This window comes from Macaca mulatta, chromosome 8, assembly GCF_049350105.2.
Source record: "Macaca mulatta isolate MMU2019108-1 chromosome 8, T2T-MMU8v2.0, whole genome shotgun sequence".
In the NCBI taxonomy this organism is placed as follows: Eukaryota; Metazoa; Chordata; class Mammalia; order Primates; family Cercopithecidae; genus Macaca; species Macaca mulatta.
Genome location: NC_133413.1, coordinates 67,548,119 through 67,692,297, shown reverse-complemented (window position 1 = coordinate 67,692,297; position 144,179 = coordinate 67,548,119). Strand labels below are relative to the sequence as shown.

The 144,179-nt window shown below is 39.2% G+C and overlaps 1 protein-coding gene and 1 long non-coding RNA gene across 2 annotated transcripts; one reads left to right on the top strand and one right to left on the bottom strand.

Moving 5' to 3' along the window:
• Positions 1 to 1,694: 1,694 nt before the first annotated feature.
• LOC106999774 (uncharacterized) lies at positions 1,695 to 30,158 on the bottom strand. Its single transcript, XR_013396899.1, has 4 exons — positions 29,836 to 30,158; positions 26,947 to 27,071; positions 26,634 to 26,715; positions 1,695 to 2,855 (listed from the first exon to the last, which is right to left on the bottom strand). It is a non-coding gene; the product is annotated as an uncharacterized LOC106999774 (long non-coding RNA).
• A 30,501-nt stretch (positions 30,159 to 60,659) lies between these two features.
• On the top strand, positions 60,660 to 93,157 carry BPNT2 (3'(2'), 5'-bisphosphate nucleotidase 2). Its single transcript, NM_001257950.1, is given in 5 exon segments — positions 60,660 to 61,094; positions 74,722 to 74,884; positions 76,780 to 76,875; positions 88,291 to 88,452; positions 90,889 to 93,157. Coding segments are annotated over 5 exon segments (1,080 nt in total). The 5' UTR covers positions 60,660 to 60,707; the 3' UTR covers positions 91,161 to 93,157.
• Positions 93,158 to 144,179: the final 51,022 nt, after the last annotated feature.

The following is a 144,179-nucleotide window of genomic DNA, read 5'->3' as shown; positions in this document are numbered from 1 at the left end:
ATGTGTGCCACCACACCTGGCTAATTTTTGGATTTTTAGTGGAGATAGGGTTTCACCATGGTGGCCAGGCTGGTCTCGAACTTCTGGCTTCAAGTGATCTGCCCACCTTGGCCTCCCAAAGTGCTGGGATTACAGGTGTGAGCCACTGCACCCGCCCTGAACCCCACTCTTCACTGCACACCTGGCTGATGTTGCAGTGTGGCCTTGTCCCCCTGCTCACGTGGAGTGGTCATCCTGAGCCCTTAGCTTTCATCCAAATGTTCAGTGCAGCTTTGCCCCAAGTTCATCCGCCACAGTGCTCTACCCTCCCAACTTGACTCAGCCCCTTTCCAGGGGAAACTCTCAGACAGCCTTTGTTAAAATTTAATTTGAGCCACAAAACCTAGTGTCAGAGCAGAACAAATAAATACTGCACAGGAAAACATGACCTTATCACCCATTGCATTCTATCAGATTTCCTTTTACTGTTTGAAAGTGAGCCTGTTGCTCTAGGCCTATGGAGATACAGCCTCCAGAGACTGTCAAATCTAATCGCAAAACCCATCTGAGGGAATTGTAGGTGAAAATACCCAGATCTGAATACCAGCCCCACCCTTCAAGCTTACCCTGCTCACCAGGCTTCTCAATTCGTTGCTTGAAATCAAGAATGTTGAGCTTTCCAAACCCAGGTTTCTGAAACTGAAATTTTCCATGGAAAGCCGGAAGGGTGCTCCTGGGAATATTAAGTACTGTGATGGATTAGGTAACAATGGGATTATCCATACACTTCAGACAGCCTTAGAGAATCATAATGATGAAAGACATTCAGGCAGCATGTTCTCTTTTTATTACATAAGAAGGCGTGGGAACATGTGAGAGACATATTTTGGTTCCTCTCCAGAGCTCTTTCCAGAGCTTGCCAGGTCCCACCAACCGACTTACATTTGTTAAAATATTTCAGATCTTGATAATAAAACAAAACTACAAAGTAGTTATTTCTACTGTAGGAACATTCTGCCAGTGATCTGTTCTGAAAGGATGAAAGTTGAAGCTATTGCAAAGAAAAAAAGGACAGAGAATGACTGTGGAATTGTTGTAAAAGAGGCAGTTTATGAAGTGCCATTGATTTCAGCTTATTTAAATAGACTTGGGCTTTAAACTTTGAAATGAAAATAACGTAACATGCTTGAGCCTACAATTAGGCAATTAAAAGTTATACAATATTGTTTGCTTATGAAGCTTAAATCCAATTGCTCTGATCTGGGGAATTTTTAGAAGTTATTGAGTATAAGCTCTTATTTCTAGATTTAGACAGGATTAGACCTATGGGTGTTGGTGATAAGTATCTACTCACAACAAATGAGGAACAGACCCTGGTCGCCTTTGCCATTTTCTTTACAATTCTAAAGGATTCTGACAATCCATCTCCTTCTGGTATCAATGGAAAGTCAAAGGAAAATCACCATTCACTTTGCAATTTATATTTTTAAAGGTGATTTTCATTTCATGATGCAATACTTTTTTTCAGAGAATGAATTTAAATGGTTACCTTAAGGAGGGATTTGTCCATTATTTAGACAGTATTTTGAGATATAAAAATTTAGATGAAAAGATCTGGTCTTTAAAGTCTAAACTCTAATTATAATTTGAGAGACAAAAAAAATTTACCTGAAATTAGTAATAGCAGTCATTAGAGCAAACATCTACTGAGCACTCCATAAGAACCATTATAAGGTAGGTACAATACTCATTGCTATTTTACAGATAAAACCAAACGTCTTATTCCAGGTCAAAGGACCAGTAAGTGGAGAAGCAGGATTTGAACTTGGGTCTCCTGTGTTCCTCCTGCTGATGGGGACTGTAACAACTTTGCCCGTGTGCACTCACGTGGGAAGTAAGCCATGAGTGACTTAGAGGCATTTAGAGCCATGGTTTTCAGGTTTTATATTTTACAGACTAACATGATTTTTTTAAAAAAAGTAGAGAGGAAACCAATATAGAGTTGCCAGGTATTTATTGTGCCAAGTAAAGATATTTATAAAAACTATGATCCATTCTTGCCATCTTCCCACTAAAAATAAGGACATTTTAACATCAAAATGTGTGAGGACATAATTTTAGTAAAAACCAAAAGGTTTATACAATCTGAAGAGAAACCAGAATGAAGAAGGACATAATTTTAGAATAAAAACCCTTCAAATTGGGGAAGTTTAATTTTATGAAAACCTCACTTGAGAAATATGAATTTTTACTTTTCTATTCTTTTTTTTTTTTTTTTTTTTTTTTTTTTTTTTTTTGAGATGGAGTTTCGCTCCTGTTGCCCAGGCTAGAGTACAATGGTGCAATCTTGGTTCATCGCAACCTCCGACTCCAGGGTTCAAGCAATTCTTCTGCCTCATCCTCCGAGTAGCTGGGATCACGGGCATGTGCCACCACGCCTGGCTAATTTTGTATTTTTAGTAGAGACGGGGTTTATCCATGTTGGTCAGGCTGGTCTTGAACTTTCAACCTCAAGTGATCTGCCCATCTTGGCCTCCCAAAGTGCTGGAATTATAGGCATGGGCCACTACGTCCAGCCTATTTTTCTATTCTTTGATATGACTACAGATCAGTGAAAATGTTGTCACAGATCAGCACTGCTCTATTGACGGGCAGTGATAGAGCTAATGTTATTGACGGAAAACATTAGCTCAAGGACAGTGGAGAAATTTCCTGATGAAAGATGTAAAACATCTGGACAAGATAAGGACAGGAACAATTCAGCAACCACATCCAGTTCAGTGTTTGCCCAATTCTTATGTTTGGAGTCTCTCTAGCCCTGCAGAACCTCTTCGGATGATTCCTTGAAGCATTCATCTTTAGCCATTGGAAATGCTCTGGGAGGCAGAAAAACAAGAAATAAACCACCTTACTCGTATTCAGAGCTTTAACTGCACTAGATGCTCTAAGTCTTTCAAACCCAATTCATTTTACTCTCTATTTTTTAGTTTCTCACTTTTGCTCATTCTCTTGTCTGATGTTGTGCTTTAGAGTTCAAGGGCCACATCTCTCCATCTAGAATTTGGCATCCTTCCACCACTATTCAAATTTTCCTACAGTCTCAAATAATATAGATTGCTTTGGGCAATCCACCCCTCCCAGCTCAAACATTCCAGGAATCCTTATCTCAGGGCCGCATCCTCAGCAGGCAGCTCTCCACCTGTTTTACTTCTATTTCACTGGAGTGAACCAGATAATAACAAAAGCTTTTCTATATCCTGTACAAACACTGCAGAGACTGTGTAATCTATAGCTTATGATAAAACGATGTGTAGAGAACATCTGCTGTTTTTACCTGTAAAGCATTCCTTACTCCTCGTTTTGAAAGCAACACTCCAATTTTACTGAGACGGATAACCCATACCATGTGAATATATTCTTGAAGAAACTGTCAATCAAGGTGGTGCAGACCTGCAAGCCACCCCTGCCACCTTTGCCGCCATGCCAAAGGGTTGGCATAAAATTACCCATACTAGGCAGATAAAACTCTCTTCCATGAATTTGTAACTTGAACATCTAACCCAGCAGCACAGGGCAGAACAATCATCCGAGGTGAATCATTCTGATCATAGCATTTTGAGTAAATTTTTAAATTTATGAAATGTAGTTTCCCAGAGCATCCTTGCTACTTACTTTTCCTGATTCAGTCTTCCTTTCTGTTCTCTGCTGCTTTACAGCATTTATAACTAACCTTCCTTCCCCCCTTGTTTGCTTAAGTTAATCGGACTCTATTTCTGATGCTTATAATAAAATACGCTAGCTGACACATTTTGTTTATTACTATTATTCATAATAAAAATTGCTAAAAATTGCTAAGGTATACTGCGATCTTACCATGTGAGTGCTGTGCTGTGTGTTTTGCATGCTTCTTGATCTCCACAGTGACCTCAGGGGATAGTTAGATTTATTGCCAATTTACCCTTGAGCACAGTGAGACTTAGTGAGACTAAGTAGTTTGCCGGAGATTATGCTATCAGGTAGAGGAGGCAGGGTTTGAACCTCAGGTCTGTTTGATCTCTCAAACTGCCTCTAGTCATGACAAGTACAGTATATATTGTTTTGATCCTGTGGGTTAAGCACAGATCTTCTCAAGGAAATATATAAAGCCTGCAATTGAAAACAACTCTTTTCTGATCTTTGTATAGATAGCATTCTGAATATCTGAATTCTCCAAGTTTTGAGACCCACACTGAGAAAATATGTATGCAGAATTCCTTTTAAGCATTTTCATTTTTCTTTTTGTTAGATATGCCATATGTTAAATAAGGAGCGTATCTAGACATCTAATGCAGTGCTGCAATACTGGCATGTCAGCTAGAGGAAAGAATGGGAGGGAAGAGGTGCATGGTGAGCCCTGACTGTTCAGTCAACAAGTGCTAATTGAGCACCTGTTCTTTGCTATGTGCTATGCTAGGCACTAGAAGTACGGAGCAGAAAAGACACAGCTCTTGCCGCCTGCTAAATGAGAACATTCTCCAAACACTTGTTAAAGATGGTAAGGGAGACTGTATTCAAGAGAGCTATGGTGATAGGGTTACCACCACAGGGTCTTGCAGTGGAGAGATTGGACAACTCCGACTCCAACAAGGATAAGTGGGAATTTATAACCAAGGGTGGGGTCAGTGGATGGAAAATTACTAGGGTAAACATCAAGGATAAGGAGTTCCTGCTTAAACTGACTTGATAGGACTGCTGGAGGCAGGCCATGACAATAAGATATTAAAGTGGTCAGATATCAAGGGTGGTAGATTTTTTCACTAATCTGATTTAGCAGGATTGTTGCTCAAGCTAGATTCTATGAGGACACAGGATTTCATTCCTAGTTCTCTATTTTTCTGTTCAGTAGGCTTTTATAACTGCATATTTTTAAAAGGTGATTCTAACCTTGCCCCATGTATTTTACTCTAGAGTAGCTCTAGTTCTGTCCAATAGAAATATAATGCAAGTTGCCGGGCGTGGTGGCTCACACCTGTAATCCCAGCACTTTGGGAGGCCGAGGCAGGTGGATCACAAGGTCAGGAGTTCAAGACCAGCCTGACCAACATGGTGAAACCCCATGTCTACTAAAAATACAAAAATTAGCTGGGAAAGGTGGCACGTGACTGTAATCCCAGCTACTCAGGAGGCTGAGGCAGGAGAATTGCTTGAACCCGGGAGACGGAGGTTGCAGTGAGCAGAGATCACGCCACTGCACTCTAGTCTAGGCGACAGACTGATACTCCGTCTAAAAAAAAAAAAAAGAAAGGAAGAAATATAATGCAAGCAGCATGTATAATTCTAAATGTTCTAGTAGCCACATAGTAAAAAGTGAAAACTGAAAGGTAAAATTAATTTTAATAACATATAGTATTTAACTCATTATAAAGTATTTTTATTTATCATGTAATCAAAATGAAAATTATTAATGACTATATTTTATGTTTTTTAAACAAAATCTTCTAAACCTAGTGTGTATTTTATACTTACAATATGTCTCAATTCAGATGCTAAATTTTCACCAAAATATTTTATTGGTACTTGGTTTTCATAAACTTTGGATTTGAAAAAGTAGATGTACATACCCAAATTGTTTGAAACGTAAGCTTTCCAATAACTGAAAGAGCATCAAAAATCATTATCCTTCACATTTGCATCCATATTCACAAAACTGGTTCATCATTTTTCAAAGAATGAATTTGATTTCGAAGCAAAAGCAGGCCAAGTTCAGGACTCAGAGGAGCCTGAGATTTTGGTCAAAGGAGAGAGTCTTTGTCAAGCCCAAAGAGGCTAAAAGATAAACAATCTAGAAAAATGTTTTAATTATGAGATAATTAAAATAATAAGTATTTCAAATTAATTACTAATTTTGATTTACATAGGTACCACTGTAACTTGTACTCCACATATAAAATATTCTAATAAATATATTACAATGTTACATCAGTGCATAAAAAATAAGCATTCAAACTGAATCAACCCTTCGACAATAACAAGAGATGATGCAGATGCTCGACACGCACTGTCTAGTGAAACAGGGTTTTCTTCTTGGTCACTTTGCAAGCTAGGGACCTCTGGCCAGTGCCACGCTGCCTGGGCACACTGCCCACTGCATGAGATGGCTCACCCACTCAGCTGCCAGGGCCAAGTCTGTCTTGCACACCAGTCCCCAAGTTCTTGTCCTGCATCCAGAAGAAGGAGAATGTGTTGACAATCTAAGAGTGAGCAAGGCAGGTTTTTAAATTTAATTTAACTTAATTTTAAGTTCCAGATATATGTGCAGGATGTGTAGCTTTGTTACATAGGTAAACATGTACCATGCTGGTTTGTTGCACCTATCAACCCATTGCCTAGGTATTAAGCCCAAGGCAGGGGTTTTTATTGAGTGATGAAACAACTTTTGGCAAAGAGGGGACACGGGATTGGTCCCCCTACCTAAAGGCAGGAAAGTGCCCCCAAGTGTGACTGAGTCCTGGGCTTTTATGGGCTCAGAATGGGGGAGGGGCAGGTCATAGGTAGTATTTGAAAAGGCAATATTTGATTGGTTAAAAGGCATTATTCAGAAAAATTTAATCAGGAAAGGGTGGGCAGACAGGAACAGAAGTTCTCACTCTGGGTTGCGGGTTTCATCCAGGACCAGCAGTCTGGTCTTTCAGCCTTCAGGCTGTTTTTGTCTTGAAGGTGGGGTTTAACCGAGACCCACCCCTATCTGCTTAGGCATTTGGCTGCCTCCTGTTGCTATGAACAGAATAAAGGTGGTGTCTTACATGTTGCAGTGCTTGTAAAACTTTGCTTACTGAAACAACAAAGAAAAAATATTTTACATAGCCTTGGTTTTAAATTTTAACTGTAAAATAATTAAAATAAAATAAAATTAAAAATTTACCTCCTCAGATGCACTAACCACATTTCAAGTACCCAGTAACCATGAAAGGAATGCTTGCTACAGTGTCAATAATCAGTACTAAGAGGGAAGTTTATAAGTGCTTACATCAAAAAAGAAGAAAAACTTCAAAGAAATAACCTAATGATGCATCTTAAAGGACTAGAAAAGCAAGAGCGAACAAAACTCAAAATTAGTAGAAGAAAATAAATAACAAACATCAGAGAAGAAATAAAATTGAAATGAAAACAATACAAAAGATTGATGAAATAAACTGTTGATTTTTGGAAAACTTAAACAAAATGGAGAAACCTTTAGCCAGACTAAGAAAAAAAGGGGGAAGATCCAAAATAAATAAAATCAGAGATGAAAAAGGAGATATTACAACTGAGCAAAATTTTAAGTGCCAAGGAAAAGAAAAGCTTCTTTATGACTTAGCTAAGACAGGTAGGATCATTTATGTTGAAATTGAAATCTTCTACAATACAAACCAAAAAAAAACTTTACATGCTTTTACAATATGAATCAATATGTACAAGCTTTTAATTGTAATTGACAGAATTGTGTATATTGGCTATAAGAACCACATGAAAAATTTAAGGAATGCTTTGTTTATAATAGTACATGTAGAGCTGCTTTTCAATGTCTGCAATATACCTTTGAATTTCATGTTAATAACACCAAGTTGGCATAAGAATTAGAAATTTTACTAAGCTTTGGCCGGGCGCAGTGGCTCACTCCTGTAATCCCAGCACTTTGGGAGGGCGAGGCAGGTGGATCACCTGAGATCAGGAGTTTGAGACCAGCCTGGTCAACATGGTGAAACTTCCTCTCTACTAAAAGTATAAAAATTAGCTGGGTATAATCCCAGCTACTCATGAGGCTGAGGCAGGAGAATCACTTGAACCTGGGAGGCAGAGGCTGCAGTGAGCCGAGATTGTGCCATTGCACTCCAGCTTGGGGGACAAGTGTGAGACTTTGTCTCAAAAAAAAAAAAAAAAAAAAAAGAGAAGAAAATTTACTAAGCTTGGACAGCTATGCTTTTGCTTCAAAGTCAAATCCATTCTTTGAAAAATGATGAACCAGTTTTGTCAAAATGGATGCAAATACAAAAACATAATGATTTTTGGTGTGCATTCAATTATTGGAAAGGTTACATTTCAAACAATTTGGGTCCGTACATCCACTTTTTCAAGTCCAAAGTTTATGAATCCAAGCACCAATAAAATATTTTGATGAAAATTTAGCATCTGAATTGAGACACATTGTAAGTATAAAATACACACTGGATTTTGAAGATTTTGTTTAAAAAACATAAAATATAGTTTTTTTTGTTTGTTTGTTTGTTTTTGACACGGAGTCTCGCTCTGTCGCCCAGGCTGGAGTGCAGTGGCCGGATCTCAGCTCACTGCAAGCTCCGCCTCCCGGGTTTACGCCATTCTCCTGCCTCAGCCTCCCGAGTAGCTGGGACTACAGGCGCTGCCACCTCGCCCGGCTAAGTTTTTGTATTTTTTAGTAGAGACGGGGTTTCACCGTGTCAGCCAGGATGGTCTCGATCTCCTGACCTCGTGATCCGCCCGTCTCGGCCTCCCAAAGTGCTGGGATTACAGGCTTGAGCCACCGCGCCCGGCCAAAATATAGTTATTAATAATTTTCATTTTGATTACATGATGAATAAAAATACTTTAGCTATATTGGTTAGACAGTATATGTTACAAAGTTAACTTTACTTTTCAATTTTCACTTTTCACAATGTGGCTACTAGAACATTTAAAATTATATATGCTGCTTGCATGATATTTCTGTTGAACAGAGCTGGAGCTGCTCTAGAGTAAAATACATGGGGCAAGGTTAGAATCAACCTTTAAAAAATATGCAAAGCAATAAAAGCCTTCCAAATAGAAAAATAGAGAACTGAGATTGAAATCAAGACAGAAAGGTGTCAGAGGAGGAAAACATTTCAGAGAAAGAATTATCAAAATGTCAAATGCCACGGAGAGGTTGTAAGATGTAGTAGAGGAAAAAATATGTGTAAAACCCCAATTGCCTTAGAAGGAAGACTTGAATTTGCCAAACAGAAATCTTTGTGGTTCTGCCAGGCTAGGCTTGCTAGGCTTAATTAAGTGGGCTTAGTTTAGTGTTTAGGAGTAAAACTTGGAGAGAACTGAATGACTTTGCCTAATAGAATGAGAACTTGGGATCCTATGTGTGGAGAGGGGACAAGGAGAAACTTAGGAATGAGGTAAAAGGGAGGAATCAGAGGAGAAGGAAGAAAGAGGAGCCAGTGATATGTCTTGAAGCTAAACAGCAGGTGGGATGAAGGAGTGAGGGGGAGGCTGAAGAGCTGCTGAAAAGTGGGATGACTAATGCCATGTTTGAAGTTGTTGAGTTTGCCTCAGCATAATTCATCTCCTCTCTATCTACCAAGCTATAGTAAATTCTGCTGCCCACACAGCAGAGTGTAGTTTGCATAAATAATGGAAAAGGATTAAACGGCAAATATGGATTGTTGTGGAGTAGGAAAATATGCACAGGCTGTAAAATAATCCACTGCAGAACCGGCAGAGTGGAGCTGCGGACCCAAGTTTGGGGTAACCATGGAAAGATTGGAGAGTGTATTATGCTCCCATATGTCCTGGGTGGTGGCATGTAGTTTAGATCTGATCTAAATCTGCAGGGTAAAAGTAATTCAAGTTAACATTTCAGTTACAAAGATAAAGTCTGAAGAACATTCTTTGGGTTCAGCAAAAAAAAGGGAATTGGGGACCTTGGAGAGTGGTGGATGGTCCTGATTCGGGAGGTGAGGACACAGACACAGTAAACTTGGAGTCCTCTCTTTGGAGTTTTGCTGTTAGTAGAAGGAAGGAGATTAAAGTGGCTAGAAGGGTTTTATTTTATTTAAGGATGGGAGGTTGGAGCACCTCTGCATGCTAAATAGAGCAGTAGAAAGTCTATTGTTTCTATAAAGTGGCTTCATATTGACAGTACATTTATAAGGCCTTCTAATAACAAAGCAGAGGTGGCAGTGATACAAATTAGAGCAACAGAAAGTGAATTTCAAAATCCCAGTGTGGTGCTGGTGCAAACAATGTTAATCAAGAAACTAAGAAGGGTTAGCTGTGGACTAGAATGTCATATAGCCTGGTTTGTACCAGGAACTGAAGGTCAGTGACACAGAGATGATTTTGAGTTGTAAGCCAGCACTGAGTCAACTGCTAGATCCAAGACAGTAATATTCCCCTTCCAATCAATGCTTAGCAGATCCTTATTAGCACCTCTTAGCCTTTGCACAGTGCCTTCCGAATACAGGTGATCCTTGAACTGTATGGATCTACTTATATGTGATTTTTTTCTATAGAAGTTATACCAAGTGTGCCTGCCTCCTCTGCCTTGCCTTCTACCTCTTCCATCTGTTCCACCTCTGCTACTCTGAGACAGCAAGACCAACCCTTCCTCTTCCTCCTCCTCAGTCTACTCAATGTGAAGACAATGAGGATGAAGACCTTTATGATGATTCATTTCCACTTAATGAATAGTAAATATATTTTCTCTTCCTTATGATTTTCTTAACAACATTTTCTCTTCTCCAGCTTATCTTATTGTAAGACTACAGTGTATAACACATGTACAAAATTTGTGATAATGGACTGTTTCTTACCCCTAAGGCTTCTGGTCAACAATAGGCTATTTGTGGTTAAGTTTTGAGGGAGTCAAGAGTTATATATGGAATTTTTTTTTTTTTTTTTTTTTTTCCTGTGCAGGGGTCAGTACACCAACCCCTGAGTCAACTGTGTTATTTTTACTATCTCATTTAGTAAAATACAAACTGGATAGATGGATAGATGGATGGTGTGATGGTTAATTTTAGGGGCAGCTTGACTGAATAGAGGGATGCCTAGTTGGCTGGTAAAACATTGTTTCTGGGTGCGTCTGTGAGAGTGTTTCCAGAGAAGACTGATGTGTGAGTCAAGGGACTAGGAGAAGACCAGTCCTCAGTGCAGGCAGGCACCTTCCTATTTGTTGGAGGCTAGCACAAATGGGTAGAAGACGGAGGATTGTGCTCTCTCTGCTCTCTCTCTTCCTTCTGCAGAGGTGTGCTTCTTCTTTTCCTGCCTTTGGACATAAGACTCCAGGTTTTTCAGCTTTTGGACTCTGAGACTTGTACACACAGCCTCCTGGAGGCTCTTGGAGGTCTGGTCTCAGACTGGAGGCTGCACTATCAGATTTCTTGGTTCTGAGGCTTCAGACTCGAACTGAGCCATGCTAATGGCTTTTCTGTTTCTCCAGCTTACAGACCAGCCTATCATAGAACTTCTCTGCCTCTCTGATTGTGTGAGCCAATTTTTCCCTAATAAATCTTTTTTCATGTATCCTACTGGTTCTGTCTCTCTGGAGAAACCTGACTAATACAGATGGGTAATGGGGTAATGGATGGATGAAAACAGAAATAGTGGGGAAAAATAACAGTGACCTTCAGGTTTGTAGGAGCTCTGTCTTAGTCCATTTGTGTTGCTATAAAGGAAGACCTAAGGCTGAGTAGTTTATAAAGAAAAGAGGCTTATTTAGCTCACAGTTCTGCAGGTTATACAGAAAGCATGGCACTAGCATCTGCTTCTGGTGAGGGCTCAGGCTATTCTCAGTGGAACACTAATGGCAGAGGGTGAAGGGGAGCTGGCATGCAGAAATCACATGGCAAGAGAAGGCGCAAGAGAGAGGGGAGGGAGGTGCCAGGCTTTACCAACCAGTTCTTGTGGGAATTAGTAGAGCAAAAACTCACTCCTGTGATAATGGTACCAAGCCATTCATGAGAGATCCATCCCTGTGACCCAAACACCTCCCACTAGGTCCCATCTCCAACACTGGGGATCAAATTTTAACATGAAATTTGTAGGGAACAAATATCCAAACCATAGCTAGCTCCTACATGAATTATAACACAGGCTTCTATGTTTCCCAAAGGCAGAGTTAAGGAGGCTTTGTTAACCCACAGCATAGTTATGGATTAAAGAGGACACAAATCTTTATATATTAAAAATTATATACTACAGCAAATCATATAGCAAGATTTGTTTTGTTTTTATATGGAAGTCTTAAAAATGTGATAGAAATGGATATTTCTAAGATGTTTAAATTGTGGACCTAAAGAAACATATAGATTAGTCATCAGGGACTGGCAACTATTAGGTTCACACACTAGTACTTCCCCCCTCCACTCTCTTTTCACAAATACACATGTGAAACATTACTTACATGTCAGAGCATGTTAGTAATTGTCCTTTGTGCATGACCAGAGAATCCCTAATGTAGTACCCCAGGGAGTCTCCACCAAACAACTAGTATAAGCATAAGAGTTGAAATCATACTGAGATTAGATGATTTTTCAAGTCATTTCCAGTACTACATTTTATAATAATTCTAGTTAATGAAAAGAATTGGCTCCACTCACCCTCACATCACCTGCATAATCCCCTGATTAGCTACATCACCAAAGAACTTTCACAAGTATCCTGTAATCTGATATAGCTATATGGATTCCAGGCATCAGTCATACCTATTTTAGATTACAATGTGCCTTCATCGTGAACTCTTATGCAATTTGATTTATTTAAATAGATGTTAATGATCACTTCCTGTGTGCTACATGATAGAGAAATAAAGATACGTAGAAGGTAGGCAGACCCATTGAACAGTAACTCAGGGCAAGTGTTCTAGTGGTTGTTAAAAAGTTACATAATTTCAGATAAACGGTATTCTTTCTTGGGAAGTTGTGAGCAGGCTTCACTGAGGAAGTACGGGCCAAAAGAACCTTGAAAATAAATAGAACTTTGTGAAACTAAAGAAGGGGCTTTATGGATAGTGGGAATACTAGGAACAAAGACCAGAGAAAAGGAACGTGAATGGCACGTTGGGGGAATGGTATTTAAGGCTGGAGCATGGGGCACGTTGTTGAGCTGGAGGCATTGATGACAGATAGAATTTTTAAGGACTTAGAATGAAGTTAAGTTTGAATATTATCTTACTTCTAATGGGAATCCACTTAGGGTTTCTGAGCATTGATTTGACAAGTTAACTTACAGTAGCAGTATTGAGGGTGAACTGCAGAAGGAAAAGAATAAGGGTCAAGAGATAAGACTATCACAAATGTCCAGGCAAGAGATAAGCAGGCACGGATTAGAAGATTGCAAGTTGAACTGAGAGTAAGTAACAGATTTTGGGTGGAAAGGAATCATAAATTAATTGCATGCTGAGATTGAGGGTAAGAAGGAAGAGTCAAGAAAGATTCCAGTCTATTCACTACCATAAAAGAAAACAAATCCTGCCTTTCTTCACTTTTTTCTTTATCTATTTTTAGAAATTATTTTTCCTTCTTTTCAGAACCAAATCAAGCAACCCCAGTGCAACTTGATTTTTCCAGTTTCAGCCCATCAGCTGACACCTGGACCCTTGCACATCCCAACCCTGATCTCTAGCAGCCTCCCACTTCTGATAAAGAGATGAGGAGGTAGACAAGTAAATGAATAATTCTGAGTCCCAACACTGAAGGTACAGAGTGCAGTTAGGATCACCAACTCCTAATTTTTGCCTTTGAATATTAGAATTATATTACCTTGCTATCAAGTTACCCAAACATTCACTGACAGACCAGTAAAAACCTGAATTCTTATTAAGAAGTAGGTGGGAAATCATATTAGGCCTATCAAAACTACTGGACCTACTCTTTGCAGGGTTCTGCAAAACTCAGTCTGTCAATTCAGAGATTTATAGGTGAGACCCCAAAAGCCAACCCACTCCTGATTATCAATTACTTGCCATTGTCATAGACAAATGGGTTGAATTTAAGGACCTTCTGAAGGGTGTGGTCTATATGAGGGTCAGAAGGACACCACAGGTCATTCCTTTGGTTATCCGTTAGCCTGATGTGACTTCTTTATTAAAAAAAAAAAAAAAGTAGAGGTGATATCTTCCAAGCCTAGACTCAAGAGGAAGTCTAATAGACTACCAAGCTATTACTGGGGATGAGGCTTGGGTGGGCCTTCCTGCCATTTAAAAGCATAGATTGCTATAGAACTAAGACAGATAGTCTTCGTGGACCACAGTTTCCCCAGAACATTTCCTAGGATGGAATAAGTTTGATTTCTTGTTAAGGATTATGGGCTGTTGAAGATATTGTCAGTTTCTATTATAGGCAGAATTTTGGATAAAGATTTAGAATAAGTCTCTGATATTAATTATTTGTGTATCAATGAGCAAATAACAACTTTACTAAGCTGTAGTTTTCGTTTTGATAAACTGATAACTTTGGGTTATGTAAGATACAATGAATTTCTCCGAGTTTCTCTCCAAAAATGTATCCGGCTAACTTCCTTGTCTTTTGTTCTCAAACTCAACTTTCCTGTTCCTCCTTGCCCCCTAGTTACCGTAAAAGAGCCTACCCCTTTCCCATCAGCTCTAATCAATGACTCACATCTGTTCCCTTGGTTACCTGCACCCATTGTTCCCCTGAAACTGCACGTCTCACATGCTCCACCTCTGTACCTCAAGTCCCCCTCCCCTTCTATATTTAGAAAAATATGTACAAGTAGCCAATCAGGTCAGCTCAGATTGTACGGTCTGACCCCAGCCCATGAGGGAAGGACACAGAGGTAGGGATTGCGTTAAGGATTTAAAAACCCCTAATCTCCTTTGTTCCCTGTGCTCTTGTGGTCTTGATTGACACAAGTGGCACCCTTCTGCAGAAGTAAATTGCCTTGCTGAGAGAATTAAACTTTTGCCTGGGTACTGGTTTTACTTCATGGCACTGAGCATTTATTCCTGAAGTATTTTATATCCAACAGGCTATATGATTTATCTCAGTTCACTTCTGATCACTTTTATAATTGTTCTCACCCCAGTTTGTGTTCATTGTGTTGCCTCTTGTGGCCTCTCCAAGGCCTTTGCTGGGCTTCTCTTGCTACTCTTTCTCATTCCCTTAGTAAAGTGAATGAATGTGATCATCTTGAGGACTAAGTTCTGTTTTTTTTTTTTTGTTTTTTTTTTTTTGTTTTTTTTTTTTTCTATCTTGCCCAAATTCCCATCTAAGGGGTCTGGGGAGTCTTGCCCTACAAACCATAAATTCTCATCAAGGAGGTTTTATTTAACCCTATATGTCATGACTTATTCTCCAATCTGACCGTGGTATAACATTATGTGACAAAGAAGAAAGTCAAAATATTTTACCCCAAAACGTGTTTCTTTGCCATGTTTTGAAATGGCCCTGCACAGCTGTCCTTTGTGGGGGAAAATTTGCAGCTGTAAAGAATCCCTATTAACATAGCTAGACCTTTTTCTTCTAGGCCCACTCAGTCCTCAAGAGATTAACTAAGAGTCTACCATCTTTTAAAGATCTGAATAGGAAACAATTATTGTCAACTATTGTCTCTAAGGGCAGTCACTGTTAAGACTTCAAAAGAACCCTGGTCTCCATAATCTTTCATCTTAACCTGAACATTTCCTTTCTGTGGATCCCAGGTCTTTAGACAAACTCAACCAGTTGTCAACCAGAAAATGTTAAATTTACCTATAGCCTGGAAATCCACTCCACCCCACCCCCACTTTGAATTGTCCTGCCTTTCTGGACCAAACCAATGTATTTCTTTCTTTCTTTGTTTTTTTATTTTTGAGACAGGGTCTCACTCAGTCACCCAGGCTGGAATGCAGTGGCATGATCTTGGCTCACTGCAACCTCCACGTCCTGTGTTCAAGCAGTTCTGCCTCAGCCTCCTGAGTAGCTGGAATTATAGGCATGCACCACCACATCTGGCTAATTTTTGTAGTTTTAGTAGAGATGGGGTTTCACCAATTTGGCCACGCTTGTCTCAAACTCCTGACCTCAAGTGATCCACCTGCCTTGGCCTCCCAAAGTGCTGGAATTACAGACATAAGCCACTGCGCCTGACTCCAATGTATTTCTTAAATGTATTTGGTTGATGTCTCATGCCTCCCTAAAATGGATAAAACCAAGCTTTACCCCCTACCACCTTGGGCACATGTGCTTAGGACCTCCTGAAGGCTGTGTTTAGGGTCATGGTCACTCATAGTTGACTTAGAATAGATCTCTTCAAATATTTTACAGAGTTTGACTTTTTTCGTCAACAGTCCACTGGCAAATTATGTCAGGGCTGCCTCCTTGCAGGTCTGTCTTGGAAAAACAAAAGTCAAAATTGCAGCAAAGTACAGACTAAACTTCTTCAACCATGGCAGAATAAATGGTATTGGGCTTGCCTGTCTTCATAAACAATTTGAAAATTTGACAAAATACATGAAACAACAGTGTTCAGACATTGGACAACATGCAACACAGGACTGTCATGCGCGTCCGTGTGAAGAGACCACCAAACAGGCTTTGTGTGAGCAATAAAGCTTTTTAATCACCTGGGCGCAGGCGGGCTGAGTCTGAAAAGAGAGTCAGCAAAGGGAGATAAGGGTGAGGTCGTTTTATAGGATTTGGGTAGGCAAAGGAAAATTACAGTCAAAGGAGGGTTGTTCTCTGGCAGGCAGGAGTGGGGGTTACAAGGTGCTCAGTGTGGGGGAGCTTTTTGAGCCAGGATGAGGCAGGAAAAGGAATTTCACAAGGTAATGTCATCGCTTAAGGCAAGGACCGGCCATTTTCACTTCTTTTGTGGTGGAATGTCATCAGTTAAGGCGGGGCAGGGTATTTGCACTTCTTTTGTGATTCTTCAGTTACTTCAGGCACATATACAGGGTGTATATGTGTAAGTCACAGGGGATGCGATGGCTTGACTTGGGCTCAGAGGCCTGACAAGGACTATGATGCCTGAGGGAATGAAATGAAGTGAGTCATTGGCTTTCTGCCTAGGGACACTTTCTAGAAAGTAGTGTAGGAAGGGAGAATTCGGGGAGGGCGTGGAGTTTTAAGTGTGTTGAGAAGATAGAGATTAGAGTCCCAGGCTTCTGAGGACATTAAAATTTGCAGGACAGATGGAAAGAAACAAAGAAATCTTCATGGCATCTCTTGATTCTGTTGTTGAATTCTAGGCTGTGCATACATAGACAAAGTCCACAAAGTTAGACAAAAACAGCTCACTAAGGACTGGTAGACCTTAAAACTACAGCCATCTAGAATGAAGAGACTTAAATATCCAAGGCATTCAACAGAGAGTCTGAAAGGGTTAGGTTTTGTGGTAGAGCTTAAATAGCTCTAGATTAAAGACTCTACCAGACTACCCCTGAAAATCTTCAAAACAAGCTTCCAAAGGATTAAGTTGATGCAAAAGTTACCTGCCAGGTCAAACAAAGTCAATACTGTTAAAATAACAAATACCTGAATTCAAACTCAATAATGTAATACTAACAACACCTAGCACCCAATGAAAAGTACTAGGCATGTGAAGAAGGAAAATGTGACCAGGAGAGAAATGAATCAAGAGAAAGAGACCTCAAAATGACAGAAATAATGGAATGATCAGACAAGAACTTTAAATAGTTATTAAGAATATGCTTAAGAATTTAAATAAATCAACACAATGAAGAGAAACGGAAGATAAACAAATAAATGGAATGCTTAGATATAAAAACGTCAATGTTCAACATAAAATTCACAGAAGAAGACACTGCAGAAGAAAATCAATTAACTTGACTATAGACAATAGAAACTGCCCAAAAATAGAAAAAAGAAAAGACTGAGAAAAACAAAAAAAAGAATAGAGCCTTATTGAACTGTAGGATAAGAGCAAATGCTCTAATATGTGTGCAGTTAGAGCCTCGAAAGAAGGGAGAGTAACAGAAAAAAAAAAAAAAGAAGACAAAACAGTCACAAAATTTTTCAAGTTTGTTGGAAACCAGAAATCCACACATCCAAGAAGCTCGACCATGAAAAACACAAAGAAAATGAATCCATGGTGCATCATAATCATCAAATTGCTGAAAAAGAAAAATAAATAATAAATGTTAAAAGCAGACAGATAATATCGACATTATATACAGAGGAACAAATATAAGAATAAACTCAGAACTTCATATCAGAAACATTGTAGCCAGGAAACTATGAAACCAGCTTTAAATAACTGAAAGTAAAATAACTGCAGCTTAGAATTCTATATTCAGTGAAAATATCCTATAAAATGATAGTGAAATAAAAACACTTTTTGGATAAACAAAAGATGAGAGACTGTTTTTTGTTTTTTGTTTTTGTTTGTTTGTTTTACCAGAAGACCTGCCTGTAAGAGATGTCCAGAACTTTTTAGACTCAAGAAAGCTATACCAAATGAAAACTTGAATCTACACAAAGGAATGAAGAGTGTTTAAAATAGCTGAAAGATGGGTAGACACACAAGAATATTTTCCTTTAAATTAAAAAAAATGATCTTATTGACTTCAAGAAAAAATTAACAACAGTGTAATGAAGGGTTTCTGACATATGTTGAAGCAACATGTATAGCAACAATGGCACAAAGAGTGAGAAGAGGGAAAGGAACCACTATTTTTGTAAGTTGCTTACAGTATACAGAAACTGATATAATATCATTTGAAGGTAGATGATAATAATTTGAAGAGGTATATTGTAAACTCTAGAGTAAACAATGGAAAATATAACAAGTCATAGCTAATAAGCCAATAGTAGAGATCAAATACTAAAAATTAAAAAGTACCGAATCCAAGAAGTCAGGTAGGACGGAACAAAACACATGGGATCAATAGGAAACAAATGGCAAGACGGTCTTGGACCCGTCATTGAATAATTGATAATTGATAATTCCATTGAATAAAAGTGGTCTAAACACTCTAATTAGCAGACAGAGATTTATAGATGGAATAAAAAAGCAAAACCTAACTACAGATGAACAATGTGGGGGTCAGGGCCACCAACCCTTACACTGCAAAAAATCCAAATATAACTTTTCACTCCCCAAAGACTTAACTACTACTATCTTACTGTTGACCAAAGCCTTATAGATAACGTAGTCAATTAACACATATTTTGTATGTTATGTGTGTTATATACTGTTTTCTTAAAATAAAGTCAGCTGGAGAAAAGAAAAAGAAAGTCATAAGGAAGAGTACTATCCTGTATTTAGATACCGTAAGCTCTATGGTCTGTTTACAAGATGAATCATCTGTCTGAACTGGTGGCAACCACCGGTGGCAACCGCAGCTGCAGACCTCAATCTACAGTATCTATCAAGCAATCAACTTCTTCTTGTAATGTCATGACTTTTCTTAGGAGCACTGCCAGCATCACTGGTGGAACTTTGTGTGGGTCCCATGATGTTACTAAAGGTTTAAGATATTGCACAAAACATGATTTAAAAAATGCACAAGGACTGTGAAAGACCACTTTTTATTGTTATATGCTCTTTACTAGAGAGATAAGTTGCTCAGGTAGAGTTGATTACATCACATGGCATTTTAAGCAGAGATGTGCAACACTTGAGCTCTCCACAACAGCAATAGCAGGTGGCTAGGAAATTATTACAGTATGAACTACAGTTAATTTTATACGGTTATGATTTAATACTGAATCTTTAAATTGTTTACATTTCTTTTGACTGCAAATGGCGCCACGTATGGTCTGTGTTTGTGTACGTTTTGATAAATTTAAATTTTTATTATAGATATGTGTATACTTTGTGGTAGTAAATGATACAATAGGCTAATATTTACATATATTTTAGTGACTCATGATGTACCTAACTTTTTCTTAAGTTTTAAAATATTTCTAGGCTATGTATTTCACCAGTGAGTTTTTTCAAATTGTCACAAATCTTCAAAAAAAATTTCCAATATATTTATTGAAGAAACTCCATGTATTAGTGCACCTATGTAGTTTAAACCAACATTGTTCAAGTCTCAACTGTATATGCTATCTGCAAGAAATGCACCTTAAAAAACAGTTCAATTTAAAATAACGATAGAAGAATGTTGGGATTCAATCAGAATGGTGGCAGTAATATTAAAGGGAAATATTAGGGAAAGTTATAGGGAATAGTCACAAACCTTTTGGAAGGCTGAAAGGTTACATAGCTTGTAATAATTGAACAAGCTGAAGGCAACTGGTTCTTACCTTAGAGCATTAGGTCACAGGGTAAATACTAGGGACAATAGAGGCTTCCCCAGTTAAGTCTGTTTACCCGACCTTCATTAACTAACCTTTGAGCCAGATGACCCTCTCGGGAGGAGGTCGGCTAAGCACATTGCCCCCTAATGGTATTTACTTCAGACCACAGTACCTGAGCTTTAATCATTCGTAGAACTACTCTCTTAACCATGTTAATTATCCACAAGTGTGTTGACTCAGAGATTCTGTTGTTAATTGTATACGAAATTAATGCCTAGAGTGTGAGCTGCTCAGGGCCAGCCGCAGTGATAAGCCTCTCTTGGTATGCAGGCAGTCGGACATTCAGCTGGACTGGCAAAACAGAATATCTGTGTGTCAGTGTCCGTTTTATTCATCCATCGTTTGAGTCAAGGTCTGTGGGCAGACCCCGCAGCTAATGCCCTCAAGTGTGAGGAGCCTTACCTCAGAAGAATATATATACCATGTAAATATTTATTACAAGAAAACTGGAGGGATTATATTCCTAGTATACAAAGTGGAACTCAGGACAAGAAATATTATCCACAGTAAAGAAGGACCATTTTATAATGGTAAAAAGTTAATTCCTTAAGAAGACCTACCAATCCTAAATCTGTATGCACCTAATTAAAGACAATTAATATGCATGGAATAAAAACTGAAAGAACTTTAAAAAAGACAAATTTATGAGATGAAGATTTCAACACCCCCTCTCTGTCACTGTTAGAATAAGTAGACAAAAAAAATGAGGAAATACATAAAATATTTGGACAATAATATTAATGAGCTAGACTTAGTTGACATTTATAGAATGCTCCATACAATAAGGCAAATAACATCATATTTTTCAGTGCACTTAGACTGTTAACCAAGATAGACCATTTGCTAGGCCATAAAATAACTAAAATAACTAAAAAATTCTATGGATTTCAAAAGTGTGGAATCATGCAGAACATGTACTCAGACCACAACAAAATTAAACTAGAAATAAATTTTTAAAAATCTGGAAAATCGGCCGGGCGCGGTGGCTCAAGCCTGTAATCCCAGCACTTTGGGAGGCCGAGGCGGGTGGATCACGAGGTCAGGAGATCAAGACCATCCTGGCTAACATGGTGAAACCCCGTCTCTACTAAAAATACAAAAAACTAGCCGGGCGTGGTGGCGGGCGCCTGTAGTCCCAGCTACTCGGAGGCTGAGGCAGGAGAATGGCGTGAACCTGGGAGGCGGAGCTTGCAGTGAGCCGAGATCACGCCACTGCACTCCAGCCTGGGTGACACAGCGCGAGACTCCGTCTCAAAAAAAAAAAAAAAAAAAAAATCTGGAAAATCTCCAAGTATTTGGGAATTAAATGGTACTTCTCTCTTTAACACATGGGTTAAAAAGTAAAGAGAAGGGAAATTGGAAAATATTTCCAACTAAATAAAAAGAAAAAATACACAGAGAAATTTATGTGATAGTATTGAGACAGAAAATTAAAAGTTTTAAATGGTTACATTATAAAACACAAAAGATCTAAACTCGATGACCCAAGAAAGTTAGCAAATGAAGAGCAATATAAATCCAAAAAAAAGAAAGCAAGAAATAGGAATACAAAATAAAGAACACTAATGAAACAAGAAGTTGGTTCTTTTAAAAGATCAATAAAATTGATAAATTATAGACTAGTAGTGCAAAAAAGAGGAGACATAAATTAGTAATATCAGAAATCTAAAAGGAGATATCACTACAGACCTTGCAAATATCACAAAGTTAATAGAGGTATTATGAGCAATTTTATGCTGTTTTATACATTCAATCACTTGGATGAAATGAAATTATCTAAAGACATATATTGCCTAAATTCAGAAAAGAAGAAATAAAACATCTGAATAACCTTATAGCTACTACAAAGAACAACACAGGCCCAGATGGCTTCACCTGTCAATGTTACTAATCCTACACAAACTGCTTTAAGCAAAAGAAAAACCTATCCCTACTCATTTAATAAGGACAGATTTATCATGTAGACAAAGACACTACAGCCTAAACATATGAAAATCTTTAACAAAATGTGAAAATCTTTAATATAATGAATCCAGCAACATATTAAAAGATTAAAAAATCATTAAGAAACAGAACATATCTCACAAATATAAAGTTGGTTTAACATTTGAAAATTAACCAGTGTAATTCGCCATATTAGCAGAATAAAGGGAAAATATGAGTATCTTAATGGATGCAAATTAAAACCACACTGAAATACCAGAACACACCCATTAGGATTGCTAGAATTGAAAAGGCAATATCAAGTGTTGGCAAGAATCTAAGGCAACTAGAACTCTCACATTATTGGAGAGAATGTCTGCATTACAAGCACACTGGAAAATGTTTTGGTCTTTTCTTATAAAATTAAATATATCATACAGCTGAACAAGTGGTCTCTGAGATATTTATATTTATGCAAAAAGGAATAAACACACACCCACACAAAATTTGTTTTTAAATATTCATACAGATGTTATTTATAATAGCTACAAACTGAAAACAACTCACAAATCCATCCAGTGGGAATTTATCACAGAAACTATTGAGTATCTTCACAATGGAAGACTATGCAGCAATAAAATGCAATGAACTGTCAATATACGCAAAAGTATAGATAAATTTCAAAAAATTAATTAAACAAAAGAAGTCGGACTTAAAAAAAGGTATGTACGTTTTACATACTTAAAAAAAGTATGAGTATGTACTTAAAAAAAGTATGAGTCTTTTTACATATTAGGACAGGCAAAACGAATCTATAAGTACTGAAAGCTGATCAGAAAATGATTGGTGGCCATTAGAGAAAGAGGTTGAATGGAAAGGGTCATAGGAGGATTTTTGGAGGTGATGTGTCTTAAATCTCGATTCTGGCTGTAGTTACACAGGTGTACATTATACAGTTGTTAAACTAATTACACTGTACATTTAAAATGAGTGCAATTCATCAATAAAGTTGACTCTAAAGATCAAAACAAAGCAGAGAGAAGGCAGTAGTGGACAAATATAAATATGAAGATCTTGTCCAAGAGCTTTCTGAGGAAATAAAAGTTCAATTTACATTTTTAAAAAGCCCACCTCTGCCAACACAAATATCAAGGCAGAAACTTCCAGGGGATGCCTCAGCAGCAGATTTGCTCTGCATTGTTCTTCTACTTCATCTTTCCTTTGTTGACCTCTTTTATATTTCAGGTTGGTAGTTAAACTCAGGTTGGTAGTTAAAAATTAGTGACATATATTGTTCTAAATGATGGCAGAAAAAGGAACTATGTGAAATACACAGATGGCAAACCTGCATTGTAGCTTGGTATTTATAAAAGATATGCATACTCATTGTGAAAAATTTTAGAAAAACATAAAAAATAAGAAAATAATCTTATGTATCTCATTAATCATAAATCTCAGTAATCTCATTATGAGGAGAGGGAAATATACACTATATATAAACAAATATTTACTCATTGATTACGATGTGCCAGGCATTGTACTGGACATAATGAACAAAATGAAGTTTTTTCCCAGGTGGGAGAGACAGCCATTACTCCAACAATACACAAGTGCACATAGTATTTTACATAGTGTTTTGTCACATGCTTGCACACGTATTGCAAATATATTTCCATGTCATTTAAGCTTTTGTTCAATAGTTTTTTTTTTTTTTTTTCTTGAACAGAGTGTCACCCTATTACCCAGGCTGCAGTGCTGTGGCTCAGTTTCCGCTCACTGCAACCTCCACCTCCCAGGTTCAAGCGATTCTCCTGCCTCAGCCTCCTAAGTAGCTGGGATTACAGGTACCTGCCACCACACCCGGCTAATTTTTGTATTTTTATTAGAGACGGGTCTTCACCATGTTGGCTGGGCTGGTCTTGAGCTCCTGACCTCAAGTGATCCACCTGCCTCGGCCTCCTAAAGTGCTGGGATTAAGGCATGAGCCACCGTACCCAACCTGTTCAATAAGTTTTAAAGCATACATAGTATTCCAATGTACAGTTTTACTACTTTCTTCTTTAGCCAAATTTTCTTTTATTAACAATTTACATAATTCTCCCCACTTTCTATTTTTGGTTATTAATAACAATACTAATGTAGCAAAATATTTGGACCTAGTTCCTGAGGATTATAAATTCTAAGAAATGAAATTTGTTTTAAAATATAGATGCTGTATAATTTGCAATGTGTTGATAGATCTGTAAAAAGTTAGACATTTTCTTCACCTGGATGTTTATGTGTTTGGGTTGCCAGTGGTCTTATTGAGATGCAGTAAGAAAAATTTTAATTGTTTACTGCGATTCTGCCTCCTCTAAATTTTATTCTTATAAAATATTGAAGTCTCAGGGAATAAAATACAGAATCACAGGTTGTCCTAGTTCTGAATTTTCTCAATTTAACCTTTAAAACTTTACATTGTTGCAAACTAGCCCAAGTAAACAAATGTATATCCCAGAGAGTATTATGAAAACACAATTCTGACATGCATTCTTCTTTCAATGATTCACATTCTCCATAATTTAATCTAGGGGACTACAAATGCAAAAAAATAAGAGGCTGAACTGGCTGTGACTTTTAATTCCAATACTGATTTCCCAGAGCATGCTGTGGATTATTCTTGGCAAGTATTTCCATGCTAAATCTGTTCCTTAGAAAACTCGTGGAGGTGATCTCATTCTGTCTATGCAATTCTTTTTGGCATTAATGGGACACTACATAAAGATCAAATACATAAAACATCAGCTAAAACACTTGTAGCAATAGAAACAGCAGTTTATACAAATAGAATTTATATGAGTTATTTCTGCCATGTTTCCAACAAATAAAGCTATAAAGCTTTCAATAGCTGAGGCATTCTAACTCATTGAAGAAAAGCAGTTTACCATAAAGGGGATTGTTTTCTTCTCTACCTCTGCAGGTAATTTATTTTGAGATTGATAGGGGTTCTATAACACTTTAAAGAAAGGAAGTGCTCCTTTTTCAAAAGGTGTTTATCCTTAAATGTAGTTAACAAATCTTCTTTTACAAGACTGTAAAGGGCATTCTGAAGATTGCAATATGTACATAATTATAATGCTCTATCCAACATCAGAAACTCAGAAGAGCTAGGTGGTAGTAGCCAAGAGTGCTAGGAAACCACAGTAGTCCAGGGTTTTTTGTTGTTATTGTTGTTATAAGTTTCTTTATCCCCACTTCCACAATCCCCACAAGTATTTAATCTAAAATTAAAGGCATATAGGCTTAGAGAAGTACTGATCTTCTGTGAAATCCACAGAGATCCTTATATTTTGATAACGATAATTTATTCACAGCAGAGAAACAGGAAAGGATTGTGGAAAAATGCAATTGTTCTTTAATAGCAGCTCAATATTATAGGCTATGGTCCTCTAACTTTAGATCTTAAGCTTAGTGATCTCTGGCAATTATAACTTCAATAATAATTTCTTTCTTAAAACAATTATAAGTAAAAGTATTTCACACATATATCTCTCCTCTATTCAAGTTATTACTTTCAGCTATAGAATGCATGCATGTATGAATTAAGTGAATTTAGGGTATGTTAATATTAGACCTTGTGTGATACACTATGAAATTTAAAGGTGGAATACTAACAATTCAATATAGTAAATTAGATTTTCTATTTATATAATGTAGAAGAATTCAAAGTATTTAAACCATTTGCCTTACTCTGTCTCAACATTTAAAAGAACAATATAATTGTGATGTTGGTCTATTATATGTTCTGAATATCACTGGTTGTGGCCTGATTTCCTAATTTATTTACCTACAGCCACATTTTGTATCTGCTTGGATGGTTTGGTTTCAAGTAAAAGAACACTGAGTTAAAAGTGGTTAAAGGTCAATAAAACTAAAGTAACACAATTCCAGGGCAGAGGTGTCAGCAGGTTCACAGTGCAGATCTCTGGATCCACTGAGTCTGCACAGTCTCTGCTTCCACTCACCCTTGTGAGGTGGCTGTCACAGCCACACCCCACACCCCATGTCACAGAATTCAAAGGCCACAAGACAGGAGCAGGCACTTCTCCTAGAGCATCTCCCTCTCATCAATGAAGAAAATAATTCCAAGAAGAGTCCCACCCCCGAGAATGGATTTCTTTTCCGGTCTCCTTGGCCAAAAAAGATAATAAGCAAAGACTTAGTTGAAAGAAAGACTAGTAGGAAAGCAAGTTTCTGGAATTTCAGCACCGGTAGTGGGAGGCAAGCTTAGGTCTAAAAAGGTAGAAAGGCTGGGCCAGAGAAAGGCTGTTGGCCAGGCAGCCACAACACTTTATGTATAAAGCAAGAAAACTCAATCATCTCACTTGTGAGTCTTATTGTCCTGGGGCTTTGATAGCGGTTGCAGTGATAGAAAACAAAGCATTTCCTTTGCCAATTTGCTTTCCCACTTTCTAAGACAACTATTTCACAATGTTCTCTTTTCCTCAGACTTCTAAAAGCTTCCTTCTCTTCGTCACTCTCAGTTTATGGCCTGGCCCCTTACCTCAGTTAAAATCTAGAAGCATTCCTGAGAAAATTTCCAGGTTTCTTGCCATTAACGCTACTATCCTACTGGTACCCTAAGCCCTAGACCGCATTCCTCACGCAGCTGATGGACTGCCAATCTCATGCCGTATACAGGGACCCTTGCCTACTCAAGGTCTCGAGTCCCCAAATTACCTTAGTCTCTCTCCTATACCATCATTCTTCTCTCTGTTGGAGTGATTCCATCCACCTGCCCATATGCCGCAATCTCTCCCTACTGTCAAAGATAAACAAGGTCAGACATTAGTCAAAACAGTGAAAACAGATCTTCTTCAGTAATTGCTGACAATAGGGGAAAGGGCTGAGCTCGATTCCAGCTTGTGCAGAGGTGACTGGGTGTTGTGAAGGGAGTAGGAAGGGGTGAGAAGACGTTCAGTAGAGTCAGGGAAGTAAAAAATTACAAGAGGTTGATCAGTGAAAGTGCGATTGGGCCAGCTGTATACTCTACCTGGCAACTATCGAAGTTAGGATTCCGTCCTCCATAAATACTGGGAGACAGAGGCTCCATTCTTCCTGAGGGGCGCTGTTGTCTTTGAGAAAGACACTCCTGAGTTATGGGAGACATATATACACCTTACAGAGAAAAAGAAGGATTCTCAGTTGTAACCCCTTTTAAGAAAATAAGAAAAGCAGGCATTTTAATGGGGAGGGGGAGGGAGCATCCAGGAGACAGGGCCTTATGCTGCTAGGAGCCATGCTAGAGTTGGGTTGTCTCTTAGTGCAAACGTTTGGATGGAGTCATTTCATGCTGAGAGTTCTGCAGTCCTCACTTCTTAATAAAGCAAAACAAAAGAAAACCATCCTTTTTGGAGTCCATTGATCTAGCCAAACATCTTGGAACAGCCAGTTCTGCTAGCTGCTCCTTCTTCACCTCTTATTTTATCCTCAGCGCATTCCTGTCAGGGTTTCCAACCCACCACTTCACTTCACCATTCTCATTATCACTGTTTACCATGACAAATTTAGCAACAACGTCATTTTTTTCCATTTACCCAAAATGTAGTTTTTGATACAGCCGAACAATCTCTTTATCTTGAAACAATTCCTTCCCTCGGCTTCCAGGGCACTGTGCCCAATTTGGCTCCTACACACTCGCAGCTCCTGATCCTCTCAATGTAGAAGCATCCTGGGGCTCTGGCTGGTTGCGTTCTTTTTTCTCTACCAGAGGTCTGTGTTTCTCTTCAAATTTTCATAGATTTAAATACTCTGACCTCCTCACCAGTTTTCAGACTTGTATGTCTACCTGCCCACCTGACATATCTTCTGACAGGCAACTTACAATCCTAAGTACAGCTATTGATTGTCCCTGTGTCTTAGTTCATTTTCTGCCGCTTACAACAGAACTGAAACTGGGTAATTTATAAAGAAATGACTGGATTTTTTTTTTTTTTTTTTTTTTTTACAGTTATGGAGACTGAGAAGTCTAAGGTCGAGAGGCCACATCTAGTGAGGGACTTGTTGTTTGTGGGAACTCTCTGCAGTGTCCTGAGGCGGTGCAGGGATCACATGGTGAGGGGACTGCATGGGTTCACATGCTAGCTCAGGTCTCTCTTACTCTTTCTATAAAACAAGCAGGCCCATTCTCACGATAACCATTGAGCCATTCATTCATTCATCCATAAATGAGCCCTTATGACTGAATCACCTCCTAAAGGCCCCCCACTCTCAATATTGCCACATTGGGGATTAAATTTCAACATGAGTTTTGAAGGGGACATGTAACCCTAGCAACCTTCACAATCAGCTCCTTCCCCAGTCTTTTCTGTCTCAGTAAAGGTCATCTCTATTCATCCAGTTGTACAGGTCAGAAACTTAGTATTCATTCTTTCCTTTCCCTCACTCTCTGCAGCTAATCTATTAGCAAGTTCTGTCATCTCTGTTTTCAAAATGTATCCCAACCTGTTTACTTTTTCTCACTTCCATTGCTGCCTACCACCATCCCCTTTAGCTTTGATTATGCACTGGCCTCCTAGCTGGTTTTGCTTCCACTCTTGCCTACCTATAGTATAGCATCCACATGACTTCCTGTTTCACTCATAATAAAATTCCAAACCATGCCTGCCCTGTGTAAGACCTGCATGATGTGGCCCCTGCCTAACTCTGAATGTATCTCCTATGTGCTTCCTTTTAAGCATTTGGTTCCAGGCACCAAGTCTCTTGACTGTTCTTGACATACCTGTATTCTCAACATTTACTCAGTTGCTGTTCATTTTACCAAGAAAAATGTACTTCCAGCAGACCCTCACATAACTTACTCCCACTTAATTCACATTTATATTCAGATACTGTGTACGGGAGTCTTCAAGGATCATCCTATTTAAAAGAGCACCTCTCGCCAGGCATGGTGGCTCACGCCTGTAATCCCAGCACTTTGGGAGGCCGAGGTGGGAGGATCGCAAGGTCAGGAGATCAAGACCATCCTGGCCAACATGGTGAAACCCGTCTCTACTAAAAATGCAAAAATTAGCTGGGCGAGGTGGCACGCTCCTGTAGTCCCAGCTACTGAGGAGGCTGAGGCACGAGAATCACTTGAACCCGGGAGGCAGAGGCTGCAGTAAGCCGAGATCATGCCACTGCACGCCAGTCTGGGTGCCAGAGCGTCTCTCACTGCCACTCCCACATCAATTTCTATTTCCCTATTCTGTTGTATTTTTTTCGTGCCATTAAATATTCATGTGTCTACCTGACATATTTAAATGACATTGTATTAAATCTAATATATTGAATTATATTAATATTAAATGACATTATATTAAATGCTGTATTTTTCATGTCACTTATCTCACCTTGACAATATAATAAATCACTACCTAATATTAATTTGTTGTGCATATATGATATGTACCTACTTACTACAGTGTAAGCTCTCTTGCCATATCCCCATCACGAAAACAGTGTTGACACATAGCAACAAGTACTATATCTTTGTTGAATGAATGAAAATAGTGTAATCCCTTTAACACTGTGGAAGAGAAAAGGGTGGTTTTGAGGGTATAAAATCCCTGCATTATATAAACTTTTTTATTTTAAATAATAATTACATTGGGTGATGTAATACGGCCAGAGCTGTGGTGCTGTCAGGAGACTGTTGTATTTGGCAAATCTAGATAATTGACAATATGTATGTAGAGTCTGATTATAAACTTCTAGGAGAATAGGAATCATGTCTATTTTACTCAATTTTCCTAGCTTTTGCAGAGCTAGGTTTGAGAGCCTCCTAACGGTGGTAAGGAGGACATCATTGTTATATGGCTGAACAGCAAATATTTCTTTAATACTTTAGTAAGTGGTTTTCCCTGAAAATACATACTGAAACTGAATCAGGAAATATACATACCTGGGTAAAGAAGACATCTAGATGTTTATCCAGTTGAAACTGAATGAAGTTTCTATTGGAAAGCTATTTTACCAGATGAAAAAGTAAAAAAAAAAAAAAAAAGAAAGCTATTTTAAATATATTTTATGTTGATATCATACAAGCACAGACAAGTAATTTTTGTCTTTACATACTAACAGGCCAGCAATTTTTGTTCTATATGAAGCACAATACATACTTATAGCATCTCCTGCACTAACTCAAACTGAACACTGTCTTCATCACATTTTCCAAAATTATGTATAGTGAATAGCAAGGTACAGCATTATGATTTTCTTTCTAAGTTCTGACTCAAATGTAAATATTTACATGGTACTCATGGTGCTTATACATCACATCTGTTCATTTTAGCAATTAGTAGAAACATTGCATAAGAAACAGAACCAAAACTCTTGCTTAGATCTTTGTGAATTTACTAGGAGCATTTTCGCTGAAAAAACAACCTCACAGCCATTAAAACACCATTAGAATTCTTTCAAGTTCAGGCATTGACCTCAGAAATAGTAATGGGAGAGAGCGATAAATTAACTGAGTTGTAGATCATTGGACTTCAAATCCTCCTCTGCGGAACTTTACAAGATGTCCCTGGGTTGCTGAAGTGGAGTCTCACCCTTTCATTCCATTTCAGCTGGGACAACTCCGCTTTCTTCCATTTCAAACTTTGGCATGTCGCGTATGATTTGGTGCTGAATTTTTTAAAAATTAAAAATCTCTGTGTTCGCTGTTAAATGCCTAATGACAAGGTTAAGTGAAAGCCACAAATAGAATGAAATGGAGGAGATAAAGAGTGTTTTCTGATATGCTCTTTTCCTTATGGATTTCAGAATAAAGATATTTATTCCAGCATTCATTCCTTGATTCATAAATATTTGTTGAGCAAAAATTATAAACTTGGCACTCTGAGCATCCTTAGTATTAGCAAAAATAGAAAAGAAAATCTGAATGTTCATCAACATGGAGATGGTTGAATATGTTATGGTAAAACCAATCTCTGGAAAACTATGCAACTGTAAAAAATTGTAAGTTGAATCTGTTGGTATTAACTTAAACACATGTTCAAAATATGTTCAATGAAAAGCAAGTTATAGAGACTATGTATATGATATATTCATATGCTCATATGTATATATTATACATGTATATGATATAGAGAATATGACTTCATTTCTATAAACAAAAGGAAAAAATAGAAAAGAAAATCTGAATGTTCATCAACATGGAGATGACTGAATATGTTGTGGTACAACCAGTCTCTGGAAAACTATGCAACTTTAAAAAATTGTAAGTTGAATCTGTTAATACTAACTTAAACTTTTAATTTTAAATAATAATTACATTGCATGTGCTCACATGCTAGCTCAGGTCTCTCTTCCTTTCTTAATATAAATGGGTGTTTGTATGTGTTGACATGACAGGGAGAGGGTATGGCAGAATACAAAGAAAATTGCTTCTGTTGTTTTTCTAAAAGTTTGGGAATGGAGAGGGAGGGTTGGATACACATACAGGAGAGTTAGGGACTATTTATATATGTATACATTTCTGTATTGTTTGGCTTGTCATGATGAGCACACATTATTGTATTAAATCCACAATGCAGATGCCAACTTTTAAACTAGTTTATTGTTTAGTGTTCTCATGTGAAGCTTTAAAAATTAACCATGTGACCTTAAATAATGCTTAAGAATTACTAAATAAACTTACAGTCTTTATGCTGAGGACATCAATGCATCGAATATAAAGAAAATGTGTGACCATGTTCTCTCCACTTACTGGGCTCTAATCAGATTTGTTTGCTTGTCTTGATTAAATATTCTTAAACATGGAAAACAGCATCTATTTTTGTTTTAAATAAAATATGAGATATAGTTTACATACAATAAAATGTGATTATTTTAGGTTTACAGTTCAATGATTTTTTAAAATAAAATATATATACTCATAGAGTCTTAATCAACACGTAGTACATTTCTACAACTCCAAAAGTTCCTTTTATGCCCCTTTGCAGACAATAACCCTCTACTCTCAGATCTAAGCAATCACTGATCTGATTTCTACCATCACGGATTACTATTGCCTGTTCTATAAGGCCATATAAATGAAATTATACACTATACAATCTATTGTTTCTGGCTTTTTGCTCAGTATAATGTTTTTGAGACTCATTCATATTGTGATGTCGTTTCTTTTTATTTCTGAGTGGTGGTACATTGTGTAAATGTACCATAATTTTTACCATTCACAAGTTAATGGATATTTGTATTATTTTCAGTTACTAGTTATTATGAATAAAATGGCTATAAATGTTTGTGCCCATGTCTTTTGATGTCACCATAAGTTTTTACTTATTTGGGGCAAATATCTAGGAGTGAAATTACTGGTGGGTATATATTTAACTTTGTAAGAATCTGCCAAACTCTTGTCCAAGGTGGTTATAACGTTTTACTCTTCTACCAGCAGTGCATGAGTCCTAGTTGCTCCACATCTTTTCCAACACTTAGTATTATCATTTTCTATTTCTTTTTTTTTTTTTTTTTTTTTGAGACGGAGTCTCGCTCTGTCACCCAGGCTGGAGTGCAGTGGCCGGATCTCAGCTCACTGCAAGCTCCGCCTCCCGGGTTCACGCCATTCTCCTGCCTCAGCCTCCCGAGTAGCTGGGACTACAGGCGCCTGCCACCTCGCCCGGCTAAGTTTTTGTATTTTTAGTAGAGACGGGGTTTCACCGTATTAGCCAGGATGGTCTCGATCTCCTGACCTCGTGATCCGCCCGTCTCGGCCTCCCAAAGTGCTGGGATTACAGGCTTGAGCCACCGCGCCCGGCCCTCTATTTCTTTTTAATATTGCCCAGTCTAGAGAGCCTGTAGCGAGTCTAGAGAGTGTCTCAAGGTAGTTTGAATTTGCATTTCTCTAATGACTAATGCTGTTAAACATCTTTTCATGAGCTTATTGGGCATTCTCTTCTCTTGTGAAATTGCTACTCAAATATTTTATATGTTTTTTTAAAAATTGGTTTGTAATCTGAATTGAATTATTAGAGTTTTTTATATATTCTGAATATAAGACCTTTGTCAGATATATATATTTCAAATATTAATAGTTGCTTCTCTAGGTGTGTGGCTTGCTTTTCTGTTTTTTTAACATTCTGTTTTGCAGAGCAGGTTTTAGTTTTGATAAAATTTATCAATTTATTCGTTTTATGGTTTGTGTTTATTGTGTCATAAGAAATCATTGCATATCATAAGATTGTGCAAATTTATTCCAGGAATTTTCTAGTTTTAGTTTTTGTGTGTAAGACTATGATTTATATCAAATTTATTTCTTTGTATGGCATTCCATACAATTCAGCTGTTTTAGCACCATTTGTTGAAAGACTATTTTGCCCCATTAAATTATTTTGGCAATTTTGTAAAAATTTGATTGACAAACTAGTGTAGATCAACTTAAAAATTATTTATTCTGATTCATTGGTCTATATGTTTACTATAATGCCCATATCACAGTGACTTGATTATTGTAGCCATATAAGAAGTCTTGAAGTCAGGCAGTCACAGTCCTCAAAGTTTGTTATTAAGTGCTTTCTGCTTTTTTCAAAATTCTTTTAGCTTTGTTAGTTTCTTTGCATTTTCTACATAAATTTTAAAACCAGCTTGTCAATTTCTACGAAAATATTCCATTGAGATTTTAAGATTGCACTGAATCTGTAGATCAATTTAGAAAACATTGACATTAGAACAATGTCAAGACTTCCAATCAATGAGCATGGTATACCTCTCCATTTATTTAGATCTTTCATAATTTTTTTGGAATATTTTGGCTGGGCGCAGTGGCTCATGCCTGTAATCCCAGCATTTTTGGAGGCCGAGGTGGGCAGATCACCTGAGGCCAGGAGTTCAAGACCAGCTTGGCCAACATGGTGAAATCCTGCCTCTACTACAAATACAAAAATTAGCCAGGCATGGTGGCACGTGCCTGTAGTCTCAGCTACTCAGGAGGCTGAGGCAGGAGAATCACTTGAACCGGAGAGATGGAGGTTGCAGTGAGCTGAGATGCACCACTGCACTTTAGCCTGGGGGACAAGAGTGAGACTGTCTCAAAAAAAAAAAAAAAAAAAAAGAAAATATTTTGTAGATTTTAGCATACATATCTTGGCCATATTTTGTTAAGTTTATGCAAAATTATGTTGATTTTTTGAAGTTATTGAGAATATGTTATTTCTTAAATTTTTTCCCAATCATTTCTAGTATATAGGCATACAATTAATTTTTCTGTATATTGATGTTTCTGTAAAGTTGCTAAATTCATTAATTAGATATAGTTGTTGTTTTGTAGATTCTTTAGAATTTTCTAATATATAATCACATCATCTGCCAATACCTTTTTTTCTTTCTTTTTAATCTATAAGTCTTTTATTGATTCTCTTTGCCATATTTAACTGGCCAAGAACCCTAGGACAATATTTATTAGAAGTGTTTAGTACACATTCTTGTTTTGTCCCCAATTTTAGAGGAAAAAATATTATATTTTACCAAGAAGTTTTTTTTTTTTTTAAATTTTCTTAATTCAGAGATGGGGTTTTGCTATTTTGGCTAGGCTGGTCTCAAATTCCTGGCCTCAAGTGATCTGCCTGCCTCAGCCTACCAAGAAGTATTATATCAGCTGTAGATTTTTCATATATGGTCTTCGTCAATTTGAAGTTGCTTGGGTTTTTGACAGTTTGTGACATAAGTAGGAAATTAATTTCACCAAATGCATTTTCTTCCTATATTGAAACAATCATATTATTTTCTCTATATTTCATTAATACATAAATTATATTGCTTGATTTTCCAATGTTATAACAACCTCTCACTTCTTTCACAAATTCCACTTAGTTATAGTATATAATCATCTATACATATTACGGGATTCTCCATGACCACTTTGTTAAGGACTATTTTGTCCATGTTCATCAGTGGTACTGTTCATAATTTTCTTTTCTTGCAATGCCTTTGTCTGATTTTGCTATCAGAGTCATGATGGATTCATAAAATGAGTTTGAAAGTGTCAAATTATATTTTCTGAAGGAGTTTATAGAATTACATTATTTCAATTTTAAAATTGTATTGATTTTAGCTTCTCATTTATTAGTTCCTTCTTTTACTTATTTTAAAATTCAAATTGGTATTCTTTTTTTCTAGTTTATGAAGTCAGAAGCTTAGATTATTAATGTTAGTCTTTTTTCTAACAGTAATTTAAAGCTATAAATTTTGCTTTATGCTCTGCTCTACCTATGTCTCACATGATTTGACATATTGTGCTTTCTTATCATTCAGTTTGAAATTTTTTTTTTTTTTTTTTTTTTTTGAGACAGAGTCTCGCTCTGTCCCCCAGGCTGGACTGCAGTGGCCGGATCTCAGCTCACTGCAAGCTCCACCTCCCGGGTTTACGCCATTCTCCTGCCTCAGCCTCCCGAGTAGCTGGGACTACAGGCGCCCGCCACCTCGCCCGGCTAGTTTTTTTGTGTGTATTTTTTAGTAGAGACGGGGTTTCACCGTGTTAGCCAGGATGGTCTCGATCTGCTGAGCTCGTGATCCGCCCGTCTCGGCCTCCCAAAGTGCTGGGATTACAGGCTTGAGCCACCGCGCCCGGCCTAGTTTGAAATATTTTTTAATGTTTCTTGTGATTATTTGACCCATGTGTTATTAAGAAGCATGTGTGTCAGGGGCCTATCATGGGGAGGGGGGAGAGGGGAGGGATTGCATTGGGAGTTATACCTGATGTAAATGACGAGTTGATGGGTGCAGCACACCAGCATGGCACAAGTATACATATGTAACAAACCTGCACGTTATGCACATGTACCCTACAACTTAAAGTATAATAATAATAAATAAATTAAAAAAAAAAAAAAAAGAAGCATGTGTGTGTGTGTGTGTGGGTGTGTGTGTGCGTGTAACATTCTAGTGTTTGGATATATTTTATGTATCTTTTGGTTATTGATTTTAATTTGAATCTGGTATAGTCAGAAAACATTGCCTGTTTAATTTCAATCTTCTTAAATTTAGTCAAAATTTTATTCCTTTCTTAATTATTTTAATGTTTCCTTTAGATTGCTAATTCTGTCATCTATGTCATTCTTGGTCTGACTCTATTAACTGAGTTTTCTCCTCTGTATGTGACATTTTGCTGCTTCTTCATCTCTCTACTAATTTTAATTGGGTGCTTATTATTGTTAATATAATGTTGTTTGTCTAGTTTTGTTAACTTCCTTTAAAAATTGTCACATTTTCTTCTGGTAGGCAATTAATTTAGTTGCAGAACAACTTGACCCTTTTGAAACTTGTTTTTAAGGTTTGTTAGGATGAGTTTGGATTAGCCTTTACTCTGAAACTACTTTGGTTCTCCTCTTAAGTAATGACAGTTCTTGGGTCTCTCCTGAATGTTCTGGTTGTTCAGCATGGTTGCTTTAGCTGGTGGCTAGAACTCAGTATCCACAACCAGCCCTATGTTATCTACAGTAATGTTCTGCCCTGTATAATGTTTCCTTTCTCATTCACTCGGGGTCACTCTATACCTGCAGAACTTAGCAGTCAGTCAGAAAGTCAAGGGGACTCAATGTGGATATCTGGGGACTGTTTTTCTGCATCATCCCTTTTACTACGGACTCTTTCTTTTGAATTCCTGCCACCTAACCTTCCCCAGCTCAGGGAGGACTCCATATTCTTCTTCCTCTGGGCTAACTCTGTGCCTGCATGGCCCTGGCAGCAAGCATCTCTCTAAATTTTGCGGCTTCTGGATCTCACTGGACTTTCCCTCATATGGCCCTGTTCCTGCTTCACTCCTTCCTATGCCAAAATTCACTAAATGCCTGCAGCAGAAAACAGAGATGACTGCAAGCCTTACCTTGCTTCCTTCCCTTCTTTTGGGAGTCAGGGTCATGAGTTCCTGCTGTTGAATGTCTGAAAAGTATTGTTTTTATATCTTTTGTCCAGCTTTTTTGTTGTTTAGGCAGGAGTGTGAATTAGTCCCTGTTATTCAATCTTGGCCAGAATAAATGCCTCCTAAACCCTATCTTAAAAATCTAAATCAATGATCCAAAGATTTTTCAAATGATGTTAATACAGTCTACAAAAGCAAAATACAAAAGCATCAATAGAAACTCAAGCAATTATGAAACAAGATAAATTCTCCAAACTTATCCCCAGTCAGTAATACATAAATTTTTGTTTTAAATCCTTAATGTATTTCAACATATATTTAATAGCAAAATTATGCAGACATAGTTTTATCTATTTTATAACATTATTTTATGTAGATGTTATGATACTCATATAGTCTAATTTCAGTGCACTTTAACATATGTTACTTCTTGTGATCCTAATATAAAACCCATGAGATAGGTAGAGTATCGCTAAACCTGGAAAATAGGTATCTTCATTCCAAATCATTATCAGACTAAACAAATACAATATATTTAAATGGCTCTAAAGTCTTTCTGGTTCATATAAATTACCGTACTTTGCAGAAACTGCAAATAATAGGGAAGATCAGTAAAACTGAAAGAGGCAGCTGAGGGTTTACATTGAAATAATACTTGGGTATCTACCAGGCTAGGGGGTTTGCCACTTTTCAAATATAAATATAAATGCAGGACATGGGAGTAGATGTGGCTTTACAGGGAAAAACGAAAAGAGGAGTTGTGTAACACCTTAATTCATCTTTTGCAAAATTCCTAAGTCAGAAAACAAAATAAACATAATAAAAATAATGACAGCTTTTAATTAGGTACCTGCTGTATGATCAGCTCTGTATTAAGTGCTTATTATAGAATTTAAGTCTCACATCAATGCATGTAGTAGCTATTATTATTAGCCACTTTTACAAATGCACAAACTAAAGCTTAGAGGGATTAAGAACCCAACTGAAGTTTATGTAGTTTAAAACTGAGTGAGCCTTCACGTGCTCCAACTTGAATTTCTGACTTTAAAGCCCATATTCTTAACCATAATTATATCACTACCTCATTAGAAACAAAACAAAACCCTGCTTTATGGCTTCATGTTGAGACAGAGGTTCTTAATTTTTTCTTTGCCACATTCCTGTTTATTTTAATGATCATAGGGTTTATCATGAAGCTCATATGACGCAAGCAATATTAAGTTGATTTTAAAAACTATCTCATGGAAAACTTGGCAAAGGGTGAAAGAAAAGTAGCCAATTCAAATGTATAAGGATATGTGTTTCACAGATTTGAAAAGATCAAAGTGATTTCCGGTTTCAATAATTTCTGGGTATGCCAATTCCCAAACCCTTATATTGTAAAGCCCCCCCGGTGTTGAATAAAATGTAACAATGATCTTTAATGCATATCTGAGAGATAGTAGGAGTTAAAGGAAATACCCAGAAAGGAAGATCAATATGCCAGATTATATATCTCTATCAAGATATTAAAATCAGTATGAACTGTTGGTTCTCTATTTGAAAATCAAACCTAAAGAAACAATAGAAAGGAAAAAGAAGAGGATTTGAGAAAAAAAAAAAAAAAAGGCTGAGATCAGTCTGGACTTGTGAGTGGATGGGCAGCTACATCTTCAGTGAAGGATGGCCTCAGTCTCACAGTCTGTACCTTGGTGACAGCAGTGAGAGGAAAGCTTAGAGAAAGGCTTTAAGCTATAGTCTGGTCTCTTCCTGAGCTGTCTAGGGGCAAGCATCACTTCCTGCACTCAGAACAGAAATTAAAGACAAAAGCCCCAGATTACTGGTGTTCATAGAGTAATACCAGGGCAGTGCAAAGCCTGAGATCAGAGGTGAGCCACATCAGGCATTCTCTCCTCTAAGCTCTCTTTTCAAATCCCCAGGGAGGGTGAATCAAAACCCAGGAGATTGTCTTCTCTCCATCCGTCTTCCTTATGTGTTGTCAGTGGGGTGATTGCAAATCAGAAATGCAAAGAGTGGTTCTGCGGTGTGTGGGGCTCTTTGCCCTGGCTCTGATCCCCTCCTCTCTCCTTAATCTCAGTGGAAGGGATCCAGACTGGGGTTTGGTCTCCTGTCCTTCCTCAAGAAACTTTGCCAGACATAGTAGCTGATACATCATATTCTGATGTATCAGAATATGAGTTTGTGAGTTACTAAATACCAGAGGGACACAAATACTATAAAAGAAAGACAACATACTGAACTACATATAATACACAAAGCAGAATTCTGATCAATCCTAATAAATAATTATCAACATGCTTAAGGCAATAAAGAAAGAAGTTAGTACTATGAAGAAAGAATATGAGCAGTGAGTACAGAAGCTAATTATGCAGAGACGGGTGGAGGATTATTAGACTAGAAAATGGCTGGGCATTGATATTTACATGCACAGAAGCGCCCTCTCATTGAGGGCTGCACTTTGATGGCTGAGAACAACAGTTCACTAAATTCAGGGAAATGTTTTCTTTCTGAGTTAGGGTAGAAAAAAGTTACCTTGAAAAAATTCCAGAAATGAGTATCCATACCCTCTGCATGATGTGAGAAATTCCAAGCTAAGAAAGCAACCAAAAAAATATTCCTTTATTAATGATACTGATGGCAGCAGCAGCCATCTGGAGCGGCCACTGCCACCATGCCAGCTGCAGCAAGGAGGCACAGCTGGGGCTGCACACTCCGTGGAGCTGGCAACAAGTGGGAGCCCCACCCCTTCCAAGTTGGTGGAGCAGAAGCTCCCAGGGTGCAGCCACAGCCACCCCAAACACAGCTGTTGAGCCAGGCCTCCCACTCCAAAGAGCTGGCAGGACTGCTGCAGCTGCCCAAACCTCAGCTGCAGACCCAGGCCTCCTGCTCCACAGAGCAGGCAGGATCCCCATTGCCCCAGGCATAGCTGCAGCTGCCCAAATTGTGGCTGCAGACCCAGGCATCCCTGCACTCCTGGGAGCTCGGGAAGGACCCCCTGCCCTTGCAGGCTCAGAAATGCCTGTTCCCACTACCTGGCTTCTCCCCGCTGTCAGCACCTGTTCTGATGTCAGAGCAAAGTCAGGGCTGAGCTTGGGCACTGTGACAGCCCCATGGGGTGTGCACATGCTCAGGGCAGAGCTGACATGCCAGTCCCTGCCGCCTTGGCCCCTTCCAGATTTGGGGCACTGATGAGCATAGGAGGGAAGCCGCGGAGGGGCTGAGGGCAGCCCACACTGGCCTGCAGGCACCCCTTGGCACCTATGGCCTCGGCACCATGACCAGCAGCAGGAGATAGACAGGTTCCTGGGTAGAAGGGGGCAGGTCCCCAGTGAGGCTCCACCTTCAGGGCCCCTGAAAGCTGGGGGCTGGGCTGCCAGTGACATAGACCGGAGTGGGGATATGTGGTGCCTTTTCCAGGCCTGCCCGTGACGGCCCATGGGCCAATCAGTGTGCACTTCCTTCCCTCTGAGGCCCAGAGAAGACCCAGCTCAGCCAGAGTTGGGCAGACAACAGGATGACCAGCTGCAGAGAGGAGCTACCAACTCCAGGGCCTCCTCTGTGCTGAGAGCTGCAGAGATGACTGGATGACCTGCCTGCAGAGAGGATCTTCCCACTCCAAGGTCTCCTCTCTGCTAGGAGCTGAACACTCGTCAGGACACCCTGTCTGCAGAAAGGAGCTGCCCCCCTGTGGGAGGCTGAGCTGCTCCATTGCTCAATAAAGCTCCTCTTCATCTTGCTCACCCTCCACTTGGCTGCATACCTCATTCTTCCTAGGTGCAAAACAAGAACTTGGGGCCTGTCAAATGGCAGGACTAAAAGAGCTGTAACACAAACAGGGCTGAAATATGCTCCTTGCTCACCATGTTGCAGGTGAAGAGAAGGAGAGAAGAGCTGTGGTCCTTCAGGGACCCCAGACCTGGGGGGTGCCCAAGTGAGGGCTGTGACTCCATCTTTGGGGCCCTATGGTTCTTAGCATCTCCAAGCTTCTGGGTGCCACCATGTTCCTGGGGCCAGTCGTGGAAGCTGCTTCCAGTGTGCCTGGTCTGGCTGCATCCCTGAAGAGAGCCCGAGCCCATGCTAGCACCTGGAGCTCCCTGTGGCGCTGCAGCAGCTGGCATGTCTAACTGTACAGTGGCCAGAGCCCATGCTTGCTCACACACCCATCACCACTCCATGCCTGACTCACCCTTGGCAGGTGTGGGACCCAGGCCAGTAGTGTAAGCCAAGTGTAGCCTGACAGGCCGAGTGGGCAAAACAAGCCCAGGGGGCTTGAGCAAAACTTGGGCAAAGGCACCACTGGTCACAAAGGTTTCTAGCCAGTAAAATGACACCTCGAAGATCCTGTAACAACACCCCTGAAGAATCTTGGCAGAAGTGAATGCAAAACTCCCCCTATAGTCCAGAGTACTTGAGAATCTAATAGACAAATCTCTACTGAAGATACACTTAAGATAAAATACTATTAAACACTTCAGGCAACAGTCACCATGAGCAAGAGTCAGCAGACTTACCACACCAAGGGTGTGTAATTATAGAAACAAACTAAAAAGATGATTTAAAAAACCTATGTTGAAAATAATTTAAAATAACAGAAATATTCAAGACCTAAGCAATATTTCATTCTTATGAGATAGTTTTTAAAGTCAACTTAACAAAGTATAAAAAAGGGAAAAAAGAATAGAATGCTAGTAATAAAACATATAGCTAGTAAAATTAAAAAATAAATGGATTTATTAATAGCAGATTGGGCTATAAATTGATGGAATTATCCAAAATAACCCAAGATTTATTAGAATGAAACTATTACAGAAAGGTAGAGACAGGGTAGAGATAAAATCTGTCATGTGTATGTATAACTAGAGTCCCAGAAGAAGAGGCTGTAAATCATTGAGAAAACAGACGTATTTCAAGATAGAATGTCAAATAAATAATTTTCAAACGTTACTGGAAGATAATCCTTAGATTTAAGAAACACAGTTTTAAACAAGGTGCAAATAATCCACATTTGGTGGTACTTACACACCACGGAATACTAGGCAGTCATAAAAAGAATGAGATCATGTCTTTTGTGGGAACATAGATAGAGCTGGAGGCCATTATCTTTAGCAAACTAACGCAGAAACAGAAAACCAAGTATCACATGTTCTGTCTTGTCAGCGGAAGCTACATAATGAGAAACGCATGGGCACAAAGGAGAGAACAACAGACACTGGGCCCGTCTTAAGGGTGGAGGGTGGGAGGAGGGAGAGGAGCAGAAAAAAAAACTATTGGGTACTAGGCTTAGTACCTGGATGATAAAATAATCTGTAAAACAAACTCCTGTGACATGAGTTTACCTATATAACAACCCTGCACATGTAGCTCCAAACCTAAAATAAAAATAAAATAAAAAAGAAAGTAAGATTAAAGAAAAAAAGAAAGAAAAAAATCCACATTTAGAATATGATGAAACTACAGGACAACAAAGAAGAAAAATATTGAAGAAATCAGAGCGAAAAGATAGCTTACTTATAAAGGACAAAATATTATACTTTTACATAGGGCTGACTTCACAGCTTTGAGAGGGTCTTCAAACTACTGAGGAAAAATGTCTTCCACATAGAATTATATACATATATTCATTTGCTTAGAGCTGCCATTAAAAAATACCAGTCTGGTGAATTAACCTCTCTATCAGCATCTCTCTAAGCTTGCCTGTACTAAAGAGAGTTTAAAAAATGGATTATTAGCAAATTCAGCTATTAACAAATATTTGATTGCTTGTTACAGACCAGATACTACTAGTTATAAGTATTACAAAGGTAAATAAGAAACGTTCCCATTCCAAAGAGATTACTGGTTTAAAAGGAGAAGAATATTGTCAGAAAAGGGCTTCTTTTTCCCTTCGTACCTTTCACTCGCTGGTAGTAGACCAAGTATCCTAAGCTAGTGCCTCTCAAACTCTAGCAGGGATAAGAATCACCTAAAGTACAAATTCTAATTTAGAAGGTCTGCATTTCTTACCGGCTCCCAAGTGATGCTGATGCTGTTGGGTCTGTGGACCACGCTTGAATAAAAAGTTCTAGGCCGGGCACAGTGGTTCACGCCTGGAATCCCAGCACTTTGGGAGGCCGAGGTGGGTGGATCACGAGGTCAGGAGATCGAGATCATCCTGGTTAACACGGTGAAACGCTGTCTCTACTAAAAATACAAAAAAATATTAGCCGGGTGTGGTGGCAGGTACCTGTAGTTCCAGCTACTCAGGAGGCTGAGGCAGGTGACTGGCGTGAACCCGGGAGGTGGAGCTTGCAGTGAACCGAGATCACGCCACTGCACTCCAGCCTGGGCGACAGAGCGAGACTCCATCTCAAAAAAAAAAAAAAAAAAAAAAAAATCTAGCAGGTACTCTTTCAAGTTGTGGAGAATTTCTTTGGTATTGTGGTATTCTGATTAAAACATTTTAAAGTGCTCCACTTTACAAATCTAGTTACATATGTTATATTTTCTAAATTGACAGTTCTGTTTGTTTTATAAAAGTATGTCTGTTAACTTTAACAGTTCACCTATCTAATAGAATCGACAAAATCCACAATTGGATTAACACAATGTGGATTGTATCAATTTGACTGGATAGGTTAAGACATTTTCTGGAAACTGTACTGTTGGCTAACAAATAGCAAGTGATCCTCTCGGCCTCAGAGTATAGTGTGTTTTCCTAATTATAATGCAGGCCCGAGCTACAGCAAGTGTTTCAATAGCAACATTCAATAGGAAGGATGTCAGCCATATGCCTAACACATAGAAATGAAAAAAACTGTTTTGTAAAAATTACTCTATCCATCTTCCTCTCAACTTTTCTGTCTTTCCTTTTTTTTTCCTTTTTTGGTAAACCCTTAGAGCCAGAGTGTCTTTTTTTAATGGCCTCTGTTTTAGACTCTTATTCATCCTCCTCCATTTAGTTTACTGGGAAGGAAATGTAGACACTTTAAATCTTATTTGAATTGTTATTCACTTATTTTTAAAAACCTTGTTATAAAACAAAAGCCACATTCAATGTTATTCACTTATGATCATATTATTGTATCAAACCAGAATGTTTATTTTCTGCTTGCCTCTATGCTCAGAATATCCTGGAATTACTTTTTTCCTACACATTTCCTATTGTTTTCCTCTAGGTTAAACCAGCTATTTAGCAGTGAATTTTAGTGACAAATTTGGCTTATGACTCATATTTTTTGGTTAAAATGTAATCTGTATATTCTATTGCATGGAAGGTTAAATTATATGTTAATATGCTTTCAAATGTAAGCTAAGCTATAACAATCACATTGTCTAGTAGGAACTTTCCCAAAGGATGAGTACATCTTCAACAAAAGAGTACTAAATTTGTTTCTATCTAGATTTCTGTAATTTGACTCTGTCCTATATCCTTGCAGCATCTATATAAGCATAGTAATAACAAATACATTGAATAAAAGACAGTGTTGCTCCACAAATAGAGCAGGACTGAGTGGGGTCTGGCTTACCTAGGGAAGAGCTCAGATTGATGCAGATTAGAGGAGATGCAGGTCAGAGGATACAAAGAAACAGATATAGAGGATGAACAAGTCTAGAGATCTAATGTATGACTTAAAGGCTTTAGGTAATAAAACTACACAGTTTTAGGTTTCATACTAAATGAGTAGATTTTAACTGTTCTTGCCACACAAACAAAGGGTGACTATGTGAGATGATAATCTGCTCCACTATAATAATGGTTTTACCATCTACATGTAGTCCACAGCATCATGTTGTATACCTTAAATATATACAATCAAATGTATTATAAAAAATTAATACAAATTAACGGAAGCCACCTGAGTAATGTATAGTGACTCTAGTTAGTAACAACTCATAAATAATTAAGACTTTAGGCTGGATGTGGTAGCTCACACCTGTAATGCCAGCACTTTGGGAGGCCGAGGTAGGAAGATTGCATCCAGGAGTTCAAGACCAGCCTGGGCAACATGGCAAGACCCCTATCTGTACAAAAAATTTAAAAATTAGCCAGGTATGATGGCTTGTGCTTATGGTCCCAGCTACTTGGGAGGCTGAGATGGGAGGATAACTTGAACCCAGGAGGTTGAGGCTATAGTGAGCTATGATCATGCCACTCTACTCCAGCCTGAATGACAAAGTGAGACTGTCTCAAAAAAAATAAATAAAATGGAAAGAATTTTAAGAGAAAATAATTTTCAACCCAATCAAGCTGTTATGTATAAGAGTTCAAAGCTGAAAAAAGCAAGATTAAATACTTCAGTAATTCAGAAATGTTAGAAGTCACCCTTTTATTAAAAGCTACAAAGATTTTATTAAATGAGATAATTTTTCTCAAATTCTTATTCAAGGTCTAGATATGAAGTAAATGCTCAAAAAATGATAGCATTATTTATAACTAGCTAAATGGCTTTCTTCCCTTTTCTATTTAGTATTTGTTGTTTTAAGATAATGTATTTTTCATCATATACTTGTTTTTATTATATATGAAATTATAAATATTTAATAAGCATCAATGGAATTAGACCACATAATTCCCATGAGTCTTAGATTTCTATACATAAGCCTCTTATCTGGCTTTCTTTTTTTAAGAAAAGTAACTCATTAATAACTTAAGAGCCTGGTAACAAGAAGTAAAAGTAAAGATATAGTCTATAGCAAGAACTAATCTCATGAAGCTATAACCCAAATCTTTGAGCCATGGCTGTCATTGTGCACAAGTAATTAAAAAGCGATGAGTGGTAGTGGCTTGAGTGATTTTTTACATTTTGAAGAAACAGCTTCAAAATGGACTATATATCTGTATATCTATCTATCTATCTGTCAATCAATCAAGATATATTCTAGATCCATAACCCATGAGCTTATCCCTTCTGTGTACACACACACAGAGGCACACACACACATATATATATATAATATATATATACACACACACACATACATATACAGATAAATGTAGATATATGTATCCCAATTCCATCTGAGATTTCATTAGAATGGCCTTTACTGACCATATTTCTATCTGCATTCTGGTGTGACCACTTAACCAATCTCTAAGGAATTCCAAACTTTCCCTAGTCCTCTTGCCTTCTAAGGATCTCTCCAGAACCATCTTTAATGTTCCATTTACAGAAATATAGGCTTTTTCTAGCCTGCTTTCCCAAATTCTTCCAGCCTCACCCTATTATCTGGTTCCAAAGCTGCTTCCATGTTTTGAAGTATTCATTATCATCAACACCACATTTCTCAGTACCAATTTTCTATCTTAGTTTTCTATCGCTTATAACAGAACATTGAAACAGAATAATTAATAAGGGACAAAATTTATTTATTACAGTTCTGCCAGCCCGAAAATCCAAGGTTGAGGGGCTGCATCTGGTAACAGCCTTCTTGCTGGTGGGGACACTGCAGAGTCTTGAGGGGGAGCAGAGCATCACATGGTAAGGAGGATGAGCATGCTAATATGCTAGCTCAGGTCTCTCTTCCTCTTCTTACAAAGCCACCAGCCCCACTCTCATGATAGCCCATTAATCTATTAATTAATTAATTCATAAGTGGATTAATTCATTCTCCCCTTAAAGGCTTCACCACTCAAAACTACCACTATGGGGATTAAACTTCAACAGAAGTTTTTGTTTTTTGTTCTTTTGTTTTTTTGTTTTTGAGACGGAGTCTCGCTCTGTTGCCCAGGCTGGAGTTGGAGGCCGGATCTCAGCTCACTGCAAGCTCCGCCTCCCGGGTTTACGCCATTCTCCTGCCTCAGCCTCCCGAGTAGCTGGGACTACAGGCGCCCACCACCTCGCCCGGCTAGTTTTTTGTATTTTTTTTAGTAGAGACGGGGTTTCACCGTGTTAGCCAGGATGGTCTCGATCTCCTGACCTCGTGATCTGCCCATCTCGGCCTCCCAAAGTGCTGGGATTACAGGCTTGAGCCACCGCGCCCGGCCTCAACATGAGTTTTGAAGAAGACAAATGGGTGAACCATTGCATTCTGTTTCTTGACTTGATTCCCTTTTTTCCCTCCCTCTTTCTTTTTTATTTTTATTTTTTTACTTTTTCTTTCTTCTAAAAAATCAGGTTTCTCAAGGTTTCAATTATATACAAAAGTGCACCGATTTTAAGTGGTCAACCCGACAATTTTTGATACGTGTATAGAGTCAGATAGCTACCCCACAATCATGATGTAGAACACTCCTGCCACTCTAGATGTCCCTTCAGAGGCCCTTACAGTCAATCTTCTTCTCCTGGCCTTGTCCCTGGGAAACTTGTTTCCTATCTTAAATATGAAGAGGAATGTTGACAGTCTAAAAAACAGCTTGGTAATGTAAATGTTCCCTATGGCATCTTGTTCTTAATCTACAGTGATTGCACGTTGTTGGTCATTTCCTAATTGGCATCTGAAAGAACTGGAAATCATTAAAATCTGCCTACCTTCTGCCCACTTCCAGAGCCACCAGCTGGACTCATTATCTTTGCTGATTTGCTCCATGTATATCAAAGATATACTGGCTCCATGTTTCCAAAGATATGTCATGCTAATTGGCATCTCCTCAGAGGCTGAAAACACAGTCTGTGCTTAAAGAGAAAGAGATGCACAGATGCAATTAAATGTAGTAAACTCCACCTCCTACTTATTTTTCTATTACCCTTTGGCTAGATTTTGATGAAGTTTTGTTTCTGAAAGATTATTATGTTATTAACCTGTAGAAATAGGAAAAGATAAGGAATAATGAGTGAATGAGGCTCAAGCAATGAATCTAGAGGATGGACAATGGTAGCATAAATATGGTGAGATGAATAAAAATGCATTAAAAACCATTTGTTGAGCATGTGTCAAGCACAGTTCTGAGATACTAAACCAGAATATGCTGTGAATCTCACCCACAGGCTTACATCCAAGTAGGGGAGACAGCCAGGTAATCAGGCAAAGATGATAAGTGATGCATGCAATGAGAGCAGCAACACTATTTACTATGGGAGCATACACACAAAACAGGCTGAGATATTGTGAGAGAATGCACTAAAAGTGGATGGAAAGGTGATAGAGACACTGGGGCTGAAGGAGAAGGAAGCTCGGAACCCTGCACAGGGTTGCCCAAGCACTAGGACTCATTCCTGGCCCTAAACACCTTCTTTTTTTCTTTTTCCTTTTCCTTTTCCTTTTTCTTTTCAGATGGAGTTTTGCTCTTGTCGCACAGGCTGGAGTGCAATGGTGTGATCTTGGCTCACTGCAACCTCCGCCTCCCAGGTTCAAGCGATTCTCCTGTCTCAGCCTCCCAAGTAGCTGGGATTACAGGTGTGTACCACCATGCTTGGCTAATTTTGTATTTTTAGTAGAGACAGGGTTTCACCATGTTGGTCAGGCCAGTCTAGAACTCCTGATCTCAAGTGATACACCCACCCCAGCCTCCCAAAGTGCTGGGATTAGAGGTGTGAGCCACTGCACCTGGCCCCCTAAACAGCTTCTAAGGAAAGGGTAAGTGAAGTAACTGCAGTGTGGCTTACTCTCACCATGGACCTTTGGGATCCCAGCTGCAGGAAATCTCACAATACCCATGGACATTTGAGTTGACAGGGGGACCTGCCCAGACAGTCAACAGAGACAGAGCTTGAGTCTGCACACAACCTAGGAAGTTTGGTGCAGAGACAGCTGCAAAGGAACACAGCCATAGACACCCATTCCCCAAGGCTCTCCATACTCCTCTAGGTGGCTCAGGCCTTTTGTAACTGCCAGACCTAGAAAGATCAGGGCTGTCTTCCCCCTGGAACTAGGGCAAATTGGAGCTACATACCCCCTGTCTACTGGCCCCTCCTAGGGTCCCTGCCTGGCTGCTTGCAATAGAATGAGCACATAGACAGCCTCCACTGCTCTGCTGGTGTTCTGCCAAAGACCACTACCGTAGTGCTTTTACTGATGGCCCCCACCACTCTACTGGAGCACTTTTGCCAACAGCCTCCTGACAGAGTGCCCTCGCTAGCAGTCCTTACCACCCCAGGGAGTGCACCACCAGCAGCCTCTGCTGTCTCCAAAGGAGTGCTTTAGCTGGTGGCCCCCCAATGGAGTGCTTTTACTAGCAGCCAGAGAGCACCTCGGCACCCCTAGCACAGTTGGTGCTTGACTTTGAGGGGCCAGAGAATAAAACCACAGGACTGGTGCCAGCCCCCAGGGTTAGAGAGTGCAGCCTAGGAGTGTCAAGCTGAGCCAGAAACAAAGTCAGTAAACTATACCCAATTTACACCAGTCAAACCCGCGAAGAGAAATAAAGAACAGTTTTGTTAAAATTGTTTCAAAAATCAGGGAGGAGGGACTCCTCTCTAATGCATTTTATGAAACCAGCATCATTCTGATACTAAAGTTGTACAGAGACACAATGAAAAGAGAAAATCTCCAGTCAATATCCCCGATGAACACAGACACAAAATTCCTTAACAAAATACTAGCAAACTGAATCCAGCAGCACATCAAAAAGCTAATTCAACATGATCAAGCAGGGTTTATTCCTAAAATGGAAAGTTGGTTCAAAATAACAAGTCAATAAATGTGATCACCACATAAACAGAATTAAAACAAAAACCACATGACCATTTCAGTAGAAGAAGAAAAGGCTTTTGATAAAATTCAACATCATTTCATCTTACAAATTTTCAACAAATTAGGCATCAAAGGAATACACCTCAAAATAATAAGATCCAAACCCACCACCAAGATTATAACTGATGAGCAAAAACTGGAAGTATTATCCCTGAGAACTGGGACAAGACAAGGATGTCCACTCTCACCACTCTTACTCAGCATAGTACTGAAAGTCCTAGCCAGAGTGATCTGGTAAGAGAAAGAAATAAAAGGTATCTAAATAGAAACAGAGGAAGTCAAATCATCTTTCTTCACAGACAATATGAGTCTATACTTAGAAATCCCTAAGCACTCCACCAAAAAGCTCCTTGAACTGACAGATAACTTCAGTAAAGATTTAGGATACAATATCAACACACACAAATCAGTGGCATTTCTATACACCAGTAATGAGAGAGCTGACAGCCAAATTAAGAACACCACTTACAATAGACACAAAAAGAACAAATTATCTAGGAATACAGCTAACCAAAGAGGTGAAAGAACTCTACAATGAGAATTACAAGGCACTGCTGAAAGAAATCAGAGATGACAAAAACAAATAGAAAAACATCCCACCATTCCATGCTCATGGATAGAAGAATAAATATTGTTAAAATGGCCATACTGTCCAAAGCAATCTATAGATTCAATGCACTTCCTATTAAATCATAAACATAATTTATCACAGAATTAGAAAAAACTACTCTAAAATTCACATGGAACCAGAAAAGAGTCTGAACAGACAGAGGGATCCTAAGCAAAAAGAACAAACCTGGAGACATCATGCTGCCTGACTTCAAACTATACTGCAAGGCTACAGTAACCAAAACAGTTTGGTACTGGTACAAAAACAGATACATAGACAAATGGAACAGGATATAGAACCCAGAAATAAAGCTACATATCTACAACTACCTGATCTTCAACAAAGCTGACAATGACAAGCAATGGGGGAAAGGAATCCCTATTCAATAAATGATGCTGAGGCCAGCTCCGTCAGGGAGACCCTAACCCAGTGGCACTAGAAGAATTAGACACACACACAGAAATATAGCATGTGGAGTGGGAAATCAGGGGACTCACAACCTTCAGAGCTGAGAGCCCAAACAGAGATTTACCCACATATTTACTGACAGACTATAGATTAACTAAAAGTATTCCTTACAGGAAACAAAGGGATGGGCGGAAACAAAGGGATGCCTTCTGGCTAGTTATCTGCAGCAGGAATGTGTCCTTAAGGCAAAGATTGCTCATTCTATTGTTTGTGGCTTAGGAACGACTTTAAGGGGTTTTCTGCCCTGGGTGGGCCAGGGGTTCTCTGCCCTCATTCCAGTAAACCCACAACCTTCAGCGTGGGCATCATGGCCATCATGAACATGTCACAGTGCTGCAGAGATTTTGTTTATGGCCAGTTTGGGGCCAGTTTATGGCCAGATTTGGGGGCCTATTCCCAACAATGGTGTTGAGATAACTGGCTAGCAGATTGAATCTGAACCCCTACCTTTTACTATATATAAAACTCAACTCGGCAGGGCGCGATGGCTCATGCCTATAATCCAAGCACTTTGGGAGGCTTAGGCAGGTGGATCACCTGCGGTCAGCAGTTCGAGACCAGCCTGGCCAACAGGGTAAAACCCTATCTCTACTAAAAAATACAAAAGTTAGCCAGGCATGGTGGCGGATGCCTATAATCCCAGCTACTTGGGAGGCTGAGGCAGGAGAATTGCTTGAAACTGGGAGGAAGTTGCAGTAAGCCAAGATCGCACCATTGCACTCCAACCTGGGCAACAAGAGCGAGATTCTGTCTCAAAAAAAACAAAAAAACAAAAAAACAAAAAAAACAAAAAAAAAACCCAAAAACTCAACTCAAGATGGATTAAAAACTTAAATGAATTCCTTACACTATAAAAATCCTAGAGAATACCTAGGAAATATGATTCTGGACATTGGCCTTGGCAAAGAATTCATGAGCAGTTACCAAAAGCAGTTGCAACAAAAACGAAAATTGACAAGAGGAATGTATAAACTAAAGAGCTTGTGCACAGCAAAAGAAACTATCAACAGAGTATACAGACAACCTACAGAATGGAAGAAAATATTATCAAACTATGCAGCCAACAAAGATCTAATATCTAGAATCTATAAGGAATTTAAGCAATTCAACAAGCAAAAAACAAGCAGCCCCATTAAAAAATGAGCAAAGGACATGAATAGACACTTTTCAAAAGAAGACATACATGTGGCCAACAAAGGTATGAAAAAGTGCTCAACATCACTAATCATTAGAGAAATGCAAATCAAAATGAGATACCAGTCAGAATGGCTATTATTAAAAAGTCAAAAAATACACACTGGCCAGGTTGCAGAGAAAATGGAATGCTGACACACTGTTGGCAGGAAAGTAAATTAGTCACTTTAATTTAGAGATTTCTCAAAGAACTTAAAACAGAACTACTATTTGACCCTGCAACCCCATTACTGGGTATGTACCCAAAAGAAAATTGTACCACCAAAAGTACACATACACTCCTTTGTTCATTGTAGCACTATTCACAATTACAAAAACACAAATCAACCTAGATGCCCATCAGTGGTGGAATGGATAAAGAAAATGTGGTACATATGCACAGTGGAATACTACACAGCCGTAAAAAGAATGAGCCATAAAAAAGAATGAGATAACACTCATTTGTAGCAACATGAGTGGAGCTGGAGGCCATTACCCTAAATGGGTTAATGCAGGAACAGAATACCAAACACTGCATGTTCTCACTTGCAAGTTTTGAGCTAACCATTGAATATACATGGATACAAAGATGGGAACAACAGACAGTGGGGACAATTAAAGGAGCTGGGGGGTGCGGGTTGAAAAACTACCTATCAGGTACTATGCTCACTACCTAGGTGACAGTATCATTCATACACCAAATCTCAGCAATACACAATATTCCCATGTAACAAACCTGTACATGTACCCGTAAAACTAAAAAGTTAAAAGAAACAGAATATGTACCATATTTTAATTAGAAATATATATTTTGTTTATTTAAATACCAAAAATGTTACACTGATTGGAGTTTTAAGACCTTTAGAATGCATGAATGTTTTTATTATATTTTATACAGAATAAAATTTGTATTTACCACACACAAAAGCAAAAGCAAACCACAAAATGGTCTTGTGGTCAAGCAGGCTTCTCAAAGATTGTGATATCTAAAACCAGCCTTGAAAAATATGAGGCGTATAAAACTTAAGAATTTGTCAGGGTTCGTCATAGTAATAAGTGACTCATAAAGGAGAAATAGGAGAATATTTAAAATTAAGTTGTATCAATCAAAAGCACTCAAGAAGTGAAAAAAAGTAAAAATACAATCTGAATCAAATCATATGGAAGTCAAAAGTGGTTCAAAGAAATTTTAAAAAATGAAAAAAGAAAGAATGAGAAAGAACACCCTGCACCCACTATGGAGCAGGCACCATAGCAGGTGCTGAAAACTCGGGCTCTGCATTTGAGGGGCTAACACACTTACTGTGTTCCCAAGGATATTTGTATCATCCATATCTGGGCATTTGGTGGAAATCATGCTAAATGGGAACTGGGAGACCACGTTTCTCAATTTGGCCTAGCCTTCAGGGAACTCAGTTTACTCACCTATACAATCAAGAGATTGAGCTAAATTATTGCTCTAGCATTCTAACCTCTAAAATTTTCTGATTTGATGTGCACTCAGCAGGTGTTTGTAACTTTGTCATGAGGTATAATAACGTTATTTCTTGAGGAACTTCGTTAGAAGGGTAACAGTGGCCATAGCTGCTACAGTCCTCTGCAAAGGAAAGTACCATCAGGCCATTACACTTCTTCAGGTTGCTATGGCTTTTCCCATGTGTGTGGATGTCAAATAAAAATAACCTTGCTACTCTGGCTGAAATGATTTGGCCAGATGCAAGACACCTATGTGAATGTATATGAGAACTACAGAGTGATAAGGAGCTTGGGGTGAAACATGACCAGTATGAATGACCCAATGGGAGCTCTTCATGCCGGTGTGAACACTGATACATGGAAGAAAAAGGCTGAGCGTGGTGGCTCACACCTGTAATCCCAGTACTTTGGGAGGCTGAGGCGGGTGGATCACTTGAGGTCAGGAGTTCAAGGCCAGCCTGACCAATATGGTGAAAGCCCATCTCTATGAAAAATAGAAAAATTAGCTGGGCTGGTGGTGCATGCCTGTAGTTCCAGCTACTCGGGAGCCTGAAGCATGAGAATTGCTTGAATCTGGGAGGCAGAGGTTGTAGTGAGCTGAGATGGTGCCACTGCACTCCAGCCTGGGTGACAGAGGGAGATTCCATCTCAAAAAAGAAAAAAAAGAAAGAAAGAAAAAGTGGGTCACTAGAATTGCTTTTGTATTCTACATGACTATGAGTCATTCTTAAAGAGCTTCAGGATCTGCTGAACATGACAGTTTTAGAAGCACTGAGAGACAGAATGACTCTATAGTTGCTTGCCTTCCTGGGCTCCTCTTTACTACAGATATTTGTTCACAAACTCCCATCACCCAGAGAAATATGGGTGTGTCTCATCTCAGAACCTTGTAACTTTTAAGCAAAGTTTCACAACTGTGAAAACCTCAGGGGCAGGCAGGAGGTGTCTCCACCTGAATGGGGCTTATACATGAAGACAGATGAGTAAGCAGCTAGTTCTATGCAAAGAATGGGTTATTCAGGAAGACCTTACAGCATAATACAACTTTTAGCAAGTTGATGTGGCAAAACTATATATTTTCTAGTTGGTTTACGACTAAGATAAAGAAATAAATTGGGAAAGTTGGTTTTACCACTTAATTAATTTGGGTTGTTTTATTTATTGAATTATGATTAGGATTTTCTTCAAATTCATAAAAGCAAAAAAGATTTTTTTTTTGCTATTAGAAAGACTGGCTTTATTATTAATCCTTTTTAGGTCAATTTCTGGGCATGCTAACATTAAGTATATGAAATAACATGACAAGGAAAAATTTATAGTTCAACTTTGCTTAAAAGTTACAAGAAGTTATAAAGACTCTTTAAGTCATCTCTGAAAAAGTCTGAATTTTTAAAAAATGTCCCTTTTCATATGATAATCCTTTAATTTTCAAGTTTTCTTTTTAACTTGAGGGTGTAGTGAAATCTCAATGTGGACAAAATTATAATTCTGTATATAAACTACAGGAGTTTTTTCCAAAATGTGGGGATTGTGACTATCAAGAGTGTGAAGGTTCTGAGATTTTACTCTGCTTGCAGCTAACAAGTGAGTCTGCTAGCCACATGGATGCTGACAGAAGTCACTAGACTTTAGGCTCAAGACAAAGCAATTGTGGCATTTAGAGTGTCAGCATTTGCACTTGTTCCTCAAGCCCCAATTTCCACAGGGTAACAATAAGAGGGTCTCAACTTGTGAACACACAATTGGATGCATTCCAGGAAAGGAACTCTGAGTTGAGGAACCCTAAATCTTTTATGATTAGCAATAAACCTGCCCTAACTTTGCCCCAGAGCGAGCCATCATTTACATTATAATGTAAATAAAACCAACTTGTCCTTTGCTCTAGAGGGAAACACCATCTGTGTCTTCCAAGGCTGTTTCTGTATAAACACCCTTGAAAAGATAACATTCTTGAAAAGGAAGTCAGTCCCTCTGCAGGAAAGACATTGAGACACACAAGAAATCACAGAGATTTGTCTCTCAACAGTGACCCATTAATGGAACTGAGAGAAGAGAGACAGACCCTCCAATATCGTCTTATACTGTTTTATACTCAGAAAAGGAAAGAGAAGCAAAACTAAAGGCAGGTAGCCTGGCGCCTGGGAACCAGACCCAAAACTAAGGAACTAGACCCAAAACCAGGCCTGGGCCTGCCTGACCTAAGCCTGGAAGTTAAAATTCGACCCCTGACCTAACAACTGATGACATTGTGAAACTTCCCGGTCTGTTTCACTCTGACAACCGGTTCATGCAGCCCCAGTCACGTACCCCCTGCTTGCTCAATCGATCATGACCCTCTCACGTGCACCCCCTTATAGTTGTGAGTCCTTAAAAGGGACAGGAATTGCTCACTCAGGGAGTTGGCTCTTGAGACAGGAGTCTTGCCGATGCTCCCGGCTGAATAAACCTCTTCCTTCTTTAACTCAGTGTCTGAGGAGTTTTGTCTGTGACTTGTCCTGCTACAGAGCCATCAAATCAGTTTGAAGGGTATAAAAATATACAATAATATGTCATACATCAGGGTAAGTATTGTTTAGTGAAGCCTTTGTTTGCTGTGTCTAGATGTAAAACTTATTTTAATTCTCAAAAAGTTTGAGAAACACTTGCTAGGATATCATGGCTATATTGAGTTCTTACATTCTAGATGACACAGTTTGTCTTGTTTTATGTCTAAATCTATGTAATAGCAATATGCATTATGTTGAGAATTTTATGTAATATAAATTATGAACAAAATTCCATAAAGTACATATTCTAATCATGATTGATGAATAGCACTCAAATGCTACTTTCTGCAGATGAGAAAATTTTAGATATTTATATATATATATTTTTAGAGACAGGGTCTTGCTCTGTCACTCAGACTGGAGTGCAGTGGTGGGATCTGGGCTCACTGCAGCCTCAACCTCTTGGAGTCAAGCAATCCTCCTGCTCAGCCTCCCAAGTAGCTGGGACTATAGACATGCACCACCAAGCCGGCTAACTTTTGTATTTTTTGTAGAGATGGGGTTTTGCCATGTTGGCCAACCTGGTCTCAAACTCCTGAGCTCAGGCAATCTACCTGCCTTGGCCTCCCAAAGTGTTGATATTACAGGTGTGAGCCATTGTGCCAGGACTACATATTTTTTTAATAAATGAAATTTTAAGATGATAATTTTACCTCAGGTTTTAGATTGGTAGTGAGCAAAATGTATATGTCCAGATCACCTAGAGAATAAAATATAATGTGGGAAAATTTACATTACTCACTAAATTGATGCTTTGTAAGCAGTAAGATTTAATGAAGGGTACAAACAAAAAAGTTAAGAAATATTTGATATCTTAAGGATGCCCAAGGAAATATATATATATATATATATATATTTAGGCTGATTTGTATGCTGGTGAAACAAATGTTTCGAATAAGCAAAATGAATGTTGGGTCTTTAATGTTTGTTAAATTCATTTTTTTTTGAGAAACACTTTACAAAATATACAACATTTCACTAAAAAGTAGCTTTTAAAAGTCCAGTTTCATAAATACTGAGTTCTTGCTATATGCATAGGATCTGAGTTAGGTCAGAAGATATAAAGATATGCAAATTACTTACCTGGCTTTATGTCGTGCATATGGATCAGAGTGATTATAATTTCAAAGGGTTGCAACTATTTCCACTTTTCTATTGTATATATAGTGGTCCCTCTCTATCTGTAGGTTCCACATCCATGCATTCAACCAACAAGATCAAAAATATTTGGAAAAAAATACCAGTAAAAATAACAATGCCATGGTAAAGATAATACAAATAAGCAATACAGTGTAACAACTATTTACCATTTATATTGTATTAGGTATTATAACTAATCTAGAGTTGATTTAAAGTAAATGAGAGGATGTGTGTAGGCTATATGAAAACACTATATCATTTTTTATAAGGAACTTGAGCATCTCAAATGTTGGTATCTGTGTGGGTCTTGGAACCAAACCCTGCAGATACCAAAGTATGCTTATACCTACAGAACTGTCTCCAACAAGAATTCAATATTACTATTGCTAGGATTGAGGCCATAGTAAAATGCTATAATGCTAACAAAATTATTTTACATTAATTTTAAAAGTTACACATTTAATTGTTTATTTCTAAATCTGGGGGAAGCAATTTTAAGAATAGATGTAGATCCTGTTTTAGAAAAAGACTATCCACAATCTTGATATATGAAAGCCACTTTTCTGAACTTCAATTATCTGCCAAAGACGGAACTTTAATGGCAGAAGCAAACATTGTATCACTGGATCTATTAAAAAACCAGAATTATTGTTTCTATAGGATAGAGTCACTTAAGGAAAGAATATGCAAATAATAATCTTCTTGGAAGTTTTATATTTTAAACATGTAAAATGCCATCAGTTCATTGTTTTCTTTCTCAGAAAGGTAGTAAAAACACTTTTAATGAGGGTTCAACTAAGCTGAACCTTTCTTTAATTACATTGTACCCCTCCAATGCATATTTAAAGGAAATTTTTTTTTTTTTAGACAGAGTCTCGGTCTATTGCCTAGACTGGAGTGTAATGGGGCAATCTCGGCTCACTGCAACCTCCACCTCCTGTATTCAAACAATTCTCCTGCCTCAGCCTCGCAAGTACCTGGGATTACAGGTGTGTGCCACCGTGCCCGGCTAATTTTTGTATATTTAGTAGACACGGCGTTTCACTGTGTTGGCTAGGCTGGTCTTGAACTCCTGACCTTGTGATCCACTTGCCTTGGCCTCCCAAAGGCGTATGGGTGAGCCACTGCACCCGGCCAAGATTAATTTTTATAAAAAAGTTTTTCCAGGGTAAATTTGAAGTCAGGAGTCATTGAAAGGAACCAAAATGTCCTTAACATCTCAGATGCTAATAATGTTTCATAAATTGATATTATTTATTCTGTACACATGGAGACTATAAAGAAAACTGCTATTTGTAGGAAAGGTAGCATTATGCAGACATTTAGAAGAGGTCCTTTGCCTGATGTAATCAGAACTAGTGTGAGCCAGTTAACTGAGAAAACTGAATTAAAGTGGGGAATTACAGAAAAAAACTAGTCATCTTAACAATTGAACCTAAAACAAGTAAAAATATATCCATTTGTCTGTCTTTTATTTTAAGGCAGGGTTTTTCATTGGGTATAGTTTCTAGTTGCAGATTCAAGTTGTCTTACTTGCATCAGCCTACATAATTATTTTGCTTTAATTTAAAAAGTTAACACATTTAATTGTTTATTTCTAAATCTTGGGGAAAACAATTTTAAGAATAGATGTAGATTATGTTTTAGAAACAGACTGTCCACAATCTTAATATATGAAAGCCATATAATTTTCATTTGTATGTATGCATTGTTTGAAGCTTCTGACAACTTGACACTAAAAAAACAAGTTTCTTTCAATCAAATTCCTATAAAGGTTTTATGATATCACTGTACCACATGTAATTAATCAAATGTTTTCTTATTGTCATAACTTCTCTTGTTGATTACATGTTATCTGTTAATACTGATTCTCTATGATCAATTACCACTTGAGTGCTAGAACGCCTCTTGGAGCTACAATCTTTAAAGTGACTCCTTCTTTTCACATACCTTCGCATTTTCTCCCTCAAGTCTTAATTCCCTTTTTTGCAGTAGAAATGCTCCAGAGCTTTTAGTATTTGCCTCAGTGGTATACTGTGTATACTGCCACACTGAATGTGACCCTATATTATTCACCAATATCCTTGGAAAATATTAATCTGTTTATTTTGAGAAACCTCAGTTAGACTTCCCAATGATTCTTTTTAATATTGACATGACTACTATCCAACTCATCTTTTTGTTGTTCTCATAGTTTAGGTTGGGGTGGTTCCATTTAACTTACACCTTTATATTTCAACCCTGATCTTTATCTTTATCTCTGGGATGGGTTTTGAGAATTACTCTGTGACATTCACTTTCAGATATTTGAAAGCAGCTTTGCTTCATTGCAAAGTTGCTCTCAAAAGCTGACAAGAAAGGTAATGCTAGTTCTTTAAGTTCTGGTGCTGTCAATACTCTAGGGATTGTTCTTTCATTGATTTGTATTTGTACTTGATTTTGTGCTGTGATTATTTTTAAGCTACTTAGATTGCTAGCAGGGAAACCAAACAATCAATAGTCAGTGCTTTTGTTGTATCTGTATTATCATATGCAAATTCTACAGATGCCCTGAGCTCTAAGTAAGCGGTAAAGGTCAGGCTCTACATGACTTGCTTAGCAATGGATGTTTAGAAGTTTGGTATACTTGTAGTTTTTCAGGTGGTTAATTCTAAAGTCCACTTAAAACCAATGCTGTTTTGCTATGAAGAGTAAAACAGGCTACATTTTAAGTTGATTTTATATAGATATTTTAATATTTAAGAACGATACTTAATGTTACAATCTTAATATTCACTTTTAAGATTAAAGATAAACTTATGAATACTTATGAAGTATTCACTATCATTCTAGCTAAGATCGGTGTTATAGTAGAAGGTAGTTATTTCTGTCAGATTCTTAGAGGGCCTACACTGACTCAAAGATTACATGCTCTAGATTGACCATCTCCGGATATACATATTTTAAGTGGACTCTGTCAAGCAATTCCTTTGCTCCTCAAGCTCTGGTAAGACAGCCAGGCTCGAATACCCTTGGAAATGAGAGAAGCCCCTGGTTTGTTTTCTCTCATTATGAAAAACCGGGATCAAGGCATGTTTTTCAGCTGCTTCGAAGATGGTTTATTCTGGCAGGTGGAGGAGGGAAACTCTATACACAAAAAAGCATTTAGGGCACGACGAAGATGTCAAACAGAATAAAGAGCCAAGTACAATTCTTCCCCTCACCGCCCAGTCCCCCGTCCTGCCGGGAAGAGCGCGGAGAAGCGACTTAAAGGTACAGGCTGTCTACACCCCCGCTGGCTAAAAAAGCTTGCAAATCAATCTTTTAAAATGGTTTATTGTGTCTTCCTCCATTCCTCAATAATCTGAGTGATGAGAAGACTAGACTGTTACTGTGACTTTATTACAGCCATCCATAGTCGTATTTTTAATTTAAACATCCACAAGGCACTCAGCACAGCACACTTTTCTGCGTGGATTGCTGCTCGCCGCTTCCAGGAATACCTTCCCACCCAGACCAAGGAAGGCAGCTCAGTCCAGCGCCTCCCGTCCCGCCCCGCCCCAAAGGGAGGTGCCCAGCTCTCCCCGCCCCTCGCCCTCGCCCCGCCCCGTCGCGTAACCCGGATACACACCCACGCTCCCCTTTCACCTCGCGGCCGTAGGCTAACGTGGAAGTCGGACCGGCCGGCCGGCGGAAGAGCCTAGACCGTGCTGCCTGGCGAGTCAGGCGCGCGGGGCGGTGTCCGTGCTCTCGGCGGCGCGGCTTGGCCTTTCCTGGGAGGGAGTGATGGGGCGCACCGGGGCGGGGGAGCGGACGCCGGTGTAGCCCGCGCGGCGCCTGGCCCGGAGCGCGGCAGCGGCGGCGGGCGCGGGGAGGCCTGTGAGAGCCGCAGCCCGGAGCGCCCGGCCTCCCGCGCCATGGCACCCATGGGCATCCGCCTTTCCCCACTGGGGGTGGCCGTGTTTTGCCTGCTGGGGCTCGGCGTGCTCTACCACCTCTACTCGGGCTTCCTGGCTGGCCGCTTCAGCCTCTTCGGCCTGAGCAGCGAGCCTGGCGGCGGCGCGGCGGGACCCGCGGCCGCGGCCGACGGGGGCACCGTGGACTTGCGCGAGATGCTGGCTGTGTCAGTGCTGGCCGCAGTCCGCGGCGGCGACGAGGTGAGGCGAGTCCGCGAGAGCAATGTCCTCCACGAGAAGTCCAAGGGGAAGACGCGCGAGGGAGCCGAGGACAAGATGACCAGCGGCGACGTGCTGTCCAACCGCAAGATGTTCTACCTGCTCAAGACCGCCTTCCCCAGCGTCCAGGTGGGAGCCCACGGGCGGAGCGCCCACCCGAGCCGGGGAGCGCGTCTCGGCCCGTCGACTCTGAACAGTATGGGGTGTGGAGCTTCTGGTTCCCATTTTGTAGATGTGGAAATTGAGACGCAGAAGTTAACGTGCACAAGGTCAGACAAACAGCAGAGGAGCTGGGTGAGGTTGCATGTAGTCTGACTCAGGGCCCGTGCCTTTTTGGCTCCTCCTGGGTCGGGTGTGCGCCGTGTGTACTTAGGATCAGGAGGCCTCAAAACGAAAAGGCTGAGAAAGTTAATTGCACCCGCGGCTTCAGGCTCTTCCGTAGAATGAAGGGGTTGGCTAAAATCCCCCAAGACCTTCTATCCTTCCTTGATTTCATCCCTAGAAGGGTCGAAACTGGAGTACACATTTTCTGGCTGGCTGGCCAGTAGCCAGCTGAAAGACCGAGTCTTGTTGCAGAGCTATTAGCGCGCGGTGGTGGGGGTGGGGGTGGGGAGGGTGGGGGTGAGTATGCTCATTTCGCTGTCGTTTTGTCATGACGCTCTTAAGTTTATAGTTTGCGGGCCGTTTAAGGAGGTACTTAGAAATATACCAGCTGTTGATGCTACCTGGCCCTTGATTAAAGATCCATGTTTACTCCAGAGAATAAGAATTAAATAACATTTGCCTTTTCTTTGGGTAGGTTTCTAGGAAGGGAGTTGACATTTTCTTAGGGAAATCCAGACATTTTGGATTTGTTATTAATACTTTTTGAATTCATAATTTCAGTGGAGCTGCTGTTGAGTTGAATAAAGCATTTTTAAAATTTACAGTTCCAGGAACTGCAAATTTTGTTGAGGAAGAGCTGAACATAGTGTAGCAGCACCTTATTAATGTATATCTTAACTCACCTAACTGTAGTTTTGGCTACTGGGAAGAAAAATTGTCTTCACTGAAATTTTAGATAAACAGTGATGTGCAAACCCAGGCTTCTTTGGAAGGTGACTGACCTTTTACTGCTGATCTTGAAAGAGGAGAATATTGTCATTGTTTAATGTATTTTGTGTAAGGCTTCTTCCAGTCTGTCATAATATTGCTTTGGTTTTGCTTTTTATTCTCCTCTCTTCCTCCCCTTTCTTTCGTCTTTTTCTTTTTTTCCGGTGGAAAGGAACGTTGGATTTCCTATCATGAGCTACTGGATACCAGATGTAATTAACGTTAGAATTTTTTTTTTTTCAAATTTCTACTTAAAACACAGAATATTTCCACTTTTTCTTTTTCCTCTACTCTGTTTTTATCATCACAAATAACACTTATCTTTTTTTGCATCTAGATGTAAGATATGTTTATGAACTATTTTACCGCCTTTCCAAAACATATGTGTTTCCTTCCCCAAGAATGTATAGAGGAAACAGGAGATTCAGAGAAGTTGTTATTTAATAGTTTTAACAGTACTAATAATAACCATTTATTGAATATATTCTACGTGCCCAAATACTGACTACACAGGACTTCATTTGATCGTTACAGCAACTTTAAGAAGTAAATTTTATTTCTGCCTACTTTACAAATGGGAAATCTGAGGCTCATGACACTCCAGCTTATATGAACTATCCAACATTTTAGCTATATCTTTAGAAGCCTGCTTAAAACTTATAATTTTAGAAGCTTAAAAGCAATAATAGTGAAATGTAGCAAGCAGACTTGATTTTTTTTTAAGTAAAAACAAAAGTTTCTTAAATGTTGAAAACCCATCTGTATGTGTGTGCATTCTCATTTATTAGCAAACAATAAGGGAATGGCTGCCAAGGGTAGTGAGCTGCATTTTATTAAACACAAAAGCCAAGCTTTTGGAATTGCAGATGTTGAAGTCTCTGGCTTCATATAAAACAACTTTTTGTTTTCTTGTGACTATTTGAATGTTTGCATGTGCTTCTGCAGTATTCCTGTTGGGTCATGGCTGAAGGAATAGAGGAGGTTTGTGTTCATTTATACAGTGTCAAAGTGGAGATGGTATCATGTTGAGCGATCTCCTTATACCCCTGTGTTATAGGCTAGAGGCCAAATATTCTAGCCGTCTAAGTGGAGAATCAACCTAAAAGAATCTTTCTCCTTTTGTGCCTTCCCCTCTCCTAATGCCCAGAAGTACAGTCTTAAATGCCTGGTTGATTTTGAAGCCTCACCCCAAATTTCTTCGTAAGAAACTTAAATTATATTCCACTTACTTTACTTCCTAGTGGAAAAAGACCTTTGAGAAGCATCAGATACTTCTTTCTTTTATCCTAGTGCCCTGTGTAAATATAGAAAGATCTGTTTTCTCCCGTTGCTTTCCTATGTAGAGTCTAAAGTCTGAGCTTTCATATCTAATGTTCACTCCTCAGTAAAAGGATATACCAGGGATTTTTCTGGAGCACTCAGCTGGAGACAGTTTGGTCCCCTAACTGACATTTGACAACATCAGAAGACATTTTTGGTTGTCACAACCAGGGGTGGGATGCTATTGGCATCTAGCAGGTAGAGGGTAAACATCCTATAATGCACAGGACAGCCCCCTACAATGAAGAATTATCTGCTCCATTAGTCAATTGGTGCCCAAGTTGAGGAATCATACTCTAGAGAAGTGAGTGCTGTCTAAACAAAACTCAAGTTTCACCTAGGCTCCCTGGGTTTCCTTTTGTCTTCAGTTTTCTTCAGGTTAGAGATCCCAGAGAGTCCTCCAGGCAGCTAGTCTCCTCTTCCTAAACACTTTGGCAGTGCTTATTTCATTGTGTCAAAGTAATAATAACTCCAGCCATTTGTATGGCACTGTCTCTTTATCCTTGCAGGTAACAGTGAAAATGAAGATACTTTTGTGGAGTGACTTTGCAGCCACAGAACAGACAAACTTAGATTTATAGTTTTGATTTAATGTACAGGGGACTGTCTGTTTGAGGGGCTCCTGTCCTCAACTTGATTTGTTCAAAGTTCTGATAGTGACTTATTTGAAGGTAAAGCATGGTACTCCAAGCTGGTAGCAGCAACTTGGGTCTGTGTCTTCCTTGGCCTATAAGATGGAAGTTATGCTTCTGTCTTTCAACAGAAGTATATCCCAGAAAAGTTTGAGAAGCACTAATATAGTGCACAGAACACTTGCATTGACATCTTGTGCAGTCATCAGCCTAAGTGATACTAGCCAGTCATTTAACTTTTTTGAACCATAGTGTCCTCTTCTGTAAAATTAGAATAACTAGTAATTGGTGTAGACATAAGCACTGAAAACAGAAGCAAAGAAACTAGTTCAAAGGAACAGGCCCAAGAGAGATAGTAGGACAGCTAATTCATGTAATCTAATGAGTTTGAGTAAAATGCACTTGGGAGAATTATTGTGGAAGAGATTGGGAAGGTAGGTAGGGGCTAGGTCATATTCCAAGCTCAAAGGAATTTGGACCCAATCCATAGTTTACTACTAGAATACTAAAAGAAGGCCAGATTTAGCTGACTTTTCTTGAGGCCTCAATAAGCCATACTTTGGGCTTTGGGCATTTGGAGATAGATAGGGACTAGTTAGAGACTGTTAGAACAGGCCATGTGAGAGATGAGGACCAGGACTCAAGCGGTAGGGAAGTTTTGCTGAGCTTGTTTTACTAGCTAACATTTGCATAGCCCTTTTCAAGCCACAAAAATTTAATTAAACTTCTTAATGACATTATTAATTTTATCTTCACAACAATAAAGGAGGTTAAGTACTACAGCCTCTATTTTTCAGATAAAGGCTTGGAGAGGCTAAATAATTTGCCAAAGATTGCCCAGCTAGAAAAAAAACTTTTTTTTTTTTTTTTTTTTGAGATGGAGTCTCACTCTGTTGCCCAGGATGGAGTGCAGCGGTGCGATCTCGGCTCACTGCAAGCTCTGCCTCCCAGGTTCACGCCATTCTTCTGCCTCAGCCTGCCGAGTAGCTGGGACTACAGGCACCGCCACCACACCCGGCTAAGTTTTTGTATTTTTAGTAGAGACGAGGTTTCACCATGAGAAGAATCTTAGACTCGCTGAGATTCATTTAATGGTCAGAGAATCATCTCAGGTCTGTTTAATTCTCTATATAAGGCAGTATAACAGATGTAACAGAAGTATACTCTTAACTATAATGTTATAAATGAATGGAAGGACTCAGAGTAGTTGCTTGGAGGATGGTTTGGAGGGGAGGAAAGTAAATACTGGGAGACCAGTTAGGAGGCTTTTTCAGGTGAGAGCTAATATCTTTTGAATTAGGGCTATGGTTGTAGAGAAGATAGATGTAGAAGGAAATGAAATAATTTTTAGGGATATGTTAGAAATAACTCCTCTATTTATAGCTTTCACAACTGGGGTTTTGTTGCTAGTGAAGGGGAGTGGTGGTTAAGTTGGGGGGCAGATTATGAATGCCATTTTAGACTTGCTATGTTAGAGATGCCTTTGATATGTGCAAGGGGAGCTGTCAAAGAGGCAGTTGAATATCTGAGTCTGAAGCTCTGAAGAAACATCTGAACTGAAAATACAAATCTGCCAGTCATCCGTGTTGTGATGTTAATTAAAACTGATTGTGGACAGAATTGGTTAGGGAGAGAATATAACATGAAAGGGGAATATCAGGGCCTAGAACCAAGGATAATGAAGACTGAAAACAATCATTTAACAAAAATAGTAGCAGCCAGCCTTTATTAAATGTTTACTCTGTGTTAAGCATTGTACTAAGTTTGTTTTACCTTTTCTGTTTCATTCTTCTTAAGAACCTTACAGGGAGATAGATCATTGTCCCTTTTTACCAATGAGGTGATTGTAGCTCAGAAAGGTTAAGTGACTAGCCTAAATTATTCACATACCCAGTAAATTGAAGAGTTGGCATTTGAACTCAGGCAACCTATGATTAGGAGGTGAGGAAATGGAGACAGTGAGTAAAGACAAGTCTTTTGAGAAATTGGGCTTTTGGCCGGGTGTGGTGGCTCACGCCTGTAATCCCAGCACTTTGGGAGGCTGAGGTGGGTGGATCACCTGAGGTCAGGAGATTGAGGCGATCCTGGCTAACACAGTGAAATCCCGTCTCTACTAAAAATACAAAAAAAAAAATTAGCCGGGTGTGGTGGCGGGCACCTGTAGTCCCAGCTACTCAGGAGGCTGAGACAGGAGTCCCAGCTCCCGGGAGGCGGAGCTTGCAGTGAACTGAGATCTCGCCACTGCACTCCAGCCTGGGTGACAGAGCAAGACTCTGTCTCAAAAAAAAAAAAAAAAAAAAAAAAAAAAAAAAAAAGAGGAATTGGGCTTTTAAGAAAGTTGGCTCGGGTGTTAGGTGTATTATGTTTCCTAAGAGAAGGTTCTGTGCTTTCTTTTTGGTATATTTGTGTTTAAGCTACGAGACACTACAGCATGTTTAATTGTTTATAGAGATATATTTGAGAGAGAGTAGTTGATAGTAAAAGGTTTCTGTAAAGGTGGGAAGAGAATAGGACAGGTAGAGGGATGTTTATTTATATGTTTAGAAAATAGTTATTGAAGGCAGGTGTGGTGGCTCACGCCTGTAATCTCAGCACTTTGGGAGGCCAAGGTGCGCGGATCATGAGGTCAGGAGATCGAGACCATTCTGGCTAACACAGTGAAACCCCATCTTTACTGAAAATACAAAAAATTAGCTGGGCATGGTGGCGGGCGCCTGTAGTCCCAGCTACTGGGAAGGCTGAGGCAGGAGAATGTCATGAACCTGGGAGGTGAAGCCTGCAGTGAGCCGAGATTGCACCACTGCACTCCAGCCTGGGTGACAGAGCAAGACTCTGTCTCAAAAAAAAAAAAAAAAAAAGAAAGAAAATAGTTATTGAATGCCTACTGTATTGGTCAGGGTTCTGCAGAGAAAGAGAACCAATAGAGATTTATTATAAGGAACTGGCTCGTGATTATGGAGGCTGAGAAGTCCCTTGATCTGTCAGCTGGAAACCTGCAAACTGGAAACCCAGGAAAGCAAGTGATGTGATTCAGTCCAAGTCCAAAGGCCTGAGAACCAGAGAGCTGGTGGTGTTAGTCTCAGTTGGAGGGCGGGAGAAGACTGATGTTTCAGCTCAGCGGTAAGGCAGAAGAAGGGGCAGAGTCTTCTCCCTCCTTTTGTTCTATTCACACTCTCAAAACATTGAATGCTGTGCACCCACGTTAGAGAGGGCAGTCTGTTTTATTGAGTTCACTGATTCAAATGCTAATCTTATCCGGAAACACCCTCACAGATACAACCAGAAATAATGTTTAGCCAAATCTCTGGGCATCCCATAATTCAGTCAAGTTGCCATATAAAATTAACTATCACACCTATAGTATGATAGGCACTGTGTGAGGTTAGGATATAATGATTTATGGAGAAATGAAGTAAATGATCGATTCCTTCTTAAGGCATTAACCAGAAGTCCCTTCAAACCCCAAAGTAACTGAACTAGCATAGTAATGGCATTGATTGTATTTGGGAGCCTTGAACTTTGACAATACTGATGGAGAATAGTTTCCTTCCCCTTTCTGGAATTTAAAAGACAAGCCTAAATACATATATGTGTGTATATGTATGATATGTATATGTATATGTGTGTGTATATGTCCATATAATTAAATAAAATCTTTAAATAGATCAACTTGTCTTAAGAACCTTTGTACAGATGGTCCCCAACTTAAGATGGTTCAACTTGGGATTTCTTTACAATGGTACAAAAATGATATGCACCATTCATTGTAAAGAAACCATACTTGTAGTACCCATACAACCATTCTGTTGTCCAGTTTTAATAGTCAGCAAATTACGTGAGATATTTAATATTTTATTATTAATTAGGCTTTGTGTTAGATGATTGTGCCCAACTGTAGGTTAATGTTAGTGTTCTGATTACATTTAATTAAGGTTGGCTCGGCTAAGCTGTGATGTTTGATAGGTTAGATGTGTCAAGTGCATTTTTGACTTCAGATATTTTCAACTTATGCAATACAAATGCTTCTCAATTCACAATGGGTTTATGAGGACGTAACCCCATCGTAAGTTGAGGAGCATTTGTATTACGTAAGCATTTGATTCCTGATCCCTGACTTGGTTGTACTAATTTTAAGGTATTGTTTAGCGTATAGATTAAACATTTTCTATCCTCACAATTATGGAACACTCCTACTATTCTGTACCTATTCTATCTAATGCTGCCTCCTCCTTTAAGCTGTGCTTTCCCTTCAGATCTGCACCTAGGTATTACTATTTTATCCCCCAAATTATTTTTCCTATTTCCCCTACCTCCCATCCAGTAACAACAACGTTTTTTTTTTGTTGTTTTGTTTTGTTTTCTCAGAGTTCCTGATGCAAGGTTGAGGTTTAAAGGAAGAGACTCAAATTGATTCACATGTGTGAATTTCTTCTGGCGCTTAAACTACTTAGGAGTATTTACTTTTATAAAAGGAAAAATACATTAGTCAGGGAAGACTGAGTAGGCAATGCTGTAGTAATGACATCCTCCAATTCTCAGAAGCCTGACACTCTCCAAAGCAGTTGTCCTCCATGAAGTGACTGTGACCTAGTTGATGTTGATGTGTGACTCTGCCATGTCAACATAGCAGGGAAAGAGAAAAGATAGGAGAATTGGGCAGGAGCTTTCTTTTTATTGCCTAAGCCAGAAAGTGATGTGCATTCACATTTTTGTCCATATTTTGTGCATTTACATTTTTGTCCATATTCTACTGGCCACAATCACTCTCATGTGCCTCTGACTACGAGGCAGATGGGAAGTATAGTCTCCCAGAAGTTCAGGAAGGAAAAGAAAAGTGGACGTTGTGAGTACTAGAAATGCCTACACAGGAGGCAAGTTAACCTAAAGAAATGCATACTTGCTATACATAGAGGCTAACAAAAGGATCTGAGAGTGTTTTGATAGTTGCCAGGTATAGGTGGAGACTGCAAGATGAGCTATTATGTATCAGCATAGACCAAGATCAGTTTAGTGTTTTCTGATTTCTAGAACCTTTTTTTGCTTACCTTTCTAAAATTATAGGTTCTCTAAAAGCTGCATTGTTCATTCCCACCATAATGGGCTTCTTTGGGAGTGATTGGCTGGGTATCAGGAGGGGGCAGGGATTGGTCAGGGCTGTTCGTAGGTTTGAGTTTTTGGAGCTTGGGTTGGTTTCTTATGCTTCAATTCCCCGTTGATGTCTTTGACAGGCAGTAAGGATGAGGAAGGAAGAGTAGGTTGAGTGGAAGAGGATTATGGGGAAGAAATTAAAAAACTACAGTGGCTAAGAATAATATTGTCAGTTAAGGTATATTTATTGAGTACCTACTTTGGTTTAGACAATGGGGATGGAGCTACAGTAATAAAGAAAATTTGTGTCCTTGCACTCACAGAACTTACATTCTAGCTGATCAAGATGGTAAATGTAAACAAGCAACATGGTTTCTGATAAGGGCTTTGAAGAAGAAAAACAGGGTCATGCAGGGAGTGTGTCTAGTGGTCCCGCTTTATCAGTGGTAGTCAGGAAAGGCCACTTTGAGGCAGTCTTGTTGGAGCCAAGACCTGAATAAGAATCATGATGTCATGCAGAGATCTGGGAAAGTGTGTACAAGCAGAAGAATGTAGTATGGACAAAGGCCCTGAGGCTGAGTGATCATAAGAAGACTAGTAAGTCTGGAGTACAGTAAATAAGAGTGCAAATAGAGAGAAATTACTGGATAGCATTTACTGCTGTCATTACCCAGATCATCTAGGACCTAATGTTGTAGATTATGATAAGGAGTCTGGATTTTATCTCTGCATAATGAGAAACCATTGGAAGATTTTAAACTAGAGTGCCATGGTCTGATTTAGGAAGATGGCAGGTTGCTGGGTTGAGAAGGGAAGCTCTGTAAAAGCAGTGATTTTGTCTGTTTTGTTCATTACTGTATCCCGATGCCCAAAACAGTTTAGAGTGTATAGCCATTAGATGTTGAATGAATGGCTGAATGAATACACTGTAGGAGGCAAGAACAATTGAGGATTATTGTGGGAATCCAGGTGAGAGATGGTGGCCTAAACTAATATTTTCTTGGTAGACATGGTGATATATTTACATATTTAGAATTGGGAGGTAGAATTTCCAGGACTTACTGACTTGATTGGATGTGGCATGTGAAAAAGGATTGAGGAAGACTTTCTGGTGTTGACCATAGCAACTATTGATAAGGTTGTTGATATTGGTGGGTAGTAGATTTTTCAAATTTGTAGGTGTGTAGTGGTTGTGGCAGTTTATAAATAGCAGTTACACAAAAGCAGATTAGGTACTTGTGCTAACGTTCTTGTTCTCCTGCTCTGTTTCTCCCTAACCCGATTCTCAGTGAAGATTTTTTCAAATACTGTTCTATAATGTGTTCTCTCATACTCAGTTGCAAGTATATGGAGCTGACTTGAGTTCTACAAAAAATCAGTGAAGCTCCATAGTTGCCGGACTTGGCACTGCCATTTTTGTAAGCTACAGTGGTTAAGGCCCATAAACTACTTTGTCTTTTCTAGGAGTCACGTTTCTTTTTTTTTTTAAAGTTTATTCCTTTTTGCTTGGTGTTACTATTAACCATCATTGATCTGAAGTAGTCTGGCATTGTTGTTAAGAGTGGTTTCTGAAGCCAAAATGCCTCACCAGTGTTACACTGTCTTAATTATTTTGGCATTAAAATAGGTCTTGATATCTGATAAGGTAAGTCACCACACCATGATGGTATTTTTTACCCCTTCTTCCCAAAATGTGTTGCTTCTGGACTTTTTGTTCTACCAGGTAATTTTCAGAAATGGCTTGTCCAGTTTCCAAGGAGAAGGTTAAAAAACCACCACCACCACCAATAAAAAAACACCTGTGGGGATTTTGATTGGAGTTGCATTTATCTGCAAGTTCTTTTAGATTTTCTCAGTGTTCAATAATCAACTTCATATTATGGGTTTGTTTGTTTGTTTCTTTCTAAGCTTTGTACCTCCCCACTTGCTCCTCTCTCCCTCTCTTTAGCTTACTGCAATGACTAGGACCCTCTGCACATTGTTGATAACTGTTATGATGGAGGGCAACGGGCTCTGTGTTACAGCCTGCAAGGTCCTTCACCATCTGGCTTCCATTACTCTCTGACCTCAACTCCTTAGCCTTTCTCCTTGGCTCAGTCTGCTATTGCCTTGCTGGCCTCCTTGCTGCCCTCTGAACACACCAGGCATATTCCCACCTTAGAATCTTTTCATTTGTTATTTATTGGGCTAGAATGCACTTCTAGCTGCCCACTAGGCTTATTTTTCTTTAGATCTCTTCACTCAAATACCACCTTTTCAGTGAGGGGCTTCTCTAGCTACCTTACTTTTTTTTTTTTTTTAAACAACTTCATTGCAGCGTAGTTTATATATCATACAATTTGCCTATTTCAAGTATACAATTCAGTAATGTTTAGTAGAACTGCCAAATTGTACAACTATCATCATTAATCAGTTTTAGAACATTTTCACCATCCTAATAATACCCCTGTCCCCATTAACTATTTATTCTTGTTTTTATGCCTTATCCTGGGCAACCACTAATCTGTCTTTCTCTGTAGATTTGCCTTTCTGGACATTTTACATTAATGGAATCAAATAGTATATGGTCTCTTTTGTGTTGATGCTTTCACAAAGCAAGGAGGTTCATCCATGATTTAGTATCTTCAATACTTTATTCCCATATATGGCTGAGTAACTTTCCATTGTGTGGATATACCAAATATATTTATCCATTCATCAGGATAATGGATAAACTACTAATTGATGGACTTAGTAGTTCTCTGGTTTTAGCTAGTATGAGTAATTGCCTAGCCACCCTTTCTTAATCCTATCTACCCTTTTTCTTAAAGAATAACCCTTCCTCTACTCTCTAACAATCCTTTCTCTACTCTCTAGCACTCTTTCTGTCCTTTTGTTTTTTTTTTTTCCTCCTCCTTACCACTCTCCAACATGCTACATGTTTTTTTCATGTGTCTCGTTTATCTATACTGGAATCTGAGTTCCACAGGGCAGAAATTTTTGTCTCACATTGATCACTGTGGTATCTTTAGGACCTGTAACTGTATCTGTCATATAATAGGCAGTCAATAAACGTTTGCTGAATTAATAAAGACATAAGTGAATAAATTGAACGTTTACTTTGCTCTGTACTAAGAAATATTTAAGGATTTGCTAGGCGCGGTGGCTCATGCTTGTAATCCCAGCACTTTGGGAGGCCAAGGCGGGCTGATCATGAAGTCAGGAGATCGAGACCATCCTGTCCAACACGGTGAAATCTCATCTCTACTAAAAATACAAAAATTAGCCGGGTGTGGTGGCGGGCGCCCGTAGTCCCAGCTACCCAGAGGCTGAGGCAGGAGAATCGCTTGAACCTGGGAAGCGGAGGTTGCAGTGAGCCGAGATCGCACTGCTGCACTCCAACCTGGAGACAGAGCGGGACTCCATCTCAAAAAAAAAAAAAGAAAAAAGAAAAAAATAATGATTTAAGTGGTTTGATGTTTCTAGACTATTACTATTTTTAACCTCTCCTGTGATAATTTGGGGTGTTTCAGGGTACCTTCTGGAGATTGCTGATAGTTGTGGTATTTTTTAAAATCATGTCTGTGACTTTCTGAAGACTATTCTAGGAATCCAGGTGAGAGATGGTGTATTGACAGTACTCATGTATTGTCAGTGCTGTGATCACTCTGGCACTGTAGCATGGGGTCTAGGCATGGCATCACATGTAGCATAAACATGACCTATTCTGGAAAGGGAACTTGTCAGAAAGCACAGGACCCAACAGCCTGTCCTGCTGAGGGTGTAAGTCCCTAACTAAAATCCACATTTTGGGGATGTTTTTTCTTGTGTGCGTGTGTATTACTATGTGATAGAAGTCTCATCGTGAGGCGGTATTCAAATAAGATTGATGATTTGTTTTTAACTTAACATTCAATTCTTAGATTTAGTCCATTGGTATATGCAAGTTTATAAAAGTAAATGCAGTTCTAAAACATTATTTTTTATTATTATTACTATATATATATATTTTTTGAGATGAAGTCTTGCTCTGTCACCAGGCTGGCAAGTACGGTGGTGTGATCTCAGCTCACTGCAACCTCCACCTCCAGGGTTCAAGTGATTCTCCTGCCTCAGCCTCCTGAGTGGTTGGGACTACAGTCACCCACCACCATGCCTGGCTAATTTTTGTATTTTTAGTAGAGACGGGGTTTTACCATGTTGACTAGAATGGCCTCTATCTCTTGACCTTGTGATCCACCCGCCTTGGCCTCCCAAAGTGCTGGGATTACAGGCATGAGCCACCACACTTGGCCAAAACATTAGGCTATATTTTAGCATGCATTAAGAAGTATACTGTTAAAAACTGTTTTTTTCATAGGATGGGACAGGGGCATACTTAACAATGTCTGGAGACATTTTTGTTTGTCGCACTTGAAGGTGTTGCTACTGGCATCTAGTACGTTCTAGTGGCATTTAGCCAGAGATGCTGTTAAACATCCTACAATGCACAGGACAGCCCCACGACAAAGAAATATACAGTCCAAATTGTCATTCGTGCCAAAGTTGAGCAATCTCAATTTAAAGGAATCTGTAATGTATTTGTAAATGAATAGAATACTTATATAAAGTATTATACAAACACATGTATATATATGTTATATATAAGAAATAATATGTAACATATATAGAGAGAATATATATATGTAAGGGAGTGTGTGTGTGTATGTAAGCGTGTGGGGTAAGGAGAGAATATATTCCTCTCTTCTCGTAACAACCCTTCCTCTACTTATATTTCTCTCCTTACCCCACATCCTTACGTATTTGTATGGTAAGTTAAATTTATTTTATGTTTTAATTTTGTTCCTTAGTTTAAAAAAAAAAAAGGTAGAAAATTGACTGTACCTCTCTATTCTGTGATATGTCTTTCTTCTAACTCTAGTTGCTTGTGTTGTGTTCCAGAATATTGTCTATTTTAACACTTTAGAGCTATTTTTTTCTTTTTTTTTTTTTTTTTGAGACGGAGTCTAGTTCTGTCACCTAGGCTGGAGTGCAGTGGCGCGATCTCGGCTCACTGCAAGCTCCGCCTTCCGGGTTCACGCCATTCTCCCGCCTCAGCCTCCGAGTAGCTGGGACTACAGGCGCCCGCCACCACGCCCGGCTAGTTTTTTGTATTTTTAGTAGAGACGGGGTTTTACCATGTTAGCCAGGATGGTCTCGATCTCCTGACCTTGTGATCCACCCGCCTCGGCCTCCCAAAGTGCTGGGATTACAGGCTTGAGCCACTGCGCCCGGCCTGTTCTTTTTCATAAAGCGTTGTTATTCATATGAAAAAGAGCTATTCTTTTTCATAAAGCGTTGTTAAGGTTTAAGTAGCTTGTTTCTTTGATGCTCAGTTTCTCTATATTTCTCTATGTCTGAATTATCTGTCTTGATTAGTCAACAAACCAAGTTTGAATATTAGATTGGGAAGCATTTAAAGACCTGATGTCATGGATTTTTTTTTTTTTTCTTTTTCATTTTGCAATATGGAGCATCGAAAGAAATAAAAATGGGGATTTACTTATTTATAATTTGTGTGATTTTTGTCTGTAATACTTTTGTAGTTTATCAAATAGTGATTGTTTTTCTTACTTTTTTTTAACTGTCACCTGTTTTTAATGCAGATAAATACTGAGGAACACGTGGATGCAGCTGATCAGGAGGTTATCTTGTGGGATCATAAGATTCCTGAGGATATCCTAAAGGAAGTAACTACTCCTAAAGAGGTGCCAGCAGAAAGTGTTACTGTCTGGATTGACCCACTTGATGCTACACAGGAATATACAGGTAATTTTTAAACTGAACTCAAAACATTTGATTGACATTTAGTAGTAGAGAACTAGAACCAAGGCATACTTCCTATAGGTGATAGTGGCTCACTGTTTGTTCAGTAAAGAAGCATTTTTAACAGTAGTAGCAAAATGTTTTATATTGGACACCTATAACTGAAGAAACTTCTTTAGCCAGAATTTAATATTTACTCAGGATATTAGGAATTTAAGTTTTAATGCATGTACATCTGACTTTGGAATTCAAAATAGTAAATTTCTAGGTACTCAGAAAGCAAGTAAGTAATAAAACAGAACTACTGCCCCTCCAGTCCCCTTTTTTACCTAGTCCTAGTCAAATTTTATTTTTGTAGATCCTGTCTCAGGCCTTATTTCTTACCCAGAGGTAGCTAATTTCTGCCTTTCGCTCTTCCTTTGGTTTATATGTTAAAGTTAATCTGTTTATCCTGCTAGATGGTAAGTTCCCTAGGTATGGAGGCTTCTACCTTTTTACCTTTGTATTTCAGTGCTTTTGCGCTGAACTTGAACCATAACAATCAATACATAACTTTGGAGAACAGGGAGAAGACACTAGATGTATATATCTAATAGTAACTGAAATTACAACATAGAACTTTTCAGGAATAGATAATAGAAATATGGAATATCAAGGAATTTGTTCATAAAAAGTTCTTCCTAAACTGAGATTGGCCTGTTCTTATAATAACAACATTTAGTGAGCACATCCCTTGTGCAGGGATTATTTTAAGTGTCTAATTTGATTTTTTAAATGAAAAGTTATTTTAATTTATACCTAAAGATGAGTGCTTAGTTGTTGTTTATATTATACGGATAAGGAAGCTGAATTTAAGTAATTTACTCAAAGACATTCGGTTAACAAAATGGTGGGCTAGGAGAATAACCCAGGTAGTCTGCCTTTAGAACCAGAACTCTTTTGTTTGTGTGATTTTTATAATATAAAAGAGTTATGATTCTAAATGCAATTTTTTTTAACTTTTAAGTTCAGGAGTGTAAGTGCAGGTTTGTTACATAGGGTAAACTTGTGTTGTGAGGGTTTGTTGTACACATTTATTTCAACACCCAAGTATTAAGCCTAGTATCCATCGGTTATGGTTCCTGATTCTCTTCCTCCTCTGACTCTGTATCCTCTGAAAGGCCCCAGTGTGTGTTGTTCTCCTCTATGTGTCCATGTGTTCTCATCATTTAGCTCCCCACATAGAGAACACGTGGTATTTGGTTTTCTGTTCCTGTGTTAGTTTGCTAAGGATAATGGCCTCCAGCTCCATCCATGCCCCTACAAAGGACCTGATCTTGTTCTTTTTTATGGCTGCATAGTATTGCATGGTGTATATGTACCACATTTTTTTTTTTTTAACCTGGTCTATCATTGATGGGTATTTAAGATGATTCCATGTCTTTGCTATTGTGGATAGTACTGCAATGAGCATACACATGCACGCGTCTTTGTAATAGAATGATTTATATTCTTTTAGACCAGTAATGGAAATGCTGGGTCAAATAGTATTTCTTTTTTTAGGCCTTTGAGGAATTGCCACACTGTCTTCCACAGTGGCTTAACTAATTTACACTCCCACCAACAGTGTATAAGCATTCCTTTTTCTCCACAACCTCACTCACATCGGTTATTTTTTGACTTTTTAATAATAGCCATTCTGACTGGTGTGAGATGGTATCTTATTGTGAACCAGAACTGTTAGCCACTCCTTTAAACTGGCTCTTGCCCTTGGACTCTGTTTGCTTGAAGGGATTGTTGTTTTGGAAAGATATTTCATGTATATAAATTTTTTAATGAACTAAAGTGTAGTATCGTATCCTGAATTTATGCACATTACTTTGACATTTGTGTGTGTTGTTTTGTTTTTTTTCTTGTAGAGGATCTTCGAAAGTACGTCACTACTATGGTGTGTGTAGCTGTAAATGGTAAACCTGTGTTAGGAGTTATACATAAGCCATTTTCCGAATATACAGGTATGAAATTTGCTAGAGCTTTCAAGAATTATTGTTACGGAACCATTTGTCTCTAGTATTTACTGTCATATACCCAAATTTGTGTCCACTCCTATATTAGTTTCCTAGGGCTACTGTAACAAAAAAACACAAATCATGTGTCTTAAACAACAGAAGTGTAGTGTCTGACAGTTCTAGAGCCTAGAAATCTAAAATCGTGGTGCTGGCAGAGCCATGTTCTCCCTGAAACTTGTAAGAGACAATCTTTTTGTTTTTCTCTTAGCTTCTGGCATTTTGCCAGCATTCTGTGGCGTTCATTGGCTTATAAGTGTTTATTCCAATCTCTGCCTCCATCATCATATGGCATCCTGTGTGTCTGTGTCTCTTCTCCTCTTACAAGCCACACCAGTCATTTTGGATTAAGCACCCACCTTACTCTAGTGTGACTTTATCTTAACCTAGTACATCTACCATGACCATATTTCCAAATAAAGTCAGATTTCGAGGTGCTGGGAGTGAGGATGTCAGCTTATCTTTTTGGGGGACACAGTTTAACCATAACAACACAATGTTAAGGTAAGCATTGAGATGAGATTATACTGGATTAGAGAAGGTTCTTAAGCAAATTAGAGTGTTTTTATAAGAAACAGAAAGGACACAGACATATGTGGGATATGATGATGTGAAGGTGGAGGCAGAGATTGGAGTCATGTCTTTAATAGGCTAAGGACTGCAGTCACCAGAAGCTAGGAGAGAGCCATGGAAGTTATTTTCCCTCAGAGCCTCCAGAAGAAACTAACCCTGCTGACCCCTTGATTTTAGACTTCTGGCCTTTAGAACTATAAGAAAATATATATATTTTTATAAGCCACCAAATTTGTGGTACAGATTAAGTATCCATTATCTGAAATGTTTGGGGACCAGAAGTGTTTCACATTGCAGATTTAATGTATTTGCATATATATAATGAGATATCTTGGAGATGGGACCCAAGTATAAACATGAAATTTATTTATATTTCATATATAGCTTGTTTACATAGCTTGAAGGTAATGTTATACAACAGTTTAAATAATTTTGTGGTTGAAGCAAAGTTCTATCTGTGAACTATCATGAGGTCCAGTAGGTAATTTTCCACTTGTGACATCATGTCAGTGCTTGTCCTGGATTTTAGAGCATTTCAGATTTTGGAATTTTGGATTAGGAATTCTCAACCTGTAGTTTTTTATGGCAGCTTTAGGATATGGACACAATGGGGGGCATCCTATACTACCATCATTTACTGCAGTCATCCCCATTGTGTCTTAGGGGGCGTGACTGATAATTAACATAAAAAGGCTGTCTGTGAAGTGGGGAGAAGCAGAAAGACAAAGTTAATTTTTGTTTACTCTAAAATTATGTATTTGCTTTGCTGTGTAACTGTGAATCCCAAATCCTGGCTGCTCTGAGATTGGCTAAACATCTATTTGAGTGTTGGCTTTGTGTTTCAAAATCAAGTCCACTTTATGCTATCTGACCTTTTTTCTTCTTTTCATAATTCAAATAATTTTTAAAGTTGATGGTTTGATAAGCTACAAAAGATTTATGCCATTACTATGACAATGTACTGTAAGATTAATTATATAGTTGCTTTATGGCTTATGGATTACCTTCACATATTTTCCTTAATCCTTACTGAATTAGTTGGAATACACACTAGGCTGTTAATTTAGACTACTGTAATGTACACCAAAATATATGAGGTTGAATACAACCTCTTTAACAGATAGTATATAAGCAGCCCATGACTGCCAGGGTGGTTCCCTGGTGCCAGGCATTCAGTTCTCTCTCTATTATTGTTGCTTTGCTGTTGTCTTCCTCTGTATGACTGAGGATGGCTCACCACTTCGGCCATATTTCACCCATGGAAAGGGTAAAAAGGGAGACATAGAGGACATTTCCCATTAAGGGTTTGACTTGTGAAGTCAAACATGCATCTCTTCACCTCACATCCTATTGATCAAAACCTGTCTAGAACCCAGTCGCAAAGAAGGCAAAAAAATGTAGTCCTTATTTTCAATGGCCATCCAAACTAAAATTTAGGGATTCTGTCTTTCAAGGAAAACAGGGAAAGTAGATGTTGGAGTACAGCGTAGTACTGCTACACAGAGAGAGGGGCACAGTTACTAAAATCAGTACTCTCACTTAACAAATGAGGAAATGAGACTCAAAAATTTAATGCCTTCCTCAAGGTCATTCATGTAAATTAGTGGTAGAATCAACCATAGAAATTTTATTCAAATCAGTATTACACGACTTTCAAAATAACACCATAATTTCTAATATTTATATAGTGTTTAACAATTTGCAGTATACTTAATGTTATCTTATTTGAACCTTTCAGTAACTATGTGACAAGGAAAGACATTATCCTTTTTTATAGATGAAAAAATGGACTTAGGAGCTCCTATCATGAAAACCATAAGTTCAAAATGTTACTATAAGAACTAACCACTCCTTAATAGTATCTTACAATTATTTTGTATTTTCACAGTTTATGAAGTGCATTGACATAAGCTTTTTCAATCTTCGGTAACTCTGGAAGGAATATAAAATGGAAATTATGGTGACCTTTTTTAATTAAAAAAAAAAAGGCATATAAAAGTTAAATATAGAGCTTAAGTCTTTGAATCCCTCTTGTTCTTTTGACACTCTCCCTTATTTCACTATATCAGTTAGGATGGCATTTAGCTACACACAATGTAAATCTGATTGCAGTGGTTCAACAAGGGTTTCTTTTTCTCAACTAACAAGAAGGCCAAAGCATAGGTGTGCTTTAGTGACTCCATAATATGTTTAAGGATCTGAGTCCTCTCTTTTTACTTTTTTTCTTAGAATGTAGCTTTTTGTTTGCATGTTCACAAAGGTGGCTCCTCTCATTTACCATGGTTCTCTGTTCTAGGCAGGAAGAAGGGAGAAAGAAGAGAGACTAAAGGTCTACCCTATATTCTTTGTATTAGGAAAAAAATATCTTGAAGTCCTATCCATTAAACCTCTGCTTCATTTTATTGGCCGAATGTCACATGACACCCTTAGCTGCAAACAGAGCCTGCTATTGCAAAGAGAATTGGAAGCTAAATAAAGGAAATGAAGAGAAAATTGATATTAGATTGGCAAATAGATTCACATTCTCTGGGCATTGATTTTCACATCTGTAGGTATTAGGGGGAAGAATAGGGATAATAAAATTCTCCTTTTTAGAAACTTTTATTTAATAAGAATATATATTCCTCTCTTGTCTGTAGGCTTACCCTCCTTAAAGAAGCCAAACGTCCCTAACTTAGCAAAAAGTGGTTTCTAAAAATGTCTTTTTAAATTAGTAATATAATACCCCATTCTTCTGTAATGCAGCTAACTTGCCCAGTGTGCTGGAACACAAAGGTGCTTGCTAGTCTGCAAACTCTCTTAACATAGTAAGTTCAGAATTATGTTGGGTTGACCTTCCATTCCCACACTGAATGTTTGCTTGCCTTGTGCCCTTCTCTTGGAATGTTATTTTCAGATCCAGACGGTATGTTGATGTTGGAGGAATACCAGTTAAGTATTGGGTATGTTTACCAGAATTTAGCTACACTTGTCTATAGTGGGAAGTAGATATTATTGTTGTTGGCAGTAGTTGGAGCAAAGCTTATAAAAATTTTTATCAGACTTAATTAGAATTAATTCCTTGAGTTTGAAATTCTTAGAATCAAGAGATACTTGAATAGTATTTTAATGAAGTAATATATAAATGTATAAGTAAGTGTAGTACAGTAGACCCATGAACAGTGCAGGGGTTGGGGCACTGATGGTTGAAAATCTGTGTATAACTTTTGACTCCTTAAAAACTTAACTGCGAATAGCCTTCTTTTGACCAGAAATCTTAATGAATAACATAGTTGATTAACACATATTTTGTATATTTATTATGTACTGTATTCTTACAATAAAGTACGTAGAGGAAAGAAAATGTTACTGAGAAAATCGTAAGGGCAAATATATGACTGAATAAGAGGGAAATGGCTTATAAAGATCTTCATCCTCTTTGTCTTCACATTGAATAGGCAGAGGAGGAGGAGGAGAAAGAGAAAGGATTATTAGTCTTGTCTCGGGTGGAGGAGGTGTAAGGAGAGGCAGGATATACTTGATGTAACTTTGTGAAAATATGTTGTAATGTCTGTTTGACTTTTTTACTTTTCATTTCTCTAAAAATTTTACTGTGTGGTACCAATCCTTCCTTATTTGCTTTAGTTTCAGTGACTGTATCATAAAATGGTCCATGTCATAAAATAAGTCAAAAGCAGTTTTGAATAATGAGACCCTTTCTTCCAAATTGTCTAATATCAATTTATTTTCTGGCACTGCTTCTTCTACATATTCTTTCTCATCATCTAGCCCTGGTTTGAAGCACTCATCTCCATCAAGTCATCTTCTGTTAATTCCTCTGGTGTGGTGTCTATTTACTCTTGAATGTCTCCAAGATCCTTATTTTGAAACCCTTTACCTCCCACCTTTTAAAAATAATATCCGCACTCTTTCATGATTTTCTTGATTGCCTCTGTTGTAAATCTTGTGGAGACATGCACAACATCTGGACAGTTTTTTCCAGCAGAAATTTACTATTTTCGGCTTGATGAATTCATGGGTTTTCTATAACAGTGGCATCTTTAGTGGTGTAATCCTTCCATACTTTGAATGATCTTCTGTATCAGGGTTCACTACTATTAGTATTAGCAGTCCTTTCCATAGAGTACTTTGTATAATGAGCCTTAAAGGTCCTTATGACCTCCTGCTCTAGAGGCTGGATTAGAGACATAGTATTTGGGGGCAAGTAGACCACTTGATGCCTTTATTGCTGAACTCATGGGGTTCTGGGTAACCAGGGGTATTGTCCAATACCCAAAGAACTTTAAAAGGCAGTCCCTTACTGGCAAGGTACTTTCAGACTTCAGGGTCAAAGCATTAGTGGACTCAATCCAGAAAAAGGATTCTTGTTGTCCAGGCCTTCTTGTTGCAGTCAGAAGACTAGCAAGCAGCTGGTGTTTTATCTTTTCCTTTCAAGACTCAGGGTTTAGCGGTTTTGTAGCTAAGGACTGTCCTGGTCATAAAAGGACTGTCCTGGTCATAAAGCTGACTGCATTATACAAAACAGTAGAGTTAGCCCATCCTTCGTGTCTTAAATCCTGATGCTCAATTTCTCTTCTTTACTAATAAATGTCTTTTGTGGCTTTTTTTTTTTTCCCCCAGGGTAAGACACTCATCTGCATTGAAAACCTGTTCAAGCAGACAGAACGCAGTAATTTTCTTAATGGCATCTGGGAACTTATCTGCCTCTTGATTGGTAGAAGCTACTCCTTCTGTTATCTTGGCATTTTTAAAAACCAGATGTTTTAAAATTATCACACCATCCTTTACTGGCATTAAATAATCCAGCTTTAGATTCTTCACCTTCCTTTTTTTTAAAGTTGTCATATGACTTTACTTTTTCTTGAATCATACTACAGTCTTTAGGCATATAGCAATTTTGTACCCACATAATAGCTGCATTTTCATATGAGATAAAAAGCTATTTCATAAAAAGTGTTAAGGTTTTTGCACCTGTTGGTGTAGCTTCAGCAATGACTTCATGAGTTTTCTTGTTTGTTTGTTTTTTTCACAATTATTCTTACGCGGTATTCATTTATCTTGACCTAGTAGGCAGCCACAGCTATAGACCTCAATCTGTGGTGTATATTAAGCAATTCAACTTTTTCTTGTAATGTCATGATTTTTCTCTAGGTGGGAGCACTTCTGGCATCACTAGTGGCTCTTGAAATGAGTCTCATGGTGTTATTCAAAGTTTGCATTAAACACTATGAAATTGTACTAAACACTGTGAAAAATATGCAGAAACCACAAGAGATCACTTTTTACCACGATAAGCAATTTACCAGAGAGACAAACTGCTCACACAGAGATGATTACATCACATAGGGTTTTAAGTGGGTGCTCATGACACTTGGGCTCACACAATAGCATTGGGGGGTGGTACAAAATTATTTCAGTAATATGTACTATAATTAATTTTGTGCAGTTTATGATTTTATATTTGTTTACATTTCTCTTAACTGAATGGTGCTATGTATGTATGGTCTGTAAGTGCTTGTGTGCTTAAGTTTTCATAAGTTTTAACATTTTAAACTTTGTATATATTTTATGGTAGTAAATGATAAAATAAGCTAGTACCAACATACATTTCATGCATTCATGACATACCTAGCTTTTTCTTAATTTTTTTTTTTTGTATTTCTAGGCTACATAGTTTGTCCGTGAATTTTTTTCAAATCGTCACAAATCTCCAAAAAGCTTACCAAAATATTTATTGAAAAATATCTGGGTGTAAGGGGAGCCACACAGTTCAAACCCATATGTTGTTCAGAGGTCAAGTGTGTATTCACTCAGTGGAAATTTGTAGCTATTAATAATAAATTGTAACGTCTGAAGTTGGTGTAGGAACATACCAACCACTTTTTATTTCCTACTGGGCCTTTCTTTTTTTTTTTTTTTTTTTGTTTTGTTTTAGCATATCTTACAGGTAAGATAAACACGTTTTGTAGCTGCTCTTCTACCTTACCACTATACCTCAGTATCATCCATCATTTATATTTATTTAAGCACCTACTGTATTAGGGACTTGAAATAATTGTGTTCATGTGTTACTAATGAATGTATTGAGTTTATGTAACATGAAGAACATTTTTAAAAATATGAAGTCAGCAATTCTTACATTATTCTGGTAGTATGTACTGAGATATGCTATAATATTTTTGTTCTCTTACGCAACAATACTGACCTCTAGAGATAAAGCATTGTAAATTCACTTCTTAGTAAAACTGGTTTTGGGAATATTTATAAAAAGGAGGATTTTTTTGTTTTTTTCTCTTTTTTTTAAACTTTTATGAATAATTTCAACAAACATAAAATTATAATGAATGCTTATATACCCCTTCATCCTGATTTAACAGTTGATAACAGTTTTACATATTTGCTTTCCTATTTTTTAGCCTGTGTACCTTAAAGAAAATTATAAGGATCATAATAAACATTTTAGCCTTATACTTCAGTATGCATCTCTAACAAGTTAGGAGATTTCCTACAAAAGGACAATATATTAATATAATAAAATTAACAATTATTTCCTAATGTCATCAAATATTTACATTTCCCCAATTGCTGCTAAAGTGGATTTTACAGCTGGTTAGTTCAAACCAAGATCCAGTCAACCAACAAGCATTTATTTTGGTTGATAGGTTGTTAAGTTAAGGTTCCTTAATCTAGAGCAACCCCTAGGCCCCCCCTTATGCCCCCCATGACATTGATGTTGGGAAGCTTAAGTCATTTCTCCTTTAGAATAGTCCATCTTTTGGACTTGTCTGATTGTTTCCACAGGGTATCATTTAACTTCTTTATTTTTATATCCTCTTATAAAGTGCAGATTAGATCTGAATCCTTGATAGGATTGAGGTTAAGCATTTTTGTCATTAATACATTGTAAGTATTTTTCACATACTTCCTACTGCATCATATTACATAATACTTGTCTTACCATTAATGATGCTCAGATGATTAAAGCATTCGTGACCTGATCTCTTAGTTACAAAATTTTTATTTTTATTTTGCTACTAGCAGGTAAATCTGAAGAGAGATTTTGACATCATTTGAGATCCAGTTTTATTAAACCTTTTGCATAATCGTTTTAAGATCTCTTAAAGATGTTATAAAATGAGATTTTCTATTTCTGTTGTTTCTACATATATTTGCTTGAATTCTTCTATAGAGAACTTTCTGTATTAATTGGAATTAATTTGTTTATCCTGAAATGTTTCTTCTAGAAAAGCAGGATAAATGTTTAATTATTTTACTTTATTTACCAATTTTCAGAGTAAGGAGTTAAAGTACAGAACCCTTCCAGCAGGAACATGTTTTTCCAGGAAGGAACAGGCTCTCTCTCTGTAAAATATTCTTAAGATCTTAATGAATTTTATATGTTCAGTGTGGTTCAAACAACTACTGTTACTATTTTTAAGTTAAATTTGTTCTTTTTGTTGCTTTTACTAATGCCTTTATTTATCCTTTTTTGTTTACATACTCATGTAGTCCTTTTCTTTAGACATTGTCTCATTGTCTCTTGGTTCACTACTATAAGTGGCAATGAAATTAGCATATTTTAGCCTTGACCATCATTTCATTTTAGACAGTTACATTTTTTTGATGTTTACTTTTCGACTCTGCTGTTCAGCTTGTCAGAGTTAAATGGTATCCTTAAACTTTGATCAGCCAACTATGAGATAACCATTTATACACCTTTATTCTTTTACCTTATTCCCATCTTTGGTTTCCTCTTAAATCCACAGTTAAATTTGTTCAATGGTAACCAACAATGCATTTGCTAAGAGTTTCTCAGTCACCCCTTGGTTTGATAAAGCTTGTCTTCTAATAGATTACCTTAGAAGAGCTAACTCATGATCTTCCCTGAGTACACGCTAACAACTTTGTCTATAGTCTTGATACTTAAAAGACTGCTTGGCTAGTTATTACAGTCTTTGGTTCACTCTGTATTAGTTTTCTTGGGCTGTTACAACAAACTTGAAACAATGGAAAATTATTCTCTCAAAGTTTTGGAGGCCAGAAGTCTGGTATCAAAGAGTCAGTAGGACCATGCTTTCTCTGCAGGCTTGGAGGAAGTTTTCTCCTGCAGCTTCTGGTGGCTCCAGACATTGTTGGCATTCCTTAGTCAATAGATGCGTCACTCCAATCTCTGCCTGTCTTCACATGACAGTCTCCTTTATGTCTCCTCTGCTTATAAGGACACCAGTCATTAGATTTAGGGCCCACCTTACTCCATGATGACCTCAGCTGAACTAATTACATTTGCAAAGATCCTATTTCCAAATGAGTTCATAATCTGAAAGTTCGAAGTGGACAGGAAGTTTGGTAGGACACTGTTCAACTCACTAAACTTTAATGATATAACTGTGATGTCTTTTAGAATTGGCCTTCTGGGCAGATTTCCCAGGTACTCGGTATGTCTCTCAGGGTAGATATTTAGATCCTCTCCTAAATTTTTTATTTTTTTAGAGACAAGATCTCACTCTGTTGCCCAGACTGGAGTGCAGTGGCATGATCATAGCTCACTGCAGCCTCGAACTCTTGGGCTTAACAAGTGATCCTCCTACCTTGGCCTTCCAGAGTGCAAGGATTATAGGCACAAGCCACTGAGCCCAGACTAAGGTTCTCTTTTGTTTTTTAGGGACATTTTCTTGAATTGTAATTTTAAAGATTAGCTCCATCCCATTAATTTTTCTTTTTCAGGGATTCCTTATATATGTATGTTGACTCTTTTTTGGTTTTTTTATCTATCACTTTCTCTGTAGTCCCTTTTATCTGTTTACTTGTTTCATTTTCCTGTTTGCTTTTCTCATTGCTTGCCATATTTTGAACAAGTCTGTTGCCCTTTGTTCTGTGATTTAGTGCTAAGCCTGCAGTGATTTTGTTCTTTTTTTTTTTTTCAGTTTCTTTTCTGTGTTATGTGAGCGCCCATTTCACGTCTTGTTGTTTGCCCATCTTTTCTGAGTTGTTGATCTTTTGTTTCATGGCATTTATTCAGTATATTGTTGTTTATTATTTTTAATCATGTTAGAATATTGGTTTATGGTTTTTCTCTGCATTGTGGAAATTTGAGTATCCTGAAATGTTTTAATCTGTGTTCTCTCTGTTTTCTTTTTATATTTTTCAGTGCACATTGCAGTTTTATACTTTTGGGCCAGCTGTTGTGGGATTAATGGAAGGTTGGTGGCAGGAAGGGAGTTTGGATGATTCTCAGTTCAGGAGGTTTCATTTCTGTTAGTGTGGGAAAGGCTTTATCTTCATTATCAGTATGGTTTTTGGTTTTCAGAGCTCTTCTTTCTTGTTTGATCTGACTTTGTTTCAATAAAGCCCCTATCTTAATCTCTTCCTTCTCTTCAGGTCTAGTTGCCACCTTCCAAATCCCAAAATTTGTCTTACGTCATCACCACCTCCCTTGCCACCACGAGGGTGTTCTCAAGACTACAGTTCTGGTCCCATATCTTCTCCAAGGTGCTTCTTGATGCTTTGTTGCCAAGTTTCAGGACTTTTTCAGTACTTCCCATTTTAGATGGAACCTCTTCCTTCTGGGGAGAAATCCTGGCTGCTATTATCTGAGTCCTATAGCCACTGAGAGTTATCTGACCTCTTAGCACCTCTGTGAAGCTCTTGCTATAATCCCCATACTAGGGTCAGCTCCAGCGCTTATCCTGCTGATCTTCAGTGTTTACCCCTTACTTTCTCATACGTTTGTGTTGATAGCTCTCTTCTGTCTCCTACTTACTCTGTAGGTACAGAGCATGGGTATTTCTGTCTGTTGTTCTTGTTGCTGTGTATAGTTTTTAGAAGGAGGTATGAGAAGAGTCCAGGAGACTGCCATCATTCTTGGGGAACTCAGAAACCCAAACTCAGCTAATGTTTTTGATTTTTTTTTCTGCAGCCAGAAATAAGCTGGTGATGCAGCTGGTTTCATTACTAGCCATGGTGGACTATATCTTGCCCTGTAGTGAGTGACTGCTAAAACAACAATCTAATTGGGATAATTCTGAGTAAGTTTGTTCTCTTGTATAGTTTTATAGTCAGTGAAGAAAACTTCCAAACCAAGAAAATCATCTGAAGCCATCTCTGGCATCCCCTTCCCTTTTAAAAATTCTATTCTATTTTTGAAATCTAAGGCTTTTTCTTTAATACTCTCTGATAAGGCTGATATGTAAACCTAACTCACCTCTTTCAACTATTTTCTGTTTATAAAGTCACTTAGGAGATTGAGCTAATATGCAAATAATTGAAACCATGAGTATATAGAAGTGGAGGCAGTATAAGAGAAAATGCATTTTAAAACTGGAGTTAGGGAAGTTAGTCGTGCTTATGTTGCAGGTTGGGTTCTCCAGGAATCAGACTTGGAGCTGGAGATTAGCTTCAGGATGTTTATTAGGGAGTGCTCTTGGGATCACAATTGTGAAAGGGAGGGAAGGAAGTGGGATAGATGCAGAGAGAAGTGGAGTTGCAGTGTCATGCCAGTGGAGCATGGGAATCCTTAAGCTAAATATTTAATAGTCGTTGTCTTTGGCTGTGCAAGATAACATGACCTTTTTTAGTTTCATCTTAATACATGTCCATTTTAATGTAAAAATACATATATATTACTTTTGTATTCTGAAAAAAAAATAAAGCTTTCTGTTTTGGGGGAAAATACAAATAACTTTTTAGAAGAGAGTATTTTGTCAGTCATACATGGCACTTTGGGTTCTGAAGAATATAACCTTTAGTTTTAAAGCTTCAGTGCCATTAATGGATATTATATTTGCTTTTCAGCTTGGGCAATGGTAGATGGTGGTTCAAATGTGAAAGCCCGCTCTTCCTACAATGAGAAGACCCCAAGGATCGTTGTGTCTCGTTCCCATTCAGGGATGGTCAGACAGGTCGCTCTTCAGACTTTTGGAAACCAGACTACAATTATCCCAGCTGGTGGTGCTGGTATGTTCCTCTTCCTGTATGATCCCTGGAGAATGTTCCTGGCATGGTCAAGGCTGTGTTAGGAGACTGATTTGCTTGTCCATGCTTGGGAAGAAAGTGAGGAGGAATGGTGTACTTTTAAGGCAGGCTTGGTCTCCTGTTTGGTAACCTCGAGGGTGGGAGTTTCGTCACTCTGCCCTTCTTATTAGAAAGAAGCAGTCTCGGCCAGGCGCGGTGGCTCAAGCCTGTAATCCCAGCACTTTGGGAGGCCGAGACGGGTGGATCACGAGGTCAGGAGATCGAGACCATCCTGGCTAACGGTGAAACCCCGTCTCTACTAAAAAATACAAAAAACTAGCCGGGCGATGTGGCGGGCACCTGTAGTCCCAGATACTCGGGAGGCTGAGCCAGGAGAATGGCGTGAACCCGGGAGGCGGAGCTTGCAGTGAGCTGAGATCCGGCCACTGAACTCCAGCCTGGGCAACAGAGTGAGACTCCGTCTCAAAAAAAAAAAAAAAAAAGCAGTCTCACAACAGTGATTTCTCTTTCTTGAATACACAAAAGCATATTCCCTCCCATTAGATCTACCACTGATTGCTTTTTATGCAATCTGATTTCAAAATAATTGTCTTATCTGTGGGAATATCACAGAGGGGAAGAAAGATCAAGCACTTAAGATGCCTCATATGGCAGAAAGACGCCAGGAGTCATCGTAAGTATTATTAGAAAGGCTAATCCCTGAGTCACTAACACCCCTGAACTCTTTAACCTGCATGCCTGGGATGAGCAAGAGAGGCTAGTGCCCACCCACCTTACTGTATATTCTGTACTATTATATTAGTCAGCCTAGTTTTTCAGAAAAGAAACCGATAATACAATTTCAAGCCTTGTGAGTCATATACAGTCTCTGTTGCATACTATTTGATTTTCTTTAATGAACTTTTGAACATATTTTTTAAAAATTCTCATCTTAAGAGCCCTACAAGAACAGGCCATGACCTGGATTTAGCTTGAGGGGCTGTTTGTCAGCTCCTGTTATGGGTACTGTCTAACATGTCAGAAATGTTTTAATTCACGTTAATAGCAAATTATGGTCAGCAAACAAATGTGTTGGAAAATCTTCTCAGCACACATAAAGGGAGAAGTAATACTTCCTTTTTTTTTTGTCTTTTTTGAGATGCAATCTCATTCTATCTCCCAGGCTGGAGTGCAGTGGTGTAATCTAGGCTCACTGCAACCTCCGCCCCCTGGGCTCAAGTGATTTTTGTGCCTCAGCCTCCCAAGTAGCTGGGACTATAGGCATGCACCACCATGGCTGATTTTTTGTTATTTTTAGTAGAGGCGGGGTTTTGCCATATTGCCCAGGTTGGTCTTGAGCTCCTGAGCTCAGGCAGTCTGCCTGCTGTGGCCTCCCAAAGTGCTAGGATTACAGGTGTGAGCCACCACACCTGGCCAATACTTTTTAACTTTTAAGCCTAGTAATTTTAATTTTCTTTTCTATATATCTGCCTTCTTTAATATGGCTTCATTATTTTCTTAGAGGTTCTCTGTTAGGTTGGTTAGGAAAAATGTCCAGAATACCCAGTAGGGATGAGATAACTAGATTCTAGACTCAGTTTCTTCTGCATTTTTTATTAATTTTAAAATTCTGCCTCATTACAAAAAGGCTTTAGAGTGGTAGTGTTACTGTTCTCTTTCACATGAGGCCTACTTAGACATTTAGGTAAAACTTGTGTGTTTAATATGTCATTCCATAGAAAATGGCACATACTGAATGTGTCATTCCATAGAAAATAACCACAATGTATATTTAAAAATTTTAAATTATAGGTATATATTTAGTTACATTTGAGACTAGCTTAATAAGTTACTTTGCAGGCCGAGTGCGGTAGCTCACACCTGTAATCCCAACACTTTGGGAAGCCAAGGCAGGCAGATCAGGAGGCCAGGAGTTCAAGACCAGCATGACCAACATGGAAAAACCCTGTCTCTACTAAAAAATACAAAAAAAAACTAGCAGGGCGTGGTGATGCTCACCTGTAATCCCAGCTACTCGGGAGGCTGAGGCAGGAGAATTGGTTGAACCCAGGAGGCAGAGGTTGCAGTGAGCCGAGATCACGCCATTGCACTCCAGCCTGGGCGACAGAGCGAGACTCTGTCTCAAAAAAAATAAAATAAAAAATAAGTTACTTTGCAATGTATTTTTGTTCTGAGTTTAATGTTTATACTGTTACTTTAAAATTGTTTCAATTTGAAATAATTTTAAACTTGGTCACACACACACACAAAAAAAAACAAAACACAGATACAATAATTTTAAACTTAAGCAGTTGCAGAGACTGCAGCAAGCTCCTGCACACCCCGTCCTGTTATTTTAACAGTATACTTAATCAAAAAAGTATGCTACTTTCTTAAAATTTTTTGAATAATAACCTAAATTCTTTGTTTATCTTTTAGGTTATAAAGTTTTAGCACTTTTGGATGTGCCTGATAAGAGTCAAGAAAAAGCTGATTTATATATCCATGTGACATACATCAAAAAGTGGGATATATGTGCTGGTAATGCCATCTTAAAAGCCCTTGGGGGGCATATGACTACCCTGAGTGGTGAAGAAATCAGTTACACTGGTTCAGACGGCATTGAAGGGGGACTCCTTGCTAGCATCAGAATGAACCACCAGGCCCTGGTCAGAAAACTCCCAGATCTAGAAAAGACAGGACATAAATAAGCATAACTGATTACAGGGTACAGTTCTTCACAGCTGAAATGGTTAGCCTGAAATGCTGGAAGCTTCGAAGGATTGGTGGAGACTATGCATGGTTAAGGCCATCCCGAACTTTTTAAAGTATTTATGAAGCATCAGAGACTTATTTTCCCTGTAATAGGATGCAAGATCAGGGAAAATGGGTTGCTTTGTGTCTCAAGTATTGTCTTTATTTTTGAGACTATTTTCATACAGTTGTCATACACAAGGCGCATATATATATTTGTGAATTAAAATCTGTAGCTGAGTCTACATTGTTATGAGTCACCATTTTCACACAACATCATGAATCTTCACTGTTAGTACTTTCATGTAGAATTCGGTTGAAGGAAAGATTGATTTTTGTGTAGATGTTTAATATAACTTTACAACTTTATCTCATTGAAAATAAAGTCATTGGGGATTTTTACCTCTAATTTGGATGGAAAGCACAAGAAGCCACACATTCATTAATATGCAACAAATGTTGTATTTATGTTACTGAATATTTCTATGGATTAAAATAGAAAAAGTTTAATTGATTTTTTCTTTGAAATTTTAATAACAGGTTCACCAGCTGGTAGAAAATCGAGACACATGATGGTTTGCATTGTAATAATTTCTGTGTGTATGTGTGTGTGTTGTTTTGTTTTTATAAAGATATAAATGTGTTTGTACTCATGAGTTCAGCATTTCTGCTCTCTTGCTGTCTATTTTCATTTTCCCTACGGAAGATGCATGGTTGCATCCTTTTCCTTCTGACCAACACTTAGTCTTTAACTTTGTGAGGTTTGGTTTAAGGATGCAGGGTTAGCACTATAATTTTGGTTCATTTTCTCATAAGGATAAAATATGCTGTAAGGCACTATAAGAATATAAATGATTCTATTACAATTGAAAGTTACTTGACATTACATGAATTGAACTAGGTTTCATTATTTTCAGACTTTTAGTATTGTTTTTTTAATTTGCCAGGTTTGTATATAGAAGATTCTCTCATTATCAAGAATGAGTATGGTTGCTTTTGCCATGGTTGCTTTTACTATTAATAAATGTATCTAGCCTAACCAAACTGAAAGTGTAGTAACTTTTGAGATTCTCTTAACTTCCCTTCAGATTAAAATAGAGAAGTTTTAAGGTACTTTTTGATGAAATTTTTTTCTATTCAGTCTGGTTAGAAAAAAAAGTTGTGACATATTCATTGTGTTACCGTAACTAGAACCTTGCTTTGTGAACTATCTTTCATTGGTTTGTGTGGTTTCTCTCAATGTGATATCTGGAAACTTCATGTAAACTATCCATGCCATTATTTCATGTGACTCCAGTGCCCTTGTATTCCATAACATACTGATAAGGAGAGGGATTTCTCATGGTTTCTTCCTTTGCTAAATTTTTTAACCATAATGCAGCTTTCCTTTTATTTTCTTATCTTGGAAGTAAAATTGACCAAAGAATGTACATTCTAGCCTGGTGGAATGTGCATACTTTAGGTTTGTATGTTACATTGTCCAAAGCCCTTTACTTTCTTATTAGTAAACTGAGTCTAATATGACACAAATGTTTCACCCAATCTCTTACAACTGGCCAAATTCAAGAAGGTGGTGGGCCTCATTAGTGCGCCTTTTCAGTGAAAATTCAAAGTTTTGGTAGTTGGAACACTTGATATTTAAATAGGACTTGAGAATTTTGAAAAGAGTCAGACCTCATCTTTTTTACTTTGCAATAAGCTGAAGAAACTTTCTTTTTCAGGAGAGATGGCCAGATGGTAAAGGTATATGCTGTTGCCAGAGTCCTGTGGTATAAGCATCTGTTTTTATTGTAGTATGTCAAAGTTAGGGAAATGGGACTGGCAGGTAAAAAATGGAATTTAATTTCAATGTTATATGGGAACTCTGATTTAATTGGAAGCAAACTAGTTCAAATTAGCAGGAATTATTTTATTTTATTTTTTCGAGATGGAGTTTCGCTCTTGTTGGCCAGGCTGGAGTGCAATGGCATGATCTCGGCTCACTGCAACCTCCACCTCCTGGGTTCAAGTGATTCTCCTGCCTCAGCCTCCCAAGTAGCTGGGATTACAAGCGTGCACCACCATGCCCGGCTAATTTTTTTGTATTTTGTTAGAGACAGGGTTTCTCCATGTTGGTCAGGCTGGTCTCAAACTCCCGACCTCAGGTGATCCACCTGCCTCGGCCTCCCAAAGTGATGATTTTATTTTTATTTTTATTTTATTGATCTGCATATAGATAATGACTTTGTGAAGAGTGTGTGTTGTGTGCAAAACTTAAGATATTGGTTGAGAGTTAAATACATTATTTTTATAATACGTTGGGTATAGTCTAGTTACTAATGATTTTTAAGTACTTTTATAAAAAGTTCATTTTTAAAATTGTTTGTTTTTAAAAGCCAATATACACTGCGGAATTAGGAACAGTATTTATATTTATTTATACAAGACATTGTGCCAGAGCATACTAGTAAAACACCTTCATGAATGGGTAATGTAATCTCCCAGAATTACATTAAAATTATTTCTGAAAAGTAGCAAAGTCATTACATTTTACTTTTAATGACCCATACCTCACCAGCTCCTTGTCTTTTCTTCACTATTGCCCTTATTTTGAGGCAATTTTTCCTTAAAATATAACTTACGCACCACATTTAGTAGAGGCAGTGACAGTGATCTCAGTACCTATCAGCTGTCCCCCTCCTCTGCCCCTCTTCATCTCTTCTACCTTGTGACCATGTCCCTTGCCCATTCATGTTCTCCTTTATCTCTGCTTTTCTTTCTTAGCCAGGATGCTTCCCCCACAACTCTCACTCCCAAATTCTTTTAGATAATACATTTTTCTGGATATTGGCTGCTGAAATCTGAAGCTCTGGTAAAGTTCCTAGTATGGGAGATCAGTCCTGGAGGAGGCCTAGTTAACTATTACATTACAAAGACTCCTCAGAAAGTAAAGGAAAATCACCTTCAAAACCACAAACCTTTACGTTGTCAAGTCTTTAACATCAGTGTTTTTACAAAGTATTTCTTTCTACCCATTGTTCAAGAATGTAAATGTAGAAAAAAACACAAGAGAGTTGGGTAGATACACATGCTTGAGGAAACTTGCTTTTACTGTTTTCCTACTTGTATCCCCAGTTCAGTTGAATTTACAAGGACCTACAAGATGGTCATGTTTGTCTTGGTATGTGTCACCCCAATTTTAGTGTTTCTTTTTTGATTTTAAATCAGTAATTATTCAGTGGATTGTTTATACTGTATAATGAAGTAACAAAAACATTTTGGTTTGTATGTTTTAATTAACAGTTGTGCAAATTCTTCCTGTTTGTTAGGTGCTCCCTTTGAATATTTTGTGAACTGTGTCAGAGGGAGAGGGGTGGTGGCTAGGAAGAGGGTCAGAAAGAAGCTAGAGGGAGGTCAGGTAACAGGGAGGATGCAAAGCAAACATCTACCCTGGTCACCCTAGGGTCAGGGTATCTGTCCTTGTCTCATGTTGAATTCAAAAATTGGATATCACTTAGGCTTTGAAGGTGACAGCCATCTCTGATAGCTGAGCATGAGTAAAGAAAGGTAGAGTGCCAGTGCAGAAAGGAAAATATTCAGCTTTCCTCTCTTAGATCACACTTTGAAGATGGCCTTCTGGAGACAATCTGACGGGTTAAAACAGGAACTGTTGAAATTATTCTAGCTGTAACCACCTATCAGCTATGTGTTGATTGATCCTAGAAAGAAAAATAATTTTTCATTTTAGATCTTGATTGAATTTAAGATGTATTTATATGCCTACAAAAAGTCTGTCTTGTTACTGTTGTATAAAATAAACCTAATCTATGGTTTCATTTTTAATCTAAAAAAAGTTGTGCCTTAACAATAGGGCATTGTATGTTAATAAGGGAAAACAATCTTTTTAGTAGATGGGGAAAATAGGAACTTTTTGCCGTTAAAACTTAAGTTCTTGTGATGTTTTTAATATTATAGTTGGGGGAAGTTCATTAAAATTAAATTGAAATAAAATTATTTTTGCATAACCTAGCATTTACCACTAAAGTATGTTTTTTATAAGAACTGGCATCTTGGTGTATATAGGTCTGAAATAATATTTCACCTTTTGATTTTTAATTTTAATAATATTAGACCAGGATAGATCACATTTTTGCAAATCTTAGTTTTAAATAAATTATTTCAGTGTGCTGTTAGTCCTCTGCAGTCATTTTGGTTTAAAAAGTGACTTTATTTATGGTAGCATATCAATAATTTATTAATGTTAAAAAATACTTGTGTATGACATTACAAACCGGTACAGTTCCTAGGGGGAGAGGATTCTAATTGATAGGCAGTTGTGAGAGGGCAGGAAGAATGGAACTTTATACTTCAAAAGGAGGCTTTGGTTTTATGAGGTACTGCTTATGTAAATTGTTTATTTTTATTTCATCAAAGCCTGGCAGGTATATGCATTCCAATTTACCATTGGCAAAGCTTTATTTTTATTTTTAAGGTTGGATGTTGAATTAATTTTTTGGGAAATGAGATTTGTAAGTAGTTTACTTTCTAGATAAGATAACAGAAGCCAAACTTTCAGAAGTTAAGGATGATAATATTAAAATGACTTGTTATATATTGTGTTTGTAAGGGTTCCCTTAAGTATCATAACTAACAATTTGTGGAAATTGAAAAAGCATAAACTGTGTTATTTGATCAGTAATATGTTCCCTTAAAATTCATTTTGAGGTATATGTTATACACATAGTAAATTTTTGTTCAGGAATGACTTGCTCATTCTGTATTTTTAAAAATAGGAAATAAGGCATAGTGAGTCATCATTACATCAATTAACCAAAAAGTGTTTCATCCCCTCCATCACTGAAATTATCTCCTGTAGCCACCTTTCTTATTCTTGCATTATGAGGGCACATTTATGGACTTACATTTCCATGTGCCGTATTGTCCATTACCGGCAGTAGCCAAAGCTAGCCGTTTCGGTCCCACAGAAGAGACAGTGCTCTGCCATGATGACAGGGCACTGCTAGGACTGGTTTTTCTTGTTTTTCCCTTTTGGCGATGTGGACTTCAAGAACTAGATGTATATGCACAAGTTTTGAGTTTACACTAAAACTAGGAAGTGAAGTTTTCAATCTGTGTTCCTGCCTCTTCATACTTTTATTTATTTTTTGTCATCCTGCCTTATACTGGGCTAACAATGAGATAAATTAAAATGCCTTTGAATACTCTTCCCTTTCATGTATTTAAAGCCATGGAGGAACTAGACCATTAGCTGTTGCCGTCACGTGCTTAGACACCAGTTTACTTAGCGTGTTATGGCCTTCCTCAACCACACTACCAAATTTAAGTGGGTCCTGACTTCACCCTCTGGGAGGAAGTAAACTCTTCCCTCCCCATGGTTTTAGAGCAGTTTTTACCTGCAAGCACCATCTCTATATGTGTTCTTACTCGATTATACAGTTCTTGAGAGGGATTGCATCTTGGTGATTTTTGTATTTCCACCTCAACCCCAGCACCTAGCCCAGTCTCTTGCACAAATTAAGTACTTAATGTGTGTTGAATTAAATTGAATAAAGGATTATTAGCATTAGCATGTTTCGTGCCTTGGTTGTATAAGCTGGTTGTTTGTTTTGTTACATTTGCAAATATTTAATGATTATCACCCCCCACATACTAAGTTTTTAAAAGTTTTGCCTTTGCTTTAGATACTACCCCAGGCAATTTGCTGTAGATAATGTGATAGCTTCCAATGACATAATTACCCCAAACTCTCTGCCCCGATATACTTTGCCAAACGAAATTTGAATTCTCTGAATAAATTGGTCATGTCTAAAAGAGATGGTGTGCTGCATCTCCTTTTTTTTTGTGCCCCCAACCCCCCCCCAGCCTTTTTTTTTTTTCATTGTAAAAAGCACAGAAAAATTTAACATTTTAACCATTTTTAAGTGTACAATTCAGTGGCATTTCGTATGTTTTCAGTGTTATGCAACCACCTGGAACCATTTCCAGAACCTGTTCATCATTTCTAAACAAACTATACTCATTATATAGTAACTCTTCATTCTCCAGCATCCTCACTGGAGCCACTTAGCCACTTAAGATCCCTTAAGATCACTTAGCCACTGCTAAGATCCCTGCCCCCACCCCTGAGCCAGCTCCTAGTAACTCTTCAGCTTTCTGTCTCTACAAGTTCATCTGATTTTCAACTCTTAAGTCATCTGTTTGAGAACAGATGTACGTGACTTACATATTATAAAACTAGCTTGAATCCTTTCTTAGATTTTTAAAAAGTAAGATGGAGGATAGAGAAAAGAACAAAGGAAGAAAGGAAAGAATTGTAGAAAGGCGGTACTGTTAACTGAACACCGAGGTTTTGGTCTAGATCTCTTTCTTTGCCACACAGAAAGCCAATCACTGAGACAATGAGTATTGCCAAGGAAGAAAGGCTTTATTTATTTGGGTGATGTTAGGGAGATGGGAGATAAGTCTCAAATCTCTCAAATCTATCTCACTGAACCCCCCAAATTCCTGACTAAAGTTACACGTTTATATAGCAGAGAAGGAAAACAGGAGGGGTGAGAAAATGGAGTGCGTCAACAGGCAGCAAGTGATTGAATGAATGGTCTGACATCTCATTGGATGGTTGGGATGACTGGGTAAGATTCAGTTCCTTGCTATTAATACCATCTGGGAGGCCTGAAGGAACTTAGGTAAGACAAATGTAAGTTTTAAGCTTTAAGCCCAGGAGGGTCAATTTCTATGTTGATTGAAAAAAATCCCATAAACATCAGTTTTATGGGTTAATTGGGCCAGTTTCACTAATAAAAAAGGTACAATGAAAAGGCTACACAGGCTTTTGTTCTTAAGTTTTGTAGGTGTTAGGCCTCTTTAAAATTTTTCAAGTTTCTTCTGAAGATCAATAAAGCAAGCTCAAAAAAGCAAGACCTTTCATTCCATCACTGGCAAACTTCTTTTAATTCCATTGAGAGCAAGATTTTATTACCCATAACGTTATCTTAATTTCTTCAGCTATAGTTCTTAAGTATAAATTGACATTCCTGACCAGGTGCGGTGGCTCATGCCTGTAATCCCAGCACTTTGGGAGGCCAAGGTGGGCGGATCACGAGGTCAGGAGATGGAGACCATCCTGGGTAACACGGTGAAACCCCGTCTCTACTAAAAATACAAAAAAATTAGCCGGGCGTGGTTGCGGGCGCCTGTAGTCCCAGCTACTTGGGAGCTTGAGGCAGGACAATGGCGTCAACCTGGGAGGCGGAGCTTGCAGTGAGCCAGTTCATGCCACTGCACTCCAGCCTGGGTGACAGAGCGTGACAGAGCAAGACTCCGTCTCAAAAAAAAAAAAAAAATTCAGGTTTCTTTTGAGGATCAATAAAGCAAGCTTCAAAATAGCAAGACCTTTCATTCCATCACTGGCAAACTTTCTAAGTCCATTGAGAGCAACTTTTTATTACCCACATTATCTTAATTTCTTCAGCTATAGTTCTTAAGTATAAGTTGACATTATTTCCAATATTGCATGACTGAAATTTTGCACATTAAATTTCCTAAGGACTTCTTGGAAAAAGTACTTACTGACTTGGCAGGTTAGTACTTCCCTGACAAAGCTGCATGTAAAGATGGCAGGGTTGGGGAGACTGTGGGCTTGCTCTGAACGCTGGTGAATTCTGCCCCAGCCTCGATTGTCTAGGTGGCCGGTGTTCTGGAATTCACTACCACTCCTTCCATATACTTCCAAGCACACTCTCTAGGCTACAATTGAATATAGAGGCAGAAAATACCTGAGTATTACAAGAAGTTTATGACTTCTGGATGCTTTTTAGAGGCCTAAGTAATTTTTTACTGTCCATTGGAGTCCCATTGGAGTATCGGGTTTGTATTTTTAAAATATTGTAATTGCCTCACGCTTATAATCCCAGCACTTTGGGAGGCCGAGGCTGGCGGATCGCCCGAGGTCAGAAGTTTGAGACCAGCCTAGCCAACATGGTGAAACCCCGTCTCTACTAAAACTGCAAAACTTAGCTGGGCGTGGTGGCACGCACCTGTAATCCCAGCTACTCAGGAGGCTGAGGTAGGAGAATTGCTTGAACCTGGAAGGCAGAGGTTGCAGTGAACTGAGATTGTGCCACTGCACTCCATTTTGGGTGACAGAGCAAGACTCCATCTCGATTATCTATCTATCTATCTATCTATCTATCTATCTATCTATCTATCTATCTATCTATCTATCTATCTACGTATATATGTATATTTATATTTAATTGCATTTATTATTTTAAGCACACACTCATGAAAGGGCAGTAGGTGAGTGGTATACTTTACCTACCTTGTCTTCAGTTAATCTTTCTTTCTATAACCATTGGTGAGATAGGGGAAATTTAAACTCCTGGCATCCTCTTTAAATTCATGCCATCTACCCAAAAAATATCAGGTGTTTGTATGGTTGCTGGTGAGTTTTTTCACAGTACATTTTAATTTCATGGAATTAAATCGCCTCTGTGGCTCTCCTTTGGTGATTCTATTTTCGTTGCTGTCATATATCCTGACACGAAATAAGATTTTTCTGTTCCTTGAAAACACATTATAAGCCAGCATCCTTTGCTATGGCCCTATGCTCCTACCAGAATAGGAGAGGCTAGCTTCTTGTGTTGGAACACCTTTGTTCATGGATTACATAAAAACAAGTAGTACCTAGAAGAGTCAAGATCACAGAAGGTAAGCTGGTAAAAAGCACAAAAGAGTACAGTGGATATTTGATAACTTGAGGAAGATAAATGTAATGTGTCCACATAAAAGGGTGGGGAATTGGATTATGTGCATCTGAGGATGGTTAGATAATTTGTATAATATTTTTGCATTTCTTGCATCAATCTTACTTATAGCCCACGGAGGGGAAGGCAAATATTCCCATTTTAGAGATGGTCTTCCATACTGGCCAATAGTGACTTCTCAAACTGCCTAATGGGTTGCCTGTCTGGCTGTCTGGCTTGAACTTTGCTGTGGTTAATTAATGCTTTCTGGGAACTGTTTTTCCCACTTTGATTTCAGTGACCTTGTTTTCTTCTGGTTATCCTCCTACCTCTTCGACTTTTCTTTTCAGTTTCTTTACTCTGTCCTCTGCTACAATTCACACTTCAATGTTTGTGTTTTCAAAGGTACCATTTTTGGGTCTCCGTTCATCATATTCTCCCAGAGCAATTTTCAAATATTGCCTATGTGCTGATGACCGCAGATTTATATGTCCCTGCTTTAAATTTATCCTACACTTTAGACCAATATTTTCAAATGCATATCTTTAATTGACTATACTGCATGCTCCTCAAATTCAGTATATTCAAATCTAAAGTAATTATGTTGCAGTACACAACCTCTGGTAGTCTCCTTAGCTAAAGACAATAGTGTCCAAAAAGTCTCCCAAACTAGGAAACTTAGAGATATGTTCATCACCTTTCCCTAATTGTCTGCCTCTATTTTCACCCCATCTTCAAGAACTTATACCCACCAATGTCTCTTGAAACTATTTTTTTTCCATTTGCCATTGAACAATTTTAGATTCTATCATTAAATTGGTTTAGAAGATTTAAAAATATATTGAGGGGGTAGAACTGAAAGTAATTTTTTTTTTCCAAATAAGTTTTTTTCCTGTTTTTTTGTTTTTATTGAGACAAAGTCTCACTTTGTCACCCAGGCTGGACTGGAGTGGCACAGTCTTGGCTCACTGCAACCTCTGCCTCCCGGGTTCAAGCAATTCTCCTGACTCAGCCTCTCGAGTAGCTGGGCTCACAGGCATGCAGCACCATGCCTGGTTAATTTTTGTATTTTTAGTAGAGAAGGGGTTTTGCCATGTTGGCCAGGGTGGTCTTGAACTCCTGGGCTCAGGTGATCTACCTGCCTCCCAAGGTGCTGGGATTACAGGCGTGAACCACTGTACCCAACCGTCTTCCTAATTTTAAACAATGCATGCTCAAAAAGAAAATGAGTAAAATACAGATAAATGCAATGCAAAAAGTAAAAACCACCCTAATCCCGCTATCCAAAGAAAACTGTGATTCACATTTTTATGTATTTTTTTTCTATATTTTCCTGTGGAAATATAAATTGTATTGTGTATTTCAATAATAATAGAAATACGTTTTTTCTCTGCTTTTTTAACTTAGGAATATAGCTTTGATTTCTTATGTCAGTAGATATTATAGCATAAGTTATAAAACAATATTCAACTATACAGATGGATGTGTATGATTTACTTAATGCATTCTCTTTAGGTTATTTCCCATTTTAGTTATTACAAATAACATTACAGTGATCACCCCTGGGATTACTTCCTTAAACTACCTCTATATGAAATAATACACACATTTAAAGGATTGAAGTAGTGGAAACATTCTTATAAAATCAGTAATATATGTTTATTGTAGAAAAATTATAGATCAGCCAAAATTGCAGAACCTCACCCAGACAAACACTACATAATGGCTGCAGTTCTAGAGCTCCCCCAGACCACTCTTAGCTTCAATTTATTAGAAGGATTTACAGAACTCAGTTAAATTATTATATGGTAATTGTGTATTAAAGCAAAAGGATAAAGATTAAGATCAACAATGGGAAAAGGGTCATAGGGCAGACTCCATAAGAGTTCTAGATATAAGCTTCTAATTGTCCTCTCCCAGTAGAGTCATGCAGACAGCATTTACTTCTGTCATCAACCATATGTGGCAACACGCATGGAGTATTGCCACCTTGGGAGTGTAATTGCCAGACAGGTTTATTTTGCCCACTCCCCAGATAAAAGCCAGTTTATCAAGACAGGGGAATTGCAATAGAGAAAGAGTTTAATACATGTAGAGCCTGTGTAAGGCTAAATGGAAGATCAAAGCTTTATTATTACTCAAATTAGCCTCCCTGAAAATTCAGAGACTAGGGTTTTTCAAGAATAGTCTGATGGGCAAAGGGCTAAGGAATGAGTGCTGCTGATTGGTAGGGGATGCAACCAATAGGGGTGTGAAAATCAGTCCTCGTGCATTGAGTCTGCTTCTGGATGGGGGCCACCAGAGGAGTTGTTGGTCTGGGTGGGGTCATCTGGTCATCAGAAATGCAAAAGCCTGAAAAGACATCTCAAAAGGCCAATCTTAGGTCCTACAATAGTGATGTTATTTATAGGAGAAATTAGGGAGTTGGAAATCTTGTGACCTCCAGAATAACAGATGGTGTAATCATTTAACTACTATTTGTTGCAGAATTCAAGCCTCCCTCCCCCTCCTAACCTGGTGGTCTTTAATTAGTTTTACAAAGGCAGTTTAGTTTTTGCAAAGAGCTATTATTTAAACTACAAACTAAATTTATCCAAAAGTTAGCTTGGCCCATGCCCAGGAATGGCCAAGGATAGTTTGGAGGTTAAAGGCAAAATGGAGTTGGTTAAAGCAGATCTCTTTCACTGTTAAAATTTTTGCAAAGTTTATTTCAGGAGGCTCACCTCAGGTGTCCAGGGTTTTTATTGGGATGGATACTTAAGGATGATCAATAGGCCAGATTACTGACTTTAGTCTCCAGCTCTTTAAGAGGTCAGGTTGATACCATGTGAACCAAAGTCACTGCCATAAATCATGTTGTTAGCCTAGACTATCTAGTGTGGCTCACAGCCCCCATGTAAACACATACTGGCCTATCAGGCAGGATATTTCAAGGATTAGAGGTTACTTCCTAGAAGTTTGTCAAGAGCCAAATATTCCTGGTCAAGGTTAATCCTTTACTGCATACTGGTATATGTCCTATTAACCTAGATTTCTTTGTATGTGTATATACATACTGATGCAGGATTTTTGCTCCTTAGTTCAGCTAAATCCAGGTTCTTGTCTCACAATGAGGAAAAATTAGGCACATGGACACATTGAAGGGTGAGGAGGGTGGAATTTATTAAGCAAAAGAAAAGCTCTCAGCAAAGAGAGGGGTTCTTCAAGCAGGTTTCCTTGTCACAGTTGAATACCAGGGCTACCACATACAAGCTTAAGGGGCCAGCCTCCTCCCCTGCATAAAGCATGAATTCCTGGTTGCTCCACCCCATTCCCCTAGTGCCTGTGGGCCTCCAGTCTGCTGTGGGCATGCCCAGGCAAGTCCCCTGTGCAGGTTCCCTTATCTGCACAAAACATCTGGTATAAACACTTGTGGGGAGGGTCAGAGATTCTCTGGGTACCCTTCCCTATCTGCCTAGACCTTTGTCTGCCTCCTGCCTCTTATCAATATGTTTCCTATCATATTTATATTGCATTCTATTTACTTAGTCTTTCTGTGTCTAGAAATGCTCAACAGAATTTTTTAAAATAATTGTTGAATAGGATTCTATCATATAAATGTGATATGGTTTAGCTCTGTCCCCACCCAAATCTCATCTTTAATTGTAGTTCCCATAATTCTCACATGTTGTGGGAGGGGCCCAGTGGGAGATACTTGAATCATGGGAGCAGTTTCCCCCATACTGTTTTTGTGGTAGTGAATAAGTTTCATGAGATCTGATGGTTTTATAAGGGGAAACCCCTTTTGCTTGGTTCTCATTTTCTTGTCTGCCACCATGAAAGATGTGCCTTTTGCCTTTGCCGTGATTGTGAGGCCTCCCCAGCCATGTGGAACTGTAAGTCCATTAAACCTTTTTTTCTTTATAAATTACTCAGTCTTGTGTATGTCTTTATCAGCAGTGTGAGAACAGACTAATGCAGTAAATTAGGACCAGTAGAATGGGGTGCTGCTGCAAAGATACCCTAAAATGTGGAAGCAACTTTGGAACTGGGTAACAGGCAGAGGTTGGGACAGTTTGGAGGGCTCAGAAGAAAACAGGAAAACATGGGAAAGTTTGGAACTTCCTAGAGACTTGTTGAATGGCTTTGACCAAAATGCTGATAATGATATGGGCAATAAGGTCCAGACTGAGGTCATCTGAGATGGAGATGAGGAACTTTTTGGGAACTGTAGTAAAGGTGACTCTTGCTATGTTTTAGCAAAGAGACTGGTGGCATTTTGCCCCTGCCATAGAGATCTGTGGAACTTTGAACTTGAGAAAAGTGGTTTAGGGTAGCTGGTGGAAGAAATTTCTAAGCTTGATCAAAGCATTCAAGAGGTGACTTGGGTGCTGTTAAAAGCATTCAATGTTAAAAGGGCAAGAGTTCAGAAAACTTAGAGCCTAACGGGATAGAAACAAAAAAAAAAACAAACATTTTCCGAGGAGAAATTCAAGACAGCTGCAGAAATTTGCATAAGTAAGAGGAGCCAACTGTTAATCACCAAGACAATAGGGAAACTGACTTCAGGGCATGTTAGAGATCTTTGCAGCAGCCCCTCCCATTACAGGTCTAGAGGCCTAGGAGGAAAAAAATGGTTTCATGGGCCAGGCTCAGGGTCCCCATGCTCTGTGCAATCTAGGGACTTGGTGCCCTGCCTCTCAGCTGCTCTAGCCATGGCAAAAAGGGGTCAAGGTATAGCTCAGGTTATGGCTTCAGAGGGTGCAAGACTCAAGCCTTGGCAACTTCCACGTGGTGTTGAGCCTGCTGGTGCTCAAAAAGAATTGAGGTTTGGGAACCTCTGCCTAGATTTCAGAGGATGTATGGAAATGCCTGGATGTCCAGGCAGAAGTTTGCTGCAGGGGCAGGGCCCTCATGAAGAACCTCTGCTAGGGCAGTGCAGAAGGGAAACATGAGGTTGAAGCCCTCACACTGAGTCCCCACTGAGGCACTGCCTAGTGGAGCTGTGAGAAGAGGGCCACTGTCCTCCGGACCCCAGAATGGTAGATCCACTGACAGCTTGCACTGTGCACCTGGAAAAGTCACAGACACTCAATAACAGCCTGTGAAATCAGCTGAAGGGGAGGCCGTATCCTACAAAGCCACAGGGGCAGAGCTGCCCAAGACCATGGGAACCCACCTCTTGCATCAGCATGACCCGAATGTGAGACATGGAGTCAAAGGAGATCATATTGGAGCTTTAAAATTTGACTGCCCTGCAGGATTTCAGACTCACATGGGGCCTGTAGCCCCTTTATATTGGTCTTCCATTTGGAACAGCTGTATTTACCTGTACCCCCATTGTACCTAGGAAGTAACTAACTTGCTTTTGATTTTACAGTCTCATAGGTGGAAGGGACTTGCCTTGTCTCAGATGAGACTTTGTACTGTGGACTTTGAGTTAATGCTGAAATGAGTTAAGACTTTGGGGGACTGTTGGGAAAGCATGACTGAATTTGAAATACGAGGACATGAGGCTGGGTGCAGTGACTCATGCCTGTAATCCCAACATTTTGGGAGACTGAGGTGAGTGAATCACCTGGGGTCAGGAGTTCGAGGCCAGCCTGGTTAATATGGTGAAACCCCATCTCTACTAAAAATATAAAAAATTAATTGGGTGTGGTGGCATACACCTGTAATCCCAGCTACTTGGGAGGCTGAGGCAGGAGAATCACCTGGACCCAGGAGGCAGAGGTTGCAGTGAGCTGAGATTGTGCCACTGCACTCTAGTGGCAATCCAGTGCACTCCAGTGGCTCTGGGAAACAGAGCAAGACACTGTCTCAAAAAATAATTTTTTCTTAATATGAACATTATTTTCCTGACTCTTTGCATGTGTAGTTCCTTTTGATTTCAAGCATCTTGAGCAATGAAAAGTTATTTCAACAAAATTTTAAATTTGTTTAAAAGGTGCATATTCTCCAGAACAGTGGTCCTCAACCTTTTTGGCATGAGGGACCAGTGTCATGAAAAACAATTTTTCCACAGACTAAAGCAGGAAGGGGAGGATTTCGGGATGATTCGAGCACATTACATTTATTGTGCACTGTATTTCTATTATTATTACATTGTAATATATAATGAAATAATTATATAATTCACCATAATGTAGAATCAGTGGAAGCCCTGAGCTTGGTTTACTGCCACTAGATTGTTCCATCTGAGAGCTGATGGGAGACAGTGACACATCATCAGGCATTAGATTCTCATGAGGAGTGTGAAACCTAGATCCCTCACATGTGCAGTTCAAAGTAGGGTTTGCACTCCTATGAAACTCTAATGCTGCCACTGATCTGACAGAAGGTGGAGCTCAGGCAGTAATGCAAGTGGTGAGGAGTGGCTATAGATACAGATGAACTTTGCTTCACCTGCGGCTCACCTCCTGCTGTGCAGCCCAGTGCCTAATAGGCCATGGATTGATATTGGTCCGTGGCCCAGGGGTTTTGGGACCCCTGCTCCAGAGGACATAATATTTACTAACTTATTTTTAAGCATTTTGTTGAATATCAATCTTTTATCACTTGGTTGTTACAAAATATCAGAAAATAAAGAGAAAGTAAAGCACGATCTACAAATATAGTTTATTTACTATTTTTTCCTTTAAAACCATGAAGAATTTATAATGAATGAAATTTGATGATCACTGTCTTGAGAATTAATATGCGCTTTAAGGTTAAACATAGGTAGTCTAATCAAAATGTCAGGATTACTATAATGCTCATATTTAAACTGCTTAGTTATTGGAGTATAAGAAAATTTAAACTCTAGACTTTAGTTTGCTGAAAATGAACATTTTCTATTTTTGTAATTTGCATGAACTTGAGCCATATACTGAATTTAAAAGCTATTTATATGGTAATAAAACAGAATAACAGTCAAGTTAGAGCATGAGCTCTTTCATTTGCAAAGGCAATTAGAAGTCTTTCCAACCAGAAAAGAATAAATTTATTTTTGCACAGAAAATGTTTTTAGCTTTAGTTCATTCAGAGACAATGTTTATTGACTACAACAGTTTCTTAGTTATTGAAGTCAGGTGGGGAAATTCTTCTCTGGGTATGTGAAGAGCACTTCAGTTCTACTTCTTGGGAAAAAAGCTTCTTGTTTAAATGGAGAAAGAGATGAACAAAGCCTGGGATGCACTAGACCCATAAAAAAAGTGTTTAGGGCAAATATTAACACAAATATTATGGTAAAATTTGGCAAAAAACAAAACAAAACAAGACATACTGTTTTAAAAAAGCCTTCAAGCTGTTCTCTGCTGCTCTTACACCACAGCAATCAGCACAGAAGACTTTTATGACCTTGTGTAGAAAATACTCTTTCTGTGTTTTTTCTCTGCTCTCACAGCATAACAATAATCAACACAGAAGACTTCTGTAACCAAATGTGTGGGGTTTTTTTCCGCACACACCGAGTAGTGGACACAGACTGGGTGTCCTCTAATTCAGTTCTGACAGTATTTGCCCAGAGACAGTGTCAGATCTCACAGACTGAGGGTCAGTCCCCGTCTGCTCCTCCCCACACACCAGTCGCAATTCTGGGCCTCCAGAACTTCTGACTGACGAGCTTCGAGTTGCGGTCCCCATGTTACTGGTGGTGGAGCCATACAGGTCTGCAGCAACCTCAGTTCCTGCCTCCTCCAGAGAAAGAATTTGGCCAAGGGGCATAAGGCAGAGAGTGAGAAACTGAGGCAATTTTTAGAGCAGGAGTGAAAGTTTATTAAAAAGCTTTAGAGTAGAAACAAAAGACAGTAAAGAACGCTTGGAAAATGACCAAGTGGGTGACTTGAGAGATCAAGCGCATTGTTTGACCTTTGACTTGGGGTCTTATATGTTGGCAGGCTTCCAGGGTCTTGCATCCCTTTCCCACAATTCTTCCCTGGATGTGAGCTTTCCACATGCACAATGGCCTGCCAGCACCTGGGAGGGGCTGCAGGCACAGTGTGTTTACTGGAGTTGTATGCCTGCTCACTTGAGGTGTTTCTCCTTACCAGTCTAGCATTCCTAGAGGAAGGTCATAGAGCAGTGAAACTCCACCATTTTGCCTCTTGGTGCGCATGCTTGAGCCCACTTGCCCAACTCCTGAGATTTTATCAGGAAGCTGATCACCAGCTTCATGTGTTTCTGTCTATTGGGAGACTGTATTTCCCTGGCACTGGCTGTAACCAATTCTTATTTTAGAGAGACAGCTTAACAACTACCTGGCCATCACCAGATGGGTGCCTGACACCCCTGGTGTGTGTGTCGCAGGGAGAGGGAGCCCTCTCCTGCCCTGCTGATGCCTGTCTAGCTACCCAGTAACAACCCCTCTTTGGGTTTGATTAACTTGTTGAAGCAGCTCACAGAACTCAGGGAAAATCTTATGTTTACTGGTTTATTATAAATAATATTGCAAAGGATACAGATGAAGAGGTCCACAGGGCAAGGTATGGGGGAAGGAATGCAAAGCTTCCATGTCCTCCTCAGGGCACCACCCTCCAGGAACTTCCACGTGTTCAGCTATGGAAGCTCACTGAACCCTGTCCTCTTGGGTTTTTATGGAAGCTTCATGATGTCAGCATTCCTTTCCCAAGAGTATAGGATGGGACTGGGCCTGGTGGCTCATGCCTATAATCACAGCACTTTGGGAGGCTGAGGTAGGCAGATCACCTGAGATCAGGAGTTCAAGACCAGCCTGGCCAACATGGCGAAACCCTGTCTCTACTAAAAAATACAAAAATTAGCTGGGCGTGGTGGCAGCACCTGTAATCCCAGTTACTTGGGGGGCTGAGGCAGGGAGAATCACCTGAACCTGGGAGCCAGAGGTTGCAGTGAGCCGAGATTGCACCACTGCACTCCAGCCTGGGCAACAGAGCGAATCTTACATGGGAGAATCTCAGGAGCCACAATCAGAAAGGCGAGGAATGTTAGAGTGAAAGAAGGCAGAGGAGGGTCAGAGGGCTGCCTCTGAGGCCTAACATACCCAACTTGATAACAAAAAAACTGCAACAAGGGCTATGGGAGCCATGAGCCAGGAACTGTGGGTGAAAACCAATATATATCATGACACCACAGACCCCAAAATACGTAGGGATTTCTCCCACGTCAGTAAGCAAGCAGTCATTTCTACAGTGGACACCAGCTAGTGTCCTCCAATCTAATCCCAACACTATCTGCCTGGAGACAGCAGCAGATCTCACAGGTTGAGGGCTCAATCTCCAAGACTTCCTTACTCCCCACGGATAGCAATCTTAGGCCTCTGGAATTTCTGACTAACCAGCTTCAAATTGGGGTTCCTATGCCCGCAGGGCTCTTTGGGTTCAGGAGCAACTCATAGAATTCGGGAAACACTTACACATTTATTATAAAGGATATAGATGAAGACATGCGTGGGGCGAGGTATGCAGGAAGGGGCACGGAGTTTTCATGCCCTCCCAGGGCAGGGCACCCTTCAGGAAACTATTCTACAAGTTCTGCTATTTGGAAGCTATCCAAACCGTTCCTCTGGGGTTTTCTGGAAACTTCATGATGCAGGCATGATTGGTTAAACTATTGGCCATTGGTAATCAACTTGACCTTCAGCACCACCCACCCTCACCCTCCCTGGTGGTTGGGGGTAGGGCTGAAAGTCCCAACCCTTTAATCAAGCTCTTTCTTTTCCAGTGACCAGCCCCACACTGAAGCTATCTATCAACATTAGCACACAGAAAGCACTTGGAGATTCCAAGGATTTTAAGGTTGTAAGAGAGGAAAAGGGGATAAAGACTAAATATATATTTCACAGTATCTCACATAGTGACTTCTGGATAGCAAGAAAAACAGCACATGTCACTCACTCACTGTACCAGCCAAGGGTGCCATGTCCTTTTCCTTCTATAAGGGAAACTGCTTGCTGTCCCTCCCCCTCTGATGTGGGTTGGCTGTGTCCCTACCCAAAACCTCATCTTGAATTGTAGTCCCCTTAATCTCCATAATTCCCACATGTCAATGGTGAGACCAAATGTGGAGGTAATTGGATCATGGGGGCGAATTCCCCCATGCAGTTCTTGTGATAGTAGGTGGGTTTCATGAGATCTGATGGTTTTATAAGCATCTGGTATTTCCCCTGCTTGCGCTCACTCTGTCCTGCCTCCCTGTGATGAAGATGCTGACTTCTCCTTGCCTTCTGCCATGATTGTAAGTTTCCTGAGGCCTCCCCAGCCATGCTGAACTGTGAGTCAATTAAACCTCTTTCCTTTATAAATTACTAAGTCTCAGGTGTTTCTTCATAGCAGTATGAGAACAAACTAACACACCCCCTGAGCGCTTGAAATTTTCCAAAATATTCATATGATGTGTGCATCATAGAGATATTGATAAGTAGCATTAATTTGAAGCTATTCAGTTTGGGACTTTATGAAAACAACAATGACTTGTCAAGAGCATCCTCCCCACCTGATGAAACAAGAACTTCACAATCTTTAGGTAGTGTAAGTTAACCAGGTACAGCAACCATAAATGCTATTTGGTGGGTTTCTAATTATAATTTACTATTCTATCTCTCAAGGAACTATTAAAACAACAACAAACCTTTGTGGCAGTTGCAGCAGCCCAGAGAGCTGTTTCTTCTCAGATGAGGGAATGTGGGGTAGTGGTGAACACAGGCACAGAAGTCGGACGGGATAGCTTCTCACCTAGTTGAGTGACCTAGGACAAATGATTTATCCTCTGTGTGACTCAGTTTTTTTATCTGAAAAATGAGGATGATTTGTTTTACCCTAAGGTCTAATCACAAGGCATCACATTGAGGTAGGAAAGCAGCAGGATTGTTTTCAGGGCCCTGCTGTAGGATGAAGCAAAGAACAAAGCTAAAAACAGCTAGGACTAGGAATTATAATACATTTGCATGCTATAAGAAACTCCTATCAGTGCCAGGACAATTCACAAATGCCATGGCAATGCCCAGAATTTACCTCATATTGTTCAGGGAACTCTCTGCCCCCTTTCCAGAAAGTTCATGAATAACTCACCCCTTATTTAGCATATAGTTAGGAGTAGGAATAAATATAGCTAGCCAGCAATTCACGAGTGCTACTCTGCCTATGTGGTAGCCCTACTCTGTCTATGGAGCAGCCATTCTGCTGTACACTGTTGCCCGAATAAACCTGCTTTCTTTCACTATCAAGAAAACTCCTGAGCTGAGCTCCAATTTAGGAGTTTACCTGCATCAGCGTCACCTAAAAGGTTAGCTATTTTTACTATTTTTGAGTTTTCTCATTCCATTGAGCTTCATCTGTGGGCCTTACATGGTCCATGTCTCACAGGGGCCAGAACTGCTGCACTTATTTCCCTGAATTTGTGCCTCATATTTAACTGGAGAACATTCATAGTTTCTCAGACTGTAAATAGTCAAATTCCAGACCTTATATTCAGAGCTTGCATTGACTACTTAAAGAAAGTTGCTTTCCTCCAGCCACATGCCCACTGCTGCTCCTCATTGCCGTTGGAATGGTTTCCTTTCATTTTCTCAGCCCTGCAGGTGTTTGTTTCCTTTGAGTGTTCTCTTTCTGACCGTCCATTCTTTAAGATCCATTTTTAGCTTTATGTTGTCACAGAAAAGGGTTTTATTTCCTTGCTTTCTGGGGGACAAAACTCTTTTCACATTGGATACCATGGTGGCTGGCCACTTGGAAGAGATATAGATGCTTTTATGTTTTCTGTAGCCTGGGATTAAATGTCCTTATCTACTGCAGCTCAGCTCCAGGTCTGGTATTTAATTATTTTACAGACATCATCATGGAGGTCACACAAGTTTGTTTCATCTAAATGTGTAAGAAAAGCACTGAGTGATAAGCAATTGTACAAAATCATAACCCATATAAATAACTGGGCATAAAAATTTAAAAGTTTGACAGGAATTTGCTTATAGGTAGAATTACTTATGTTTTCATTTGCTCAGAATAATCCTCATCAATGCGAGAAGTCTGACACCCCATTTAGTCATATATTTTCCCTAGATTTCTAAAAATTTTTAATGAAGCATTTAATAGTTGCATTAAGATGAGTGTGGAAGGTTTTGGTAGGCCTCCACCTTTTATTTTCAGCTTCTGCTTGTGTTTTCTGGTAGTATATGATATGAATGTGCAATGAATAAAATACTCACTCTAGCATATGGCTAAATCTGGAAAACAAGTGATAACCTATCTTAGTCAGCTCAGGCTGTTATAACAAAATACCATAGACTATGTGGCTTAAGCAACAAACATTTATTTCTCACAGACCTGGAGTTTGGATGTCCAAGATTAGGGTGCCAGCAGGATCAGGTTCTTGGTAAGGAGCCTTTTCCTGGTTTATAGGTAACTGTCTTCTTGCTGTTCCTCGCCTGACCTAAAGAGAGCTAGCTCAGGCTCTGGCCTCTTCTTAAAAGGGCATGAACACCACTCACGAGGGCTCTACCCTCATGAACTAATTACCTCCCAGAGGCCCCACCTCCAAATGCCACCCCTTTGGATTTAAGTTTCAACATATGAATTTGGGAGTTACACATTCAGTCCATTGCATAACTCATTCTAATTTCCAGATTTTTTCCAGACACACATAATGAATACCTTGTGATATGGTTTGGCTGTGTCCCCACCCAAATCTCATCTTGAATAGTAGCTCCCATAATTCCCATGTGTGGTGGGAGGGACCTGGTTGGAGATAATTGAATCATGGGGGTGGTTTCCCCCATACTGTTCTCATGGTACTGTCTCATGAGTCTGATTATCATGAATTAGTCTCATGAGATCTGATAGTTTTATAAAGGGTTTCCCCTTTCGCTTGGCTCTCACTCTTTTTTGCCTGCCACCATGTAAGATGTTCCTTTGCTCTTTCTTCATCTTCTGGCATGATTATGAGGCCTCCCCAGCGATGTGGAACTGTAGGTCAATTAAACTTCTTTCCTTTATAAATTAGCCAGTCTTGGGTGTGTCTTTACTTATTGGTCCAACTTTGTATTTTCTCTACTCTGATTCCACACCCTGAAGATCAATTCCCTCATATATTCCTCAGGTTTATGTCAATATAAGTTGGAAAATCATGCAGTTATTTTGGTGTTCATTGCATATCATTACAGGCCACATTTTGAGTCTCACCCTCTGAGGCCCTCAGGGACCTGTGGTGGGAGTATGTCCTGGAGAGCACCAGCAGCCCTTTGTAAAGCAGCCAAGTGAAAGTCGTTAGAGGTTCTTCAGGCAGCAGCAGTAGAAGTGCGAAGAAGGCTTGGTGGAATTTGGGGGCACAAGGTCTCCAGATTTATCAGAATCTGTCCATATTACCCAATCCCAATTTTTAGAATCTTATTCCTTCCCAATCAGTGCCCTAATTTTAATAAAATAGACCATTCAAGTTTGAGTATTCAGTTTGCCTTGTAATTCACCCACCAGTAAGATGAAACTTTGGATTTGCTTTTCAGAATCTCAGTTCTGTAGTCACAGGAGATAAGAATTTTTTTTAAGTTTTTAATTTATTTTAGAGACAAGACCTCACCCTGTCACCCAAGCTGGAGAACAGTGGCACAATAATAGCTCACTTTAACCTCAAACTCTTGGGTTCAAGTGATCCTCCCACCTCAGCCTCCCAAGTGGCTAGGGCTACAAGCATGTGCCACCACACTTGGATAATTTTAAAAAAATTTTGTAGAGATAGATTCTCACTGTCTTGTGAGAATGTGTTGACCAGGCTGGTCTTGAACACTTGGCCTCAAGCGATTCTCCCACCTCAGCCTCCCAAAGTGCTGGCATTACAGGCATGAGTCACTGCCCCTGGCCTGTATTGTTTTTAAGGCATGAGTCACTACCCCTGGCCTGTATTGTTTTTAAGGCAGTCATAGGAGCTTTTCAGGTCCTTATGCAGATAACTTGGGAATTTAAAGCCCTGACCTCACTTTTTTCCCCTAAGTTCTACAGCACATTTAGAAGAAACCAACCTACCCTTTTTCACTCTGCATTTTGATAAAATGTTCTAGAGTGGTAAATACTTTGTCCCCAAGAGACTTACCTTGTATAGGTAAATGTAGTTAAAAATTTGCATGACTTTTGCAACTGATTGCCATGTTCTGCCCCTTTGCCACTGGAAACAGGGTCATTAATGCCTTCAAATCTAATCAAATTGAAAACCAACTCCATATTCAATTCAAAGAACTTGTCCTTAAGATGTTATCCCTCTGAAACTCTTTCTTCGTGCCAAATTCTGTATCAATTCAAGTTCAATCAGAAAAACAACCTCTAGGAATATATCATGTACATGTATATAAAAGTATATATAAAAGGCCGGGTGAGGTGGCTCATGCCTGTAATCCCAGCACTTTGGGAGGCCCAGATGGGCAGATTGCCTAAGGTCAGGAGTTCGAGACCAGCCTGGCCAACATGGTGAAACCCTGTCTATACTAAAATATAAAAATTAACCGGGTGTGATCAGCTACTTAGGAGGTTGAGGCAAGAGAATCACTTGAACCTGGGAGGTGGAGGGTCACAGTGAGCCAAGAGAGTGCCATTGTACTCCAGCCTGGGCAACAAGAACGATACTTCCTCTTAAAAAAAAAAAAAAAAAAAAAAAAAAGTGTATATAAAATAAGGAACTTGTTAAAAGGATTTGACCTCATGTAAGTGTGGTTGTTCTTTAAACAGTCTCTCTAAAGTTGCTGTCTTGTGCTGATGCTGAATAGCAGGGTCGAGCCCTATCTAAGTCACAGCATCAAAAATTGTGAAAATCAACACTGCCATTAACATAGGACTTTCTTCAAAAATCCCAGGGACTAGAAGGAGCTGAGGGAGCAGTATAACTAAGGGAACAAGAGTGAAATGTTTTACAAGGCTCGGGCAAGAGGCATTCTGTGACAGTTTAACTGGTTTAACTTGGATGATTCTCTGAGAAGGAAGGGATTGTTCTGTGGATGTGCAGCCATTGTTTGGGCAATTTGGATTTTATTGGTCAGTGTAAATCAAAGACAGTGGTGAGTCTCAACCATTTTAAAAGGTTTATTCGCCAAGGTTAAGGAGGCACCTGGGAAAAAGACATGGAACCACAGGAAAAACTGTGGTTTGTGCTTTTTCTAAAGAGGATCTGGGACCTCAATATTTAAAGAGAAAAGGACATATATTGGAAAAAGAGTAAAAAAAAAAAAAGCTTATAAGGGTGTGGGTAGACAAGAGGCAAGCAGTTGCATTCTTTTGAGTATTTGATCAGCATTTATTGAATACACATTTTACATGTGAGAAAGAAGTAGACGGATAGTCACGCGTTTTTCTCACTCAGTGAAACTGCATTTTTACATAAGGTAAAATAAACATAGGGCAGAGGAAGAAATCAGATATACATTTGTCTCAGGTGAGCAGAGGGATGACTTCAAGTTCTGTCCTTTGTTCCATGCTTGTGAAGATAAATGAGCTATCAATTTACATTGTCAGGGTGAAATTCAACAAAACTGTTTTAGGGTAAAGATCTTGGAGCCCATTGTGGGCACATGGTGAGGGAGGTATGTAGCTCTTTTATCTCCGTAGCTATCTTATGTAGGAAAAAAATGAGAGGTAGCTTTGTGTGACTCCGTTCCCAGCTTGACTTTTCACTTTGGCTTATTGAGCCTGGGGTCCCAAGATTTATTTTCCTTTTACTCCAGCTATGGGAACAAGGACATGCAAGGGCCACAGTGAAACACTCTGTCTCTCCATCATGTTCTCAGGCAGTGAGAAGCCCTTTCCTCCTCCTCTAGAAAGGGAAGGGATGCATGCTACTCTTCTTTATATTCTCAGTGACCAGCATGGTACCTGACACAGAGGGGTGTTCCATAACTATTTATTGACTTAAAATAACCTGAAGAGAGAAAACGAAGGTGCTGGAGAAAAAGAGAAACAACTGTAGAGAAAGATCATAAAGAAGTGGAAGTAGTTTTAAAAGCACAGATGGGCTGACTCGGGAAAGGAGAAGAAATCTTATTCTCAGACAAGGAAGGAAGAATTTGTGTAAGAATAAAAGCATTTAATAAAAATATTTATAAGGAAAGCTCTCACACCTCTAATCCCAGCACTTTGGGAGGCCAAGGCAGGCGGATCACCTGAGGTTGGGAGTTCGAGACCATCCTGACTAACATGGAGAAACCTCATCTCTCCTAAAAATACAAAAAATTAGCTGGGTGTGGTGGTGCATGCCTATAATCCCGGCTACTCAGGAGGCTGAGGTAGGAGAATTGCTTGAACCCGAGCGGTGGAGGTTGCGGTGAGCCAAGATAGTGCCATTGCATTCCAGCCTGGGTGACAGAGCAAGACTCTGTCTCAAAAAAAAAAAAAAAAAGGAAAGCTAAATGGGAGTTATTTAACAGCCGTGGCATTTGTATTTCTTGGAGAATTGGGAGTAAGATGAAAAATTTTAGGGACAATAGTAACAATGCTGTTTTCTTTTTCTTTTTAAATTAAACTTAAAGTTCTAAGATACATGTGCACAACGTGCAGGTTTGTTACATAGGTATACATGTGCCATGTTGGTTTGCTGCATCCATTAACTCGTCATTTACGTTAGGTATTTCTCTTAATTCTATCGCTCACCCAGCTCCCCACCTACCGACAGTCCCCGGTGTGTGATGTTCCCCTCCCTGTGTCCATGTGTTCTCATTGTTCAACTCCCACCTATGAGTGAGAACATGCAGTATTTGGTTTCCTGTCCTTGTGATAGTTTGCTCAGAATGATGGTTTCCAGCTTCATCCATGTCCCTGCAAAGGACATTAACTCATCCTTTCTTATGACTGCATAGTATTCCATGATGTATATGTGCCACATTTTCTTAATCCAGTCTATCGTTGATGGACATTTGGGTTGGTTCTAAGTCTTTGCTATTGTGAATAGTGCCACAATAAACATATGTGTGCATGTGTCTTTATAGTAACATGATTTATAATCCTTTAGGTATTTACGCAGTAATGGGATCGCTGGGTCAAATGGTATTTCTAGTTCTAGATCCTCAAGGAATTGCCACACCATCTTCCACAATGGTTGAACTAATTTACACTCCTGCTAACAGTGTAAAAGCGTTCCTATTTCTCCACGTCCTCTCCAGCATCTGTTGTTTCCTGACTTTTTAATGATTGCCATTCTAACTGGTGTGAGATGGTATCTCATTGTGGTTTTGATTTGCATTTCTCTGATGATCAGTGATGATGAGCATTTTTTCATATGTCTGTTGACTGCATAAATGTCTTCTTTTGAGAAGTGTCTGTTCATATCCTTTGCCCACTTTTTGATGGGGTTATTTGTTTTTTTCTTGTAAATTTGTTTAAGTTCTCTGTAGATTCTGGATATTAGCCCTTGGTTGGATGGGTAGATTGCAAAGAATTTCTCCCATTCTGTAGGTTGCCTGTTCATTCTGATGATAGTTTCTTTTGCTGTGCAGAAGCTCTTTAGTTTAATTAGATCCCATTTGTCTTTTTGACTTTTGTTGTCATTGCTTTTGGTGTTTTAGTCATGAAGTCTTTGCCCATGCCTATGTCCTGAAAGGTATTGCCTAGGTTTTCTTCTAGGGTTTTTCTGGTGTTAGGTCTTACATTTAAGTCTTTAATCCATCTTGAGTTAATTTTTCTATAAGGTGTAAGGAAGGGATCCAGTTTCAGCTTTCTACATATGACTAGCCAGTTTTCCCACCACTGTTTATTAAATGGGGAATGCTTTCCCCATTGCTTGTCTTTGTCAGGTTTGTCAAAGATCAGATGGTTGTAGATGTGTGGTGTTATTTCTGAGGCCTCTGTTCTGTTCCATTGGTCTATATATCTGTTTCGGTGCCAGTACCATGCTGTTTTGGTTACTGTAGCCTTGTATTATAGTTTGAAGTCGGGTAGCATGATGCCTCTAGCTTTGTTCTTTTTGCTTAGGATGGTCTTGGATATGAGGGCTATTTTTTGGTTCCATATGAAATTTAAAGTAATTTTTTTCAATTCTGTGAAGAAAGTCATTGGTAGCTTGATGGGGATAGCATTGAATTTATAAATTACCTTGGACAGTATGGCCATTTTCATAATATTGAGCCTTCCTATCCATGAGGATGGAATGTTCTTCCATTTCTTTGTGTCCTCTTTTATTTTGTTGAGCAGTGGTTTGTAGATCTCCTTGAAGAGGTCCTTCACATCCTTTGTAAGTTGGATTCCTAGGTATTTTATTCTCTTTTTAATAATTGTGAATGGGAGTTCATTCATGATCTGGCTCTCTGTTTGTCTGTTATTGGTGTATAGGAATGCTTGTGATTTTTGCACATTGATATTGTATCCTGAAACTGTGCTGAAGTTGCTTATCAGCTTAAGGAGATTTGGAGCTGAGACGATGGGGTTTTCTAAATATACAATCATGTCATCTGCAAACAGAGACAATTTGACTTCCTCTTTTCCGAGCTGAATATCTTTTATTTCTTTCTCTTGCCTGATGGCACTAGTCAGAACTTCCAACACTATGTTGAATAGGAGTGGTGAGAGAGGGCATCCTTGTTTTGTGCCAGTTTTCAAAGGGAATGTTTCCAGCTTTTGCCCATTCAGTATGACATTGGCTGTGGGTTTGTCATAAAGAGCTCTTATTATTTTGAGATATGTTCCATTAATACCTAGTTTCTTGGGAGTTTTTAGCCTGAAGTGCTGCTGAACTTTGTCAAAGGCCTTTTCTGCATCTGTTGAGATAATCACGTGGTTTTTGTTGTTGATTCTGTTTATGTGATTGATTATGCTTATTGATATGCATATGTTGAACCAGCCTTGCATCCCAGGGATGAAGCTGACTTGATCATGGTGGGTAAGCTTTTTGATGTGCTGCTGGATTCAGTTTATTGAGGATTTTCGCATTGATGTTCATCAGGGATATTGGCCTAAAATTCTCGTTTTTTGTTGTGTCTCTACCAGACTTTGGTATCAGGATGGTGCTAGCCTCATAAAATGAGTTAGGGAGGATTCCCTCTTTTTCTATTGATTGAAATGGTTTCTGAAGGAATGGTACCAGCTCCTCTTTGTGCCTCTGGTAGAATTCATTTGTGAATCTGTCTGGTCCTGGACTTTTTTTGGTTGGTAGGCTATTAATTATTGCTTAAATTTCAGAACCTATTATTGGTCTATTCGGAGATTCAATTTCTTCCTGATTTAGTCTTGGGAGGGTGTATGTGTCCAGGAATTTATCCATTTCTTCTAGATTTTCTGGTTTATGTGCATAGAGCTGTTCATAGTATTCTCTGATGGTAGTTTGTATTTCTGTGGGATTGGTGGTGATATCCCCTTTATCATTTTTTGTTGTGTCTATTTGATTCTTCTCTTTTTTCTTCTTTATTAGTCTTGCTAGTGGTCTATCTATTTTGTTGATCATTTCAAAAAACCAGTTCCTGGATTCATTGATTTTTTGAAGGATTTTTTTTTTTCCTGTCTCTATCTCCTTCAGTTCTACTCTGATCTTAGTTATTTCTTGCCTTCTGCTAGCTTTTCAATTTGTTTGCTCTTGCTTCTCTAGTTCTTTTCATTGTGATGTTAGGGTGTCAATTTTAGATATCGGTATTCACATAGTCCCATATTTCTTGGAGGCTTTGTTTGTTTCTTTTCACTCTTTTTTTTCTCTAATCTTGTCTTCTCGCTTTATTTCATTAATTTGATCTTCAGTCACTGATATCTTTTCTTTCACTTGATCGAATTGGCTATTGAAGTTGTGCATGCATCACAAAGTTCTTGTGCTGTGGTTTTTCAGCTCCATCAGGTCTCTTAAGGTCTTCTCTACACTTTTTATTCTAGTTAGCCATCCATCTAACTTTTTTCCAAGGTTTTTCGCCTCCTTGCCATGGGTTAGAACATGCTCCTTTAGCTCAGAGAAGTTTGTCATTACCGACCTTCTGAAACCTATTTCTGTCAACTCGTCAAACTCATTCTCCATCCAGTTTTGTTCCTTTGCTGGCAAGGAGCTGCAATCCTTTGGAGTAGAAGAGGCGCTGTGTTTTTGGAATTTTCAGCTTTTCTGCTCCCCATCTTTGTAGTTTATCTACCTTTGGTCTTTGATGTTGGTGACCTACAGATGGGGTTTTGGTGTGGATGTCCTTTTTATTGATGTTGATGCTATTCCTTTCTGTTTGTTAGTTTTCCTTCTAAGAGTTAGACCTTTCAGCTTCAGGTCTGTTGGAGTTTGCTGGAGGTCCACTCCAGACCCTGTTTGCTTGGGTATCACCAGCAGAGGCTGCAGAACAGCAAATATTGCTGCCTGATCCTTTGTCTGGAAGCTTCGTCCAAAGGGTCACCCGCCTGTTTGAGGTGTCTGTCAGCCCCTCCTGGGAGGTGTTTCCCAGTCAGGCTACACAGGGGTCAGGGACCTGCTTGAGGAGGCAGTCTGTCCATTCTCTGAGCTTGAATGCCATGTTAAGAGAAACACTACTCTCTTCAGAGCTGTCAGACAGGGACGTTTAAGTCTGCAGAAGCTGTCCGCTGCCTTTTGTTCTACTATGCCCTGCCCACAGAGGTGGAATCTGTACAGGCAGTAGGCCTTGCTGAACTGTGGTGGGATCCACCTAGTTCATGCTTCCTGGCCTCTTTGTTTGTGAGATACTCAAGCCTCAGCAATGGTGGATGCCCCTCCCCCCATCAAGCTGCAGCATTGCAGGTCAATCTCAGACTGCTGTGTTAGAGTGAGCAAGGCTCCATGGGCATGGGATCCACCAAACCAGGCATGGGAGGGTATCTCCTGGTCTGCCAGTTGCTAAAACTGTGAGAAAAGCACAGTATTTGGTCAGGAGCATACTGTTTCTCTGGGTACAGTCTGCCACAGCTTCCCTTGGCTAGGAAAGGAAAATCCCCTGACTCCTGGCACTTCCCGGGTGAAGTGACACCCTGCCCTGCTTCAGCTCACCCTCCATGGGCTGCACCCACTGTCCAACCAGTCTCAATGAGATGAACCAGGTACCTCAGTTGGAAATGCAGAAATCACCCATCTTCTGCATTGATCTTGGTGGGAACTGCAGACTGGAGCTGTCCCTATTCAACCATCTCAGAAGCAACCCCAACAATGCTATTTTCAAAGATGATGTGGGGAGACTGTCTTTGCAGGAGGAGTGTCCTTAGGGAGAAGATATCAAAGTTACCTGTAGGAAATCCTGCTCTTTTGTTGGAAACACCATTTTAAAGTCTCTTGCATATGCAGATTTTATCCTACAGGAGCTCTTATAACATGGAGGAGTCTAATTATGGTCTTTGTCATAATACCTGAGGCATTCTTCACTGAGGCCAGAGAATATCAATAATATGGACAAGTAGGTTTAGAATTTGTGATTATGAAACTGATATGAAAGAATGTAAATTTATGTGTTTCTGAGCTCAATTTTAGGACATCTTTTCTAGTTAATGAAGAAAAAAATTGACCTTGTGAGAGACAAAAACTGACAATGACAGACCGTAGGAAAACAGAGCTTCAATACACAGTCTGAAGCATTCTGCCCAGGAAACTACCACCCTGTCTATAATTAACAGCCGAGGAAGCCAGCTTGTTGTAAGTCACACTTGCAAGTGGCCAGATTACTATGTCTAGTAACAACCCAATAAGCTAAACAATCACTTCAGTAATAATCTGCCCAAAATAGCCAGGACTTGATCAATAACTGGCAGCTTCCTTGACTTTTGTCTCTACTTCCAATTTAGGAATAACCAGAGAAAGCTGGATGCATCCCCCTTCCAATTACATAGAACACTCCTTCTAGTTAGTCACCTCCAGCTTCCTTAGACCAGCAGCTTCCACTCAGAGCACATTCGAAATCTTGGCTTTTTCCTCAATAAAGTTTTCCCACTCATCTGCCTGCCTTTCAGTCTCTGCCAAAACACAGTGATGGTGGTTGACCCCTTGCTATAGTAAGCTCTGTATAAATAGCCTTTGTTTTTCTTATTTGGTTGGTCTTTGCTCATTTTCACACTTGCACACTCAAGATAACACTGATTTATGATATAACACTGGGCTTTTTGGGTCTACCTGTAAGCAAGTATCCCTACTTTTCTAAGAGAAAGAGAATAAGTTATTTTGTAATTTTTTCTTCATCTTTTATCTTTCCTCGTTTTTCCCTATTCCCCACTTCCTACTTAGCTCTTTAGAAATGCAATTATAACCTTTTACCTTTCCTTCACCAGGGATACAGGGTAAGCTTATCTAACTGTGTGCTTAGGAGCTCTAGAGCAGGAACCTCTTCCACCGGGAGATTGTCTTGAAAGACAACAGTCAATTTACAACCCAAAGTATGCCCGCTACAAAACTCTCTCCCACATGCAGAGCACCTTGGGATAGCAACCACTTTACAACCTAGTTCTGCTGGTGAAGGTGCCAGCTCAACCACGCAGTAGATAAGGCACCGAAACGAGTCACATAGACCCCTCCCTGCTTGCCGCCTGTCCTGCATGTCATTCATGCCAAGTCCCCCCTTTAAAAAACCCTGCTTTCTGCCCCAGCAGGGAAGCAGTACTCTTAAAGTAGGAAGCCTGTACTTCTTTCTCTAAGTGAGCTATGGCATAAATACTTTCTTTATATCAGAACTCGCTCTTGTTAATTGGACTCTGCAAGTGGTGAGTTACTGATCCTGCAGTTTGGCTACATATAGGCTGTCACATACAGAGATCTCCCCTTCCCTTGTGCTTTTATCTTTCCCCTGGGGTGGCCAAGTTCACAGAGGCTTCCATTACTATGTTTGGTTTCCAGGATAGGTATCTGGTCCAAGTACCATTCTCTTTCTCACAATGTGGCCTCTGCTCAAGGTATTTGTGCTGTAGTCTTTGGGTATTGGTCTTTTATTCTTTTTGCATCTATGCCTGAAGTGACCCAGTATCCCACAATGGACTTCAGTTATCAGTGTCTGTGTTCTGTACTCCCCTTGCTCTGAGCAGGCCCTTTGGATCCACCAGCGCTCTAAGTACTTCTGTGCCCAATAGAGGCTTGTGGGACTCCTAGCATCTTTCCGCTCACCTTACTGGTGTGCAAGGGACTCTGGAAGGCTGTCCTGAGGCCCATCTCTCTGTATGGATATTTGTTTTGATTCCTTTCTTCACAGAACTTTGAATCACACCTCTTTGTTTACAATTTCATCTCCACATGGTAGAACCAGAAACTCTTGTTCTTAGTCTTCTTTGCCACCAGGACACTGATATGTGGCTTGGACTCTGCAAATCTCACATGTGGCTTCAACTTGGAGAGCACTGATGTGAAGAAGGCAGTACGGTGTGAAGTAATGAAAGTGAGGGTGATGGTGAAATGATCAGCTTGCCGAGGAACCCTTTGAAAGGCAGACCCTTTGAAAGACAAATCTTTGAAAGGTAGTGTCTGGCAGAGGGTGTGCACAATGAGCTCAGGTGTCTGTGCCCAGAGGCAGTGGCTACAGGGTCTTTCTTGAACACATCACAGTATAATTTGGGTATTGCTTCTGACTTTCATTCTCTGCCCTTCCTGATATTCTGGGAGCTCCCTATTATATGTTAATACATTCTTTTTATGTTGAAACTAAAGTGAGTTGTTAATTTGTAGTCATGAGCCTTATCAAATACTTTCTCATTTAGGGACCATGTGGCCCAAGCAAAAACAGACCAGATCAGATATTGATAGCCAAAGGGCTTTCTGTCTTCCAGGCTATACCCTAAGAAGGACAGTACCTTGAGCAAAACAGTTACGTACAGGAGGAAACAGCTATGAGAAGTAGCAAGTGACCCAAACCCAAGGCTACAGGGCTGGAGCAAGAGATAACAAATGGCAACCAGACTGATTTGGGGAATGGCTGTGCTTTCCCCAGATTCCCAGAAATCCCCATTGGTCATTTTTTACAGGCACACAGGATGGGACACAGGAGACTCCGCTATTTGCGATTATAGTACAGGATGGCAACTCCTGGATCTGAAGAACTTGAAGACATTCAGGTTCCAGAACCCACTAACATGAAGGGCTTTCTGCACAGCAGGCCCCATTCTAAGTTTGGAATGTTCTCTATCTCATTTAATCTTCTTGACAGTCCTCAGAAGTAGTATCATACTCTCATTGTACAGATTTAAAAATTGAGGCTTGGGCCACGCAGCTGGTAAGCTGTGAAATCATGACACAGAAAGGGAGGAAAGGTGAGGAGGGAGAGATATCCAAAGTGCCTGCTATTTGTTTAAATTCACAATATAGTTTTTTGGTTAAGAATCCCTTACTTTGTTACAAAAAAATTACAAGAAAGAGAAATATGTTAAGATGATATGGTTTGGCTGTGTCCCCACCCAAATCTTATCTTGTAGTTCCCGTAATCCCCACATGTTGTGGGTGGGACCAGGTGAAGACAATTGAATCATGGGGGTGGTTTTCCCTGTCCTGTTCTCTGATAGTGAGTTCTCATGAGAGCTGATGGTTTTAGAAGGGGCTTCTCCCTTTACTGGGCACTCATTTCTCTTTCCTGCTGCCATTTGAAGAAGAATGAGTTTGCTTCCTTTTCCACCATGATTGTAAGTTTCCTGAGTCCTCCCCAGCTCTGCGGAACTGTGAGTCAATTAAACCTCTTTCCTTTATAAATTACCCAATCTTGGGTATGTCCTTACAGCAGGGTGAGAATGGACTAATACAATTAAACAAAGACTCTAATATGATTGCAAGATTGATATGCCCTTACTTGGAAAAAAAAAAGGGGGGGAGGATAAATGAGAATAGGGACTTCCTTCCATTAGTCTGTGGCCACAGAAGAACACATGGTTCCCCAAAAGTTGTTTGTTTCTCCAGTTCTAAGGACTAGTGATGATAAAGGTATGTTCACAGTTGCTCATAAACAACTCTCAGAGGTACAGCTTGTCCTTGCTATTGTCAGCACTGTTTCAGCCGGGAGGCGGGATGGCTTTTATTTCTGCTGACAGGGTCATTTGACTTGGCTGACTCTTGCTGCTCTTCAGGTTTCTTTATCCTCTCAGGTATCAGCCTATGCCAACCACAGACCACACAGAAATAGGAGGCAGGCTTTGGTTTGTAGCAAGTGCTTTTCTTGATTCAAAAAGTTGCTGTTTTACCACAGTCGTTTGCAAAGTGCAACCCCCAGAGCAGAAGCATCAAAATCACCCAGAAACATATCGGATATGCAAAGTTTCAAGACCACCCCAGAATTACTGACTCAGAAACAGTGAGGGTGAGGCCCAGAAATCTGTGCTTGAACAAATTTCCAGGTGATGCTGATGCTTGTTCAAGTTTGAGGATCACCGAATTTTTTTTTTTTTTTTTTTGAGATGGAGTCTCGCTCTGTCACCCAGGCTGGAGTGCAGTGGCCGGATCTCAGCTCACTGCAAGCTCCGCCTCCTGAGTTCACGCCATTCTCCTGCCTCAGCCTCCAGAGTAGCTGGGACTACAGGCGCCCGCCACCTCGCCCGGCTAGTTTTTTGTATTTTTTAGTAGAGACGGGTTTTCACCGTGTTAGCCAGGATGGTCTCGATCTCCTGACCTCGTGATCCGCCCATCTCGGCCTCCCAAAGTGCTGGGATTACAGGCTTGAGCCACCGCGCCCGGCCGGATCACCGATTTAGAGTCAACATTAAATATAAATCCCTAGATGTTTTTTGGAAAAAAAAATAACAGTTTTATTGAGATATAATTCCTACACCATAGAAATCACTCATTTCTAAGTTCTCCACCGTGGCCATTAGCAGAAGCGGCCCCATGGGTACTGAAGGCTGGAATCCAGCTGCTCTGCAGCTCTGAGGGCTGGTTCCAGTGCTCAGGTATGGACAGCACACTTGTGACCTGTGTGGGCACAGTGATTCCAGCTCCTTCCTTATGCACCAGCAGTTCCCAGTAAGTTGTAGCACCAAATGTTTGATCCAAATAGTTCAATAAGGTTGCCCCTAAGCCCCTTTACTGTAGGAGGTCAACAAGGGTATTTGAAGGTTGTAGGATGGAGACATGCATGTACCTTACAGGCAGACAAGGAATTCTGAACTAAGACACATACGTTTGAGAGGGATGTCAGGTATCAGGAAAAAAACACTCGGAGAACTTTTCTCTCGACACTACATGGCTGCTCCAGGATCAGGTGAATAGTTTCTCTCCACAGATTGAGATGATCTCACTGAGGGGGCCACAGAGTACCTCTTTCTCTTAAGTGGATAAAATATTTATTTGTAAGCAACAGATGATAAGGGGTGCCTCCTGGAATTTATTGGTTATGAACATGAAACTCAATTCAATGTGCTTCTGCATTTTGGAGATTTATGGTCTTAGAAAGCACTAATGCAGAAGTGAAAAATATGAAATGAACACATTTATCATTGTATTTTTTAAAATGCTTTTTATTTGTTCACAAATAGATAGTAAAGAATTATATATCCTTATAAGGTATGAGCAAATAGACCATTATTTTAAAAATTAGTTAGTATCTTGAAAGTACAGACACATTTTCAAATGGCTTGACTCTTTAATAATTTCAAAGACTATTTTATTCCTCCTTTGAACTTTGTTAGGTAGCTTTAATCAGGACTATCATTTCAGAGTTTCCAAAGAGCTTCAATAGGGATTCAAGTTTTACTAAAAGAGTGCCAGGTACCACCTAATATTTTGGAGATGATATCTGATTTTTTTTTTTTTTTTTGTAATTTCCCAAAATTTTAATTTGTCTTGCTCAAACAGTTTGGAGTTTGGAACAAATGGAGAAAAAACATGACTCACAGTGAATTCACGGACAGGGGCCAGCACCTAACACTGTCTCCATTTCCTCTCTAGAACTTTCATCCCTCATCTCAGCAGTGCTGTTTGCCAGTCAGTCTTGCTTTGAGGATTAACATGAGAACATCAGGAAACAAATGATTCCATCTTGTCAGACAGAGAAACAGAGTGGTTTCTTTCTCAAACCAGGTTTCCTATTGTGAAGCAAGATTCCCACAGCTCTGGCGGGAGTCCTTCCCAGATATGCATGGTGTCAGATCTTATTTCTCAGTAGGAATGCAAACAGCACATTCACCCCAGTTTGCTTTTTGTTTTCAGTGAATTTCTTTCTCTAGCTGGATTAAGATCTTTGGTTACATCAGATCCAGTTGGCAGAGGCCCAGACCTATTTTTCAAAGAGAACATTGTCATGGAAGATATTTTAAAAAGTGGATGTAATTTTGCCTGTAGCAGCTGTGGGAGGTGAGCCACCAAGTGGCACTGAGCCGCAGGGAAATAATCTTTATCAAATCCACTTTTTCTTCTCTGGAGAAGTGATAAAACATTCTTCAGCATGTCAAACAGTTGTTTTGGACTACAAGCCAAATCCATCCTGGAAACCTCAGTGGGTTACATAGCTCCGGAAAAGGAAACATTTAAAATTGCAAGATCTGTCAGACAACAAAATGATCCTGCCTCTAACAGTAAGGGCTAGATTTCCAGTAGCAATAGGGCACCCTCCACCTGGACCCCTGGAGAGCAATGGGATGGATTGGCGAAAGCAGTGGCCTTATGCACCAGCAGTTCCTGAAAAGCTGTAGAACCAAATGTTTGACTCAAATAGTTCAATAAGGTTGCCCCTAAGATCCCTTTACTGTAGAAGGTCAATAAGGGGATTAGAAGCTTATGGGATGGGGACATGCATGTACCTTACAGGTAGAAATTAAGCAGTGTTTAATTCAATGGTCCAAGGAATAGTTCATTCCTGAGCCTTGTCAGAGGCAGGAATTAGGAGCTTCCGGAGACAGAGCAGAGCAATGAGCATGCAAGCTCACTGCAGGACACTGGTGAGGTGGGAAGGCCCTGTGAACTCCTCTGTCTGCTATTAGCTGCATGGTCTTGGGAAAGATACTCAGCTGGAAACAAGCCTAACTGCAGTGAAAATTACTCAGTTATGTGAGAAGAAAATGAGATAAAATATAGAACCGCTTTGGAACAGTCACGCAGCCCTGAAAGATAGGCACTCTCTCCCCTCCCAGCCCTTGTTAATGCTTGTCTGATCCAAAGACCTTTGCGCCATGCTAGACTTACTTAGCAGGACTCTCTTGTCTTCTAGAGACATAAATTAAATTAACCTAAGCAAAACATGATTCCTTGAAGTGTCAGAGAAAGAGGAGAGTAGGAATGAGAAGATGGACTATTGGAGTGAGGCTGTCACCTCTCCCTCCTTCTCTCTCTCTCTCCCTTGGCTTTCTCTGTCTGCTGGTGTGTTATTTTTGTTCTCTCCTTCCATAGACTTTCATTCTCCACAAAAGGGGTACATGTTTCTCAGAGTCCAGACCCACATTCTCCAGCAGACACCACATGCATGGAACAGTGTTCACAAGAACTTTACATAAAAGTCCCATGGATTGCACACTCTGGTGGCTTTTGTTCCAAATTAAAATAAATAAAAATAAAAGTAAATTTGACAAAAGTCTTGCAGAGCCTTGCAGTTGTCTGACTGGGATATATGCTCTCTCTTATCCAAGGGGGCAGGGCAAAGTCTTTTAGAAAAAGAAGGAAGACGGTTGGGCAGAGGAAACGGTAGCTATTAAACCCCAACAACAGGATTTACCTGTGGGGATGGGGTGCAAGGAGTCTCCCATCACCAGTCAGCACCCGCCTGTGAGAGTGAACTGAGGGACCCCCATCACCAGTGCCCACCTGAGAGGAAGCTGAGGATCCCCGCATCATTAGTCAATGCCCGCCTGTGAGGATGAGCTGAGGACCCCCCATCACCAGTCAGCGCCCGCCTGTGAGGATGAACTGAGGGTCCCCAAGCACCAGTCAATGTTTGTGATGAAGAGGTCAGTCAGTGCCTGCCTGTGAAGACAATCTGACAATCACCAGCTGCCTGGGTTTCTCACAGGGTCTGCCTGACTGGAGGCCCAGGTGTCAACAACATCACAGCTCCACAGCCACAGACAGCCTCCTCCATTGCCCGAGGCCTGTTAGGCCACTGACCTGCACCTTGCTCTTCTGTGGGATGCTGGACTGGGGACGGGAAGAGATTACCTCTCCACATTGGAGAGCATCCTTGTTTTTGTGCTCAGAACTTACATCCCTACCACGTTTACTGACCCTCTCGTGGACTTCTCCAATCAAGGTAAAAGCCATGATGCAGTGCCTTTGACTGGCATGTAGGTGGCAGCAGGGGCACAGGCTGAGGCAGTGGAAACAGCGAATGCTGCAGGTTTGAGTGGGATGATTACCTGGGGGCTCAGGGGAGTGGGTCCAAGGCTTGTGTTACTTTTCCCTAAGTGGTAGGGTGAGCAGGTTGGCCCCACCCTGGCAAGAGTAGAATGTGAGGTCCTGAGCCCATGCGGAGGTTGTCAGTACAGTGGTCTTGGTGGGAAATGAGGAGAAACGATGTCATTTTAACAGACCAAATAAACCAAAGCTTTAGGTTTGCCGACCCTGACCTGGACTCTCTCTGAGTAAGCCTGTGGCTCCTATTTGGCTGTTTTAGGAAGATGGGACATTCGGGAACAGCTGTAACTATTGGGAGAAGATAGGGGTTGTAAAAGAGTCCAAAGCATTCCTGATTTGTCAGACCTGATAATTTAGGCCATTTTTAATCCGGAGGCAAAGTGTGACCACAAAAGGGCCCTGTGAGAATGAGTGGGAGATCTGGGCAGAAATGCCCCAGGGGCAGCCCAGTCCTTCTCTGGGAGAACTTGAATCCAGGGTCAAGTACTCTGGGAATTCCATGATGATACTCCTGGGAAGAGCCACCCACAAAAGTTTAAAGGGAAGAAGCAAATAGTCCTTGAAGTTATTAAGGAGTTAAGACATCTTAAACATTTTTGGTGCTTTCAAAATACTACAATTTTAGAAGTGATTAAAAAATGGTCCATATTCTAAATATCCTCTATTATAATGAGCAAATAAAAAAGCATTAAAAACCCAGTTATGAATCTGTTTATTTAATATCCTTGACTTGCACAGTGTTCTCTAAGATTATAAATCTCCAAAATACAGAGCCACATTAAGTTTCACATCCATAATCGGAATTCCAGGGAGGCACCCCTTATCCTCTGTTGCTTAGAAATAAATCTTTTGCTCAGTTCCATGGTGTCAGTCCTCACACTGTCAACCTGCACCTAATTCCCTGGTTTGTGGTCTTTACCCTGCTCCTCTGGATGAAGTGGGGAAAGTTTTACCTGCATCAGTTTTCTAGGGCTGCTGTTACAAAGGACCACAAACTGGGTGGCTTAAACAACAGGCATGTGTTGTCTCACAGTTGGAGGCTAGAAATCCAAAATTGATGTCTTGGCAGGGTTTGTTCTTCTAGTGCTGTGAGGGAGAATCTTCTCCAAGCCTTTCTCCTAACTTCTGATAGTTTGCTAACTATCTTGTGACATTCCTAGGTTTGTGAAATCATCAACAGGATCTCTGCCTTGATCTTCACTTGGCTTTCTCCTTGTGTGTCTGTACCCAAACTCCCCTCTTCTGTAAGAACACCGGTCATATTGGATAAGGGGCCCAACCTATTCCAGTATGATCTCATCTTAACTAGTTACTATTGCAATGACCTTATTTCCAAATAATGTACCCATAGAAAGAAATAAGAATAAGAATGGAATGGAGATTATGAAGAAGCCTTTGAAATCTATACCAATGGCACTTAAGAATCAGTGTCAGTGCAACTAAACTGATTCATTACTGTAATACTTTATGATAATTTTGTTTTTAAGAAATTTTAAGTGTTTAAGAGAATCTGACATGTTTGACTTTTGAAGAGTTTAAGTTTTCAAATAGTTTTTAGATGCTTTGAGATATTTATTATAGTCATATGCTTTGATGTAGTTTTGATATAAATGGTATGAGTATATTTAGAAGAATGTCAATTTTAAAATGAGAAATTGAATATTAGAAAAATGGTAGTGAGTGTTTTTCATCATAAAAGAAAGCCCTGCAGATATTGATAAATGCTAAGAGGAGGCCACAGCAAAAATCCTGATGTGAAATATCCTTAAATCCTTAAATTTCCAGCCATTTTCCCAAGTATCTCAGTAAAAACAAGAGCCTCCATGTGGAATTTTGTGTTCTAGGCTAAGCACGACAGGAGATGGGCCTGGGAGGGTAGGCAGTGAACTCTCAGTGTTAAGCTAAGGTCAATTTCCAACCATCTTTAAAGTGCAGAATCTTTTGTGCAGCTAATATCTCACATATGAACTCAATCTATAAATCAGATGAAAACAGCTATTCTCCACTGTTACCAGGGCAGTGTTTCTTTGCATCATTCTTGTACCACTCATCTCAGAATCACCTGGAGGTAATGATTGAAAAAGTAGATTCAGGCCAGGTTTGGTGGCTCACGTCTGTAATCCCAGCACTTTGGGAGGCCAAGGCAGGTGGATAGATTGAGGCAAGAAGTGTGAGACCAACCTGGCCAACATGGCGAAAACCAGTCTCTACTAAAAATACAAAAATTAGCTGGGTATGGTCGCACATGCCTGTAATCTCAGCTTCTTGGGAAGCTGAGGCATGAGAATTGCTTGAACCCGGGAAGTGCAGGTTGCAGTGAGTCAAGATTGCACCACTGCAGTCCAGCCTGGGCAACAGAGCAAGGCTCTGTCTCAAAAAAAAAAAAAAAAAAAAATTTCACAGACCTACATTTAGATTCACTGATTCAAAAGTTTGGCACTGGGGCCCAGGGATCTGCATTTTAACAAACTTCTCAGGCTATATTATATATACACTTGAGTTTAAGAAATGCCTTGCTAGTTTACTATATGTCTGGCACAAATTTGCTGTAGCCCATGTTAGACTAAGAACTTGGGGTTCAAATTCTGCTTTCTCCACCTACTAGCTCCTTGCCTGGGGCACAGGACTAATCTTACTGCACTACAGTTTCACTACCTCAATGTCATTACCAGAGTTCATTTAAACAATGCACATAAAACTCTGAGCACAGATTCCAGCAATGCTGAGTGCCTACCAGGTGTTCATCAATATTGGTATTGCCACTCTTATCACCACTGCTATTCCTACAGTGACTTCTTCCAGGCTGATTTACCTAAGATTGCTCAGGAGAATTAAAAATCATTGCTAAGTAAATGAACCCCTGCTTCTATTATCCCTGGAAGTCACTCGTTTTCCTTGGGAAACTGATTGCAAATCAGTTTGGATACTTACCTTTGTCTCTTTTATTCTGGGACTCACGTTTTAACCATAGATGTTTTCTTTGACCATGACACCTCTTTCCTAGTTGGGTTTTGGTTGTTCCAGTTGTTCTATCCCAGGGCTTCTCAAACACTAAAGTGCACAGGAATCACCTAGGATCTTGTTAAAATGCAGACTGTGGGTCTGTAGGGTTTGAGGTGGGGTTGAGATGCTGTATTTCTAAGAAGCTCTCAGGGGATGCCTATGTTGCTAGTCCAGGGAGTATGCTCAGAGAAACAAGGCTCGAGACAATTGTGTGTCTCTGTGTGGATCTCCTTGGATCTCCCATGATAAGTGCTGCTCCTCTCACATGGCCTGTGCCTTCGTTTAGGTCACCCATGAGGTCCTCCAGCCTGCCCTGTCTCAGGCGCTCTGAAGAGCGACATCCTAGGCAGGTGATGCTGACTCTCCTCCCAGAACTCTTCAACTTCAATTTTTTGCATGTCTTATACACCGTTTTCTGAGGAATGGGAATTTTACTTTGTTTGCACAGATATTATTTTAATTTTATTTTTATAATTATTTCATAAAACAGAAGATCTGGAGAGATATATGAACTTATCACTGCCTTCCCCCTGAGCACTGCATAGCCTTAAATAATGTTCTCTATTTTTACAGTGACAGAAGGCTCCTTACTAACTTCTGAAACTTAGAAGAAAAGCAAATGAAAATTTTTCCAAGTATATTATAAAATTGCTATCGGCTTTTTGGTCTAGGCTTTTTGTCCGAAAAGAAAATTACAATATAAGTTGTTTAAAATAAAAATATGAATCTCTTGACAGAGCTTGTTTCTCCCTTTTGTTTTGTCTGTAAATCTGGTTTCCACAGAGTGAAATATCAAACTCCGCCACACAGGGGAAGCATCGCTCCTTCTACACTCAACCAGAAAGGCCATGTTTTGAGGTTTTGGTTGAATTTCAAAACCTTGAAGTTAAAACTGAAAACAACAGAAATTATCTCGCTAGTGGGAAACCTCTTCTGCTGGCTGAAATGTGACAGGTGTAATATTCTAACTTAAAAGTTAATTTGAAGAATTGTATCTTAAATCAACTCTCTTAAGAGAGGCAGCTCATCTCTGTCTGTATTTGGTTCTAGACCTAATGAGCTTTAAAGGGGGCTGTTAAGAGGATGAAGATAGTGTAGGTGAGTAGGGCATCGTTGAACTTAATTCCAATGCAAGATGTCATGAAGACGGTGGTTTCCAGCAAAAACAGGCAGAAAAAGAAGTCCAGGGGAACAAGAAGTCTTTGAGGAAAGAAAACTGATTTGGAGGAATGATGTGTCCAAAGAGCTCCAGCAGAAGGCTATCTCGAAGAATCGCTTCTTTCAAAATATTCACATTGAAGAATCATTTTGGAAACCATTTGGATAAGGTTTGAGCTGATATCTAAAATACCAGCTGCTCCAGAAGGTGATAAGCTTTTTATTTTTAAACTTTTTACTTGGTTACTTTGAGGTTAGCATGCAAAGGCAGGCAGTTTTGAACAGGCTTCTATAAACTGCAGTTTGCTTCTCTGCAAACCGAAAAAAATTCTTACTAATCTGTGTTCTCTGGTGGAAAGTTAGGCAAAAGGGTGATGACTTGAGATTCCGTAAAACACATATGCAGTTCCTGTCATCTAGCTGTGACCTCAAGTCATAAGGAATGGCTAATTTCTGAAGAAGAAACAAGCTCTTGTTGCATTCTATCCCCCTCCTTCTTTAAGGTGAGCAAGTTGAACACAAAGGAAGGCTTTTTAGAGCAGATCCTGGGTACTGAATGGCTAAGGAAGTCCCTTCTCTGTGGGTTTATACAGACCCCCAAGAAAGAGTCAAGGAAACGGATGCTTCTCTAGAGCTGCCAGAAACACGACCCTGATGGCACACCTTGGCTGTAGCCGAGTGATACTTGTCAGGCTACGGAACTATGGAATATGAGATAATAAATATGTGTTGTTTAAGCCACAAAGTGTGTAGTGATTTACTACAGTAGCAATAGGAATGAACACAAGGGGTTTATCTGAGAGGCATACAAAAAGTGGAGGTGAGAGAAAAACCACTTATAGGCTCTTGCAGTTTTCTGCATCAGAATTAATGAGCTCTTACATTAGGACAGCGGCTAGTGGGCAGAGGGAGGAGACATTTGGGAGGCAGTTTGTAGAAGCCAAGGAGCCATGACTGTAAAATTCCCAGGATGGGTGCAGGTAACTGAAGCAGGGAAGGAAGGAGCAAGAGCGGGTTTGAGGGAGAAGAAGGGGAGTTGAACTTCTGGCACGTTATGATGGAGACACCCTGGGATGTCCAAGCAGAGCGAGCCACCGAGTAAGTTGTGAAAGGGGTTAAGAGCTCCAAAGAGAACTGAAGGCTGAAACAACACGACTGGAGTCAAATGAGGTCCCTCAGAGAAATGCTAACATCAGGAAGAGGACAGGACAGTGCTTGGGTTGAACCATACAAGGTGGCCATGGAAATAAAGACCAAGGCAAAATAAAACAAATATAGAGAAAAAGAGGGTGGAGATAAGAGGGAACTCTGAAGAGCTTGGTGTTATGGGATCCAAGAAAGGAGGGAAAGACCAATTGTGTCAAACATGATAGAAAGGTCAAGTTGAATGGTGGCCAGAGAGAGGGCGTGGGAGTGGCCTCTGGTGCTGACCTGGAGTCCACGTAAGAGGAAGCCTGCCCTGCACCTCCGTCTCTATTATCAGTGGTTGTCTGGGTTGAGGCAGTGGCCCTCAGCACTTCGTTTCCTGTGAAACGATACACTGTCTTCATTTCCTATTGCCAAAATTACCACCAAATGGATGGTTGAAAACAACCCAAATGTATTATCTCACAGTTCCAGAGGCCAGAAGCCTGAAATCAAGGTGTGGGCCGGGCCATGCCCCTCTGGAGGCTGGTGGGAAGGATTCATTGTGGTTTGCTTATATCAGCATCTGGAGGCCACACCTCCCTGGGCTTGTGTCTGCATCACTTCAGTCCCTGACTCTACGGGCACATTGCCTCCTGTCCTTTTCTCTGTCATCTTCCTCTGCCTCCTCTTATAAGGACACCTATGATTAGATTCAGGGTCCCCCCTGATCACCCAGGATAAACTCCTCCTTGAAAAAGCCTTAGCTTAATCACAATTTTTTGCCATATAAGGTTAACATTCACTCTTTTACCATATACAGTGAATATTCACAGTTGTGGGGATCAGAACATGGACATGTATTTTGGGGGGCCACCATTTAACCCACTAGCATGGGTTGGCAGACACTCAGACCAAATTGTATCCACCACCATCCCTTTCAGCATGAACATTTTATGATTCACCAACAGACTGACAACATGGGAAATGAATATTTAGGATAAATCCAAAATAATTGAGAGAATAAATGAGTTGTTATTTGCAACAAGAAGAATAGCTTACATCTGTGTTGCATTTACTTTTATTTTTATTTTACCCACGGAGATGGAGTCTCATTATGTTGCTAAGGCTGGACTGAAACTCCTGGGTCAAGCAGTCCTTCCTCCTCGGCCTCCTGCATGGCTGGGTCTACAAGTGCTGTGCCATAGCATCCAGCTGTGTTGAATTTGTTTTTCTAAAGACTGTCCCTTACTTTATTGTAGTTGTATGTCCCTGACTCCATGCTTTGATGCATACAGTGACGTCCTTTGGTGAACTATAATGCTCTTTTTATTTATTTTTTTTTTTTTTTAACTTACTCACCTGACTTGTCTTACCTTTTTAACACTAGGTTTGCAATTGTGGCAAATCCTTTGCAGAGTGAAATTTGGAGACCATCAATGTGATAAGGGAAAATTTTTTATTTTAGAATAGTAAGATGTTTCATTTAATTACTTTAAAGTACATTAAGCACAGTCTGTGAAGATGCTGATGAATAAGAAGGGGAAGGTCTTATATGAAGAAAATACTTTAATAAATGGATAATTTATGAGTATATTCAGTGTTCAGGAACAAAATTTACATATAAAGTGGTTTTCTAAATTGCCCTAAAATAGTTTCAAGACTTAAGCATTTTCCTTACTTACAGTTTTAGATTGCTGTGTAAGCTGTTCGTTTCTCAGACAGCACAAAGGTACACTTTAGCCCTGTTAGCCAGAGTTATTTTAAATTCTGATTTAGAGGCATCTTAAAAACAAATAAGATTCTCTGCCATATTTAAAAAGAAACCAAGTTGAATTTTATGTGGATTTTGTGCCAAATAAGACAGGACGACCCCTTCCTCACTGTAACCACCCTTCCCTACTTTGGCTGCATGGGGAGAAACATTTTCCATTTTCCTCTCATCTGTTTTAGTCTGTTTTCATCTCCCCAGCTTTCTTTTTGCTCAGATTATGTATTTCTCAAGGACTAGGGATATGAAGAAAAAAATCCAAACATTTTAAGTCTCCAATCACCTTGTAGCACACCATGGTTAATAAGTGTTTGTTTATGAAATGCAGGAACGGCATAAACTTTCCACTAGCAATTCTGACAATTTTCCAGTAGTCTCTATTTTAGAAACTAGATATTTGTATCCATTGTGTTCCCAATATTTGGGATCTCTTCCCTACTCTGTAGGAAATGAGAAGGCAAAACCTGAGAGTCTCTAAAGTCCAAAGAGCTAAGAAGGAGACTGAAATCCCTTAATAAAAGTGGAACACTGGAAAACCAAAACAAAGCAAAAACCCTGCTGAATTTTGTCAATATAAATTGAAATTAACTAAATGTTCCTTTTTAAAAAGGGCCATTTTCAGGAAAAAAGAAACAAGGTCTAGCTGCAAAGGATTTCTGCCAAAATAAAGGAAGGGGCAAGTGAACTGAGAAAGTGCATTGACAGCAGTCAATGCTTGTTGCAGAGGTGATGCTTCCTGCCCCCATAACAAGAATATGATATTGAGCATAAATATACCGACAAAGAGCCTCTCCTTGATCAAGCTCTAGTCAGACTCTTCTGAGCTCTCTTTCTGACTAGGCCCAACCTTGGGCTCCTGTGTCCTTCCTTGAAGGCTCCAGTTCTAGCAAGAATAATGTCAGTGTAGCCAGAATTCTCTACCTGGATCATCTGATCACCCTTGATATCTGATAGGATTTCTCACCCTCCGCCATCCCCCAGGTGATGTTGGTGCACCCTGACCTCCCTTCAGCAAGAATCCTGTTAGGTCAGTTTAGTCAGAATCCCATCTTATCCCTGATGTTTCCTCTTAGTAGTTTTCCATTCACCGACCCTCACCTGTGCCTTGCCTGTAAATTCCCACTTTTCCTTATTGAGAGTTGGGCCCAATCTCTCCCCTAATAGCAACTCTGCTGTAATAGCCCCCACTTTTAACATCTTCCTTACCATCTCTAACATGTTTCTTTAACAGTACCTACCAATTCATTCTCCACATTGCCCAACATCTATTCATAGCAATACCCTATTTAAAGTTCCAAAGTTCTAGGTCTAGTTCATATAAGGATGATCTGGGCCTGCTTACCTAGCTGGTGTCTTACATCTCTCTCCCCAGCCCTCTCACACTCCACAACCCTGCCTCCTTTAAGAGCATCACAAACCCTATTTCTGTTTTCTGGGCTCTGTCCTATGTCTCTGTCACCCCCTTACCTCCCACCCTCAATCCCCCACCTTTCTGTGTTTCTCCCTTGCCCGCCTCTCAGTGGTCACAAAGACGATTTCCCCTTTTGGAAATGCATTCCCACTGCTTTTCAGTTGGCTGGCTAACTACTAGTTGTTCTTTCTCCTTCTCCTTGTCCCTCTTCTTCTCCCTCCTTCTCATCCTCCTCCTCCTTCTCCTCCTCCCTCCCTCTTCCTCCTTCTCTTCTTCTCCTTCTTCTTCTTCCTCTTTCTCTTCCTCTTCCTTCCCTCTTCCTTCTCCGTCTTCTCTCAGCATAAGCGATGTTTTATCATTTCTGATACCTTCTCTGAATAGCCCCTCCTCCCTCAGTGTTTAACTGCCCCTTCCTTTGTGCGCAATAGCACCTTCTTATGTATGACCTATTATCACCCACTATTTATTTTTCTGCCTAAAGTACATTTCATTTTTCTTCCAATCTCATTTTACTAATCTTCTTGAGGAAGATTATACTTCCTCAAGAAGTATCTTGTGAGGAATAGATTGTATAATCTTGTAATAGATTGTATAATCTATTGTGATAGATCTTGTAATAGACTGTATAATCTTGAGAAAGATTATACAATCTATTATACTTAATGTTGCTCAATAAATATTTGTTGAATAAGAGGATGAAGGATATTTTTGAGGCTTGACGTTGTGGTTTTGATGAGTTAGAAAGTGCATAAAACTTGTTTCTACTAAAGAAGTAACTTTCTTAATGAGTGTCATCAATATGATTTCATGGCATCCTTTGGTGAACTGCATGCTTTTTTCTTTCTCACCAGGCAGAAATAGCAGGTATTAATAGTTGAATAGATAAGATTTATTTTCTCAAAGCTGGAGAGCTGTCCTCAACCTTCTGAAAACACATTATATAGGCTAAGTCTATTCTATGTTCTTTAAAGTGTTTCAAAATTTCATTAATAATATCTTTAGATTTGGATTTAACCCCCCCAACTCAATTTCTTCTGCGTTCATGGATTTATGTCATTTTAGCTTTTCTTTTTTTAAAATTTTTAAAGCTTATACTTTAAGTTCTGGGACACATGTGCAGAACATGCAGGTTTGTAGCATAGGTATACACGTGCCATGGTGCTTTGCTGCACCCATCAACGCATCATCTACATTGGGTATTTCTCCAAATGCTAGCCCTCCCCTAACCCCCCACCCCCTAACAGGCCCCAGTGTGTGATGTTCCCCTCCCTGTGTCCATGTGTTCTCATTGTTCAACTCCCACTTATGAGTGAGAACACGCAGTGTTAGGCTTTCTGTTCCTGTGTTAGCTCATTGTTCAACTCCCACTTATGAGTGAGAACACGCAGTGTTAGGCTTTCTGTTCCTGTGTTAGTTTGCTGAGAATGATGGTTTCAGTTTGATCCATGTCTCTGCAAAGGACATGAACTCATCCTTTTTTATGGCTGCATAGTATTCTGTGGTGTATATGTGCCACATTTTCTTTATCCAGTCTATCACTGATGGGCATTTGGGGTGGTTCCAAGTCTTTGCTATTGTGAACAGTGCTGCAATAAACATATATGTGCATGTGTCTTTATAGTAGCATGATTTATAATCCTTCGGGTATATACCCAGTAACGGGATTGCTGGGTCAAATGGTATTTCTGGTTCTAGATGCCTGAGGAATCGCCACACTGTCTTCCACAATGGTTGAACTAATCTACACTCCCACCAACAGTGTAAAAGTGTTCCTATTTCTCCACATCCTCTCCAGCATCTGTTGTTTTCTAACTTTTTAATGATCGCCATTCTAACTGGTATGAGATAGTATCTCATTGTGGTTTTGATTTGCATTTCTCTAATGACAAGTGATGATGAGCTTTTTTTTCATATGTTTCTTGGTCACATAAATGCCTTTCTTTTGAGAAGTTTCTGTTCATACCCTTCGCCATTTTAGCTTTTCTATTTCTAAACTAATTATTAGTTTTTCAAGCCCTGAAATCTTAGGCCCTGGTGATTCTTATTAAAATATTATACATAAAAAGCAATGTTCCAAAAAAAATAGACCTAAATCACATTTACTCAGCAATTAGCTTCACAGAAAAAAGAGAATACACAAGTATAATTTGTAACTTATGAATAAAGAATGGTTCTTATTGAAGACAACAGACTTTAATGCCTATTTATTCAATAAGCAAATAGTATAATTGAGAACAGAATGTCAATTGCTTGAGTTGACTGAGAGACCTCCTTATAATGAACTTCAGCTAGATGCCATTGTTTAGTGGCAATATTTATAATGCATATTTTCTGCAGGAACACATGCTAAATTTAACTTCCCATTCCCAAATTTCTCATGGTAGTAATAAGCCACATAAAGCAAAGCTTAACCCCATGAAAAAACTTAGGATACTCTTTATGCTTTCTTCCTATTCTTTGAAGCAATGGATGAAATTCCAAATTATGTTATGTGACAGAAAGAACACCCTGACCCATGTTCAGAAGGTATATCACCTTTTGAACTAAAAGACACTCTCCTCAGAATGACAAAAGTAATTCCAACCTCACAGAACCATTAGGATAAGATGAGGGCACATGGGGCTATTTGACCCAGAACTGGGAATGTACTTGAGTTGAACATGGTGCTGCAATTGAACTGAGTAGCTGCAGCAGGTGGGAACCCCTCCCCACCAAGAGCCAAGCTCCTCAGGGTTCCCAAGAGCCAGCTGCGTGGAATCCTTATTAAAATCACAAAACTGTCTGAAAATGAAAGCATTATCATGGCTAAATTTTGGCAATGTGTGCCGAAAGCTCACATCACATAATTAATCAGGCTGGAGAATGAATATTAACAATTATTTGCAGTTGTTTCAAATTTTCCTGAAAGGGAACAAGAACCTGGAACACACACAAAAATTAGTGAAAGCAAACAAGCGGGAAACAATTCCATTCCCTGCAGGTGGAAAACTATAAAATATATATGAATAAATTTAACAGAAAACTTACAAGATACTTATGAAGAAAACAACAAAACTTTCACTAAACAAATGCAAAAGAGAAAAACTGAACAAGAGAAAATGACATATTGCTTTCTTGAATGTGGAAACTTAATACTATAAAAATGTTACTCCATATTTATTTTAATCAATGTATTTAATGTAAATTGGGTTAAGTTCTAAAACAAATTTTGGTGAGAATATAGAAATAATTACAAGGTGAGTCTGAAAAGGAAAGACCAAACAATTTTAAAGAAAGAAAAAAAATAAAGCAGTGCATATTTTTACTTCCATTTAAAAAATATATTATAAAATGTAATAATAAGCTGTGGGAGAGATCCATGAGTTCAAATAGATATAGGGGCAAATGTTCATAAAATTTGGGAAAGAATAATCTGGATTTTCAAATTAGTGAAGTAAAAACTTAATAATCGATGTTGGAACAACTGGCAAAACATTTGAAAAAAAATTCATTGAGAACCCCAGTTTCCAATATAAACTAAAAAATTTTTAAATATCTAAATATACAAAATAGCTAAATTAAAAAATAAAAACAAATGATACCAGAAGATATATAACACTTAAAAATAAACAAATAGATGTAAAGATATAAATATAAAAACTCTTCTATATGAAAAGGTATATAAACAAAACTAATGCTTGAATGGTAAATTAGAAAAAAATGCTTGTAACATACAGGATAGATAAAAACATAATATACCAAGGAAACTGGATAAAATCCTAGCAAATATTATCAAGAAAAAGAGAGAAAAAGAGTAAATAAATAATAGTTTGAATGATGGGAGCATATAGTTTTAGACGCAATAAAGACTTAATTTTATAGCTAATATTTTGCCAACACCTCAAAGAGCAGAGAATCCATTTTTGAACAAAATATTTTAGAGCTAAAAGGGGAGGAAATACAGCCAACTTATTTGTGAGGTTAGTATACGCTTAATATCCAAATAGGAAAATAAAAGCACAAGAAAAGATTTATATAAACCAACTTCATTTACAGATATAGATGTAGAATCTTCAATTACATACAATGAGTCAAATCTACTAGTGATTACATATGTGTAACTTGATCTTTTAGCAATATCCACATATATACTATATTTTATAGAGATATTTGTTATACATATATTCTTAGACTTTAGTCTCTCAGTCTAAATACATATAAACATAGGTATTATACATTATCAATCTAAATTTTATAATTTACGGGTATATAAATACTTACAATTTTAGGATTATTATATATAAAAGGTATGTTCGGCTCAAAGGAAGTAGGAGGATTCCCTTCAGGTGGGAAGAAGTAATTATGTCAAGGTAGAGACAGACAAGGCCAGGCGTGGTGGCTCATGCCTGGAATCCCAGCACTTTCAGAGGCCAAGGCAGTGGGATCATGAGGTCAGGAGTTTGAGACCAGCCTGGCTAATATGGTGAAACCCCGTCTCTACTAAAAATTACAAAAATTAGCCAAGCGTGGTAGCATGTGCCTGTAATCCCAGCTAGTCAGGACACTGAGGCAGGAGAATCGTTTGAACCCGGGAGGTGGAGGTTGCAGTGAGCCGAGATCACGCCACTGCAATCCAGCCTGGGCGATAGAGTGAAACTCCGTTTCCAAAAAGAAAAAAAAAAAAAAGAGAGAGAGAGAGAGAGAGAGACAAACAAGAGCTCCTTCTGTATGGGTAATGTAGTAGAGCTTCAGAAAAAAAAAAAAAAAAAAAAAAGACCAGAATAAGGAGAGCAAATTGTTAAGATTCAATAAAGCTAAATGGTGGATTCAAATGTATTTCATACTACTCTTTACACCTTATTCTCTATTGGAATATTACACAGAGAAAAGACCATGAAGAATTCTTTGAAATGAAATAGGGAAAGTAAAATGTTTGCATTTGCAAAATGTTCAAAGAGTATGCAAAATAAATTCACAAAAAAAGAAATGCAAATGATGGAACAAGCATATTAAATACCTCAGTCTTACCTGTAAAATATGCCACCATCCATTATCAATAAGACTGAGAGCATGTGGACATACCCCTGGAATGCAATGTCAGTTTAATTTGATATACTGTGTAAGAGTATGGCCATACTTAGTGACTAAGTCTTAATGTTTTATATATCTTTTGGCCCAGCAATTTCATACATAGGAATTCACCTTAAGGAAATAAAAAATAGAACATATATAAAATAAAGCTCAAGGCTTTGTTCAGAGTACTGTTTACAAAATAGCAAACTACTGAAAACGTTCTGGATATAGCACAATAATGAAATGGATTACTATGTAGTTGTTTATGTTATAAAACAATATTTATAACATAGGGAGATGGTGTGACATATTATTCAAAAAATAGATCAGTTAAAAATATGTATAGTATGATCTAAATTCTATAATATGCATATGCAAAGAATGAATATATGACCTTATACATGCATACACACATAACACACACTCACAAAGGACAAAACAAAACAATGACAAAATTTCTACAACAAATGCAAAGAGTGATTTTCTCTGGGTAGTAGGATTATTATTATTATTATTATCATGTTCTCAGTTTGGCTTGCTGTGCTATGCAAACATATTTTGTTTGTTTGTTTATAAAATAAGAAAATTTGAGGTTAATGAAAAGAAGGATATGTCATGCCTTTAATATAAATGCCATCCCCAGATTCTTAGATGGTGAATTAACCTTGCACACTGTGTTTTCTTACACTGAAGCACATTATTCCTTTTTGTAGCCTAACCTGTCCTTGTCCTGTATTAGAGGAATAATACAATTAGTTGCTTATCTCATTAAAGCTAGTTCAGTGATCAAGATATTTCTTGAGACAAGGCAGATGTTACTGATTAATTTACTTGATTGGATTAATCTCTGAAATGGAAATATTTATCCAGGTTGAAATTAGCTTTGCCTGAGCTTGTCATACTAAATGGTTATAAAGCTTAACATTGTACTGATGTAAGTAGATTTACCTGAATGGACGATTGCTGTTTAGTTATTGATTGTACTCTTCTTAAGAAGTTAAAATTGTCATTTCTTGATATAAAATACGATAGCATGGTAGATGCTTTGGTCTTTATGTTTACATTCCTTTTGTTCAGTTTTTGGAGTTCAACTTAATAAACATTTACTAATTTGCTTCTGTATGTACAGCACTGTATTAGTATCAGGGAGGAGCAGAGTTGTGTAAGGTCTAATTGTTACCTACCAGGGTTTTGTGCTCCACTGGAGCATTCAGATGCCCGTATATTGGGGGTAGGGGGTAGCCTTCTAGATAGAAAGAGTAATTTGAATAAAGAATGCAGAAAATACATAGTGCATGTTTTTAGGAACTATTAAGCATAGAGGCATGGCAGGACCATAAAGTCTGTTGGAGTGGTAGAAATAAAGCTAGGCATTTAAGTTGGAGCCAAGGTGTTAGATATCAAATTGAGCAGTTTAAATTTACTTTGTATGCAATGGGCATCAACCAAATGTTTTAACTAAGGAAATTTTCTAGAAAGGGCTGTGACTTCTGGAATAAGAAAGGGAAAGAGAAGAGACCTGGAGACTGGTTGAGAGGCCAGTGCACTTGTACAAACAAGACTTACTGAAGGTGTGGGCAACTTGGAGAGGAAGCAGATACACCTGGAAGTCAGGGAAGGC